This window comes from Acanthochromis polyacanthus, chromosome 5 (genome assembly GCF_021347895.1).
Source record: "Acanthochromis polyacanthus isolate Apoly-LR-REF ecotype Palm Island chromosome 5, KAUST_Apoly_ChrSc, whole genome shotgun sequence".
Taxonomy (NCBI): Eukaryota; Metazoa; Chordata; class Actinopteri; family Pomacentridae; genus Acanthochromis; species Acanthochromis polyacanthus.
In genome coordinates this window covers 40,955,981-41,089,215 of record NC_067117.1, presented here as the reverse complement: position 1 = coordinate 41,089,215, position 133,235 = coordinate 40,955,981, and the positions used below count along the sequence as shown (strand labels likewise).

The following is a 133,235-nucleotide window of genomic DNA, read 5'->3' as shown; positions in this document are numbered from 1 at the left end:
TCCAGCTTAGAATTTGTGTCTGGACGTGAGCTGCTTACTCACAAGGCCTGTGTAACTTGACAGAGCTTGAGCAATTTTGCAAACAAGAATGGGGAAAATTCCAGCGTCCAGATGTACGAGGCTGACTGAGACTTATCCACAAGTTCAATGCTGTGTTTGAGATCTTGTAAATTCCTACCTATGAATGCCTATGAAATCACATATTTTACATTTTAGATTTTTCTTTAACATTACTTTGTGGAGCCAAAATTGACTATGACTCAATGTTGAAAATCAGTTAAAGAGAAAAAGCTGTAAAACTTTTATTTTATTTTTTTAAAGTTACTGTATAAACTTTGAAGCTGGCTCAGTTAGCTCATCTAGAACATCACAAGTAAGTGTCTACACAACCTGAAGTCAGTCATAGCAACTTTGAGAACTGTCAAGCTGAAAGTTAAACTGCTAAACATCATGTGGCACATTAGTTCAACAGAGAGAGAAAAAAGTCAGATGGACTAATAAAGACAAACATCAAGTTTAGAAAGGGACACAAAAAAGAGACATAGCTGAAATCTAATCCTGGAATAAAAAACACATCTTCATCCGCCTGTCCGTTCTCACAGAGGGAAGGTGAAAGGGCTGGTTCATGACTCATGTGCCCCGTTAGTCCTGATATCAGCCTGAACAGAAGAAAGTACAGACAACACCAAGACCCCAAACTGGAGAGGACAGAAATATCCCACAGCATGTTGTTCTAATCTTCTTTGGCATCCTGAAACTGCTCCAACCAGAATTCTGCAGTGCACCAAGATGGGATTGTTTGGCATGCTGACACTCCAAAAGGCTTACATGTATTGGAAATGATCTGATTTGAAGAACTTGACAAAAAAGCCACAGAAAATTGAAAGGAAGCAAACTTTCCCACACTGACTCATCAAGAGACTTTGTAGTTGAGTCATGACATACAAGTCTCTTTCTAACTACATTTGATCCAAGCATTGAGTTGAAGTGTTGAAATAATGAGATGGAAATCTCTCCAGAACAAAAGAAGCCATAATGCTGATAACCTTCTCGATCGATAAAACAGCCATTTTAAATCTTTAACATGGCCTAATGCGCACTAATGTCATCTGCAATTGGTAACTTGTGAAGAACTAGACTGTAAGGTTGCAGGTTTTGTTAGAAAATACTAGGTTAAAATCGAGGCTCGATGCTACGATGCTGGAGTTTGGAGCAGGAGTTCTCAAACTTAAGATCTGCAGCTAATTGTAATTCAAGATTGGAAGCTCTGAACATTTAATTACAGCAAAACAAAATTTAATTAACTCACAATTTTTAGGCAAAATCCATACATTTTTAAGACAGTCCAGACTGTGCAAATGCATTTGACTTGCATTAGTGTGAGCCCTGAACTTTCAACTTCATATCTCTTGTTATTGAGCAAGTATGAAGATGAGTCAGTTAGTCTATATTTATTTATGACTTGGAAATATTCTTACATTTACACTAGCTGCAGAAATTGTGTACTGGATAAAATGAGACGTGTTTTTATGTACAAAGTCAGGGCTGATGGTAAATTCTCTGATTATTAGCATCCAGCACTGTTTCTATCAGTTAGCAATACTGTCATGACAATAATGTAAATTATATTGAATTAAGCCAGATTAATACCACATTTATCTAGAAATTGCTGCAAGCATTTAGTTCAGAATTACACATCATGATGTGTTGTATTGAAAATACAAGGTATGCCCTGGGTTTGGATTGATCTGGCCTTGGGACATGCATGTAGGTGGCTTGGTACATGCATGGAATTGAAATTGTGCAGATGGAGTTGCAAATTATTTCTAAATTAATGACAACTGAGAACGAATTCATAGATTCTGTTCATGTCTTTACTGCAGAAATAAACCAGAGAGAATAAACTGCCCAGACTAATAGCTGTGGCAGCTGATGATCAAAAAGCAGAGCACTCAACACACCACCAAATCTGAGCTTCACAAGTCAAAACAAGAGAGAAGCTGTGCTTTATATAACTATCAAGTAAACATTTGGAATGCGGCAACTATAGAAAAAAAATGTAAGTCTAACTTGATTCCATCAACTGATTTGGAACTGGGCTGTGTGTTGGAGGTAGCGGCCACACCATGCATGGCTGCCACCATAATAGTCTGATCGGCAATGGCGCCACCAGGTGGTGGCCTGGGGTGGCCAAGGCCATCCCTACAAATCTGCTGGCCACCCCACTGGCCAGTCACAAATATTGATTGCCAGTTACACGGCGGCAAGGACAAGGCTCAGATGGCGCACACTTAGCCAATCAGAGGCGACAAAGACGGTTCCTTCTCCCTTGATTGGCTCATTGTCTAACAGTGATGTCAATCACTCATCCATTCCATTGGTTCTGAGTAGGTTGCAAACTCTGACAGCTTCGCCATTGATCCGCATCGATCAGCAGTACCGATCTGAACAGAGGACGATGAGTAAGTCATAATTTCATTTCTAATCAGCACTGAGGATCTACAATATGAGATCCCCCAGCTCAAGCACATTCTTGAGAGGAAGTGAACTAGTCGTCAGGAAACACCAAAGAGTTTAATGGAGCTCACTGTCATTCTGCAGCCATATAGGGAAGTATTCCATGAGATGTTTAAACTTGCATTACCTGTGAGCACCGCATCCTGTGAGCGCAGTTTTTCTGTGCTAAAGTTAATCAAAACAACCTTGAGAAGTACCATGACTGATGAGCGTAAGCAATTTGGGGGTGCTCAGTGTGGAATCAAGAAGGGCTAAGGACATAAATCTTGATGAGTTTGTGGATGCATTTGCCAAAAAAACACAGCAACAGGCGAATAAATATTGTTCTGAAGATACAACTGCAGCACTGAGGATCTGCAACTGGAGAGTAAAGTTGTTCTGAAATGTCAGCCTGTTAATGAGAAAGATGATTGGTCCCTGTTGGGAAATTTGTATTGTTACAAATAAAGTTATGACTGTGTCTGAAACATGTCAGAATCAGAATAAAAGGTTTCTTTTTTTTTTTTTTTTTTTTTTTTTTTTTTTTTTCTCTTTTTTGTCTGCATTTATTCTCATTGTTTAACTCCATGAAAGGGGTGTCAACACTTTATGAGATTAATGCATATTTTAGTCTTGCAGCCAAATATCTTATTATTTGGTGCATGCGTGTGACCATCACCAGCCCTCCCTGAAAGCTAAGCTGACACTTTTTATTACATTACCCTGTTTAAGAGCCAGGGAGGGCAGTGCTACACCTCAGTGGTGATGTGAGGGGAAACAAAGGGGTGGACAGGACGAGAGGGGATGGACAGGGACAGGGTCTAGCAAGCAATGCTATTACATCTGAAGAATATCAGGTGTTGTGCTATTCCCAACTAATAATTACCCATCAATAAGACAAAAAAGCAAACACATACACAAGAGAACAGAAAACCAAACAAACAATAAATAAATAAATAAATGAAAGAATAATTAGCCAGACAGTACTAAACACCATAGTTGTGGGTGTCATGTTAGTATAGAGTGGAATAGGCCAGATGATACTAGAGGAAGATACTAGAGAAAAGGAGAGAGGGTTTAGTTTGAGATTAGACTCTGGAGAGAGTCTCAGCACATTCCGGCGGGTCCCATCACTGCTCAACAGCGGAACTCGACAGGAGCTGGTGGGACCTGAGCAAACATGCACATGCAAGTGTGAAAGACCCCGAAGCCCAGAACAGCCATCACAGCAGTGCAGTGCCAAGCCGACAGGGCACCCCCCCACAGGCCGAGGAGCCACGGGGCAGCGCCCCCAGAGAGCAACCGGGGCCACCATGTACCACACGGACCCCGAAGACAAGAGGGCGAAGCTACCAACACCCCCAGCACGCCGGAACCGGCCCAGGCAGCCCGGGGCAAGCGGACCCACCCGCCACCCAAACCCCAACCCCGCCCGCCCCAGCCCCCACCAAACCCCCACACCCCACCACCCCACCCACCCACACCCCACCCACCCCCACCCCCAAGGGGGGCCGACGGCCCCAAGCAGCCGGGAAGCCAGACACAGGGGCAGAGCGCCCCGCCGAAGGGACGGCAACCAGCCCAACACCGGGGCAGGCCGCCACCGGAGGCCGGCCGGAGGGAACCGGAGCCGGGACCCAATGCGAGTCCAGAGGGCAAAAATGGACAGAGCAGTGGGGCCCGGCAACGCCAATGGGGGGGCACCCCGCATACCCACCCGCACCAGCCCCCGGGCGAGCACAGCACACCCAAGGCCCCCACATCCCGCGACACGAACCAACCCCCCCACCAGGATAGAGGCACCACACACAACCAGCCCGCGCCAAAGCCACAGCACCCACCAGGACAGCCAGTCCAGATCCCGCAGCCCAACAAGGGTCACCGCACCAGCCGGGACCAGCAGGACACGCAGGAGAACCCCCACAGGCCCCAGACCCCCGGCCCCGGGGACCCCCAGCCACAGCGACACGGATGATGGTGCACCCCGCCGCCCCATAGCCGTAAAGCCATATGGGGGCCAGATCCCACCAGAGAGGCCATAACGGTGAAACCCACCCGTTATTCTCCTATTAATATGTCTCCCGATCCCTAACGGGAAACATTATCCCAGCACCGTGGTAGTGTAACCCTGGGTGTCATGTGGTGCATTAAAAGTGGGAAGGCTGGGGGGGCGTTAGCCAACCCAGACCTAGCCCCAAGGTGAGTGTGTGTGGTGCATTAAAAAAAAAAGATTGGAGAGCAGGGGAGGCAGGCAAGAGGGTGATGAGGGGGAGACAGGGCCGTATAGCCCTGCCACCCGCCCCACCACAGTGCCCATCGTTCCCACCCCCACCTGCCCTCGGGGCCCTAAATGTTGTGTCCCTATATGTGCCTAAAGGTTGCTATTTACAGTGAGGTGTGAAAAATGTGAGGTGCACAATCAGAGGCATTCTGGTGTGGATCTGGCCCAAGAGGACAAAGCAGTGGGGGAGGCAGGTAGCAAGACCACCGGTACTGACGCAGAGGGCCCCCAGAGCCAAGAGGCAAGGGACCGGGGAGGGCCCACACGAACCAACTGGCCCAGCCGGCACAAGAACCCCCCGGGAGCTGCAGATCAGAGCAGCGCCCCGGCAGGCACCGTAGCCCCAACACAGGTCAGCCACATGCGGCGCCCCACCCCGAAGGGGGGACCGGGCCGCGCCACAAGGAAGCGAGGGCCACAAGCCGCCACACCCACCCAGGAGCCGGCACGACAAGGACGCAGGGCGCCCACCCCGCAGCGCCCCCGAGACCCCACCCACCCCACCACACCCCAGGACAGCACCAGGCCCGGACGGAGGCCCCCAGCCAGCAGAAACTGGACTCCAGTGGGGGCACACAGGCCAGGATGAAGGCCTGTGCCCAGGTGGGCCAGAGCCACCCCCCCAGAGAGAACACCCAGCCCCCGCGCCAGACCACCCGCCCGCAGAGGGCCACCGGCCCCCCACGGGAGAGGGAGAGGGGCGAGGAGGGGCGGGCAGGCAGGAGAGGAGGGAGGAGGAGGGTAGCGGAGCAGGAAGGGACAGGGGAGCAACGGAGGGGCCGACTCACCCGAAGCCCCCCGGACCAGCCAGGCGCCCAGGAGAGATCAGCCGCCGACACCCCAAGGTCCAGGGAGAGCGTGCAGACCCAGCAGACCTAGAGCTCAATGGGGGAGACACCCGAGACATCCAACACCAGGGAGAGGGGCACAAGCCACCCCGACCCCGCAGAGCCAGAGAGCAACCCCGGGAACCCTAGAGGAAGGTCACCACCAGTGCATGCATACGGTCTTGAAGTCCATGGTGCTATCAATCTTTGAGAGTTGTAGTGTTAATAAACTGAAATAAAACAGAGGAAAGTTAGACCATATGCACAGACAGAACAGGTATTACAGATTTTTTTTTTTTTTTTTTTTTTAAATAATGGAGGCAGTGGCATACGCCCACATACAAGCAGGAGCTATAAGTTAATATTTAATGAATTAATAAATGGAGACCATTTTTCTTTAAATGAGTCCAATTGTTTTTCCGGGTAGCAGACATTCTCTCCAGTGAAATGTGTTCTGTGAGGAGGTTTAGCCAATGGATGATGTTGAGGGCTTTCTTATCTTTCCAGTTGACTAAAATAGTTTTTTGGCAATGGCGATAGCTGCAAGTGTGGGTTGGATGTGGATAACCGGTAAGGCTGTTAGCGTTAGGTCACCAATTAGGCAAATGTTCGGGGAATGTGGAATCCCACAGCCCAAAATATCGGAGAGTTTCTGTGTGATTAGTGCCCAGAATTGATAGACAGGTGTACATAGCCAAAGGGCGTGAAAATATGTGTCAGCCATGTTTTGAGTGCATTGAGTACATGTGTCTGAGTTTGAGAAGCCCATTTTATATAATTTATATTGGGTTATATGCGTTCTATGAAGAACCTTAAATTGGATCAGTTGTAAGTTGGTATTTTTTGTCATTTTAAATGTGTTTTCACAGATCTGGGTCCAAAAATCAGAGTCAAAGGATTTGGACAAGTCTTCTTCCCATTTGTGAGTTGGTAGGTGAATAGAATCTGTCTTTGAGAGTAAACTATAAATTTTTGAGAGGTTCTTTTTGTTTCTTGGAGACAGTTTCGCAATATATTTGACAAATTCAGGTGGCTGTAAATCAGTTGGCTGTGGATTAGACTGAAGCGATGGAATTCTACTTGTAAGCGTCTTCTTTACCTGTAGGTAGTGGAGGAAGTTTCCATTTCTTATTTCGAATGTTTGGAATAAGTTTGTATATGTCCTAAATATGTTATCATCAAAAAGGTGGTGGAGGTGGGTGACTCCTCTCTCTGCCCACGTCCTGAAATAAAGAGCTATTTTATTGTTTGCAAAATCAGGGTTGTGCCAGATTGGGGACAGTATGCTGGGTTTTAATTGGGAGCCTGTGACCTCCAATGTTTTCCACCAGGCAGACAAGGTGGAGGCAATCATTGGGTTCTTGAAGCAGGAGTGATGTTTAAGGGCGGAAGTGATAAAGGGCAGGTCAGAGATTTTGATCTGGTTACAATCTAACTGTTCTAGTTCCAGCCAGGAGTTATATTCTACATGTGGATGAATCCATTTGGTGATATACTGAAGTTGGTTGGCTAAGTAATAATACATGAAGTTGGGGGCTCCCAGTCCCCCTTCTGATTTATTCCTCTGGAGGGTGGCCAGACTGATTTTAGCCTTTTTGTTCTTTGAATAGAATTTACCAATGGCAGAGTCTAACGATTGAAACCACTTTGATGTGGGTTTAAACGGAATCATGGAAAAGAGGTAGTTGATTTTAGGTAATATTTTCATTTTAACCGTAGCTAATCGTCCCAAAAGGGAGATGGGGAGGTTATTCCATCGCCTTAGATCATCACAGACTTTATCCAAAAGTGGGGTGTAGTTCAGGTGAACTAGCTCTGAGAGTTTGGAGGAAATATTTATGCCTAGATATCTGATGTTGCCAGTAGGAATAGAATAATTCGAGGTTTGGACTGTGGGATTCCATGAGTTTTCTGTTAAAGGTAATATGATTGATTTTGACCAGTTGATGGAGTAGTCTGAAAGACGTGAGAAGGTTGTAATGAGGTTAAATACTTCCTTCACTGAGGTTTTCGGTTCTTGTAGGTAAAGTAAAATGTCATCTGCGTATAGGTTAATTTTGTGTTCAGTCTCCAGAGCACATATACCTTTGATATCAGTGCTTTGACGTACAGCTGTTGCTAATGGTTCGATAAAGATCGCAAACAATAAAGGAGAGAGTGGGCATCCTTGTCTCGTTCCCCTTTGCAAACTGAAACTTTGTGAAGTGATTCCATTAGTGGTGACTGTAGCCTTGGGTGAGTTGTACAGAGCCGATATCCACTGGATAAAAGACTCTCCGAAGCCAAATTTGCGGAGCACAGCGAAGAGAAAAGACCAATTGACTTTGTCAAAGGCTTTTTCTGCATCCAGTGACATAACGATAGCTTCTTTATTGTGGTGTTGCGTCAGAGAGATTAGATTAAGAAGTCTTCTGATATTGTTGGTGGAGTGTCGGCCATTTATGAAACCAGTTTGATCATAGTGGATCATTGACGGGATAATTTTCTCCAACCTAGAGGCGAGTGCTTTAGAGATAATTTTGATGTCAGTGTTGATTAGTGACAGAGGTCGATAGCTGGAGGGGAGTGTAGGGTCTTTGTCTGGTTTCAATAATAATTTAATTGCAGCTGTATTCATATGTGAACTTATATAACCATTATTTTTAATCTCTGTCACTGTCCTGAAGAACAGGGGTGCTAACATTGACCAGAATTGTTTAAGAAATTCAGCAGGGAAGCCATCAGGACCAGGTGCCTTGCCTGCTGGCATACTGTCTAATGCACACTGTAACTCTTTGATAGATAATGGAGCATCTAGTGTGTCTCTATAATCTGATGTTAATTCGGGCAAGTTTAGATTGTCAAGAAAGTTATGAATATCTTCTTCGTTTGGGTTGACTGTAGATGAGTATAAACTCCGGTAATAGTTATAGAAAGTCTGATTAATTTCCTGGGGTGACTGAGTGTATTTTCCTGAGGGATCCTGAATTGCTGTTATGAAGGATTTTTCTTTATTGCGCTGGAGTTGGTTTGCAAGAAATTTTCCTGTTTTATTGTTGTGTTCAAAATTATTATATCTCAGCTGTTGTAATAGGAACTCTGTTTTCTTTGATAAGATATTATCGAGTTTTAGTTTAACATTTTGTAGTTCAGACCATAATTGATCACTTGGATTTATTGCATAGTTCTCCGTAAGTTCTTTAATTTTTTCCTCAATTTCTTCCTGTAGTTGTTGATCCTTTTTTTCTTGTACGAGGAGTACGATATTATTTTGCCTCTGATTACGGCTTTTCCAGTTTCCCAAAGTAAAGATGGAGATACATCGTTGGAATCATTGTTTTTAAGAAAGTCTGCCCACTCACTTCTTATTATTCGATCAAATTCATGGTCTTCGAGTAGAGAGATGTTTAGGCGCCAAGTCAGAGGAGGTTTAGGGATGGAATCTGTCTGCAGGCTGAGAGATATTGGTGCGTGGTCGCTGATAATGATTGGGTGAATTTTAGTAGTAGCTTTGTGTGCGATAGAGTTATTTGAGAGGAAAAAGTCAATTCTTGAAAATGTTTGGTGCACCTGAGAGAAAAAGGTATAGTCCCTCTTTGTTGGGTTTTTGAGTCTCCAGACATCTTCTAGTCCAAAATCTTTCATATAATCCTGCATGACTTTTGCTGATTGTGGTTGTTTTGCATGTATTGGACTATGAGATCGATCTAGTGACGGGTTTAATACTATGTTGAAGTCGCCACCGATAATGGTTGTTGAGTTAGCGGATAGGTCTGCTAAGTGGGAGAAAACCACATGAAAGAAGGCTGGGTCATCATTATTTGGGGCGTACAGATTAACAATTGAATATAATTTATTAAAGATTGTTGCCTGGATAATAATATATCTGCCCTCTGAGTCTGTTATTGTGCTATTTAAAGTGAATGGTACTCTCTTATGGATTAGAATGGAGACCCCTCTTTGTCTGCTGTTATAACAAGATGAAAAGATGGTATTATAATTACAATCTAATAGAGATTTTTCTTCTGATTCTACTAAATGCGTTTCTTGGAGGAGCAAAATATCTGCTTTTAATTTGGAGACATAGTCCATAATTTTAACTCTTTTTGTTTGTGAGCGTATGCCATGAACATTCCAGGCTACAATATTTAACTTGAACATAAAGAGAGATGTTCAGTCATTGAATAAATCGCAACATAGAGTATCGTCTGTGTGTGTCCCTGTGAGCTGTTTGTTGCTGTCTGTGAGCTGTGGGCGTTGGAGAACGATGCACATAGCAACTCAGGATCTATATATACATTATATAATAGCACGATATTGCCTGAAACATTATCAACAAACACATTATCAAACATAGAAGCACAATAAACATGGGGGGTACATAGGGTGTAAGTGAAAATGAGGGGGGTGAGTGTGTGAGAGGGGGAGAGGGGTAAAGGGAAACATATAGAGATGGAGAGACAGAAAAGGAGGAGGAGGAGGGGGTTCTCCAGTGGGGAGTGTAGATAGGGAGGGTGACACATTTACATTCATGCGATTTTGATTTTTTTTTTTTTTTTTTTTAATTACGTTTTCTAAACTAAATTAATAGGTGGTATACTAAGTGTTTAAGTCTATATTATCATTCTTATTATTATTATTAGAAGAGCCAGGGTGTAATAGAAGTTTCCCGAAATAACTGCCCATCTATGTATAGTTTGTCCACAACTAGTGCGGTCCGTTTACCTTTCTGCCTGTGTTCTTTCATGATGGGGTATAAAACTTTGCGCCTCTCGTTTATTTCTCTGGGAAACTGGTCATTCATTCCGTAAGACGTACCTTTCAGCTCCCGTCCTTTGCTCCTTACAAGCACTTTCTGTTGGAAGTGCTCGAACTTTGCGACGATAGGACGGGGGCGGTTTCCAACTCGGGGTCCAATCCGGTGGATGCGGTGGAAAGTGATGTTTTTAACCGTGTCCGCAGGGATTTTAAGCGCTGACACCATGAAGTTTTTAACCAAAGACTCTGGATTATCCGGTGTGGATTCAGCGATGCCAGAGAAGATCAAATTTTCCCGCATACTCCTCGACTGAATGTCCAGGACGGTCTCCTTCAGGGTTTTGTTTTCTTTTTTAAGTGTACTCACCTCTGAAGTGACGGCTGTCAGCGTGGACCGGAGTTCTGAGTTGTCTCTCTGCAGGTCATCTATCTGCTGGTGAGTGAACTCCAGGGTTGTCTTCAGGTCCTTAATCTCCTGGTGAAGCAGACCAAGGATATCGAGTTTTTTATTAATAGATTCAAGAACACTTACCTGGATATCCGTGGTCAACAGGTCTTGTGTGTCAGTCGCAGAGTCGGCCTTCTTCCTCTTGTTTGGGTTTGGGGTCGGGGTCTGGGTGACTGATTCCTCCATCGTGCACCGGATGAAGCAGTCGTCGATAAATCTCTCGAGGTCCTCCACCTTTAGCACTACTTCTACGATCTTGAGCAGGCTACTTAGGTTGTTTTTTTTAAATATAAATTAGTCGAGAAAACGGCGATTTGTTTAGTTCTAATCTAGCAGCTGGGGGCCGCCATGTTGAATTTTCGTCACTCTCGCAGAATCTCGCGATCTCACAGCATCTCGTCCTCCCCACATGAGCCTCGTCCTCCCCACAATAAACCAGAGAGAATAAACTGCCCAGACTAATAGCTGTGGCAGCTGATGATCAAAAAGCAGAGCACTCAACACACCACCAAATCTGAGCTTCACAAGTCAAAACAAGAGAGAAGCTGTGCTTTATATAACTATCAAGTAAACATTTGGAATGCGGCAACTATAGAAAAAAAATGTAAGTCTAACTTGATTCCATCAACTGATTTGGAACTGGGCTGTGTGTTGGAGGTAGCGGCCACACCATGCATGGCTGCCACCATAATAGTCTGATCGGCAATGGCGCCACCAGGTGGTGGCCTGGGGTGGCCAAGGCCATCCCTACAAATCTGCTGGCCACCCCACTGGCCAGTCACAAATATTGATTGCCAGTTACACGGCGGCAAGGACAAGGCTCAGATGGCGCACACTTAGCCAATCAGAGGCGACAAAGACGGTTCCTTCTCCCTTGATTGGCTCATTGTCTAACAGTGATGTCAATCACTCATCCATTCCATTGGTTCTGAGTAGGTTGCAAACTCTGACAGCTTCGCCATTGATCCGCATCGATCAGCAGTACCGATCTGAACAGAGGACGATGAGTAAGTCATAATTTCATTTCTAATCAGCACTGAGGATCTACAATATGAGATCCCCCAGCTCAAGCACATTCTTGAGAGGAAGTGAACTAGTCGTCAGGAAACACCAAAGAGTTTAATGGAGCTCACTGTCATTCTGCAGCCATATAGGGAAGTATTCCATGAGATGTTTAAACTTGCATTACCTGTGAGCACCGCATCCTGTGAGCGCAGTTTTTCTGTGCTAAAGTTAATCAAAACAACCTTGAGAAGTACCATGACTGATGAGCGTAAGCAATTTGGGGGTGCTCAGTGTGGAATCAAGAAGGGCTAAGGACATAAATCTTGATGAGTTTGTGGATGCATTTGCCAAAAAAACACAGCAACAGGCGAATAAATATTGTTCTGAAGATACAACTGCAGCACTGAGGATCTGCAACTGGAGAGTAAAGTTGTTCTGAAATGTCAGCCTGTTAATGAGAAAGATGATTGGTCCCTGTTGGGAAATTTGTATTGTTACAAATAAAGTTATGACTGTGTCTGAAACATGTCAGAATCAGAATAAAAGGTTTCTGTTTGTATCTGGAAGTACCTGCTTTTTCTGTTTTGATTGCAATAATGTGTACCGTAAACGAATAATGATAACATGATAACTAGCCAATTCAAAAAATAAAATCACCTAACACATATACATAGCAAAATAAAAAAGGATTGTTCTGAGACTCAAAATGTTAACTGTACCGTTGCTAGTCTATGCGCATTAGATCATTAGTAAAATTAAATATAACATAATAAAGACAACAAGTTTATCAATAGGCACTTCCTCATGTCTTTCTGATAGTTTTCTGCTCGCCTACATACTACAGTATAATAAAAAGATATTAATAATAGTACTAGTAAAATAAAATTCCTGAAATTATGACTTTTTAGTTTTGGTCTGCCACACCAAGATTTTAAGTGGCCCCACCTGGCCACCCCTATGAAAAATTTCTGCAGGCGCCACTGCTGATCAGCCCGCTGCCAAAAATAACTGGTTAGTCCTGGAAAGGTGTTGGTGTAGAGCTTTTCTCCTCATGAAAGTAACACTGATGATTGTTCAACCATTGATAATTTGGTTGGCTGAGAGCCAATCGATCTGGACACTACAACTCTAGTACCATCAGCATTTTATATGCCACTGTCTGAGCCATCAGTAAAATACAAACAAAAATCTCAATAAATGAGGACATAATCAAAACCTGCTGCGCATATAAAAACAGATAAATAAATTTAAAAGAAACAAATTAAGATTCACGATGGAGAAATGAGTATCAGGTGTCATGGTCCCTCCCTCTCCTGTTCGGCGCTCAGCCTGATTACCAGCGGCTGTGCTGGCGCACAGCTGGCGCAAATCACTAATCAGCCATCAGCGGCGTATAAAGCCTGGCTCTCTCCTCTGCTCCGATGCTGGGACATTACATGCTGTTCTCCGTCATGTGCACACCACTTCCTGGACTCTCTGGACTACTTCGCCTGCTCTGCACCCCTGCTCCGCTCTGCACCCCTCCTCCGTCGGGTCCTGGTCCGTCTGCTCCTCAGTCTTCGTCACATCTCCGCTACCAGCTCCCTCAGCTCTTCCCCCCACCTCGTCTCCCGAACCTCAGGACACTGTTGTGAGTCACCCCTCCTCTGTTTAGTTTAGCTAATCTCCACCACGGCCGACTGGTCCATCGCTTTTAGTTTAGTTTTTATCCCCATTCTGTTTGTTCCCTGTGCCTCCTCAAATGGAGTGTTTATGTTGAGTTTTTATAATTAAACCCCTTTTTGTAATTCAACCGTCTGTCTGTTTGCCTGCTGCATGGGTTCTAAACGCCCAGGTTGTGACAATCAGGTGTCACAGAGATCTGTAAACAATGACTTTTTGCTTCACGTAATGATGACTTTTTAATGCAGCTTTTACTCTGTAAACCATTTCTGTGTAGCTTTGGCTGGGTCTACTTGGCTTTGGATCAATATCTTTCTGGAAAATAAACCTTCTTTTAAGTTGCTGTTCTCTTGAAAGCCATGTTGGGTAGCCCTCCAGAATTTTCCTAGACTTTCTTGCATTCATTTTACCCTCTACAAGCCTTCCAGGGTCTGCTGTCGAGAAATACCCCCACATCATGATGCTGTCACTCTGCTTCACTATCGAGATGATGTTTGTGGTGATGTCCTGGTTTGGTGTCCATCAATCACAATGCCAGTCTGATGGACAAATATCTCCGTTTGATTCTGTCAACACAAAAAAACTTTGTCCAGTTGACCTCAGAGTCTCACACATGCTCCCTGCTGAGCTTCAGTGGAAATTTAATATGTCGCTTTCTCTTTGATAGTCTCCCATAAAAATTTGACTGGTTGAAGAACAGGCAACAGAAGTTGTTTGAACAGTCTCTCTCATCTCAGCTGCTGAAGCTTGTAACTCCTTTAGAGGAGTCATAGATGTCTTAGTGCCCTATTGAACTAATGAACACCATGTCAAAGACACTGTAGGTGTGACTGCATTGTGTTAAAAAAACTCACTGTGAGATTATAGGAGAACAAATGAAATTTAAGAAGAAATAAGCCCATAACAAAAAAAAGGTAAACCAAAGGCATAAAGAGCAAGAATACACATGAACAGTTTTTATAAACTAAATGCACAAACCCAAAGTTGATGAGGAAACACAGAAAATGAGGCCGTTAACGGGTAAGTGGAAACCAATGCAGCCTCAAGACAGCACAAGCCAAGTCCATAAAAAACAGCAGGTTCTGTCAGGAAGGGCATCCAAAATGAAACCTATGCCACATCAAATATGCAAATCAATCCTATGATCTCCAATCTGGATCAGTCGATGCCGAGGTTAAGAACTGTACTGTACTGTTGGCCCACAGGGTGCCAGTGGAAACTGGACTACTGGTAGTCGAAGATGGAGAAGAGGAAGGCCTGTTTGTAGGCAAAGAGATAAGGGGAAAGTGAGGAGTCTAGGACTGAGAGTAGGGGCTTTGAATGCTGGGACTATAACATGAAAGTCTAGAGCAGGGGTCAGCAACCCGCAGCTCTGGAGCCGCATGCGGCTCTTTCAGCCCTCTGTTGTGGCTCCCTGTAACTTTGGAAAATAAATTGTTCTGCCTTTCAGGCGCGTTTCAATGCATTTTAATATAAAGAGTTTTATTGTGAAATTACCGCTCTTATTTTGACATGTCACTTCACCGGATGTACTGCGGTTTTCCCCTGGGACATGAGAGCGCAAAGTTGATGCAGAGAAGATGGAGAAGCAACACCTGTATATTAAAGCTCCACTCCAAGAAAGACACGTCTTGTCTTTGAGTCAAAAGTACTCATGAATACTAAGGTAAACTACGGATAACTGTCTTGCTCAGTATTTACTCTTTGATAGGGTAATACAGGATACTCGCAAGAACACGTCCAGCATCCAGGCAGCAGGTCAGAGTGTCAGAGCAGTGTCGTCTTGGAAAATAGGGCAGTGACTTACCGGAGAAAAGTTATTAGCTTAAGAAAAATAGATAAATAGATTTTACAAGTTAAATAGACATTCTCAAATTATTGATTTCCAGCTAACATTATGTAACATATAAGGTCCAGGAGCAAAAATGACATTAACCAAGTAAGATAAATATTACTGGTAGGACACGATTAAAAAAATGAATCTATCTAATTAGAGGCTTTGTAATTAATTAATCACGACTGATTAACAAGGGCATAGAGTGAAAAAAGTGATATATGCAGTGTTGTCTTCATTTTAAATGCCAAAAGGATTTTGCGGCTCCCGGTGTTTTCTGTGGGAAACGGGTCGAAATGGCTCTTTGACTGCTAAAGGTTGCCGACCCCTGATCTAGAGAGTTGGTTAACATGATGCAGAGGAGAAAGGTGGATATTCTGTGTGTTCAGGAGACCAGGTGGAAAGGTAGCAAGACTAAATGTTCAGGAGCCAGGTTCAAGCTGTTTTATCGTGGCATGGATAGGAAGAGGAATGGAGCAGGAGTTACCTTGAAGGAGGAGTTTGTTAGGAATGTTAGGCAAGAAGAGTGTCAGATTGGAGTGACGAGTCTGAAACTAGACATTGGAGGTGTGATGTTCAATGTTGTTAGTGGTTATGTCTCACAGGTAGGATGTGAGCTGGAAGAAAAGGAGACATTCTGGAGGGAGTTTGATGAAGTGATGCAGAGAATTCACAAAAGAGAGAGAGTGATGATTGGGGCAGAGTACAGTGGACATGTTGGTGATGAGGAAGTGATGGGCAGGTTGGGTGTTCAGGAACTACAGAGGAATAAAGTTGACGAGACATACAATGAAGAGAGGAACTGTAGTATGAACTAGAACTGTGAGACCAGAGATGTGGTCTGGTTTAAAGACAGTGTCCCTGAGGAAAAGACAGGAGGCAAAGCTGGAGGGAGCAGAGACTAGAATGCTGAGGTTCTCTTTGGGAGTGACCAGGATGGATAGGATCAGGAATGAGGACATCAGAGGAACTGCACATGTTAGATGTTTCGGAGATGAAACCAGAGAGGACAGACTGATATGGTTAGGACAGAGGAGGGATAGTGAATTATAGTGGTAGAAGGATGCTGAGTTTTGAACTGCCAGGCAGGAGGCCTAGAGGAAAACCAAAGAGGAGGTTTATGGATACAGAGAAAGAGGACATGAAGTTGTTGGTGTGAGAGAAGAAGATGCAGAGGATAAGGTTAGATGGAAGCAGATGATTTTCTGTGATGACCCCGGTAGGGAAAAGCCTGAAGAAGAAGAAGAAGAAGAAGAAGAAGAAGGTGGAAACAAGTAAAGCAGATAAGATGGACTGACTGATGACATGGGATGATACAGGAGAGCTGACTGGGCCCCAAGATCCATGTACAACCACGAGAGGAATCAAAAGAGGAGAGAAAACAGACAAAATTATGAAGTAAAACAGCTGGAGACATGCAAGAACATGCTTCTTTTCACAATATAACATTAAAAAATCAACAAATCACAGATCATGACAACTACAGCCTGTAGCATCTCAAGCTAAATAGCACATTAAGTAGCAGCTACAGATCACCATGATTTCAAAATGTTTGTAGTGCCAGTAAAGACATCAGTATTGCGTGAACATTTTAACTAAATGCAAATTAAATCCAACTCCAGGATCTAACTGGCACTGGGGACGTAGTTTCTACTCCGTTGAAATTCAGCAGCACCAACTGGCATGACACAACTGGATGTAGTGAAGCCAAAGTGTCAGAGTTGCACAAAACAGTCGGTCCAGACGGCTTTGGTCGTTAGGGGAATTCACAAACATGGCACACGGTGTAAAGGCATCCCTGCCATAGACTGTCTGCTGTTCCAGACAACCTGGACCAAAAATAACCTGCAACAAGGCAGTTTGACCACATTCAGCATTCACTGTGCTAAATGCTAGCAAGCATCAAGAGACCACACTGAGTGAATAAAACAAACTCTTTCATCACACACAACAAAAGCTTCAACAACCATTTTAATGACAAAACAAGCTCTATATCTCACTGTGTATTTGAACCATTGTTGCGATGCAAGATTTAAATGTATGCAGGCGACTTGTCTATACCTGCTGTATGTGTAAATATTCTGTTGGTTCAGCATTTAAAACAGGAAGTTTAAAATTCTATTTTCAGTGTTAACCTTTACTGATCTTGTCTTTTGAGTCTATTAAAAGGTCAGATATGAGGCTATCAGAATGGCATAGTGTGTTTTTTTCAGTAACACTTCAGCAGGGACGCCACTGCAGTCTGTTCAATGCTGAAAATGCTGCATGTAAACACCATCACTGAGACACACTCCACATCCAGGACGTGAACCTGATGATGCTGTAAAGGATGAGGCCATGAGCCTCCTCACACTCTGCAACAACATATGATGGAATGTAACCTGACAAGTTTTAGGTTTACAAGCTGAGTGGATGGATGGAGGGATAACAGGATGAATAGATAATCTGCTTGAGATATTTAACTTCTCTATGGACACGTCATCTTTCATTTTGTATCGTTTTGCCTCCTACAACCACATATTTGCATACTGTCTGTTTGTTCTGTGTCATGAACAAATATATGCAGCACTTTTACTGGGATTGGATAATATAATTTTGTGTTATTGTCATGGCCCCTTCCTCCTCTGTGCTGCGCTCCTGGCCAGCTGTCAGCTTCAGCTGATTGGGAGCGGCTGCTCCTAATCTGCAATCAGCGGCTGATAAAACCTGGCTCACCCGATCACTCAGCCTGGGCCATTACCTGACGTTCATCTGTCTGGGTTGCTGCTGTCACGGGTGCTTCTGCTTCTGCTTCTGCTTCTGCTTCTGCTTCTGCTTCTGCTTCTGCCTCTGTCTCGGCAACTGCTGACGCTCCACCAGCCACTCTGCTCCGGTCTTCACCCCTGCTCTAGATTTCCCCATCTGCTCCGGTCTTCCCCCCGCTCTGGATTTCCCCTGTCTGCTCCGTCCCATCCGACCCCACTCTGGAACTCTGTCCCCGCCTCGGGTCCCGATCCCTGGACTTTTATGTTGTGACTCATTCTGTTTTTGTTTAGTTCTAGCCCTGGTCGTGGCCTGTTTCTGTTTATTGCTCTTGTTGGGTTCGGAGCCCTGTGCTGTTTTATTTTGAGTACCTCCTGTACAGAGTTTTTGGTTAGCTTTGAGTTGTTGTTTATTAAATCTTGTTCTAGTATCCGCCTGCCTCCGAGTGCCTGCTTTTGGGTTCACAAAACCCCGCATTCTAACAGTTATCTAATCATGAAAGAATTTTTGCCAAACTGTGCATAAATATAATTTTCTGTCAGTAATTTAGAGGCTGACAAGTTTAAAAGTATCAGATGGGCTTGAGAGGATGTAACTCATTTTTATCAATCAAGAGGAGCTCCAGTGTTTGTGTGTGTTTACCTGAAGGATTGATTTATGGTCATTTAATCATATTTGTTGAACTTTGATAGCAAGATTTTAAAAAGATTAAAGACATGATTTATCATTTTATTTGAAGCATCTCAAAGATGAACTGGGGTGCTTTAGCCCTCATGTTGTCCTCAGATCAAAAACGACCCAGCCTTTATGTTTAATAGCATAGAAACCCCCTAAATGACCTTTTCTCAACTTGACATTCGATGACTTTTCCTAAAGTGACCCCAACATTACAAAAAGTGAAACATTGTCTCTATCATTGTATTATTTTATTTAATTCTAATTATTGTCATCAGTTATGCGCCTTATGGGTGGGGGCAACGATTCAATAGATGTGAGAAGACTGGAAATGAAAAAATACATTTAAGGATACTTTCTGCACGTTTCTGGTACTTTCTTAGGATATACAAGTACTATCTCTTGCTAAAAATAGTGTTTACACTTATATAGTACCTTTAGCAGCAAAAATAGAGATTATAAACCTCTACTTTAGCAAAGAAAACAGTTACAATACGTGAAATTAAAAATGAATTGTGTCCACTGATTAAATGCAATGTTTCTGCCTTCTGAAGATGCAACCAAGACATTCACAAAGTGTGTGATGCATGTCAGGTTGTTTCTTTGTGTAAAATAGATTTTGGGTTAAAAACTCATTTAAACTGCTTTAGGGACTTTGAATGTTGGAACTATGACAGGAAAAGGTAGAGAGCTGGTTGACATGATGCAGAGGAGGAAGGTGGACATACTGTGTGTCCAGGAGACCAGGTGGAAAGGTAGTAAAGCTAGAAGTACCTGGCATAATGCATCTCTCCTTTCGGGGTTAATGTTTAGTTGTGCAATGTCCCATGGATCAAATAAATAAAAAGAAAGAAGTTTAGGAGCAGGGTTCAAGTTGTTCTATCATGGTGTAGATAGGAAGAGAAATGGAGTAGGAGTTATCTTGAAGGAGGAGTTTGTTACGAACGTCCTGGAGGTAAAAAGCGTGTCAGATCAAGTGATGAGCCTGAAGCCAGAAATCGAAGGTGTGATGTTCACTGTTGTTAGTGGGTATGCTCCACAGATAGGATGTGAGCTGGAGAAGGAGAAATTCTGGTTGGACCTTGATGAAGTGATGCAGAGCATTCCTAGAAGTGACAGAGTTGTCATTGGTGCAGACTTCAATGGACATGTTGGTGCAGGAAACAGAGATGATGAGGAGGTCATGGGCAGGTTTGGTATCCAGGAGAGGAACGCAGAAGGACAGATGGTGGTTGACTTTGCAAAAAGGATGGAAATGGCTGTAGTGAATACTTTCTTCCAGAAGAGGCAGGAACATAGGGTGACCTATAAGAGTGGAGATAGGAGCACACAGGGAGACTACATCTTGTGTAGACGGTGTAATCTGAAGGAGATCAGTGACTGCAAAGTAGTGGTAGGTGAGAGTGTAGCCAGACAGCATGGGATGGTGGTGTGTAGGATGACCCTGGTGGTGAAGAAGATGAAGCGGGCAAAGGCAGAGCAGAGGACCAAATGGTGGAAGCTGAAAAAGGAAGAGTGTTGTTTGACTTTCAGGAAAGAGTTGAGACAGGCTTTGGATGGTCAGGAGGTGCTTCCAGATGACTGGACAACTACAGCAAATGTGATCAGGGAGACAGGTCGGAGAGTACTTGGTGTGTCATCTGGTAGGAAAGGAGATAAGGAGCATTGGTGATGGAATGAGGAGGTGCAGGAGTGGATCCAGAGAAAGAGGTTAGCTAAGAAGAAGTGGGACACTGAGAGGACTGAAGAGAGTAGACAGGAGTACAGGGAGATGCAGTGTAAGGTGAAAGTAGAGGTGGCAAAGGCCAAACAAGGGGCTTACGATGACTTGTATGCAAGGTTGGACAGTAAGGAGGGAGAGACTGATCTGTACAGGTTGGCAAGGCAGAGAGACAGAGATGGGAAGGACGTGCAGCAGGTTAGGATGATAAAGGATAAGGATGGAAGTGTGTTGACAGGTGCAAATAGTGTGATGGGAAGATGGAAAGAGTACTTTGAAGAGTTGATGAATGAGGAAAATGAGAGAGAACAAAGAGTAGAAGAGGTGACTGTTGTGGACCAGGACGTAGCAAAGATTAGTAAGGATGAAGTGAGGAGGGCATTGAAGAGGATGAAGAGTGGAAAGGCACTTGGTCCTGATGATATACCTGTGGAGGTATGGAAGTGTCTCGGAGAGGTAGCAGGAGAGTTTCTGACTGGGTTGTTTAACAGGATCTTAAATAGTGAGAAGATGCCCGAGGAATGGAGGAGAAGTGTGCTGGTGCCCATCTTTAAGAACAAGGGAGATGTGCAGAGTTGTGGCAACTACAGAGGAATAAAACTGATGAGTCACACGATGAAGCTATGGGAAAGAGTAGTTAAAGCTAGACTAAGGGCAGAGGTGAACATCTGTGAGCAGCAGTATGGTTTCATGCCAAGAAAGAGTACAACAGATGCAATATTTGCTTTGAGGATGTTGATAGAGAAGTACAGAGAAGGTCAGAAGGAGCTGCATTGTGTCTTTGTAGATCTGGAGAAAGCTTCTGACAGGGTGCCCAGAGAGGAACTGTGGTTTTGTATGAGGAAGTCTGGAGTGGCAGAGAAGTATGTTAGAGTGGTGCAGGACATGTATGAGGACTGTAAGACAGTGGTGAGGTGTGCTGTAGGAGTGACAGAGGAGTTCAAGGTGGAGGTGGGACTACATCAGGGATCAGCTCTGAGCCCCTTCTTGTTTACTATGGTGATGGACAGGATGACAGACGAGGTTAGACAGGAGTCTCCATGGACTATGATGTTTGCAGATGACATTGTGATCTGTAGTGAGAGCAGGGAACAGGTGGAGGAGAAGCTCGAGGCGTGGAGGTTTGCCCTGGAAAGGAGAGGAATGAAGGTTAGCCGCAGCAAGACGGAGTATCTGTGTGTGAATGAGAGGGACCCAAGTGGAAGAGTGAGGTTACAGGGAGAAGAGATCAAGAAGGTGGAGGATTTTAAGTACTTAGGGTCAACAGTCCAGAGCAATGGAGAGTGTGGAAAAGAGGTGAAGAAGCGTGTACAGGCAGGCTGAACGGCTGGAGAAAAGTGTCAGGTGTGATGTATGATAGAAGAGTTTCAGGTAAAATGAAAGGAAAGGTTTACAAAACTGTGGTGAGACCAGCCATGTTGTTTGGTCTGGAGACAGTGTCCCTGAGGAAAAGACAGGAGGCAGAGCTGGAGGTAGCAGAACTGAAGATGCTGAGGTTCTCTTTGGGAGTGACCAGGATGGATAGGATCAGGAATGAGTACATCAGAGGGACAGCACATGTTAGAGGCTTTGGAGATAAAGTCAGAGAGGCCAGACTGAGATGGTTCAGACATGTCCAGAGGAGAGAGTGAATATATTGGTAGAAGGATGCAGAGTTTCCCACTGCCAGGCAGGAGGCCTAGAGGAAGACCAAAGAGGAGGTTTATGGATGTGGTTAAAGAGGACATGAAGGTAGTTGGTGTGAGAGAAGAGGATGCAGCAGACAGGGTTAGATGGAGGTAATTGATTCGCTGTGGTGACCCCTGAAGGAAAAAGCCGAAAGGAAAAGAAGAAGAAGAAGAAGCAGCAAGTGAATGCATCTCCCTGTCAAGTGACTCTGTCTGAGGGAAGTAAAAGGAGCGAGGAATGCTTTCAGGGAGGGAGTAAAAGAATCTCAATACATTAAAACAGGAATTTACTGCAGTCGCATCTTCAGAAAGGCTTAAGCTTTTCAGAGATTTCAAAAGCAGAGCGTAAATAAAGGAGGATTTCCCACCATTAGTGATGATCATGTTTATACCGTATTATCTACTTCGTTCTAACTCTATCATCTAAGTTATTCAAAGTCTGATAGCAGCAGCTATGAAATTTAATGAGGTCACTCATTGATTTAACTACACAGAAACGTGATTGAAAGGAAGCTCATAAAGCACGTTCATCTGCCTCCTTTAGCAGCATGTCAGAAAAGAAACATATTTTTAATGAGGGTGAAGTTGTAGGATAATGCAGTTTTCAGTTTCAGAGCATCTGGCCTCGTTACCAGCCAATCAGTGACTGGGTTTAGAGCTGTAGGCGAAGTGAACGTGTGTTTGACAGCTACAGAGGGGAATTTGCCGGAGTTCAACCTGCAGCCTGTGGTTTCTGACAGGCTTTTAAATCCCGGAGTAAACACACTACAGCTCCTTTACCCCACGGAAACATTAACCCTCATCAATCACACCTCACTACACACTGTACAGTAGTGTAAACCTGTCACAGATCCTGATGAAACATAACACAAATACCTCTCTCATTATAAAATCATCTTTGTGTTCCTTTGCTCTATCCATCACAATTAATGCTGGGAAAAATAATTAAACACATTTTTTATGTACTGTGGACTGCCTTCAGGAAATAGTCAGAGCCTTTCACGCGACACGTAGAACTTGCTAAGCTTCTCCCGCTCTCTCTGCTTTTATATATTCAGTCTGATAACCTTATTGCTAGTTATCAAAATGGAATAATTAAAATGTTACCTGTGCTTCACGTTTTTCCAAAAGCAAAAGACACTTCAGATTAAAATTAGTTAATTGTATTTACTGCATTTTTATATAATGTTTAATGATAATAAAAGTTTTCATAGTATATTTTCTTCTCACTTTTAGTGCATGAAACCTTTGCACATGGACCTTATGTCCCTAAAGGACTTTGAGAAAATCATCACTGTCCATTATAAACAGTGCTGTCTCCAAAATGAATGATTTCAAATGTTTCATAAAACCTGATGGTTTAAGTGTTCCTTAATAGGTTCAGAAAATGTTCCTACCTCTTTAGCCAATAAAACTATTTAGAAGTCATTATTTATATACTGAGTGTCACAGGGCTGTTTTTCTTTGCTCACAAAGCTGGAGGGAACTGCTTTTCACAGGAAAAATAGGCTGGTGTGATTGAGACTCAGTATATCTGGATTTACACTCAGTATATTTAAGGATACGCTGTGTAAGAACACATCTACAGGTGCTTCAGTCTTTGATGCTTCTTGATATATTTACATTTGGACTTACTTTTTAACCACAACTGGCAAGGACATGCTGCTGCCAAATGAATATAGGAAAAAAGTTCAAAATTCATGAAAAAAGTCTAAGAAATCAACAAAATGAAGTACAAACAGACAAAATAAATCCACTCAAACAAAGAGCTGGTTGTTCCTTTACAGTCCGTAAGGAGACCTCAGCGTTTACTCCATCAGCCTTGTTCTTCTCACCAGCAGGTTGTAAATGACCAATAAATCACAGCCAGTCTTTCTAAACACCAATAGGCCCAGCATGTGTGTGTGTTTGATTTGGTCTAAAGACCCCAAGTCATATAAAATCTCTATCTTATCTGTGTTTTCTTTCCAGATGAGCTGGCAGTCCCACCAGATACACTCACAAACCATAAACATACACTCAGCCATTGTTCCATGTTTCACTTGGAGCAGATGATGTACGTTATCGGCTCCCAACCCACAGCATCGGCCAAAATCCATTAGTGCTGTGCGAAATAAGGAGGTGTTCCTCCCAGTCCACACAGCCAAGATACCCAGAGAGCATTGTCAGGAAAAACGATCTGTGTTATTAGTTGTGAAAGATGGCTTTAAATTGTGGGTTTCAACACAATCAGAGTGATCTGATGGTGTATTTGGAGGTCAGTGTGAGGACTTTCTGGTGCTCAGATACTACAGGATGCTCCTTCAGTCACTTAGCCCTGCTAGCATGCTTTTCTTATTTTCACACTATAGTAATTATTTATTATAGTAATTATTTAATTGCTTTATTATTGTAGTATTATTAGTAATATACCTGAATTACCATATTATTGTAGTATTGTTATTATATTATTTAATTACTGTAGTTATATAGTTAATTACTGCTTTAATTTTTTATAACACACACATCAGAGGGCCGCAGCTCATTTGCATAAATTAGACTCAACTTCTACTTTATGCAAATTCGATGCAGCATGCAGAGGTCTGATAGCCCAGCCGCGCTAGACAACCCACGGCAGCGAATTTAATTCACTGCCAGGGTGGGTCTAGTTACCCTCGGTAAGCCTCGAGGTTGGATGCTCCTAAAACTGGCCGACGAATCACCATGAAGTGTAGAGTCAGAAGGCAGGCGTAACTAAGTGACGACAGAGGCGGGTCGATTCTGACAGAAACAACCGGAAACAACCACAGAAACAAGGATAGACAAGAAGATTAGCCTAGCCGCACTAGACAACCCACGGCAACGAATTTAATTCTCTGCCAGGGTCGTCTGGCAGACATTAACATGTCTGTAATATACTTGAGCTTCACCCATTGACTGTATAAATAAGGCTTCACCGAACTCCCGCATCCTCGGATTTCCGGTGCTCTAGGAACTACGTCAGTCCATTCGTTGTGCTGATTGGTTGTATACCTACCCAGTTGCTGCAGAATGATTTGAAAGACAACCTTTTAGCCCGCCTCCCTCCCTGTCGAGAGTTCCTAGACCCTTGCGTCTTCAGACCTGGGTCTAGCGCGGCTAGGCTAGAGGTCTGACGCATCGCAAAACTTTTGTCAGCCATCTAGACTAGCCGTCGCTGAACTAAACAAGGACAGATTCAGCTACTGCACAGATTACTTCATGCCTCAAATGCTTTCAGAACTACTGAACCGTTTTCAAAATAAAAGAGAACGTTTCCAACTGAGCCGCCATGCTGGTCTTGCTTGACATAAAGGAGCAGACAGCACCCGAGTCGATGCGTTTGTCCAGTCAGGAGCAGGATAGCTGGAGAAGAAGGTCGGCAGCTACTGGCCTCAAGTACACGCTCTCCAAGGGGGCAGTTTTCAGAATCAGCGCATTTACATGTGGGAAAAACATATCTACTCAACACGTGGCATTCTATTTCATGCAAATTTGATGCAAATTTGGCGTGCGGAGGTCTGACGCATCGCGAAACTTTGGTCAAACGTCTAAACTAGCTGTTGGTGAACTCCAACCAGGACAGATTCAGCTGCTGCACAGCTTATTGCACAGCTTATTTCTTGTCTCAGATGCTTTCAGAAATACTTTTAACTGACCTTTTTTCAAAATAAAAGAGAAAGTTTGCGGTGTCATGTGACCACCTAGTGGCCCACTAGTGACCTCCCACCAAGCAGGCGATTTTCAGAAACGGTGCGTTTACATGCAGGAAAAACGCATTTAGCACGGCTTTAACTGCTTTTGGTTCAAAATAAACAACAGTCACTGCTTCTAAAGCTGCGTAAATCTCAGTTTTAATCCTATTTGAGAAACAGATTTAGAAGAAGACGCTGTGATTCTTCTCGATCTGGTTGATGGCTTTATATTATATTATTGTTATATTATGCTGAAACTTGCCATCAGGTTTAAAAAACATGTCTTCTTTTTAATGAAATGCCAAAATTATGTCTCCTCTAAGAACCAGAAACTGTCAAAACGGAAGGAATTGTTTGATTTTTAATGTGTCATGTATGACATACAGTTAAAAGGAACTAAAAATGAGTTAAAACTGTGGTATTTTATCAAAATCACTTTAAGCACCATGTCTCACTCAAAAATTCAAAGGAAAGCATTTTCCTGTAGAAAGCCAACAAGCCTGCCTTCCTCAGTGCAATGAGGAACTGCGACCAACAGAATGTGACGAACATCTAGGGATGATTGGGCTGTCCCTACACTGAGCAGAGATTAGAGACAAATCAGAGAGAAAATAAAATGCACATAAAGAAAAAAATAGCATGATTCATAAATAGTACAGAGTGAAGTAAGGTGATTGGAGACACATGCAGCATGCTGAAATTCTCCATATTGTGTCAGAGAGTTCCTATTATTCAAACTGTTTTTCCCCTTCAATCACACGCAACTTATTTCCTCTTTTCTGCCATGAACATAACCAAGGTATAGTGAGGAAGGAGTTATGTTCAAGAGAAAGAAGGTGAAGGAAGGGTGAACAGAAGAGGGTGGAATCTGTTTTGCTGATATTCAAAAATTAAGGAAACGAATTCTGGAGACAAACAGACTGGAAAGACGATCCAACAGGAGGAAACCAGTGAGACTAAACCAGCATCCAAACCAACAACATGAAGAGCTGTCTGCTTCTCATCTTCTCAGTGATGACAGGTAAACACATCACTAACATTTTATTCCTCATATTACAAACTATATAAAAAGTGGCTTTTGCTTTTACGTCATTGTGCAATGTCACGCCCCGCTTGTGCCAACGAGCCGGCTCATCAGCGCAATTACGAGCGGCTGTGCTGAGTTTAGTTCTACCTTCTGCTTTTCCCCACCTGCTTCATTTATTAAGAGTTTTCTGCTGTCTCCTTGGTTAATTCAGTTAAATCTTTATTAATTCACCCTCCCATCTGTGCCTGCTGCTTGGGTTCTACTCTGTTGCGTGACATGCAATGCTTTATATTTATTTGTATCATTTTCTACATGATAGATTGATACTGAAGATTGATACTTTTTTATTCTGTTATTCTATTATTTTTATTTTGTATTCTTTTGTTGTCAGTATTGATCTACAATGTAGAAACTTACTACATGTGTATACATATATATATATAGAGAGAGAGACACGTATACACACACACACACATATATATATATATATATATATATATATATATATATATATATATATATATATATATACATATACATATGTTGGTTGTTATGTAACTCCCCTAAAAATATTTCTCTTCCATCTACAGGTATTAAAGCCTCAGCTGAGGAGAAAGTATGTGCACAAGGATGGATTCAATTCACCTGCAAATATCCTCAAGAAAATAAAAATGATCAGAGGGTCAAAACATCAATTCAAACAAAAAGACAAACCTGTAAAACCGATGCATGGTTAAATATCGACAGATTTTCACACTGCCTTGACCGTCTAAATAAAGGCCTGAGGGTGGCCGTCAAACTTATTAAACGTTCTGACGATGGGGACTACAGCTGTACGTTTCTCTTACCATCCAACGGTAAACATAGAAAGGAAATAGAGATTGATGATGGTAAGAAATCTTTTCTCAGAATTATCATCACTATTATTGTTAATATTATAGTTGTTTTTAGTGGAGGAACGCAGCAGAATTCTGTGACAATCGGCGTATGTTTGTACTTCTGCAAATCTGTCTGTTTATCTGTCCGTCCGTCCGTCCGTCTGTCTGTCTTTCCGTTAACATTACTCAAAAACAGATTGACCGATTTGGATGAAGTTTCTAGGGAAGGTCAGAAATGACACAAGGACCACCTCATTAGATTTTGTCAGTGATGCAGCTTATAGTCTGGATCCACAGATTTGTTAAAGATTTCTGTATCATTGCCAGATAGCGGCATGGCATCACTGTAACCACACAATTTGGCATCCTTACATAACGTACATATGCAAAACACATGTCTGTGCTCAGTGCAAAGTCATTATTTATTTATTTTGTTGGTGAGTAGATCTACATTAAATGGCCAGATTCTATCTTGCCATGATTTCTGAATCTTGTTGTTTTTGTGGTTATTGTTATTACTGGTACTGTTGTTTTTATTGTTGTTATGATTGTTATTGTCACTGTTATTGCTGGTATCATTGTGGCTATTGCTGTTTTAGCTGTTGTTGTTACTGTTGTTGGTTTTGTTCATCCACATGTCAGACATCCAAAGACATTTCTGCTAGAGTCCCAGGTTTCCTTAAATCCCAGAGTTTATACTGACTTTCCCTATCCAAAAGACAAATAGACACTGGTTTGTGGTGAAGGACACAATGCACATATTAATACAATGTAAAGCACTCAAACTGTTAATTTTTTGGTTTTCTTTACAGATATAGAGAAATACCCAGGACTGGTTATTTACACTGTGCCCAAAGCAGCTAAAATCACCATCACATGTGACTCTGAAAGACAGAAGCCCAAAGACATCAGCTGTATCTCTGAGGATAGTCTATCAAGCGAATCTTCTGAAAACCCAAATGGGAGATTCACCCTCACACCCACGGCTGGTGGCTTCAACGTGTCCATCAGGAATGTGTACTTACAGGATGCTGGTTCCTACTGGGGTGGAATTGAGTCAGCTGACAGAACTTGCAGAGTTTCACTCACAAAAGTACAGCTGGACGTTAAAAGTGAGTAGTTCACATCCGTCGTTAAGGCATGACTAAAAATAAGATCTGAAGATCCGCAGATCTGAAGCATCCAGCTCTGGGACCAGGGACACTCGGAGAAATAGCACAGGGGGAAACAGAGTGAATGTACTGCAATAACGGTATACATATTAAATGTAAAGGTAGATAGAGAAGGGCTCAGTGCGTCAAGAAAAGTCCCCCAGCAGCCTATAGGCCTATATCAGCATGACTAGGGGCAGAACGAAGGGACGTCCAAGAGGGAGTCAGCTGTGCAAATGAAGACACAAGCCGAACCCCTGTGGGTCACCCAGTCAGCCTTAACTATAAGATTTGTCAAAAAGGAACGTTTTATGCCTGGTCTTAAAAATAGAGAGGGTATCTGCCTCCCGAACCCAAACTGGGAGCAGGTTCCACAGGAGAGGAGCTGATAACTGAAGGCTCTGCCTTCCATTCTACTTTTAGAAATTCTAGGAACAACAAGTAAGCCTGCAGCTTGAGAGCGAAGAGTTCTACTAGGATAATAAGGTACTATCAGATCTTTAAGATATGATAGAGATTGGTTATTAAGAGCTTTATATGTCAGAAGAAGGATTTTAAATTCTATTCTGGATTTAACAGGAAGCCAGTGAAGAGAAGCAAGTATAGGGGAAATATGATCTCTTTTGCTAACTCCTGTCAGTACTCTCGCAGCAGTGTTTTGGATCAACTGTAGATGTTTAAGAGCTATTTGGACAACCCGATAATAAGGAATTGCAATAGTCAAGCCTGGAAGTAACAAAAGCATGAACAAATTTTTCTGCAGCACTCTGAGACAGAATGTTCCTGATTTTTACAATATTACGCAGGTGAAAAAAGGAAGTCCTACAGACTTGCTTTATGTGTGAGTTAAAGGACATGTCCTGGTCAAAAATAACTCCAAGATTCCTCACAGTAGTACTGGAGGCCAACGTGATGCCATCCAGAGTAACTATTTGCTTTGAAAGTGAGTTTCTAATGACTTCAGTTTTGTCTGAATTTAGCAGTAGGAAGTTAAAAGTCATCCAGGTTTTAATGTCCTTAAGACAACCTTGCATTCTAGCTAACTGATCAGTTTCATCTGGCTTCATAGATAAATACAATTGTGTGTCATCTACATAACAATGGAAGTTAATACAGTGCTTCCTAATAATATTGCCTAAAGGAAGCATGTATAATGTGAAAAGTATCGGTCCTAAGACAGAACCCTGAGGAACTCCATGATTAACTTTAGTATGCTCAGAAGAGTTATTGTTGACATGCACAAACTGGAACCTATCTGATAAGTAGGATTTAAACCAGTCCAGTGCTGTCCCTTTAATGCCAATTGAATGTTCTAGACGCTGTAATAAAATTTTGTGGTCGATTGTGTCAAACGCTGCACTAAGATCTAACAAAACAAGTATAGAGACTAGTCCATTATCTGATGCTATGAGAAGGTCATTAGTAACTTTCACCAGAGCTGTTTCTGTGCTATGATGCACTCTGAAGCCTGACTGAAACACTTCAAACAAATTATTCCTTTGTAAGTGTTCTCATAATTGATTTGCAACTGTTCTTTCCAGAATTTTAGAGAGAAATGGTAGGTTGGATATTGGTCTATAGTTAGCTAACACATCTGGATCTAAAGTGGGCTTTTTAAGCAAAGGTTTGATGACAGCAACCTTAAAAGCCTGTGGTACATAGCCTGTTACTTAGCGACTGTCTCGCTAAATCTAGCGACTTCCAAAGCATCCTAGCGACTTTTTTTGTCAAAAGCGACTGGCGACTAATCTAGCGACTTTTTCTGCCGTTTTGGAGACTCTGACAGGAAAACTCGGATCATTGTGCAGTTACTGTCCTCAACGAGCAGCAGGTGCAGCTGTGAGCTCCTCCCTGTCCCAAAGCACAGGCTGTCAGTCCAGTAACCCCGAAGCAGTCCCAGTGTCTGATCACTCCGTGGCGCGGATGCGCAAAGTCACTACAGATCCCATCCAGCCTTACGGAGCGGGATATAAATGAAAATGTTTCTTCACTGTCATACGAAAATAAACCACAGCATTTAGCCTCGAGTTCAAAAATATATTTTGAGTGTTTTATACTCACTTTATGGTCTCTTCCACAACCTTATTCCTCTCTCCTACAACATTGATTACAATTACATGCAAACTGGATCATGTCCTGAAACGGGTGGTGTGAACCCATGCAGCAGGCGACAGACAGGCAGGATGAATAAATAAAGATTTATTAAACAAAATATTAAGCAAGGAAGCACTCCATAAGGGAGGCACAGGGGAATTAACAGGAAGGGAAAAACGAAACTAAACTAAACCAAGGGCGATGGTACAGGACCGTGATGGAGGGATAACTAAACTAAAAATGGGGAGAGGAACTCACGAATGTCCAGGGGGGTCAGGAGACTGGGCGAAGGCAGAGCAGATGATCTAGAGGCGAGGATGTGGTGCGGATGACGGGGCAGACTGACTGGGAACTGATGCCGGAGGTTTCTGAGCAGAGGTGGGGGGACGATCAGACGAAGAATCCATAAATCCAGTGAGCGGGGCGCTCACGGCAGAGAGCAGTGTGTAGCGTGCAGGGTGTGGAGTGTACGAGGGATTCCGGGGTGAAGAGTGAGGACGGAGCCGAGGAGGTAACTCACAGTGAACAGAGTCCAGATGACGGCGTGCATGTGACGGGGTGCAGCATGTAGAGAGGTGGCAGTCGAGGTGATCCAATAATCCAGAGAGCTGTGTGCTCACGGCGGGGTACGGCGTGTAACAGGCATGAACAGGATACAGGAGTTATGTGGCAATGACGCAGCAGGGAAATGAGGCAAGCGCCAGGCTTTATACTGAGCTGATTGTTCTGATTGTTCATCGTGCTCAGCTGTACTTCTCCCCAGCTTGCTCCTAATTAGCTGAGTCAGCGCACTGGCACAGGAGGGGTGTGACAGTTCAATAATAGAGACAGTTCTGGACGGAGTTTGTATTTTTAACCACGCCTGATGAACGTCAGCGGGGTTATTACATTCGGTGCGGTATCTGGCTGGGTAAGTATGTATGTATGTATGTATGTATGTATGTATGTAAGTATGTATGTATGTATGTGACTATGTCCGGTCCGATATCTCTGCAACCGCTGAAGTCAGGATAATCAAACTTGGCACTGAAGATCAGTCTAAGGTCCCCTGCTCAGTTGTGGAGTTACAGGTCAGCAGATCAAGTAGGGAGGGAGATACGTACATGATCCAAATTGATACATATTGCATCAGTTGTATAGGGAGGACAGGGTTTTCGCCAGCAGAGGGCGTGGTTCTGCCCTGTACTGAGGGCTCATCTAGTTAAACAAGTGGTGGGATGTGACTTTAAAAAAAATCATCTAATTACTCAGGGGCTTTTCAATTAATTTATTGCAATTCATCGCATTTTTGTGAAATAGCATATTTGACACAAGCAAAGTTTTTCAATTCAAATAACTGTTGGTTGAGGACTGAATGGATGAATAGACATATATTAACTTAAACAAAAATGTTTATTTCTACTTATCTGCATTTTTCCTCTGTCTGCTACATTCACAGATTACTGCAAACTCAAAATGTAATTACAGCGATTATATTCAATATTTTACAACTTTTTGTAAACTCAAGGACTTTCAGTGTCTTCTAAAGTGGTCTATTATGGGATAGCTACTCCGTTAGCCGGTACCAGGACTGCTGTAGCTAATGTTAGCTCTGGTGCTAACAGCAACATGTTTTGCATTGAGGTGATCAGAAAACTCTTTGTTGCACAATTTACAAACAACCACGCTTTTATCCAAGCTGACATCGGGAACATTTTTAAAGAAAATTTTCCTCCCAACAAGCTCAATGCGTCTCGTCTTCCAGCACTGTTCACCAAACTTTCTTGTGCGCTGATTCACTCAGTGCCTCTTGTGCTTCTTCTTCATGGCTGGAAAACAGACTTTGTTCCTTAGCGCCACCTACTGGGCTAGAGTGTTCATCGGTGTTACCGGTGTGCCAGAAATTAGGGAATTGAGTAAGGTGTGAGTAAATACATAGTTTTTTTTAACACGTTATTTTTTCTGTAATTAATTGAAATGAACGTTAAAGTCCCAGCCCTAGTTTAAACACACACAGCTGGCTGTTATTCATTCTTATCTTTGTGACTTTGTCTTACAGGTGGCTCTTGGTTAACTGCAGTCACAGCTGCGACCGTTTGTGTAGCTGTGCTCGTTCTGGTGGTTATTTTGATTTTTGTCTACAAGCGTAAGTGAAACTTTTACCGAATACTCAAATACACACTTTCTTTTTGGAGGCCAGCACACAGTAATGACATAAATGAATTGTTGCTGAATAAATATCAAGTCTCATACACTCAGATATCTAAATGTGTGGAAATGTGTTTAGTTTTTAGTGTGGGGACACAAATGTCACGTCATAAAACAATAATTACTGAAGGCAAGCAGCTGTAACTGTGTCAGATGTAGTTGTGAATGGTTGAAATTTCTACAATTGCTTTACTTTTCTGTCAGTTTCTTCACTCTCTTCACCTTGCTCTATATATTTTTATTCTTCTGTGACAGGATTTGAGTGTTCAAATAACAGCACAGATGGAGAAGCACCAAACAAAGAGGTGAATGTAGCATCCATGCTTCCAGATGTATTCAAATACAGTTTAGTCATACCTGCATGATGCCACAGGCCTCAGTGTGACAGTATTAGCTGCACATTAATGCTAATATTAAATAAATGCTTTTCATTGATCTATAATGTGTTGCACAATGACAGAGGAGCAAAAAGACAGGCTGATATTTTGTCTTTCTGTTTGTTTAGAGTAATATAAGTAAGCTGGCCTGCCACAGTTTATCAGTTCATACATGACGTCTAACTGTCTTTAAGATCCTCCCGATTGGATCATATAAACACGATTGTTTGTGTGCTTTCATTCTGGAAGGCTGTCTATGAGGAGATACAAGAATCCTCCCTGAAGTCAGGTCCAGGAACTTCACTGAAAACGGTTTACATCACTGCCACCTTTCCCACAAACCCCGCTGCCTTCATGGATTACTCCACAGTCAACTTTCAGAATCGGCCTGGTGAAGTTACTGGTGAAGTATATTCTACAGTGATGGACAGCAGCCAGCATCCCTCCTACTCCACAGTTAACCACCCATCCACAGTTTCCAAGGACTGTTTCCACTCTACAGTCAAAGAGCAGTGAAGGAAGCCAGTCCATTCATTTTTACTGTACAGTCTTATTGCTTTTTTTGCTAATTCTAAACCACCGCAAATATAGAACTTAAACAGATTTGCTGATTGTTCATAATCAAGTAAACCAGTAGCTGATATTTAAAACAAATGTACATTTGCAGAAAAAAATAAAACTAGGGATATCTAGTTCCTGATGAGGGCTGATCACAGAAATGATTAACTAAGAGGTATTGGCATAAACTCACCCACTTCACTGTCCTGAAGTTAGCGAGCCTCAAGTCTCTGTCACAGTGGTCCTGAACTCGCCAGACTCCCACAATGCTCTCTGCTTGTAAACACCTCCTCTGGTCAGTACAGTAATAAACTAGAAAAGCACTGAGAGAGCAAAGAACTCCACCAAGGCTGATCATTCCTCCATATGGCATTGTCAGAAATGCAGCATTTGTTTATTAGTTGTTGATGATCAGAAATGACGACAGCATAGAATGTGTCCATTGAATATAGATGTATCTACAAACAAAATGACCTTGTACTGAGCACAGGCGTTTGTTCTGCATGTGTACGTTATGTACTTATACCGAATCACGTGGCCTAAATATGTAGCAGGTGGCAGGAACTGATGGGACTCAGAAACACCCCCACAATTTAATCAGTTGTTCCTTGGATCATTTCTGATGGATAAGTCCTGATAAGTCCTCAGTGGTGGATTTGTAGTAGGATCACAATCAGTTGATGTAGTGTTCACTTGTTGTCATGGTTACAGTGATGCCATGCCGCTATCTGGCAATGATACAGAAATCTTTAACAAATCCATCTATCCAGACTATAAGCTGCATCACTGAGAACTTTAATGTTCATCTGCTGCTAGCTGTGATATGGAACCAGTCAGATGGTGCTGAGGGCAGGACGTTGTTTAAGACCACAGACAGAGAGACAGCTACATCAGAACCAAAGCCATTTTACATTTATTTATTTTTATCAGCACTCATTTAGAACATTTCAAGGATGATGATCCCTCAGGGTGTCCAAAACAAGGCTGAAGCTCAGAGGGGATCGAACAATTTCTGTTGCAGCTCAAAAACTTTGGAATGAGCTGCTGCTGCTCATCAGACAGGTCCCTTCACTGTCTAATTTTTAAACCTTTCTTAAAACCCACCTCTTTGGCTTTTCACGTCATGTGGCTTTGTGCATGTATATTATATCTGGGATGGACAGTCCGGTCTGTTTAGTCTATTTATTGTTTATGTTTTATTGTGTATTTTTGCTTTCAGTTCTAATATTTTTTCTCGTTCTATTGTTTCTATCTCAGTTGTATTATTATTATCTTTTGATCATGTTTTTGCTCTTCTGTACAGCACCTTGTTCATCTCTGGTTCTTTAAAAGTGCTTTATAAATTGATTTGATTTGATTTGATCCCAGACATGCTGAATATTTAATCCAACAATCCGTTGGGGCAACAATCACTTCACCTCCACTTGATACTGTCAAAGAAATTCACTAGAAAAGCACTCGGAGAGTGCAGACCAATTGAGAGATGGCCTCAATTGTACAGAGTCCTTCAAAAAAATCCTGGATCCAGACGGTTATCCGGATCACCTCCAAAATCTAATCGATTGTTACTTTTGCTCTTCTGGACATTCTGTAAAAATTTGGTGAAAATCGGTCCATGACTTTTTGAGTTATGCTGTTAACAGACAGACAGACAAACAAACTCTGATTATTACATAACCTCCTGGCGGAGGTAATTATTTCAACCAGTAATTTCTTTCAGCAAATTTGGTGCTTTTGGTTGACTTTTGCCTTTGCTGCCTCTGTACCATTGTGATAAGGGGCTCAGGGGGCCGAGGAGATCTCAGAGAAGTGTAAGATATGGCATGAATACTCTGAATGAATAGGTTGGATGACTTATTGATCTGAATTAATGCATCATGAATTATTCTGTGAGCAGAAATACATTTTATCTGCAGAAATAATAAACCTACCAATTCCTCTGCAGTCCTTTAATGCTGTTGAATGCTACAGATGTATTTATCTCTGCTAAAGGGACAACCACATTCATTACCTCATGGAGCTGTACTGTTCATTTTGCATTAGTGTCTTTTCAGCTTAGATGTCATGATATTAGAATTCATTGAGAGGCAGTATTTGACTGCAGTAGCTGAATGAGATGGAAGTAATTTCACCTAAATGTAATCTAAAAGTGTATTACAATTTATGAGTTCATCATTTCTTTGGTATGTAAAATCTTCACTTTTCCACAAAGCTGTAAATAAAGTTGACAAACTGTTCATTTTATTTTTAAATTGCTTTGAAACAGAACCATAAAGTTCAAATTAGGAATATTAAATTGCAGCATAAGATACCACTACGACATTGAGTGCCACTGTAAGAAAGACAGAAGGGAGAAGGAAGGAAGGCGGGGGATTTGTAGGTGATCGAAAATATCACCTCAGGAAACACATTTGTGTGCAGACTGGAGCTTAGCCATACAGTGAAAGGAGGAACTGACTTTACCCACTGAAGAAAACTCTCCTCATAGATTTCAAATTCCAGCATCCAAGACCAAGAAAATGAAGAGATTTGTCCTTCTCATCCTCTCACTGATGACAGGTAAAATACAATTACTGTGTGACTGCTGCAGTTAGACTCTGACAGATACTACTACAGCCTGCTTTAGGGAATTCACTTGTTTCAGTACATCCTGTGGTGTAGTTTCAGCTGCTGCTATTTTAACAACATTTTGCTTGAACAGATGAGTCAATCGCAGGCTTCCTGCAGCACGAGTTCACCAACTAAAAACCAAAATAGGTTTTAAAAAGTAAACAAATGCATATACACTATGATTCACAAGTTTGGGGTCACTTACAAATATCCTCATTTTTGAAGGAAAAGCATTTTTTTTCATTGACGATACCATTAAATGAATGATAAATCCAGTGTAGACATAGTTAATGTGGTAAATGACTATTCTAGCTGGAAACGGCTGATTTTTAATGGAATATCTCCATAGGGGTACAGAGGAACATTTCCAGCAACCATCACTCCTGTGTTCTAATGCTACATTGTGTTAGCTAATGCTGTTGAAAGGCTCATTGATGATTAGAAAACCCTTGTTCAGTTATGTTAGCACATGGATAAAAGTGGGAGTTTTAATGGAAAACATGAAATGATCTGGGTGACCCCAAACCTTTGAACAGTGGTGTATTTTCTGCATCTAATTCCCTCAAAAATGTTGTGTTACACAGGTAGTTTTTCCAGTATTAAGTGAATATGCATGGATGAAAGCTGATGGTCTGAATCGAATACAGCCTACATTTCTTTGCACGCAGGTCATGGTTTTTTTTAACTATAAAATTGCCCGTCTGTTGTTATATTACAGCATCAATGGCCAAAGAGACATTTTTAAGTACAGTAGCAGCAATATTTTTTGTATAAATATTACAGCAGAAGTATGAGCGATAATGCAGTTAATGCAAGTAAAAAAAGCACAATGCTTTCATATTTTATTAGAGCTGCTTTATTCTTGAAATATATTTGTTCATTAGAATCATAAAGACCCCACATGGACTGCTAGAGATAGGGACAGCTGTGAAAATAACAATACAACAAGAATTATTTTAGTGTTGTGGAGGAACTGATTGTTTCCCGACTGATTGCACAGTTAGAAAATTATTACAATCATGTTAAATAATATTGTGATTTTTCCTGATTTTTCATTGCCTTAAGGAGCAAAATAGTTTTTATTATATTTTGATATTTAAATAAACTGAGTGCTGCTTTAACTCTTATTCTGTGCAACATTCCCATTAATGTACACATCTGCGTCCATCCTACTTTAAAATTCTCCTTCACCTCAGTTCAGTGCATCTACAGCAGGCCAGATGTTATGAAAATTGCATTTCACTCGCTGAACATGTGTTTGCTGACAACAGTTTCCTGATGCTGACTCCAAACAGGCTGTAACAGACACTAGAGGTCAGCTTCTAGTCTCCATCACTTCCTGCAGCGCTGCAGCTCTGACAGCTGTTGGAAGAAAATATACTTTAAAAAGAGTGAAATGAGGCATTCTACTGTCAGATTTACACAAGCTGAAACCAAATGACTTAATCTACATGAACTGTTTTCTACAGGCAGAGCATTTTAAATGGTGATATTGGAGCTGATCATGTATATTTAATTATCCATCCATCAATTGTCTATACACCACTTAATGCTCATTGGGGTCATGGGGGGTGGAGTCTATCCCAGCTTACTTAGAGTGAAAGGACAGGTAAGAGTCTATCACAGGACTACACATAGAGACAAACACTCACATTCGCACCTACAGACAATTTAGAATCACCAATTAACCTCAGCATGTTTCTGGACTGTGGGAGGAAGCTGGAGAACCTGGAGAAAACCCACACATGTACAGGAGAGCATGGAGACTCCATGCAGGAAGATCCAGGAAGGCCGGGATCTTCAATGTAAGGCGACGGTGCTATCGACCAAGCCTCTGTGCAGTCCCATTCTTAATTATGAGAGATTCATCTTGGCAACATGCAGACACAGACAGAGCAGTTTTGTTCATAACAAGTTGTCTGAGACGACTGACACGATGTGAATATTTGTCTTTGTCCTGTGTACAGGTTGGGAGGTCAGGTCAAAGGAATGCAATGAGGGATCGTTTAAATTCACATGCGCATATCCTAAAACCAGCGGAAAATATCAGATGACCCCAGCCGTTCATCACCGTGACAAACAGCCAAAGACAACTCTTACGGTGATCATCAAGCAACATGCAGACTTATGGAAACACCAATGTAACCTGCAGTCTAATTCATTGTCTGAAACAGTGGAGCTGAAATTTAAAGTTGGTAAGAGGCGCTTACTTTCTGTTAATTTCATTTATAATTATAGCAAAATGAGCAATGCAGCAAAGACAAAATAAATTAACTTAAATTTAAAGAAAAAAATAACTTTATTCATTTTGTGTGGTTCCATTTTTCCAAATAGTTTTTAGTAATCATTTTGACATTTCTTCTTCACTGAGTAGAGCTGCAATGATGAATCAACTGACTGCCAGCTGTTCAACAAGTCAGCAAATGTTTTGGATAACTTCCTACATGTAAATCCTTTCTGGGTTTCTTTCCTCCTTTGTCAAAATAACTAAACATCTTTAGGTTGTGGACAAAACAAGACATTTGAAAATGTCAACTTGTCCTTTAGTAAATACCAATTGATATTTGAACCATTTTCTGATATTTTATAAATCAAATAATTAACCCAAAAACAGATTTATTAACAGTGAAATAGTGGAGTAGGGATTAGCACTGCCGCCTTGGAGCAAGAAGATCCCCGGTTCAAATCCCGGCCTGGGATCTTTCTGCATGGAGTTTGCATGTTCTCCCTGTGCATGTGTGGGTTTTCTCCGGGTACTCTGGCTTCCTCCCACAGTCCAAAAACATGCTGAGGTTAATTGGTTACTCTAAATTGTCCGTAGGTGTGAATGTGAGTGTGATTGTGTGTCTGTATATGTAGCCCTGTGACAGACTGGTGACCTGTCCAGGGTGTCCCCTGCCTTCACCTGAGTCACCTGGGATAGACTCCAGCACCCCCCATGACCCTAGTGAGGATAAAGCGGTGTATAGAGGATGGATGGATGGATGGAGTATTTGTTTTGTTTTTAACTGATTCCCAGTGAAGTTATTTATTTAAAAATGCACTAATTGACTGTGATTCTCGCCTGCAGAACAATCTGACTGGTTGAACAGAGTAAAAACTTATCAACACCAGTGGATATTCACTGAAAAATTCTCTTTTGATTAAACATATGCAAAGAAAGGCCTTTCAGCACAGTGATGGGTTATTCTGTATTTTGACACTGAGACTTTAATTTTCACTATTAGTGTACGTATATCAGCTCTAACATCACTTATCCACCCACTTGTGTGATGATATGCATTTCAGCCATGTGTTAGTACAGTTTTACGTTGCTTAATTAGCATGTTTTGTTTGTCTGTTTTATTTACAGATCATAAATGTCCAAAACGCATAAAGTACAATGTGTACAGTGGAGCTAAAACCACCATCACATGTGATCACTCAGGAAATAAAAACAAGTCAAAGTTTTTCTGCAAAGACATCAATTCCACCTGTGAAGATATTTTATCCGGAAACTCTTCTCTGACGTCAGGCGGAAGATTCACAATCTCAGAGACAGCTCATGGCCTCAATGTGTCCATCAGGAATGTGTCCTCACAGGATGGAGGTTTCTACTGGTGTGGAGTGAATTCAAGTCACAACGAGAAAGTACAGAAAGTGTCACTCACAAAAATAGAAGTGAAGATTAAAAGTAAGTAGTTCACATCCTCAACCTCTGAAGTTTTATCATTTATAAATTATTTGTTATATATCTATACCTATATCTATATGTATGTGTGTGTATATATGTATATATATATATGTTTCCTACAGATATTACATTCTTCTGTGTGTGTGTGTGTGTGTGTATATATATATATATATATATATATATATATATGTATATATGTATATATGTGTGTATATATATATATATATATATATATATATATATATATACACACACATATATATATATGTATATATATATATATATATATATATATATATATATATGTATATCTTGTTTCCTACAGCTCTTACATTCTTCACACGACACCCAAGTACAGGAGAGAACTTCACGTACTGGTGTAGCTACAAGGACATTGGTTTTGATGTGTTCTATGCAAAATTCATCTGTAAGGGAGAAGATCCATCTGAGTGTAAGGTTGTAGCAACAACCAAAGAGCCTCATCTGAACCCAAGGTTTTCCATGTTCGATGACAAAGCAGAGAACAATATCACCATAAACATAACAGAAGTAACAACAAATGACACTGGGACTTACTGGTGTGGAGTACAAAAATTTGACCCAGAAGACAAAGTGCAGTTCGTCCAGAAATTCTTCATGAACGGTGAGTCATGGCATTTTACTGTGTGGATGTTATTGGACCCTGATACATGTTGTGCAGAGGCAATTATCAGGTGGCAACCATGCAAGAAAAACTGATGAATATTTGTTTTATTTTTGCTTTGAACCTCTGAACCCCAAAACCTGCTGAGAGGTTTGAAAGGCATGGTGTGTTTTTTGTTTTTAATTACACTGTTTATCAGAATGAGGAACTATAAGAACTGAGAGAATCACTGGATTTTGAACTAGTGTTAAATACTTTTCTGTGATGGCCCATTCAGCCAGGAAACATCACCAAATCTAAGGTTCAATAATATTTCATCAACGTGATTTTGGTCGACTTATTTCACAATTTCTCAGAAGTAAACCATTTGTACTAGATTCTGTAAAAAACAACAACAACAACAACAGCTATACACACATTTTATCTTGACTTTGTTCTTCTGAAAGGCATGTTGTCCTTCAAAAAAACCTCACTAAAATTACACCATTTATCAGAGCCAGAAACTGTACAAACATCTCAGAAAGAAGCATCAGATTTTTAGCTTTTTGCCAGTTGAATTATTCATCTCTGATGTGACGTATACACACGTGGACAAAATTGTTGGTACCCCTCAGTTAAAGAAGGAAAAACCCACAATTCTCACTGAAATCACTTGAAACTCACAAAAGTAACAATAAATAAAAATTTATTGAAAATTAAATAATCAAAATCAGCCATCACTTTTGAATTGTTGATTAACATAATTATTTCAAAAAACAAACTAATGAAATAGGGCTGGACAAAAATGATGGTACCCATAACTTAATATTTTGTTGCACAACCTTTTGAGGCAATCACTGCAATTAAACGATTTCTGTATTTGTCAATGAGCGTTCTGCAGCTGTCAACAGGTATTTTGGCCCACTCCTCATGAGCAAACAGCTCCAGTTGTCTCAGGTTTGATGGGTGTCTTCTCCAAATGGCATGTTTCAGCTCCTTCCACATATGTTCAATGGGATTCAGATCTGGGCTCATAGAAGGCCACTTTAGAATAGTCCAACGCTTTTCTCTCAGCCATTCTTGGGTGTTTTTGGCTGTGTGTTTTGGATCGTTGTCCTGTTGGAAGACCCATGACCTGCGACTGAGACCAAGCTTTCTGACACTAGGCAGCACATTTCTCTCCAGAATGCCTTGATAGTCTTCAGATTTCATCGTACCTTGCACACTTTCAAGACACCCTGTGCCAGATGCAGCAAAGCAGCCCCAAAACATTACTGAGCCTCCTCCATGTTTCACCGTAGGGACAGTGTTCTTTTCTTCGTATGCTTGGTTTTTGAGTCTGTGAACATAGAGTTGATGTGCCTTACCAAAAAGCTCCAGTTTGGTCTCATCTGTCCAAAGGACATTCTCCCAGAAGCTTTGTGGCTTGTCAACATGCATTTTTGCAAATTCCAGTCTGGCTTTTTTATGAGTTTTTTTCAGCAGTGGTGTCCTCCTTGGTCGTCTCCCATGAAGTCCACTTTGGCTCAAACAACGACGAATGGTGCGATCTGACACTGATGTACCTTGGCCTTGGAGTTCACCTTTAATTTCTTTGGAGGTTGCTCTGGGCTCTTTGGATACAATTCCAACGATCTGTCTCTTCAATTTGTCATCAATTTTCCTCTTGCGGCCACGTCCAGGGAGGTTGGCTACTGTCCCGTGGGTCTTGAACTTCTGAATAATATGAGCCACTGTTGTCACAGGAACTTCAAGCTGTTTAGAGATGGTCTTATAGCCTTTACCTTTAAGATGTTTGTCTATCATTTTTTTTCGGATGTCCTGGGACAATTCTCTCCTTCGCTTTCTGTTGTCCATGTTCAGTGTGGTACACACCTTTTCACCAAACAGCAGGGTGACTACTTGTCTCCCTTTAAATAGGCAGACTGACTGATTATGAGTTTGGAAACACCTGTGATGTCAATTAAATGACACACCTGAGTTAATCATGTCACTCTGGTCAAATAGTTTTCAATCTTTTATAGAGGTACCATCATTTTTGTCCAGGCCTGTTTCATTAGTTTGTTTTTCTAAATAATTATGTTAATCAACAATTCAAAAGTAATGGCTGTTTTTGATTATTTAATTTTCAATAAATTTTTATTTATTGTTACTTTTGTGAGTTTCAAGTGATTTCAGTGAGAATTGTGGGTTTTTCCTTCTTTAACTGAGGGGTACCAACAATTTTGTCCACGTGTGTAGTTGGAACGCCTCAAAGTCAACTCTACATGTATCATTTAATCCTTTGAGGCACAACATGGGTCAAAAGTGACACATATCCAATGGAAAATGTGTATCTAAAGGCCCACACTGCGCATCAAAGGCTTAACAATGTGCCATTAATTAACTCTTTCCACCAGATTCTGCAAAAACTAAAAACTGTGTTCAACTTTGTGCACTTGTGAAGCCATTAGTGATTCAGCTGCAACCAGCAGTGAAGTGACAAAGATTCAGAGACTTTTTGACCGAACTCCAGCCTGTATTTACAGTTCTCACTACTTCCGGCCACAGTTCTGTTGTTTCCACAGAGGTGCAGCACTTCATACTGTGCTGAATAATGAGCCCACAGTGACTAAAAATATGAAACAGGAGCAGAAAACACCCATAAACTGCCTGGGATTCAGAGGGTTAAATAAATAGTAGCTTCTGTTGTGCAACAGAAAGCAATGAACTTCTGGAAACTGCTGTTGAAGATGCAAATCGGTTTAACCTGAAACGAGGATGTGGTTGCTTGAAACTCAATGTGTGGTAAGACAGGAAGTTGTTACACAAAAACAAGTAAACTTTTCATACCTGATATCTATGAAGAACTACCATGTCAAAAACAGATTTTAACTTTAAATATTTAAACTACTTTTACCTTCACCAAAGACTGTCATCTTGAAATTACTAAATATTTCCATAACGTGCTTAATCACACAACACTGAAGCTTCATTTTAGAACAATTTTTCTAACTCCACGTGAATCATTCAGTGTTTTCTCACTACAAGCATACAGCATTTACCGCCTAGGAGACAGGGGCGGGCCAAATTATTGCAAAAATGTTTCATTTTAGCCGATATTGATGATTACTGACCATTTTTAATTAACACTTTTTAATAAAGACAAGAAGAAAAGGATTTATTTTAAATTTAATCACTCTACTTTGAATGTATTTATATTATTTATCAAGGCACATAGGCCATCATTTCAAACAAAACAGTGAATTACGAACATGTGACACTGAACCAGCAAGAACAATATCAGCCTTCTGCAACAAAAACGTCTGGAAAGAATTTACTCCAATTCAGTTTTATGTGTAGGACTGATCTGTATTTTTCTATACTTATATTGTGTTTATATTAAACGTGTGCTTTAGTCTGTGCAAGGCAGAGTTAATGCAAGCAGAAGCATAGTTTTTTTAATTAACAGGCATGTCAGAGGGACAAAGGGAGAACTAAGAAAAAGAGTAGTTTTTAAAAAAAATGTTTTAAACATTGCACTTTTTGGTTCATGAGTTTATTAGTAGATTTTAAACAATTTCTTATCAAACTTGAATATAAATTTGTTTGCTTTCAGTGTCATCAGGAGCGTCCACATCTCCTGTCCCTGCAACTGTATCTCCTCAGAATCTTGGTAAGAGTAGATTTAGGATTGGAAAACTGGTATTGTATGTATTACATTCATTTTCTATAGATTGTTCTTAAACTTGTCAGCGCAGACTGGTGTGGATGATAATGCCGTGTTGACTGTGATGGATCATTTGTTTGGTTTATCTTGCAGATGGATTTCAGTTCATCTGTGCTGTGATCTCCTTTGTAGCTGTGCTGCTGCTGATGCTGCTGCTGTTTGTAGCACTTCTGATCTTTATCTACAAGCGTAAGAACATTTATTATTTACGTATTTGTATAGCACGCACACATACAGACATGCTCCAGTTACACACAAAACCACGCTCACGCACTTCCCTGTCTTGTACAGGTTATGTGGAAAATAAGCCGTTGCAGACTGTGTTATGACATTAGCAGTGTCTAGACAGGACTTTTTTCAAGTCTGAAGGTTGATCATCATTGATCATTTATGGGGTATTTGAAGGTTATAGATTTTTTTTTAAATCAGACTGGATAATGATCTGTAGGCTTTGGTTGTTGGTAAATGAAGTAGGCAAAGAGGTAACGGCTGCTCAGTTTGATGAAAAAGGGCGAAATGAGTCAACTTGGTGGCCTTCAGATTGTTAATTCATTTTTTACTTTCTTTTCTTTGCTTTTGCTTTTGTCAGGATCATCAGTTCCAAAACACAACACAAATGCAGCAGCAGAGAGGCATCCCAAAGAGGTTAGTGTGTAAAATGTATTGTGGCTAGCAGCGTGGAAGAATGACGCTTGAGAAAGAGCATTGACTTTTACAAACACTTCCCCCAGCAGGTGCTTCAACATTTTATATTTATCATAGGTTTTAGAATGCCCCACTTTTTCCACTTTTTTTTACTGAAATTTAAGTAGTTCAAGTCCAGTGAAGAGCCTGAAATGGTTCAAAGATAAGCGGTGAACTGCCAGAGGTTAAAAAGAAAAGGTAAAGTTACCCAAAACTGAAAAATAATGTACATCTCAGAATTATTCACAAAAAGGCCTTTTTCAGCGAACCAGAAATAGATGAACAACTTAAAGCTGTTCTGCAGCAATGGAGGTTGATCACACCTTGAAAGTTGGTGCTACCAAATCCTACAGGAGTCCCAACTCTTCTAGATTCCTTCTAATCCCCTCTGTCTGCATAAAGTGGAACCCTCCAGAACATTATTAGAACAAGACTGTACTGCAGAAAGTAGTGTGTTGTTATAAAAATAGAGAGGAAAAGACAATTAACAATAGAAGAGAGACAGACCATCAGAACATTTAAAAATGCAGGTCTTTCCTACAGACAAACTGTAAAGAAAGTCCAGGTGTCAGTGAGTCCAGGTTTCTTCACCATCAAAAAGCTCAGAAACTGGAGGAAACTCTGACAGGAAGAGATCTGGAAGACCCAAAACCACTACAGAACCAGAAGACAAGTTTGTGAGAGTCTACAGCTTGGAGATAGGAGCTCACAGGACAACAGCTTCAATCAGCTTCATAGTGGTCGTAGTAAGAAGTCTCAGTTTAACTGTGGAGAGAAGACTTGGAGCTGCAGGTTTGACAGGTGGAGCTGCAGCAAGAAGGTCGTTGCTTAGATGTCAGAATAAGAAAAAGAGGCTTGCCTGGACCATGAAACATCACCAGTGGACTACTGAAGACTGGAAGAAGGTATTATGGACTGATGGATCAAAATTTGAAATCTTTGGTTCATTAGCAGAATGTTTGTAATCGTCACATAGGAGAATGGATGATTCCTCAGTGTGGAATATCAACTGTCAAACATGGAGTGCCATGCAGTACCCTCTGGTACATTTCTAATTGTCAGGGGTTCATCCTACAGCAAGATAATGACCCAAAACACAAGTCCAAGGTATCCCAGAACTACCTTGGGGAAAAATGAACAAGACAGTGAGCTTGAAAACAGGGAGTGTCAGCACAGTCTCCAGACTTATACCCCATGGAGCTGGTTTGGAATTAACTGGACAGAAGAGTGAAACCAAAGCAACTTACGAGTACCACACATTTGTGGGAACTTCTGCTACAGAGTAGGATGAACTTTCTGAAGAATGCTTGATTGCCATTGTGGAAAGAATGAGTGTGTTCAGCTGCTAAATGTGCCAAAAGTAGTACTTTGATGAGTCAAAGGTTTAGAACACATTAGGGTTCATAAATTGATTTTTTCCCCCCTGTCGAATTGACACCTTACTGGAGTGGAGGGGTTTGAGTGTCTCTGTGATCCTGGGAGTTATGTTGTCCGGGGCATTAGCCCCTGGTAGGGTCTCCCAAGGCAAATTCTTCCTGGGGGAGAGGCCAGACTAAGAGCAAGTCAGAAGACCCCTATGAAAGCACAGCAAGGTGAAGCTGCTACCTCACCTGGGTTAGGGACACGGGGCCTTTCCCTGGAGCCAGGCCTAGGGGGGGAGCTTGACAGAGCATGTCTGGCGACCAAGCCTTGGAGTCCCATGGGGCTCGGTCAGCCAGCCACCTGTAGAGCAGGAAATCGGGGTCGGGTGCTATACCCACCAGGAAGTAGGAAGGAGCATCAAGGCTCCCTGGTGGCGTAGACTAGACTGGGGACGTGGAACGTCACCTCACTGGCGTGGAAGGAACCTGAGCTGGTGCGGGAGATGGAGTGATACCAGCTAGATATAGTTGGGCTCACCTCCACGCACAGCAAGGTTCTGGAACCAAAATCCTGGAGATGGTTTGGACTTCAACGCTCACATGGGCATGACGGAGAAAGTTGAAGGGGGGTGATTGGATCTCTGTGCTAGTCATAAATTGGCCATAACTCAACTCAACTCAACTTTATTTATAAAGCGCTTTTAAAACAGCAGCCGCTGAAACAAAGTGCTGTACAATAAGCAATAAATTATAAATTAAAACATTAGAAAACAATAAATAAAACATACACATATTAAAACAGCAGCACAATAAAACAAGAGCAGAGTCTCAAGCTGTGTTAAAAGCCAGTGAATAAAAATAGGTCTTTAGTTTTAAAAACCAAAAGTGAGGGAGCCTCTCTGATGTGCAAAGGGAGATTATTCCATAATCTGGGAGCACCAACAGAGAAGGCTCTGTCTCCTCTGAGCTTCTGCCTAGACCTTGGAGCCTCCAGAAGCAGCTGATCAGCTGATCTGAGGGTTCGTGAGGGGGCATGAGGATGGAGCAGCTCAGAGAGGTGGGGAGGGGCCAGACCATTTAAAACTTTAAAAACAAATAAAAGAACCAATCAACCCTAAAATGCACAGGGAGCCAATGGAGGGTGGCTAAAACGGGTGTAATGTGCTCATATTTTCGAGTGCTGGTTAAAAGACGGGCAGCAGCATTTTGAGCCAACTGGAGACATGCTCGGGCAGACTGGCTGGCTCCAAGGTACAATGAATTGCAATAATCCAGTCTGGTAGTAATAAAAGCATGGATGACCATCTCAAAGTGCTCTTGTGTTAAAAAGGGTTTCACCTTGGCTAATCGACACAGGTGAAGGAAACTAGCCTTCACCGTGGCACTGATTTGATGGTCAAGTTTAAAATCAGAGTCCATTTTAAAACCCAGATTGGAAACCACCGGCTTAACATAGTGAGCCAGGGGGCCCAAGTCAACAAGGGGAGACTCACAAGGGCCACTGGTACCGAACACCATTACCTCAGTTTTTTTTCATTAAAACATAGAAAATTTAAGGCCATCCAGGCTTTAATGTCGTCGAGACAGGACAGAAGCGGTGTGACCGATTGACAGTCTTTCTTTTTCAATGGCACATAAATTTGTGTGTCATCTGTATAAAAATGGAAGGCAATGCCGTGCTTCCTGAGGATGGATCCCATAGGAAGTAGGTATAAGGGAAAAAGGAGAGGCCCTAAAATTGAACCCTGCAGGACCCCACAAGACAATGGAGCAGGGGGGGATTCAAAGATATCGAGGCTCACACTCATAGTTCTGCCAGACAAATAGGTCCTATACCACTGTAGTGCACTACCACTAATGCCCACCGAGTGCTACAAGCGAGATATTAAAATGTTGTGTTCCACTGTGTCAAATGCAGAAGTTAAATCCAGAAGAACAAGAACCACATAATCCCTACTAGAGTCATTTACCAGGAGAATATCATTAAAAACCTGTAGCAGTGCTGACTCTGTGCTATGCAGAGTCTTAAAACCGGACTGAAAAACCTCCAATACATTGTGCTCATCTAAAAAGGACTTCAGCTGGGTATTAACAACTTTCTTTAAAATTTTGGAAAGAAAGGGCAGCTTGGAGATTGGTCTGAAGTTAGATAAAACTGTGGTGTCAAGCCAAGGTTTCTTAAGCAGTGGTTGGACTACAGCGTGTTTAAAACTAGTGGGGACCACGCCAGTGGACAGACAGCTGTTAATGATGGTTAAAACTGACTGCCCAATACATGGAAAAACCTCTTTCAAAAAACGAGGTGGGATGGAGTCATTCAATTCAATTCAATTCAATTCAATTTTATTTATATAGCGTCAATTACAGTCAACTCGTCTCAAGACGCTTTACAGAACCCAAATGCCTGACCCCCAGAGCAAGCCCAAAGGCGACAGTGGCAAGGAAAAACACCCTTTTAACAGGGAAGAAACCTCGAGCAGAACCCGGCTGAGGGGACCCTGATGTCTTTATGTGGCCGACAATGTCTACAGAGTAACAGACTCAAATTTATCGAGCACAGCCGGGCAACAGACAGAGTCAGAGGGGTCGATGGTGGGAGCTGAGATCAGAGCCCTTGTGCTAACAACTTTATCAATAAAAAAGTCCTGAAATTTGATGCACAGTTCCATGGATGCTTCCTGGCGAACAGGCTTGGAAACATTTAAAACAGAGTCAATGGTATTAAATAAAACTTGAGGGTTGCAGTGGTTTGACTCAGTGACTCCAGCTAAGTGAGTCCTTTTGGCTTTAATCAAAATTAAAAATGACACTTGCAGCTTGTCCTTCTTCCACCTGCACTCGGCTCTACGACACTCCTTCCTGGCTGCTCTAGTTGCATCATTGAACCAGGACTCCAATTTTGCTCTACGATGTGCAGTATTTAAAGTAGCCGCGGAGTTCAAAATACTCTGACATGTAGAATGAAACCATGAGCTGAGTTCTTCTCCATAGAGGATAGACTAGAGGGGACGCACGGCTGATTAAAAGCAGCAGAGAACTGGCCGGCAGAGAGGGAGTTAAAGACCAGACAGTGCCGAGCTACATTTAAGTACAGCACATGAAAAGCCGACATTAAAAATCACAGGCGTATGATCAGAGATTAAGTTATCATGGATGTCAGTATTAGACACAGACAATCCATGCGATAGAACCAGGTCTAAGGTGTGTCCATGTTCATGTGTGGGATCCGACACACACTGAACCACATTGAAAGAGTCAATAAGACTTAAAAAGTCCTTCACCAGCAGCTTATCAGGACAGCACACATGGATAATAAAATCACCAACAATTAGGACACGATCATAGTTGGGGATGATTCCAGCTAGAAAGTCAGAGAAGTCCTTCAAAAAGTCCTTATTGTACTTGGGACGCCGACAGATGACAGCATGTTCAAGCATTACGTTGCTCATAAACAATGTCACTTGTGGGGACCCAAATGAGGTCCCCACAAGTTTAAACAATGTTTTCTTGGCCATGTTGTTGTTACTGAAAAAAGTAAAAGTGCAAAAACGTTTCTTTTGGGTTAGGCATTGTTTCGGTCTAGGTTAAGGTTGGGGTTAGGGTTAGGGTTAGGGTTAGGGTTAGGGTTAGGGGTTAGATATGAATGGGAGTCAATGGTATGTCCCCACAATGATAGAAAAACATAGTGTGTGTGTGTGTGTGTGTGTGTGTGTGTGTGTGTGTGTGTGTGTGTGTGTGTGGCCGTATTATGGTGTATTGATCAACACTGTAATCGGTAAAAACCTGGAATTCAAGTTATCAGCTATTAAACAGTTTGTCATTTAATTGTATCTACAATGTACAATGACTAGTTTTTCATAGACACTGCTCATACTGTATTTTTCACTCTTCTCTGAAAGAATAATATCTATGAGGAGATTCAGGAGCGGGTCCAGATTCCAGACTCAGAAAATGCATTGAATACAATTTACGTCACTGCCAACCTTCCTGCAGACCCGACCCCCTCACTGCACTACTCCACCATCCACTTTCAAAGCAGCCCTGACAGAGCTGGAAGAGAGGTGCTGATCCCCAAACCGAGCTCATCTGCCTGCCAATACTCCACTGTTAAGTACAGCCGAAGTTCAACCGACTCGGCTGTGAGTCAACCATCAGGACCTACAGGGGAACCGCTGTACTCAACTGTCAACAAACTGAGGAAACAGTGAGCATAGACCAGCTCTGTAAGGCATTTACAACATTTACAAAATGTATGGTGAGAAATTCAGGTGGGGAAAAAATTTACATACAAAAATGTATGTATGTATATATATATATATATATATATATATTAGGGGTGAAATAAAAAATGACGAAATAAAATTCAAAGAGGCATGAAATAAAAACACAAAATAAAAACGCGAAGGAGCGCCATGCACCACTGAGACTGATGATTTTTGACCCTCCTCGCCTACCGTAGCAAAACACTCGCTTCAAAACGGAGGAAGACGAGGTTGAGGAATTAGCTGATGCTCCTGGAGTACTAGTTCACAGTTCAGACATTTATAGGTCTAGACTGCAGCTCCTAGGACTGCTACTTGTTTTCCTTTTAATTCAAGAATGTAGTTATCCTGATTGTTACAACAACAAAGCACTTTTTATTGAGATTTTATGTTTGTATTTGCACTATAGTCTAAATAAGGGGGAAAAAATGCAATTTAGTTTTTTTTCAAAGAGCATTTATTTTGTACTGATGCATTATTTTTTGTATGTCTGCATAAAGAAGAAAATAAAGAAAAAGAGATTTTTGCATAGCATCCTACTGTTGGGGATTTTCTTTAATCTTTATTTCATATCGTGAGTATTTCGTATCGTGAGCCCTGTTTTGTATTTCGTATCGTTTCACGAGTTGACCATTTCGTTACACCCCTAATATATATATATATATACATATATACATACATATATATATATATATATATATACAAAGGAGTCTAATTTTAGCAGCTGGGGAAAAGAGTTGTAAAATCAAAAGCAAAAATTGTGCGAAGTGACAGATTTTTTTATGTGTATAGGAATCATTAATAACAGACTTTGTGATGGGACTTTGACCTGTACTGACTTGATGAATCTGTAAACTTTATTTGCAATTAAAGTTCAGTATTAAAGCCTCGATGATGCTTCAGTATCACCAGTTTTAGTGACAACTTCAGAAAGAACTAAAGGTTTAAAAGTGTAGTTGCTGTCATTTGCTTTCGACTATCTCTGTCTGAAATATTCCTTTGTCAAATATAAACGTGTCTGTCATCACTCTCTCTTGAATGTACAGTTGTTTTCTGCTGCTGTCTTCCTACTGATGGAACAGCTTACATGTACTTCCTGTGCAAACCACAGCTTTTTCTGAACATTAAATAGACTCAGCCACACATACAAAACCATCTGTTTTTCTATGCCAGCTCTTTGTTGTTTGCACTCACACCCACACCTGCAAGTTTCCCCACATTTAGGTTATTTCCTCTATTAGAGTTACGATCTCATCTACTCTCACATTGAACTTTCAGTGGCTGTGTCTTTAAAGGTTGCATAAGGTGATATTTGATGCTGCATTTCATTTCTATTAAAGGAAAAGTCTGTGATATTCCAGTAAACATAGCTGTCTATTCTCTGTGTGCACTAGGGCAATATTCAAGCAAAGAAATTGTACATATTCTTCAACCAATCGATCGGTCGCAGGGTGGAAAAAAATGCACATTATCTTGAGATAAACTAAATAGGCCACAGTACACTTAGTGTTCTCTATCTGCTTGGCCTATTGGCCCAAATAGATTATACATCAACGTAAAAAGTGAATATTTTCAGTATATTAAATCAGCCTGACCTTTGGATAAGGGTGCATGTTAACTATCTGAATGTGCTAACAAGCTAAATATTTACACTCTTCAGAAAAGGGTTGGAAGCTACAAATGATACCCTGTCCAAACCCACACAGGTTTGGCTTAGATTAGGCTGTTAAGAGATTCAGTATACCACTCCTAGTAAATTGTCCTGATTATCCAAAAGTAAATGCCATAAAACTGGTGCTCTCTCAAGAGATCTGCAATTTCTATTCAAATCATGCTTCTTCCATTCTACAGTTACATCATTCAAAAGGTGCCTTTTCATTTCTCTCATACAGATTTTTTTTTCAGTTGTTCAGGCCATCCATAGCCACTACAGTTGAATTTAGTTCACTATGTAATATTTGCTCAAAACAAAAATATAGCTGTAATCAAAGTGAAGAATGCAGCATCTGTAAATCCAAACCCTGGGATGGTTCCTCGTCTGCTCCAGGTGTAGCAACAGTCCTTTTGTCTTCTTACCCACGAAAGCTTCTCTCATCTTCTCAAAAAATCTGCATATTGTGAGGTATAACTCATCATTATGTAGTTATCAACTGGTTTCACACAACACTGGCAGTGAGACTTAAAAGGGGATCTATGTTAAAGTAATAAGCTGCAGATAGAAGTCTATTAGTTAAATCATCAACTATTTCATAATTGATAAAGTCAGTTTCTTTTTAAAATGGCATTATCAATTATAACATCATACAACTGTATTATAGACCACTGGTAGGGCAAAATAAAACATCTAATCATGTCACCTTGGTCTTCTGGACATTTTATTATATTTTCTGGCATTCTGTAATCTAAATAATCATTAGCTCTAGCCCTGGTACTACAAGTGTCTCCAGCAGCCAGCATAGCTTCTGTTGTCATGACAACCACCACTGTTTCACTGCAAATGGAGTCCATCCCAGCTGACTGAGGGTGAAGGCAGGGGACACCCTGGACAGGTCACCAGTAAAACACAGGGATACACATAGAGACAGACAGTCACACTCACATTCACACCTACAGACAGTTTAGAATCACCAGTTAACCTCAGCATGTCTGCATAGCTGGAGGACCAGGACAGATCCCACACAGGGAGAACATGTAGACTCCATGCTGTAGGATCCCAGCCTGGAATGCAAACTCAGCCTAACACCGCACTGCCCAGGGTTTTTCATATACTGATAAAATAGTATACATCCCAAAACACGAAATGTCGTCCTCTGCTATCAGTATCAAGTTTGGCATTATTTTAGCTCATACGTGTTCAACCAAGACTGTCACCTTCTTTTTATTCTTATTTCAAAGGTTAAACCAGCGACCAACTTTACCATGAATGTGGCTGAAAAATTACTCAGTAAATAAAATGTGTTGACAAAGAGGTGGCATTTGTTATTTGTATTGGTTCTGAGATGTTGTATTATTATTTCCATAATGACAACAAAGCTAGCTTAATACTGTTAGTATTGTGGGGAAAAATCCCACAAACGTCTTAATAAAAATGTAAAAACAATGTTTTCCTCAACTTTTTTATGAGTTACAATGTCCCAAAACACAGCTTATGTAGTCCTCTGCTGTTTAACATCAAGCAATATCAACTTTTACTTTCAATTTCTTTTGCTAACTTGCGTTCATGCTTTGACAGTTCAAATGTCGTTATCAACATTAAAGTAATGCTGTCATCCAACATGGCAGCAACTACAGAATTTAGACAAGAAAATGTCAACATCTGGAGAAAAAACATCTGTAGATCAGCAAATAGATACTTGTAATCTGGTATTTTAATAACATCTTTGCTGTTCTTTGCTCAGGTGTTTAGATGTCAACCACATCCTTATTCACTGTCACCTGCATTTAATGCCAAAAAAGAAATATTCACAGATATAGTTCATTGCTGATTATGTCCCTCTTGTTACATTAAAATGTAGGTCTGAGTAGAAGCCTTAGTTGCGTCTATTTCCAGGCTGTGTATCTGAACTCAATTTCCCTTTAAAATTACTCTTTCCTCATTGTTTTTTGCCTTCATGAATCTCTTTTTGTTTTGTATTTTTCTGCAAAACTGTATTAGATTTGATGAAGAATAATAATGTTGCTTATTGCAATTTATTGATGCAGATAGTATATCGTAGATTTATATCTACAGTTATTTACTATTTATTTTATTTACATATGTTTGAAATTTGCTGTAGAAGTCATTTGTAAATGCTGCACTGTTCCTTGTGCAACTGTTCATATAAAACACATACTGATAAGAAATAAAACATTTTTTCAACAAGATTTTGCAGGGAAATTTTAATAGAAATGTGCTAACTTCAGCATATAACTTACGACCTTTTCATAAACCTTTTAAAAATACTTTGTGCTTATCTTATCACAGATCAGTGTGTCACATGGTGTTTGTGCCATCGTATGGTGCAAGTCAATGACCGCATTTCCTTGTTGAGTGAAACAGAGATGTCTGTGGTTAAGTCATAATCATGGTGTTAACAGATGGAAAGCTCAACTGTTTGAATCATTTAAACTCCAGTAGCACCAAATTTCTGTTGCTTGCTTGCTACAACAAATCCATCAGAAAATCTTGAACTGACTTGAATTACACCCAGTTTATACTGGGAAGAAAAAAAATCCTTTTGAGCAAGTTAAAATCAAGTCTATCATAAAAGATGTATTTCATAGAATAAAGCTGTCATTGTATAACAAACCTTAACTGCATGGTGCTTTTCCTCTTCTTTTTTTTTTTTTTTTTTTAACTGTAACTAAACAGCCACAAATCTACAAAAACAACACATTAAAACATCTCCTCTGTCAGCCAGAGTCTAGTTCATGTCCATGCTCTCTGTGGCTCCTCCACCCTCTCCTCCCTGGACACTCTGGTAGATGGACGCCATGTCAGCGTTGGATCTAATCTGGTTAGCGAAGTCGGCCATGCTGGGACTCCTCTCCACTTCAGGGACGGCCAGCAGGGCGGCGACGGCACGCATGGCTGATCGCCGCAGCTCCTCCTGCTTCTCGAACTCCTGCTTCACAGAGCCAGCCTTCACCTGCAAGTGATCAGAGGAGACAGAGACTTTAGCGCAATTTAATCATAGCCTCATTCACACCGAACCCACAAACACAGAATGTGACAGAAATTTTACAAGAAGAATAAACAGGTTTGGTCATTTTCTTCTGGTAACACTTTGCTTTCCATGCAGGAGGCTCACAGTTCTATGATCTCTCTCTGTAGTTGAAAGCCTCACACCTTTATGGAAAGACGCAGTTATGTTATAAATCCCAAAGCAAAAAAGTAAAGTTGAATATCTTTGATTATTTATTTTATTTTTCTAAATACAAGGCAAAGTCATTCAAGTACTTTCACAAAGTTGAAAATCCAAATATTTCTCCTGTTTTTACAGTTCCTGGCTCTATTAAATTCTATTACTTGTTGCAATTTTAACCCTTACAAGGCCATGTTATTTTATACAGCCATGGCCATAAGTTTGGACACAAGTACCATGACGCTTGTGAATCTTAGAAAATACAGTACACAACTCCTGAGAACTATATTAAGTTTCATATTTAAAAAAAACATCAAAAGAGTTTGGTGTCATTTTGTTATTCTTACCAAATTCGGTTGTGAAAGTACTGCATTTTTTTGTTATTTTCTTCTAATATTATGTTTTGGGAACAAAGTTGTTCCAATTGTTGGAATTTATTGATAATATTATATCCCTTGTTGATTTGTTGACTAATTAAACTGGTGCTGTCAAAAAATATTAGTTATGTTCTGTAATAGACATCAAAACAGACATAGGAAGTCATGCTGTGTCCAAACTTATGGCCATGGCTGTATATATTTGCATGTACAGCTGTGTTTCTGGGGAAGTACATATACTAAAACATATACTAAAAACCACCTAATCCATAAAAATATTGATCAAGTCTTGCGAGGTCGCATTGTCTTAGACATTCGCCACATTGAATTTCGGCTGTGTTATTACAGTACACGGCCCCGATAAGAGCTTCGTAATTCGTTATAATGGCTCATAGGGCTTTATCGTTTGAAATAAGCAAATTTGGGGCCAATGTTTATATTTTACCATTGGTCGACTTAAACATATGGGTGTGTGCATATTTTATGTTAATTAGCAGTCATGAACAAGTCACACGTGTTGAGCCGAGAATGTTCGGTTTTGGCTGTGTGTACGAGTAAGCGGGGACGAGTATACTCGGTCCCGGCTTTTTAAGGGTTAAGCTGAGGTATATTTAAATTTTCTGCCAGAAACGAGTCTTCATAGTCACAGATTCTGTCCTGTAAATCATGTGATTTTAACTACTGCTTTACCATTTTAAACATGGGACAGGTTTTGGGGTTCAGATGATTAAACTAATCTTTTGTCTAATCTTGACAACGATGCCAAAAACTGTGGATTCTTGATTTCATGCAGAAGCAGACAAAGCGAGTGAGTCCAGTTCTGAACAGAGTGTAGTTTTTGCTGTTTGACATGTTAAGTATCAGCATTCAAATAATCCGGTTTTGAAAATGAATAACTGACTTCTCAGACTGTGTTTTCGTACTTTTGTAGTGCACGTAGCTTTAAGTGGCTCCACCAGTCTGTCCAGTCTTTGGAGAACAGCAGCAGGACACAGAGAGACGAGTCTGGCCAGCATCAGGAAGGTCAACATCTACAAAAAACATGAGAGTGAGACCAGAGGGAAAATGATACGAGACACTTGAAGGCTGTAGGTGTTGCTACATATTCAGTGTGGTTTCTGTGGTCACTAGATTATTGACAGCTTTCCTTCATTCAGACATCAACACTACAGCTACAGCCAACCAAAGAAAATCATGGTCAACTGGAATATTATCTACTCTTCAATCAATTCGTCACAGAGAAAAGCAACCTGAACATCTCTAGATCAACCTCTGGATGACTTGGTTGCTGAGCTGTGAATAGCAAACTGCTGTTTGCAAAGTTTAAACTTGATATTTGGCCATCTGTTTAAACAAAATGTCAGTTACTTTGAAGCCAATAAACATTTAAATAAACATCCAGTAAACCTTAAATAAGTCAGACCTAGCAGTCTCCATCAGGTTGTAAAACGTAAGAGTGCTCAGAAGTAGTGTGCTCCAGCCACATCCAGAAATAATGGACTAGTCTTTGAGGATTTGGTCAACCAACCAATCGATGTAGAAACTTCTCAACTCATCTCAGACTTCATTGGATAAACGAGTCACTCAATGGATTTGATTTTGATCTTTCTTCTGATTTTCAAAATGTCAAAATCCCTGCCAAAATCTGTGTCTAAATAAACAATTTAAGATAATAAAAACTATACAATGCAGCAGTTACTACAAGCTTTACATGGTCATCATAGAAGCTAAATGAAGGTTTCAGTGTTCTGGGTCAGTTGTGGATTTGACCAAGCAGTAGATCTAATCCCAACGTAAATCTGAAGAAAAAGTATTCTTTATGTGTTTTGTACTCACTCTGATATCATAGTGGTCTTTGAGTCCTTCCTCGACATGATCCAGGAACTGCAGGACGTCCAGTCCCTCCAGGCAGCTGTCCAGCAGAGTGTACATGCACTCAAATGCTGCTTTACGCACATCCAAACCGTCATCCACGGTGTGTTTGAATGGACCCATCTCCACCTGTAGTGCACATACAGTCATACATCTGCACAGAGCACAAACATAAACACCTGCAGCTTCTCAACCAGCCAACCCACTTCTCTGATGAGGTCCTTCCTGATCTGGGTCTCCTTGTAGAGGTGAGGCAGCACTGCTCCCAGGAGGCCACGAATCAGAGATGGTTTGTTATGAGCCGCTGAGTTAAACATCACCAAAGCAACACGGCGCACATTGATGTCCTCATCCTGCAGGGTCTTCAGGAAGTCGCCTGATGGAGAAGAGACGCAAGGTATTTGTGTACTAGCTTTTAAAGAGCAGAACAGGTCATTAGCTACGTGCCTTATATGCGCTTCACCTGAACTGTAGGATGCTTTTTTAATCAGTTTTACCACTACAGAGTCTGGAGTTCTCTCAGACTGGTGAAGAAGCAGTCTGGTGAGATGGAACCTCCTTGTTGATGAGATGTCAGACTGGTTGGAGCTGACACAGAGGCAGTAACTCAGACAACCACTCTTTACAACTGTGCTGAGCAGAAAAGCAGCTCAGACTCAAGGTGGATGGGCTCAGCAGCAGAAGACCATGTTGGGTTTCACAACCTCACCAACACCGGTCAGCTGAAGATGGAAAAACAGAGCCTGCTTGAATGATTCTCAATTTCTGTCCAGAGTAGAGATGGTAGGTCAAAGTCCACAGCACAAATCCAGCCAATGTGTCTTCTATCAACAGTACAGGCTGGTGTAACAGGGTGGGGGAGGTTTTCTTGGACACCTTTGGCAACTGAATACCAACAATCATGGGATGTGTTCAGATTTCTATACTATGATACTATACAGTATGCCAGAAAATGATTTAATATGTACCAAAAGCAAATATGTCAAATGTAACATGCCAAAAATACCTGGATGTCCTACAACATCCTGTTGGATGATATGAAAAAGCAGCATGTTCCAGTCGCATGTAAACTGCATGATGCAGTGCAGCTGTAGGACGCACTTTAAAGCTCGTGTCCGGAGTTTGAATCGCAGCGTCTCCCAAAACACTGTTGGTCCCTCCCTCTGATTTCGCCCCTTTATTTGTGCACGCGCGCAGTACATGAGAGAAGTGCCCGGAGTGCTGCAGTATCTTGCCTGTTTTCCACTCTTCTACATTTAGTACATTTAGTAAATAATAAAGGAATTACGTTAGAATGCTGTATTGAGCCTAACTTGTCCTAATACCAAAATAACATGAATCTGCTAGGACGAACGAGTAAAGTTTCAATATGTGATTACACTCGTGTATCCCTCTCGATGACGTTGTTTATCAAACTTAGTGCATTTACGCGTGTATATGTGCTACATTGTTTATTTATTTCTATCTAGAGTTCAGAATTGCATGACTCCTCTGACAAAGAGTATGTCCCAGACGCCCCAACATCTTCCTCCAGAGGTCGGGCATCTAAACGAAGCCGTCAGGCGGGCTATGGAGGCCGTGGTCGGGGAGCGACGCGAGCACCCCGAGCCAAAAAACGCCCTGCAGTCTCTTGGCCTGACAAGCCGTGGGATTGGTAACTTTTCTGGAAGTTGCTGATCCCTGATGCTCTCTCAGCTCCTCCACAAGCAAAACAAATGTGCGCGCGGTTGCGTAGTGCGTAGCTCGCCCACCTCTGCATGGGCTTGCTTGCTGTGCGCGTAACCGTTGATTGACAGCATGACAAAGCTGAAGCTCGAACTTGATTGGTCGGCAGCAACCGGCGCTTTTTAGAATAACATGGGGGTCTATGAGAGGAAGGCGGAGCTCAGGAATAAATTTTCATATCACGTCATACTAACATTATATTATAGTATCGAACAAGACTAACACATTTAAGCTTTGTTAAACAATGATACATAAATTGAAAACAAACAGAAACTCCGGACACGAACTTTGAGCAAAATAATAAGTCATATCATCTGGAAAGCAGTCATGGTTGGAATGCTACAGCCTGTGCAAATATTGCTGCTAACCCTTTATGACCACAGTTTACCGTCCTGTAACGGCTGACCCCAGCAGAATAACGCACCATGGAACAGTAAGTCAACAGATGTCCAGACAACTTGGTCATGTGATGAAGCAGCACATTTTCAGCATGGATGTGCTGCTGACAAATCATCAGAAACAATGTGATGAATCAGGACAACACGGAACAGAATCTCAGAGGAACGTTTCCAACATCTCATCAACAACTCAGGCAAAGGGAGGACGTTGCTTCTAATGAAGTGCATTCAGAGATTAGAGGTTGTGGTCAGACAGAATCCATCCATCCTCTATACACCGCTTTATCCTCACTCGGGTCATGGGGGGTGCTGGAGTCTATCCCAGCTGACTCGGGTGAAGGCAGGGGACACCCTGGACAGGTCACCAGTCTGTCACAGGGCTACATATACAGACACACAATCACACTCACATTCACACCTACGGGCAATTTAGAGTAACCAATTAACCTCAGCATATTTTTGGACTGTGGGAGGAAGCCGGAGTACCCGGAGAAAACCCACACATGCACAGGGAGAACATGCAAACTCCATGCAGAAAGATCCCAGGCCGGGATTTGAACCAGAGATCTTCTTGCTGCAAGGCGACAGTGCTAACCAGTACCCCACTGTGCAGCCCCAGACAGAATCCTCAAGTACTAAAAACTAATCCAACATGGAAGGGTCTAAAACTGCAGTTCCTGAAATGTCCACTTGAGGCTGCACCTAAAAGTGAGTCACACCCCAAAGATCTCCATGTTCAAATGTCCAAAACAATGCACAAAATAAACATGTTTACAGCTTATTACAAAAACACTTGGGGTCTCTATAGCTAATTCACCCATTAATGTATAGAGGATGATTTCTATTTAACTCTCCTGTTGAAATTCTATTAAAGCTTCAAGTGATGCATAATTAAGGATCTTTTTGAGTCACAGGTGGGTACCATCATAGGACTGTCCATGGCCCACTTCAACTCCACCTCTTTGCTAATTTTTGAATTATCAGGAGTCAGGCACAGCAGCATAGCAACAGCCAGAGCACCACACTCAGACTCAAAACCGATCTTCTTTCTGTGTTTATACAGCCAGCAGCTTAGATGATCTGAGTTATGTGTCACTGGGACTTGAAGGCACACTGAGGAAAACGTGGATTCTCCTTTTTTTGAAATTAGGTTCATGTTTGTCCTCAACTCAAACTGAAGTGTGCTGTCGCTGTGTGTGTTACCTATGCAGTCTTTCAGCAGTGAGTCAATGGGAGCAGGATGGTCAACGATAGTAAACTTGATTGCTGTCACCACCGTGCTGCGAGCCAGAGGAGAACCTGTACAGGGACAAGTACAGTGTTAGAAGAAGTGTTTCCAGGTACAAAAAACATCCACTTATCACAGTTTTGTTTATCCAGAATGATCACAATGCAAGTAATGTTTTCAGAGTTTAACGTTGCATGTCTTTCCTTTTTAATCATCATCTGACAACATCCTCTGAATGTTAGAACATGAAGACTTATTTAACTTTGAACTGCACAAGAACATGAGTGGAAATAACATTTTAAAAATACCTTAAAGCTTTTTTCTTAACAATTAGAGGGAAATGTTTTATTACATGATACAGTATTTTAAGTGGACAGGAATGTCAGTGTAGCAGGAACATCCCCTGCTAGCTGGCTCAGGCTTAGCTGTTGGTGGGATCCACATCTTAAGAATATTGTATTTTGTTTGAAAAGAATGCCACTTTCCTGAAACCATTCACAAACCACCCATTAACATACCCCTTTATTCCCTCCCTTCCTTTAGATGTTTTTGGCTTAAGATCATCCATATGTGGTTCACCAATGTTTGTTGAGTGAAGTGACTTGATTAATATTACATATTATTAATCTGTCTAAATCTGGACAATTCCAACCACCTTTAATGTGATTAAAGAAAAAAACAAAAGCCAGACCAACCCTCTGAACTCTATAAAAACACAACCACCACCAGACCAAGCCACTGGTGATACCACGACTGAAGCAGATGTTGTACTGTTGTTGTTCACTTTGAATTTAATTTGGTAGTGTTGAGAGTTCTTGGAACAAGATGAATAGAATCTGTGTTTACTGACCCACTGGTATGACCCTCAAGCGACCAAGCTATTTTAGCGACTAAAATGACCGACTGGCGTCATTTATGACTCCACCATATTTTACACAGGAATATGTCTACTTTAGTGCCTCTTTTTGTGCTTTCTTACCTGTTCCACTCCACTGCATTTTAAGATGGATATTCTAAAGTAACCTTCTGTAATTATTCATGGATTTTAATCATTTTTGACTCAGAGCTAAAGTAAAACCATATGAACAATATGATGCATTGTAAGAACGCAATAACATTTATTTAGACATGTCTGTCTGCCACTTCTTTTAAAACTTTATTCCTTTTGTTTCCTCAATAGTTAATCAAAAGCACATAAAAACAAAATCTACACAAACATCTTGTCTGTATGTGTGCGATGTAACATGCAGAGAAGTATTTAGATTAGGGGCGGCTGTGGCTCAGGGGGCAGAGCCGTTCGTCCAATGCAAGACACTTTACCCACCTTACCTCCAGTGCTGCCACTTACACTGGTGTATGAATGTGTATGCTGTGTAATGTTGGTGGTGGTCAGAGGGTTTGTAGGAGTGGATTGGCAGCCAGTCAGTCTGCCCCAGGGCAGCTGTGGCTAAAAATGTAGGTCTGCCAGCTATAGTGCAAAACACTGAAATATAGCGATTAGAGGTAGAAATAAATAAATAAAACTAAGGCCTACAATAGTGAAAAACCTATACATCTTTCTGGGTCATAAGTGACTCCAGACAAGTTTCCATTATCCTTGTCACACCAGTTGGCCGATCTCTACAAAAAACTATGAGCAGCTGTAGGACAAGTAGATTGACAAATTCATGGTAGGAAACATTTTTCAGATAAAAGATATAAAAACGGCAAATATAATTATATGGCTGGGGTCATAAATGAACCCACTCGGTCGTTGAGGGATAAAGTCTGTTGCTTACAATCTAAATTACAGTTCTGCTGTTGAACACAGTCTGGTGCAAACTTTATTTTTGGTGCATTTTTAAATAAGACATGCAGAATGAAGTGATTTTAGCTTAGATTTCTGACCTAATGGTGCAACACGGATGAGTAGTTCAAGGACCATCACAGCTGAAAATCCTTTGACATTTTCACTTTTTTGCTGATACATTCTGTAACTTGGGCAGTCTTTCTACAGGAGGTTCTTGGTTTATGACTTGCGTTGCTTTGCCGTTACATCAGAAACGATTACAGGCTGGTCCTCGGTTTAACGTTCGGCATTTCGTTGTTACGTTGGGACTGGTTCAGTGGAACTCTTTGGCGAGCAGAGCGGATGAATACTGCATGTACAGCAGTAAGTATAAGACGGCTTTGCTTACATTTGCCACTATATTGGATTATGCTACATTCACTAACTTCATTATGGCTCCCAGGCGTAAGTCAGACTTACAGTTTACATTTTTGCCGGTATTTTCCTACCGAGTTGTGTTTCAGTGTGAACTAATAACTGTTTGTTGTTACTGTAGTTGTACAAATATGTAAACTGATAGATATTGTGATGCATGTAATAGCTTTGTTTACATTTCACTCGAGTTACGACTTATGCTGAAAATCGACTTACGTCACATCGTAGGAACAGAACTCGTACGCAAGTCCCCCTGTATGTATGACATGCCTTTAGACCAACCAGGAGGTTTTGGGGTTCAGAGGGTTAGAACTGTACAGCACTCTATGACCCATCCTACCAGCTTTGAGTTGTTGTTTAAGTCGAGGAAGAAGTTGTGCAGGGTTGACTAAGGTCAGTTTTCCCAAACATTCAGCCACCAGGTTCCTGGTCCCTTCTTCCTGACACTCGCAGTTCTGAAACAGCAAGGCCCAGATAGACTCCACATGTGGAGAGAGACTAGAGGCTGGACAGGCGCTGAGCAGAGAGGGAGAAGATATTCAGTAAGAAGAAAGTAAACTCTAAGGAAATTTGTTAAAGCTTCAGTTGGTAAGAGTTTTATGAGCCTAATATTAAAGCGGGACTGCAGCAGACAAGAATCACATATCTGCTAACATGATGCAGTGGATTCACTAACTTACTTGTCTCACTTCCACTTTTGCTGCACAAGAATAAAAAGAAATTTGGGTGGCAACAAGTTTAATGGCTCTTTCAGAGCTTATGACGCTACAGGGAAAAGAGCTGGTGTAACTGAAACATCTTCAGTCTAGCTGTTTCTCTGGTAGCAGCGGTGTGACCAGCTTTCTGATCAGGTCACCTCCCACCTCGTCACATTCAAAACACATCACTATCTGAACATCTGCTTATCGACAGACGCCACATTTACCGATGTTTCCCCACAGCGCAGGACGATCATCACAGAACTCCACCGCGTTCCTTGGTGGAGCAGTAAGAGGAGATTACATTCATTGCTACACAGTCCAGTGAACACTCACCTGATGACTTCTTTGAGGGAGTGTAGCAGCAGGTACTGTCTCCGTGGCTGGGCTGAGATCTCCTTCAGCAGGAAGGGCAGGTAGTCTTTGAGGCTGCCGACTGCCATGCTGCCTAAAGCGCAGGAGGCTGCCGTCTTCACCTTAAACCACAAACACAATAATCCAACAATCGTCAGACACGTGAAGTCATTTACTGACCTCCATGAATACAGAAAAAGGTGCAACTGACCGGTACCTCCCGACAGATCATACAATCCTCAGACGTTTTGCTGATTTTTTTTTTTTTTTTTCTTTCTTTCTGGGATTGTTGGACTGTTGGTCTTTAATCCTTTTATTTATTCATGTCTCTCTACCATGTCCAAAACAACTATTAATGGTCAATAAAGGCAAAAATCAAAGGAAAAAGCAGGCTGAACTTGGTATTTTTTGGTTATTGTGGCTCTCGGTGTCATGCTAACATTGCACTCTTCCCCTCCACTGTAAAGCTTAGGAGAAACGGGTTTAACGAGCCTGAGCTCCCTGCAGCTTCCCAAAGAAAGCTAGTTCATACATGAGTCACTTTAAATGTTTATTTTCGAGTCTAATTGAAAGCAAACAGAAATTAGATTCCTGGACCAGACTTTTTGCTGACAGCATTAGTGTTTAGTGGCTGTACAGAGAGCTGGTCCAGCTGCTGGGATTTTCTTCCAGTTAACTTTGAGGTGAAACATCTCCTCAATTCTTCACCAGTACGCTTTGATGGTTTTGCGGAAACTGATGAGTGTTCTTGTTTGTCAGACAATTATTGGCAGCTGATCAACTTCTATATTTGTCACTGCTGCAGTTTGAACTGATAAATTAACCGATTAATCATGAAAATGACGAACATCAGCTGAAGATGAAAGTAATGTTCACTTTTTAGTCTTGGACCTCTGTACAGCACAGTTTACCTCCTCACTGGGGGATGTAAAAGCATCCAAGATAACTCCCTGAACCTCCTTACTCCCTCCCAGGCTGCCACTCCTTCCAACCTCCCCAAGACACAACAGAGCGAGGACACGAGCCGACTCTGGAGAGCTGGGACTCTTTACCTGAGGAGAGGAGAGGAGAGGAGAGGAGAGGAGAAAGAGGAGAGGAGAGGAGAGGAGAGGAGAGGAGAGGAGAGGAGAGGAGAGGAGAGGAGAGGAGAGGAGAGAGGAGAGGAGAGGAGAGGAGAGGAGAGGAGAGGAGAGGAGAGGAGAGAAAGAGGAGAGGAGAGAGGAGAGGAGAGGAGAGGAGAGGAGAGGAGAGGAGAGGAGAGGAGAGGAGAGGAGAGGAGAGGAGAGGAGAGGAGAGGAGAGGAGAGAAAAGAGGAGAGGAGAGGAGAGGAGAGGAGAGGAGAGGAGAGGAGAGGAGAGGAGAGGAGAGGAGAGAAAAGAGGAGAGAAAAGAGAAGAGCTTTAAAATGTAGTTTAGTACAGGACAATAACTGAACTGCATCCAAAATGTAGTGAAAGAAAAATAGAATTTAGCATAACATGGAAATACAAAAGCAAAAGTGCATGAAATTGAACCTAAATTTATAGTAAATGCAATGAGCTTTTACCCACCATTGGTTTTAACAAGGACAGAAGTTACAGCCACATTGTCATCCATCTTGTCACTTATCACAGCCACAGCTCCGATTTAAAGTTAGTTTGGTTTAAAAAGTACCTCATGTATGTGTATCACTACTACACGCCTGGGATGGCTTTCCACATAGAGTAGAACTACCGCCTCACGTGTCTGTGCCTTCACCTGAAGACCACTGACTATAAATGAGGTGTTTCAGGCACATCAGCAGCAGTGTTTCTTGGCACAAATAAAAAAAGGTTTGGACTTTGGACTTGTTTACATTCATTAAAAGCTTTCACACACTTAAGGAAATGGAAAATGGCTCCTTTACTCTCTACATTGATGATGCTGGCATGACTCTGACTTGTTAAAAATGATTTTTTTAAAAATTCTAATTTGTACTTCTTTGGCACACATTCAGTTATGAAAAATAAAGCAGTGGATTTGCAAAGATGCAACAAAAGCAGGGAACATGAAGGTTTTCACACACCTCCTGGATGAGGCCGGCCACGGTGCCGGGAGTCTCTTTGGGGGAAGCAGAGGACAGAGCAGCCACACAGCGAGCGACAGAGTGGTACGACTGTCTGTGGATAATGCTGCCATCTGCAGACGACTGAGGGCTGTGGAACGGCTCCGTGAGAGACTTCAGCAGCTGACTGGAGAGGAGAGCAGAGCAGCCATACTTAACAAAATAACACACAGCATTACACAGAGATGGTGGTTATCAGAGGCTGTGGGAGGTAGGAGAGAGGCTAGTTGAGTTTAAAGAATTTATATTAACTTTTTTATTCATAGAGGCAGAAAAAAGTGTCAATCAGAAGAAATCTGTCACAAAGACAGCTCACACAGTGTTTTAAACTGTATATTTCATTGTTCATCCTGTGCAGATTTAATAAGTCTAAATGGTGGTTTTTGATCTACATCTAGTTTGACGTCATTTAAATGGACAAAAAGCACTAAAATCACCCTGACATTGTATGCAAAACTGCTGCTGAAGTCTCTTTGTTAATCAGGTCCAGGTTCGATAGATTTTGTCTCTTGTGGTCTAGCGAAAAAAATGGTGAACATTTATTCTCCCCCTGCGTGACTTGATTGGTTTAGCTGGGGAATTTAAAACACCGATTGTTGAACGTTAAACATTAGTTTGTGTAAACAGGAAAATTTAACCAAAGTATGAAAACTCCCATTGTGCAGACAAACGTCTCCTCTCAGTGTCACTTTGATAAATGAAGGTTTTAAAATCACTGCAGCATTAATGTGTATGTTGCTTTTCATTGCTGTAGATGTTTAATGGTAAGCTCAGTGTAAATACTGTGTAAACCTTCGTATAGTTCAAGCACAGGGTTAGAGTTAGGTCATGCTGAACCTATAAAGTAGGAGAATTTTCTCACTCCTTACAGGAGCATTCAGTCCTTTAGTTTATCACAAACATGAAGAATTTGGAGATTCATAAGATCAAGAACCTCAAATTTGTACTCAAGTATGGTATTTTATTAATTCTATTAACTTGTGTTGTTTTACCCCATCCAAACCAAAATCCATACCAATGAAATCAGTGTTCAACCTGGCCAAAACTTAAAATTTAAACCAATCAGGTCACAGTGGAAAGGACTGTACGTTCAACTCTGAACCCCACCCAGTTCTGGAGGCTGCAGCCAAAAGTCCTGAAGGTTTAATAGACTGGATGGTGGATCAGCATCCTGTCACCACCACAGGTCACCAATGATGATTAGTTAAAGGTATGGTTGTGCCATAAAGCTGGTTCGCTTTAAAAACAAGGCTTGTTCAGACTTTACAGAGATCCTTCTCGGCCACAGAAGACATTGTAACAGTTGAACTCCACTAAGTCTTACTCCCTGTTACTAGTGAACTGATGTTGACCTATAAAACTTGTGGAGATCCCCTTGAAGACTGCAACCACTTCAATATTAATTTCTTAAAAAGAACAAAGACTCAGAGTAATGTCCACACCCTGAAAACGTGACTTTGATCAGCTTTCCTTTTGCTGTTTTACATTCTGGACTATCCTCTTACATAATATAATGGCTTCTAATCACCCACAGAAATTGCAGCTTTGTGGGTTTTGGAAGGTTTTCATGTCACTTGATGAGATAATAACTGTTTACAAGCTGGAGGGAAACAGATGTTTTAGCATTATTACTTATTTAAAAAATTTTGGCATAAAATAATTGCCACTGAAATCGATCTGAATCAAGTCAGCAATTAAAAAGCTTTGTGGGTCAACAAAAACAATAGAAACCATTAGCAATTATCTTTGACCCTTAGCAGCTTTCCCACCAGAAACCTGTCGACCTGAGTGAACACTCTTCCTGTTCTTTCCATTGTAGGGAAGACATTTGAGAGACTCCCCATCACACACCATCTTACCTGTAACCCAGGTTACTGGTTTTGGACAGCACCAGTGCCTGTAGGAAGTCCACTATGGCAACCAAAGCGCCGCCCTGCAGCAGTGGAGAATGTACAAGTCTGAAGACTCCTGGCAGCACAGAGGAGCTGATCTTAGCCAGAGAGGAGGGGCAGGCTTTGGCCATGCAGGTCAGCAGGCTGATGGATACCTAAACAGAGACATACCACAACATATAACAACATCTACATACATGGTGCAATCAAATAGTTCAGATAAATATACACAGACAGAACATGCCACTATCACACGGCTGCAACATGTGCAGCATCAGAACCTGTGTTTCACGCATTTCTGTGATCACTGGTAGGTTCACATCTGAGATTTCTCAGTGGAGCTAAGACTGGAGCAGAGCACAAATCACAATCTGTGACAGTCAGGATGAGATGGACTTCATGTGAAGGATCATCACTAGAGGGTCTGCAGGTACCCTGAGAGAAGAAACTGTAGTCTGCACAGAGGAAGAGTCTCCAAGACTGAAGAATTTGTGTGAGGTCAGAAGCACCAGGATCATGCTGATTGTGTTCTTTAACATTTACAGAGTTGGGCATCAGGAAGTGAGCTGAACTGTGGTGCAGCAGCATGTAGCTGGAACAATGTGCTGTGCAGGCAGTCACAGCATGGAGATTGCACACAGGATATTTTACTATAACACAACCGTTACTCCACACCCGCCCTATTCCACTCAGATTTGTTTCCCTGAAATCTTCTTCTTTCCCAAAATGACATTCAACTTTTCACTGTTTTGACACAGTTTAGGAGATTCAGTGCTCATCCCAGATGGTGTTTGTTTACACACAGGACCAGAGAGCATCACAAGGGATGAGGAAGCAGTCAAAGTGCTGCACAGGAGAACTATTTCAACAGGCGTCCAAATTTAAATCAGGTATTGCTGTGTTTAAAGTCACAAATGTTTTGTTTTTTACATTCAGTACTGACTACAGCCGTCCCACAAAGTACATACTGTTTCATGCAGTATGTATAAAACTGTGAGATATTACCTTGTCATAATTTTGCGCCCTGAACTTTGACTGTCCCAGTCTGTCGTTGGGCTCTTGGCAGCTAAAACTCGATTATTCTTGTACAAGATATCGCGATGTATGTAATGAAACTGTGCAGAGGATTGTGCGTCAGAATGGCCAGAAAAGCTACTGGCTTGAAAACTGCAAAATCTGACTGGGTGCAGTAGAACATCTGGGTACATCTGGTGTGCTGCATAGTATGGTAATATAGATAATCACACAGACAAAGGCAGAGTCTGGTAACTTTTTGATTACACCTTGGACAGCATTTTGTGTCATGGAAAGGTGATTCAGCTATATTTAACTTAGCAGGATGTTTCTCCACCATCCATCCATCACTGCATTCATGTCAACAATGCACTGCAAAGAAAGGTCCATTGCTCTTGGTGTGACCTGTATGTATTTCATCCACTCACACTTTCTAAATGACTTCCGTTACCAAAATAAAAAGCTTAAAAGATTCCAAATGTCTGAATCTGTTTTCTAGTTTGTAGGCGACACATTTTGAGCATATCTATGTCTATTGAGGAACTTGAGACAAATTAAGAAACATTTTGTCATCACTGATGTGAACACAGTGGAGGGAGTGTACTTAAAGTGTGTCTGTGTTGAGTTCAGAGGAGCACCTGTGATACATGCATGTCAGTTTCATCCACCAGAGCAGGTAGTTCACTTAACACGGGCTCCAGGGCTGCAGGTTTGATGCTGGCAGCATGATGGGTGACCAGCGCAGTCAGACATGCCAGTGTACCAAGCTTCAGAGCCCGCTGGTTCTTCCGCAAAAAAGATCCCAACACAGACAAGGCTTCTGGCAGGATGGATGACAGGTCAGTCTGGACAGGGAACACAGTTAATGTCATTTTAAAAATAAAAGGGAAATAAAAAGGCATCATTAAAAAAGGGACATACTGAACCTTTAACGGAGAGGCAGATATGAGAGTGATGGTCCGAACTGCTGTAAGTCTTGTGATCTCATTCTTTAATCTCTCCAGAAAGATTGCCAGAACACCCTGCAGCTCCGCCCCCAGGTGGTCACCAAGGTGACACACCATGTGCCCCATACAGGAAATAGCCCTCTCCTTCACCTCCTGGTCGATGTCCGTGGCTTTGAGCCTTTTCATTGTTACTGAAAACACCTTGGGGAAATGGAATACGATGAAAATGTGACAATAAGAAACAACAAAACACAAAACAAATCAATAAAACAAGAGAATATTACAAAAAAGGGGAAGGATAAATTAAATATAAACTGTAGTGCTGTTACATTATGCAAGAAAATGAGTTTTTATTTCTCAGTTATTAATTTAAATCCTTATTCTGCATTTGAGAGCAATCCATGAAAAGGTCTGAGAGGGCAAGTTCACTTTTCTGTTTACAAAATCACACGAGGACAAAATGTTGGTATCCTTTGGTTAAAGAAAGAAAAACACACAATGGTCACTGAAATAAGTGACAAAAGTAATAATAAATAAAAATGTACTGAAAATTAACTAATGAAAATCAGATATTTCTTTTGAATTCTGGTTCAATAGAATCGTTTTGCAGGGAGGATTGTGGCAGCAGGTTTATACAACTGCTGTCCAATATGTTTACTCCTCATCCATACCAGCCACGCCACTAAAACCACCTATCTATTACTGGGTAGGCCTTTCTTATGCCACCAAAATATTTGTGACCCATCAATCTTAGTTATCCTCAAACACTCCTGAACATTGTTCACAGTGTGGCAGAGAGAGGAAGCACTGTCCTGCTGAGTCCACTAGGGAGTATCGCTGCCATGAACAGGTGGAGATGCTTGTAGGAGAAACTTCGGGTTCAGTGTCTTGCCCCACTTTGACCTCTGGAGGGGCAGGTGACTGGACCATTCTACCAACTGACCCATTTAGTGGGTCTGCAGCAATGTTTAGGAGGGTCCAGGATTCAAGATTTCCCAGCAGAACATTTCCCAGAGCATCACATTGTCTCTGGTGCCTAAAGATCAGAGGAACAGCGCTGAGTTATCGTACCTCCCTGACGAATGGTTTGGGGTCGAACCCTCCACCAGTGGTGGCTTGTCCCTGCGGCCTCATCACTCTGACCAGCTGCTGGGTGACCAGCAGAGCCTCTGAGGTGATCTTATAGAAAGTGTCTTCAACACACGCCACCACCGGAGGCAGCAGCACCTGCAGAGAGCACCACAAAGGTGACCAAAAGATGTCTTTACACGGATACTAAAAGCTGCTTTTGTCAGCTATTTGGTCAAAAGGACTAAAAGGCCTTTTTGAGTCAAGTGGGAACACCTGCAGATGACCTGATGACAAACAGTGTGAAGAATAAAACCACAGAAAAAAAGAAATGAAACATGCACGTTAGCATCCCAACACAAAAATCCAAAAGCATGAAAATAAGGTTGAAGAACCTGCATGTGAGTCTGAAAGGCTTGAGGAGGGTGGGAGAGCAGCAGGACGTGGAAGAAGGTGAGAGCATCGATCCTCATTGTGGAGGAGGTGGACTTGTCTGTCAGGGAGAAGACAATTCCTGGAGAGGGGAAGGAAGAAGAAACAGAAAGAAAGATGAAAGAGAAGAGAGAGCAGGGAAGACAAGATGAAGCAGCTTCAGCAAAAGATAAATAGATGTTTGGAAGTGATAGCAAGTCTTGTTTTTGCCTTTCAGCTTTATTCACAGGATAGTAGAGAGACAAAGACAGGAAAGTGGGGAGAAGAATGGGGGAATGACCTGCAGTAAAGGGCCATGGGTGGGATGTGAACCCATGGCCGCTGTGTGGGGGACTATAGCCTCTGTTTATGGGTGGCCCGCTCAACCTGCTGATCTACTAGGACGCCAGATAGCAAGTCTGATACCAAAGGTACCACATTCTGACACAACTTTAAAGTTCTGTGTGAGGGTTAAAACTTAGTTTAATGTTTGTTAGTGTGCGTCTGTTTGCGCACCAGGTACTAGTCTGTTTGCGTACCAGGTACTAGTCTGTTTGCGTACCAGGTACTAGTCTGTTTGCGCACCAGGTACTAGTCTGTTTGCGCACCAGGTACTAGTCTGGTTGCGCACCAGGTACTAGTCTGTTTGCGTACCAGGTACTAGTCTGTTTGCGCACCAGGTACTAGTCTGTTTGCGTACCAGGTACTAGTCTGTTTGCGTACCAGGTACTAGTCTGTTTGCGTACCAGGTACTAGTCTGTTTGCGCACCAGGTACTAGTCTGTTTGCGTACCAGGTACTAGTCTGTTTGCGCACCAGGTACTAGTCTGTTTGCGCACCAGGTACTAGTCTGTTTGCGCACCAGGTACTAGTCTGTTTGCGCACCAGGTACTAGTCTGTTTGCGCACCAGGTACTAGTCTGTTTGCGCACCAGGTACTAGTCTGTTTGCGCACCAGGTACTAGTCTGTTTGCGTACCAGGTACTAGTCTGTTTGCGCACCAGGTACTAGTCTGTTTGCGCACCAGGTACTAGTCTGGTTGCGCACCAGGTACTAGTCTGTTTGCGTACCAGGTACTAGTCTGTTTGCGCACCAGGTACTAGTCTGTTTGCGTACCAGGTACTCGTCTGTTTGCGTACCAGGTACTAGTCTGTTTGCGTACCAGGTACTCGTCTGTTTGCGTACCAGGTACTAGTCTGTTTGCGCACCAGGTACTAGTCTGTTTGCGTACCAGGTACTAGTCTGTTTGCGTACCAGGTACTAGTCTGTTTGCGTACCAGGTACTAGTCTGGTTGTGTACCAGGTACTAGTCTGGTTGTGTACCAAGTAGTAGTCTGTTTTTGTACCAGGTAGTCTGTTTTTGTACCAGGTAGTCTGTTTGTGTACCAGGTATTAGGGCAGGGATGTGCTCTTCCAGGGCTCCAGGTACGGTGTGTGCCAGCTCAGTGAGGAGACAGAAGCAGCCTTGTCGAGATTTAATGCTCTTCTCCTTCAGCTGCCTGTGGATCGCCTTCACGATCGCTGGCACCTGCACACATACAAACGTTTACACAATTTATCCCTGCAATACAGATTTCCCAGCAGCTTGTAGACCTACACTGGAAGCCATGTTGTAGAATTTACATTTGGTTTTCTGACTAGAGGTGTGAGGGTGTTGGATACTGGTAAATTCTGCAAAAAGGAGGGTGCCCCAATCCATTGGCAACCGATTATCAATGGTCCGTATTCATTTAAAGAGTTTGAGCTGAAGTCTCTTTAAAGGCTGATCAGATGATGGTAATTTTGGGGGACTTCTCCATGGGCAGCTAAATTTAATAAATTTGTAATTTTCAAGGAAAGAAAGATAAAAAGCAAAGAAAAACATTTCAGCACCACAAAACTCATCTCACATTCAAAATCTTAGCTAGCAGCAGGAATGAGTGGAGGGTTTGACTGGTCAACGGTGCATTTCTAATTATTGAGGACAACTGGCCATCCTCTCCCAAATGGAATGATCGACTGACCTCTCCCCACACCAAAAAGTGATACAGACATGATACTGGCATCAACAGCTGGTATATCAAATAGGAAGGTACATTACTGTGTGACAGCTGGAAACAGACAGAGCACCGTAAGTTAGCAAATAATACACACGCTACCAGAATGTAAAAACACCAAAAAAGTCCCAAAATAAGGCATCAAACTGCAATGTCTCAAGCTTACAGGCCCACACACAAACAACAGAAACACCTGTGAGTTTCAAAGTTCAGGGGCACAGTTCGGTTCTGTCTGAGAGTGGAAGATGCTGAACATGTTGCCTGTCAGTAAAGAAGAAACTGTCATTTAATGATACTCTCTCATGTTTTAATGTCGATACCTCATGTTCAATGTTGTTAGGACTAGATAAATTGATAAAAAGGGCTACATGACAAACAAAAGGTTTCAAACAGACCTTGTGAATGGTAATAGGCCAATGCTGCCTCCAGGCATCGATAATCATCCTCAAAACAACTGATCAGAGCACTCTTCCAAAACACCTGACAACATTTATCCACATCGTTTACAACCACCACAATGACCCAAAGGAGTGACCTGGCAACGCAACGCTCTGTTTAAAGTTTACTCTTTTTTCTGTCTGAAGTTGAAAAACAAGATGAAAGGCAACATTATTCATTTATGTTTAGAATCATCAGTCATTCTATCATATTTCCAATAGTATACAACAGTGAATCCTAACGATATAATGAGCTGGACCCGGACAAACAACAGAAAATGGATGAATGGATTATCCAGTTAAAATCAATTCATTTTTTCAGAGCAGCAACAATTAGTGTGTTAACTTTCCATGGAGAAAATTAATCAGCAGCAATTTGTATGAATAAATTTAACAGTTGCAGTACTTTAGTCATATATATACCAAACATCTGATGATTTTATCTCAGAAAAAATAAGGTAAAAAATGTTACTTACAACAGTACAGATATGTCTGTAAATGATAGTTAAGACTTTCTGAAATGTAATTTAAAATGCTTCTACTCCTTCTCAGGCTTCTTTGTAATGAAAGCCAACTTTAGTGCTTTTTAAGAGGCTTTGGACCTGCTGATGCCTCCAGTCGGTACCTGTTTCTTCAGTAAGGTGACGGCCGGCTCCTCCTCCCTGCACGCCCCGGTGTCTGCACCGGCCAGAATGAGGCCATGGTGACTCGATCCCACGCGAGTTTGTCTCAGCAGCGTTGAAAAGGCTGCAAAGACGTCAGCCCTCACGTTCTCCTCGCGCTCCTTGAAGCGGGTCAGCAGTGTGGGGCAGATGGAGGAGTAGAACGACAGAAGAAGGTCTCGGCGAGTACTTATCAACGCCTCCAGACACTTGATGGAGGAGCGACGCACCTTCCAGCTCATATCGTCATCGTCACTGTACTCGTCGTCTGATTCTGGGTGAAGTCAATAAATAAGACGAGACAGCAGTTACTTCACAAAATAAGTGCAACAAACACCTCTCAAAATGCTTCTTTCAAAGTACTTACAACAATCTTTTTGTGTTTATAACAGTTTTTAACAGCTTTAAAGAACAGCTTGCAGATTGAAATGATCATTTGAAAAGTTGAAACGCCGTTTTATCAGACAAATACAAAAATTATGATGAAAAAGTGACATTTTGTGCAGCACTCTTAAAAGCATTTTTCCATTCACGTCACATTAGTAAGGGAGTCATCTATGCCTGGAGGAACTAACTCAGAAAATATTCACTTTTAAGACACTGGAATCAGAAAATTTGACATTTCTTTTTTATCCATCCATCCATCCTCTATACACCGCTTTATCCTCACTAGGGTCATGGGGGGTGCTGGAGTCTATCCCAGCTGACTCGGGTGAAGGCAGGGGACACCCTGGACAGGTCACCAGTCTGTCACAGGGCTACATATACAGACACACAATCACACTCACATTCACACCTACGGACAATTTAGAGTAACCAATTAACCATTTCTTTTTTATCAATATTGATATAAATGATGATTAATTTAATGGCTGACAACTAACAAATTGTAGCAGCTTGACTTATCTTGTATAAACATATATGTCAGTCAAAAGTAACAACAAAGGGCAGTGGGTTTGGATTTGTGTCTTCTGGGGAAGGTGAGTTTTACCATCATATCCTCTCCAGTAATATTTACAGACTTTTTTCCCATCAGGAGCCTTGTCTGTGTGTTGTAAATGTTTTGTCTGTTCTGTACAACATGTGATGGAAACATCTGAACACCAACATACTGTTAAGGAATAATGTGGAACGAATTCAACGACGGACAGAAACTGAAGCTGTTTGGAGCTACTGTAGAAGATCATTTGTTCTGCTGAGCGATTGCTACAGATCGAGCTAGCGGACGGACAGATGTCACAAACCTTCATCGAGTCCGTCCTCTATGTCCATGCTGTCTTCCTCTTCCTCAGTGTCATCGTAGTTATAGTTAGGGTCAAAGGTCATGAACTTGAGACAGAGCTGGGTCACTGTGGCAACGTGGGGTGACATCTCCTTTGGACACCTGACAATCACATGGACGTAACACGAGTCACAGAGCAAGGACAGGAACAATGCAAGGACTGAATCTCTTTCAACCATCACATTATGGGCACCAAATGTTCCCATAATGTAAATTACAATTTTAAATTAAAAAAACTAGCTTAAAGTTGAGGAAAGGGTGATTAGGGTTAGAGAAGTTGGGCTTATGGCTACGGTAAGTGCACATCTGCAGGAAATAAATGAAGGTCAATGTAATGTCCTCTGAAGCATGACTGTTTGTGTGTACCTGCGTATGAAGGCTTCAAAGGCCTGGAAACAATACTCTCTGAGTTCATCGTCCTCCACACCAGTGAACTTCACCACCATGGGGATCAGCTTCTCTAAATGCTCACCTTCAGACCAGAAGAAAAACATCTGCAGTTCAGCTGCACTAAATCCCACAAAGACACGTGAAGCAAGACATGCTAACTGCTCTGCTAGTGTGATCTACTGTGGTTAGAAATAAACACAAGTTCACTTGGTTTCATCTTGGGCAAATCTGATATTAACATAGCTGACTTCACTCTTTTTAAAGTAATTTGTGATCACACACCTGTCTAATTTACTGAGTGGAAACTAGAGGCTTCTCTGTGCTCAACAACATGGTTGCATGTAATCCATTTCGGGATTATCAGTAAATAAGCAGAAGTGTTAACGTCAACTTATGTGTTAACAAGCTCAACGCTAACATCCTGAAGGAAACAGGTATAATGTTTACCTCCTTAGTGCTGTAGGTAACCATGCTGATATATGTAAATTACCACTGAAGACAAAGTACAACTGAGGCTAGTTTTTTAAGTACATAAGTACTTAACACGAAAAGGATCAGTTATTGTGTCATCACCGTATCAGAAGGTCAAAAAAGTCACTTCAGAGCATGGTAATAAACCTTAACACTGAATTTAACTAACTGCAGCATAAATGTGATGACAGATCTCACCAACTCTGTGGCCGCCCTGTCGGCTAACGGTCGCCAGACACTGGATGTACGTCCTGGTGTTTGAAGTGGGCGGGCCCTTAGAGAGCTCCGTCACCAGGTGTTCAGTCAGCTGAGAGAAGAGGGCGGGGCTACAGCAGGGCACCAGGTGACCGAGAGCCAAGATGGAGCGCTTCCTGACTGCCATTCTGGGGCTGGTTAGCTAACGGAAGGTGAAAAAGAAAAGATTAGATAAATATATAACGTGCAGCGGGTGAATGAATGGACAGCTGACAAGATAGGTGAGGCATGACAAAATAAAATCCAGTGAAATGAAATGTAGCTGCAAGTGACAATGCTGTAACAGTATTCTTACAAACAAAAAGTAGAAAACTTGTACTTTGCAGTCGTTATGACATGCATTTTACTTAAAATAGATTTCAGGTATCATTACAAATTTGATAATATAAACATATACTTCTTAGGATTGCACAATGAATAGAATATTATTTGTGATCATGATTTTAGATTCACACATTTAAATGAACATGATCGACTGCGATATTGACAAAAAAAGGAAGCAGCCCATGTAGATAAAATCACCTGGTTTCTGCGTAGATAAATCTGACGTCTGAACACCTTATTTTACTCTTTTCAAAGTCATTTAATATACACGCCTCTCTGAAATGCTGTGCTGCAGTAACTCTTTGGAAACTAGAGGCTTCTTGTTGCACAGCAGCATGACTGGTATCAGTGCATGTGAGGCATTTAGGGAACATCAGGAAATTGTTGGGTCTCTCAATAAAAAAATGAAATTGACAGCAGTGCTCAGTTTATTTTAATTCAAAAGTGCAATAAAAATATTTTGTCCCTAAAGTTAATTAATAATCATAACAAATGATTTCAATCTCAATGCTGATCATAATTTATCGTTTTGGCCATAAGCTTGCAATCCAAATATTTCTTAAACAGAACAAACTATATTTTGCTTTTAACTGAATAAAATGATAAATATTATATAGCAAGACATTCACCATGACATGTTATCTGATACTTAATTTGTATTAACACTGAGAAGAACTTTACTACTACTGTTACTTTTATGACTACTCTGTTTCTAACTGCTGCTGTAATGAACATTATGACATTTCTCATCTGTACGAGATATAAGCACAACTGTATCCGAAACTAACATGATTGCAAAAACTAGGTTTTAAAAAGAGTTTACATCAATTAAGGTATCTTTTATTATCCTCATAAATTTGCATTAGACTCCATAAGCAGGGATGGGATCAGCAAGTTCTGATATTAGCGGAAGGTTGTTGACGGGGCGGCAGCGGCGGCGGCGCAGCGACTTCAAATCTCTGGGCCGTTTACAATCGTCGTTAACAAGCTATCGTTAACGTCGTTACCATCGCGCGGGAGTATCAGGGACAATAAAGTGTTCAAACTTGTGAAATCGGCGTTCAAACAAATGAAATCGGCGGAAATCCGCGGTAAATTCCCATCCCTGAAAAAAAAGCGGAATTCCGCGAATTCGCGGAAAAATCACATCCCTGCATAAGGATCACATCAACAAACAAAACCAAGTACAAATTATTGTAAAATGAGGGAAAGGTCAAAAATACCTTGTGGCAACATTGTAATGCAGATTTTTACATATAAAGAGAAAAGTTTTTTGCAAAAACAGAATAAATTGGTGTCTCATAATACTGAAAATTTTCTCATATTATGCAGGGTTCCTCAGCACAAACTGGGACAACTGAAAGAAAAAAGCCAGAAACTGCATTTCAGTGTCAGCTGAGGCTTGTCTGGCTGAGTGTTTCTTACCTGAGGCAGCAGGCTGGAGAGCAGAGAGCCATGAAAACTGACTAGTGCACCGCTCAGTCTGCAGAGAAAGCAAAGGCACAACAATCAGTGAAAACACCATTATCAAGTGTTTTTGTTTGGATTCTGGTTTTATTGAAAGAACTGCTTTAAGTACAGTTAAATGAACCGTGCATGTTGGTATTTTCAGATGGTGGACACATAAAGGCTCAACACCACACCTGTGTGAATCAGGACAGACATGTTATTACCTTCCCAACATGTCCGACAGGATGTCCAAGGCCTCCAGCTGAACTGACACATCATCTTGTTTCCCCATCGCTCCAATCAGCTGGGAGGTAATCTTCTTACACACACTGGCAGTCAGAGTCAAACCTGTCAACCCACAGAAACACATGGAAGGAAATACAAGTCGCAGTAAAGCACATGCTCTGTTATTCTCAGCCGCCAGATTCTGATTGTAGCAGACTTTAAAGAGTGTATTAATCATCCTAACTTCGTACTGTTGAGAAAGGGTATTCAAGGTCATGCCTAGAGTTTTGCTGCACACTTTGACAATACACTGCAATCTGTCTCAATTTTCAGAGTAAGGGATCTGTACCAGCTGACAAAATCTAATGTAATTCAGTAAAACTTAAAACAAAAATCACTTCAACATCAATGTCGAACCAATTTTTATTTTTAATGTTTATTTGACAGGGACGATGAATACAACATTGCCACAAAAAAAGGAAAATGTGATGCACATAAGACGTTTAGCTTCGGCTAATTTGCAGTCCTTGTCCCTGGTCAGGTGCTTAAAATACAATGAAATATACTAATACAATTAAAAAATGCAATGCCACAAATACTACAGTGAATAATACAATAAATAAATAAAAACAGTTGCAGCTGTCAATCACTGATAAAAGAAAACTGGGTTGGGTTTAACATTGAACATTAGTAATAAGCTGTTATGTTGACAGTTTATGTTCATACTTCTGCTGTTGCTTGAGCCAAAACTTAACTTTCACACTAAACCTCTTCAGTTCTGTTTGGGATTTAATTTCTGATGGTAAGGAATTCCATAGGTGTGTACTTTGCACTGACAGAGATGATTGGCCAAAGGTTGTTGGATTTATTCCAGCTAAACCCACATCTGGATCTGTTCATAAGCTTTGTAAGGAAATCCCAGATGAGGAGAAGAAAATGAACCGATAGATGGATACCTGTCTTGACCTCCTCTGCTCTGATCAGCTGCTCCTCCTCCAGCCTGACTTCCTAGATTGGCCAGCCTCAACTCACACCCACTTGCTGGCCTCAGTGTTTCACCACCTGCCCAGTAGTTGGTCATCTACTCTGAGCTAGTCCTGAGAGTTTGTATTTAGCCTTCCTTGTTAGGGCCCGAGCGCTGGCAGTAAGTAGGACCCTACAGGAAGGCAAGGAATTATTTTTTGCCCAAAACAATCACATTTTGAGGGCCGAAACATGTTCAAAGATGAGATATATAATCCCTCCAGCGAGTTCTGGGTCTACCTGGAGACTCCTCCCAGGCATTCAGAAAACCTCCAAAGGAAGCCTCCCTGGAGGATCTGAATCAGATGTCCAAACCACCTCAACTGGTTCCTGTAGAGGTGAAGGATCAGTGGCTCTACTCTGAGCTCCATCCGGATGTCTGAGCTATTTTCAGACATCCAGAGCTCATGACCATAGGAGAGGGTTGGAACGTAGATGGATGGTAAACTGACGGCTTCGTCTTGTGACGACGTTTCAGTACAACGCCCGCATTACTGCTGATGCCATACCAAGACGCCTGTCCATCTCTCGCTCCATTTTCCCATCACTCATGAACAAGATCCAGAGATTACTTGAACTCCTTCGCTTGAGGAAACAACTCCCTAACAAGTTTCAGGGAAATCCCTCAAAAACACACAACTTGGCTAGTGAGTCAGTGACAGTGAAACCTGAGTGAATGTCTAACGAACATTTTTGCTTTCCTGTTACCAACAATCACAGGAACCATTTAAGGCCACAGTTTCCTGCTAACCATTTGGCTTCAATGTGAGATCAAAAGCTGCCATTAGAAGCTGATCATCACCAGCTCTGAGACAGCAGTCAACCCTCACCTGATGAAGACAGTGGCAGCTCAGCAATAACAGTCTTCAGTCCCATGCTGGAAATGTCTCTCAGCTGCTCCTTGTCCGACGTCATGTTTGAACACAGCAAGTCCACCATCGTCTCCACCTGAGGCTCCTTCACTTTACTCACCAGAGGGGCCAGACTGAAAATCAAACCCACCTATGTCATACTTCAGCCTATACATGTAACTATTTGTCATTTTCTTATTATTCAACATGGTTTACAAAGCTCAAAGTGACAGCTTTAATCTGCTGGTTTGACCAACCACCAGTCCACAACCCAAGGCTATTTCATTTACTCTAATGTAAGGTGGAAGAGCTGACCTTTATTCTGTAGTTGTTGCTGTATTGTGTTTTTGTCTGAAAGTTTTTTTTCCTGATGAAGCTCTGAGAACTGACACGTCACATCAATACATACGGTTCAATTAATGACTGTGCAGGCTTTAATAACACTCTTATGTTGTGAGTCTTTCATGATCTTTTGGCAAATTAAGTAAGTCATATTTTGTCATCAAGCAATCAAGTGATTTATTTTTCAGGACTACTTAGGGTAATTAAATACGTGCTCTGCTGTGCTGCCAAGAATTGGAACTGAATTTGAACTGATCACATTCAAACCGTTAAAAAAAGCTGTGTAGATGTCTTTGAATTCTTCAAACTTTCAAGACCGAGGCCTCAAGAAAAGTCAGTTCAGTGATCGTGCAGTTGTTCATAACTGGAGAAAACCCCCAGATGATTCATTCTTTATCAGAACAGTAATTAATCCATTGATTCATCTTTGCAGCACTACTTCAGTCATTTTATTTTCAGTGTTCACACAAAGTAACTGAAGCCCATTTATTGTGCAATTTAAATTTTCCTCTTCAAAAGCCGGTTTTATAGAGAAAGAATTTTTAAAAATACCTGTTTAAGAACAGACAAAGGGACCAGAATAATTGTAGATGTTAAAATATCATTAGACTTAACATCAGTTTCCTGTGCAGCTCCAGACTACAGCGCCACCTTGAAGACAGCGAAGCTGAGAAATGTGCAGAAGTAAGTGATTTCCCTGGTGATTCACAGAATTTGTGTTTTAAAAAAAGGGAACGAAGCACAGCAGAATAGTTTGAATGCATAGTAAGTTTTACCATTTCACAGCCAGGTTTTGCACCTCTCCGTTCTTGTCCTCCAGCAGTTTGAGCAACATGGTCACCACTTTCCTCTCACTGTCCTCGTCCAGTTTAATGCTGTCCTTCTGCAGCTCCAGCATCAGGTCATTGGTGGCCATGAACCTGCACATGCAACATGAAGAAAATAGCACACCTTTAGCTACAGATACCTTCCAGTGTCACTCCTTCATTCCATTTCCCATGGTTATCCACACTTCTTTCATGTTTTATTTGTTACTGTCAGACCTCCTCTTACCTTTTGTTGTCGTACCTTTGCTATTTGCACCTGATTCAACCACATTTTGTTCTTTGTTGTCTTACCCTCTGTTACTGATTAGCAACCAAATTAATCACTATTCACTGTTGTATTTACATAGGGCCCCCTCCCTACTCTCTAACCATCCCTATAAAATGTATAGAAATGTCCTGTGTGGGCTCAGACTCATGCTCTGTGTTGGTCAGTCCACCGTATGCGGGCGTACCAGTAAACACCCCACTACAGCAAACCTCCAAGGACTAAGAATGAAATGTCTTCAACAAACATGAAGTTGGAGATTATTTGTAGAGAAAAGCTCCTGTCGCCTCCAATGTGTCCAAAACCGGCTTCAACTGACCACCTCACATCACACCTATCCTGGCTTTCTTCCACCAGCTCCCTGTTCGTTTCAGAATTGATTTTAAGATTTTACTGATCACTTTTAAAGCTTGCCAGGTTCTTGCCCCAAGCTACATTTGTGATCTGTTGACCCCGTATGATCCTGCTCACAACCTCAGGTGGATCTATTCTGGTCATTCCAAAGTCGAGGCTTAAATCTAAAGGAGACCAAGCGTTCTCCATCAGGACCTCCACTTTGGAACAACCTGCCTGAGGAGATAAAGCCTGCAGAGTCAATGAGTTCTTTTAAATCTCTTCTTAAAATCCACTTTTACAGACTTCCTTTCATGTGAGGTTTGCTTTAAGCTTCATGTAGTTTTAGTGTTTTGTTCTGTCCTGTTTATTTTAGATGTTCTCTGGTTTTATTTGATGTTCAGCTACCTGGTTGTTTGGTGTGATGTCATCTCTCTCTTTTTTAAAAAAATTCTCGACTTTTTTTACTTTTAATTTTAGCGCTTTATCTTGTTCTTTAATTTTCAAACTTCCTAGTTCCTTGGTTTGAGTTGTGTGCTAATCTAGCAAATTATTCATTTAATTTATTGTCATTTTCACTATTTATTTGTAAGTGATTGCTCTGATTTGTCTCCTATAGCTTGTTTGATTGTGTTGCATGTTTTAACTCTCAAAGCACTTTGTGAACACTGTTCTTAAGGCTGCTATATAAATAAAGTTATTATTATTACTTGCATTAGTCCTTTTAAAGTGAATAAAAAAGGGTCAGATTCGCTGCTTCCTGCTTCTCAAAATGGAGGATCTGATGTTTGTTTTTATTAGCTAAACAGTAAACCAAATATATTTGTGTTTTATACTGTTTTCTGAAAGTCTGTTAATAAAACATTAAAATTCTAAATTCAGTTGGTTAAAAGCAGACCTCCAGTGGGTTTATAAATCAAATAAAGTTTATAAAGAAGACAGAAAAGCCTCCCTGGGTAGTAAAATGTCACACATGACATGAGTCAGGACTCAAAAGTGTCATCTCACTGTCAGAGCTGCTGCTTACCTGAAGTCTTTGTCAGTAGATGTCATTTTCTCCAGCAGGTTGGAGATGTGGTAGGACACACTCGACATGTCGCTGCTTTGACAGGTGTCACCGGCGACAGCAAACTTATTGTTCGATAAAGTCAGGAAACTTTGACAGCAGGTTTAAGCCGACAACATGGCGAGGCTGCCGGGGCAGAGAGGAGGGCCAGAGCCGCCGGTGGAACCCGACACCCGGTGGGTTCCGATAAAAATAGACGTGGAGAGGAAAGAGTTCCAGGTTTATGGCGCCGCTGTGTGGACAGTTTCACAATAACAGCTGAAATCTGTAATGAAGCATTTAAGTAGTTAATTAGCATAAAATGTCGGCTCAAAAAAATAAATATTAACATTGGTTTGTGAATTATAAAATTTACATTAGAATTACATTAGAATCAAATCATTTAAAAGACACTGAATAATTAAAAAAAATTAAAATAAAATATTTAAATGCGAAACAGTCTTAAAATAAATTATTGTGATTCATGCTTTTGCGTTGATTAAACCTTTTAAATCTTTTTTTGTTTAAAATAAAAGTCAATGTTGTGGCTTTAGATTCAAAACTTAAATCTAAATTATGTTTATTAAGTTGGGAATGGCATCTAAAATAATCCAGAATCTAAAATAACCCAGAATCTGCCAAGGAATATACTTTTTTTTTTCATTGGCCTTCGGGAAAGGCGGAACCGTTTCTGCGCTTGTGCCGTTTCCGCCGGTTGCAAGTTTGGTGGGACTCAGTGGGAAGCTGTTGCCACGTCGGAGTAGTTTGCGGGGTACCGGATTAATTCAATTTAAGAAAGCATAAGTAACACATTTCTGGAGTGTTCCCCTTTATCTGCAGTCATGGTGAGTCTGTTAACTGTTAATTTACTCTGTGAGTGAAGTTGCTAACTGTTATTTGCGGTTTTTAATGTTTAGCTGCTGACGTGAACAAGCTGCTAGCTTGTTAGCACAGCAGCTAACAGCAGGAGGCTAATCTACAGCTCACCTTTATTTATTTAAGCGTCATTTTTATGCTGATTCGTTTCTTTGTGAATTTCAGGTTTCCGTTATTAACACGGTGGACACCTCCCACGAGGACATGATCGTAAGTGTCGTCTTTTCATTCAACCCGAACTGGTAGATTTTCGAAGCTAATGTTAGCATTCAGTTTAAATGAGTGTAGTTTTTGTTCCTAATCAGCACAAACTCATATGTCAGCACAATGTGGCATTAATGTAGGTTCCACTGGCATGTTTGTAGCGTCATGTTTCATGTCTGTGTGTTAAAATTACTTTCGCTGACGGTTGACACCGTGGCAGCTCAATAACATCATGTCAGAGTGGATTAACAGAAAATAAACTCCAGTTAATTTATAATCAGTCGTGTAGTATTCTGTGGTCCTTGGTCTCTTCAGTTAGAGGGTTTGCTACCGTCACTGTTTTCTGTAATTGTAAACCAGTCAGTTCAAACGGGGTATTTTTACTTGGAACTTGTGATACACATATAGTCCTCTATGGCAAAATACACAACCAGAATAACAGATACTTTTTTTCAAAATCTGCATTATAATAACATATTTTGTGTTGTCACTCCTGTTTGTGGTAAAAGTCGTCACAAACATTTCTGCTGTGACATCTGATTCTTCCTGTAAAACTGAGTGCAATAGTTTGTGCAAACTTCTGCAGTTGGTTTATTTTAAAGTGAAAATAGATAAATACGCTAAGATGAACCTAACCAAACCTTAACAAATGTTAAAAATGTTTAAAATTAAACATAGATGTGACAGGTGCATAGTCTGGTGCAGTCTTCTCCCTATAAGATCTTATTAAATTGTTAGACATTAATTACCCATTAGGACGTGTAATTCAGGTGAAGAGTCGTCAGTTCATGAACTGATGCAGTCAGGTCCATGAGAATTGCTGCCAGTGACACAATTTCTTCATTCTACCTCCATAATCAAGCACAGTAGATTTTTTAAAATTTTATTTAACCTTTATTTAACCAGGAGAGACCAGCTGAGATTAAGAACCTCGTTTTCAACGGAGTCCAGGCCAAGATAGGCAATAGCAACTACAAAGTACAGTTATAAAACTGCACAGTTAAAACATAATTAAAATATGAACAAAAAAACCCAAACAAAATACATTTCCAAGGAAGTTCTAAAATACAAGTGCATGTTGTGGAAAGGGCCTCAAGATCTCTCAGTTTTGATTTAAAGGCACTCAATGAGATTAACTCTGTTAAAGGTTTGAAATGAAGCAAGCGAGAAGCGACTGGAGTGCAGATGTTCAGCGTTGTTACATGATGGTCAAAGATTTAAGACTCACACATCTGCATTTCAACACAACACATCAGAGAACCATTTGATTTGGAGTGTAATTGTACCTAAAATCATTAATCTGCAGCTCAGTGATCAGCAACAGAGAAGACTATCAGCTGAACTTCTTCATGTGTTGTGATTTGTTTAACCAACAATCCAAAACTTTCAAATAGTCGTTTTTAATGTTATGTAAGACCAACAATTAACAGTTAATACATTCTTGAAATGATTGATAACTGCTTTTCTTTGAGTTGAACGATTGTTCTAGCGGTAATAGGACCTATTCAACAGCTGATTGTGTTTTTTGTAGGCTGGTGTTTCTACTTTGACAATGCCACCAGCTCTCCTCACTGTGTTCCAGCATTAAATGTGTCTGTTAATGTTACTTTTGTTTGGTGTTTTTTTTAGCTGAAATAAGAAAATGTACGTAGAAAGACGGTAGGAGAGATCATCCTCATACTGTGGGTCTTGATGTTTTCTTGTTCTGTTTCAGCACGATGCCCAGATGGACTACTACGGCACTCGTCTGGCCACCTGTTCCTCCGACCGAACTGTCAAGATCTTTGATGTTCGGAATGGAGGACAGATCCTGGTCGCAGACCTTAGAGGGTAAGAAACCAAACCAGCAGGCTAAAGCTAATAAGGGCCCCGATCCCACTGAAAATGAGTGAAAATGCATTAAATAACATTTTACAACAGACTTTTCCTCTCCTTTCTGGTTTGTGTTGGGACAGTGGTGGTTTAGGTTTATAAATGACATCAGACACATGAGACAACACAACTGTAACCATTAGTGGTGGTTGGTTAGGATTCGAGGGTGAAAGTCTGTCTCCTGTAACTACTGTTTTTAGTTTTGGTAAAAATATTGAATCATACTTTGGTCCTGTTTTTTGTGCCGGTGTTGTGCAGCCATGAGGGCCCCGTGTGGCAGGTCGCCTGGGCTCACCCAATGTTCGGCAACATCTTGGCTTCTTGCTCCTACGATCGCAAAGTCATCATCTGGAAGGAGGAGAACGGAGCCTGGGACAAGATGTACGAGTACACCGGACACGAGTCTTCAGGTCGGTAGCTCAGCTTTATCAGTGTGAGGTTCAGAATCCTGTTTGTCCTGCCTGACGGTGTGGAGGAAACGTCTGGGTGCTGGGACGTACTCCGTTTATGTTGATCTGTGTTGGTCATTTGCATAGCATACATTTTAGAGATTTGATGCTCGATCATTTTATTTTTAGACAACCTGTTAGAAATGTCAGCATCAGAGCTCCTTTAGGTTTGTGAAAGCATCCATAAAATCAGAACTTTTATGTTTATCTCATCGTGTCCTTTGTGGTAACGGTTAAAAAGGTAAACATGATCAGCTGTGACTAACTGAAAACAAGAGGCTTGTTTGTGAGCTCAGGTTCTTTGTAGTAGCGGTCTGAGGAACCGCAGACGTCCTTAGCGTCTCAGTCACCTACAGGATTTGTTTCTCCGCTGGTTATCCAGCTTTAGAAGTCCAGACCGTTTCCAAATCAGACATTTAGTCACACCATTATTTCCTTGTTTTGAGGTGTTTGACTCCTCATTGTTGTTCACTTTCATGCCACCAGTGTTTTTCTTTCCCCTTGGTTGGGCCCTGGAGGTGTCGGCTACGTAGCCCTGCTGCTACAGCAGCTCTCTCTGTTGTAAATCACTCCCCAGATTATCACTGCTGTGGGAATTTTTTCACAATAAAGCGTTGTTAAATCACTTGGCCTTAGGTTCTGGATTCTCCTTGGTTTCCGTTCAGTTCTATTGGTTTCTTTCTTGTTGTTTTTTCCTTTTCATTGCTTACAAGTGGTCTACTGGAGATTTGATGTAACCTTGTGGTTTTCTGATGGTTTTAATTTCGTCAAAACAAACTTCCTTTTCTTTGTGTGGTCTATGCCTCTGGGATAGCCTATCTGAAGACCTGAAGGCAGCAGAGACCCCCACCTTTTTAGTCTGTTTATCACATGATTATTATTTATTTAATTAGCCTGTTTCTACATTTCTTTCTTTGAACACTTCACTGTTTTATTGTTGTCTTATTTTGCAATTCTAAATATTTGATTTATCCAACCTCTGATGTTTTCTCATTGCATTTGTTTGTGGTGGCATTTCATGAAGTCCTTCATTAGGACTTCTTGTCTTTTGGGAATTTAAATTTAGGGTTGAGGGGTGTCATTTGCATTCTTTGTTTTTATTGTGTAAAGCACTTTGTGTTATATTTGAATAAAATGTGCTCTACACTTGTTTCAACCCATTTCTTTGACTGTCTCTGGAGAAGTCGGTCTTGTTTTAATTGTTTCTGTGTCTACAGTGAACTCGGTCTGCTGGGGTCCCTATGACTTTGGTCTGATCTTGGCCTGTGGCAGCTCAGATGGAGCGATTTCCCTCCTCACCTTCACTGGAGACCAGCAGTGGGACATCAAGAAGATCAGTAACGCGCACACTGTGAGTCTGATGCAGTGCTCAGCGACACACAGATCAAATACCGCGCTGGATGTTGAGAATGTCTGCTTCACTCAGTCGTGTGTTTGCTGTGATGTTGCTGCAGATTGGCTGTAACGCAGTGAGTTGGGCTCCTGCTGTAGTTCCAGGCAGTCTGATCGATCAGCCGTCAGGACAGAAACCAAACTACGTCAAACGCTTCGTGTCCGGAGGCTGCGACAACCTGGTCAAACTGTGGAAGTGAGTTAACAGGGAGAGACTTTCTGCTGCACTGGGTGTCTCTTCTAAGTAAAGTCAATATTAACCTTAATGCATTTATGTGCATCTTCTCAGAGAGGAGGACGGTCAGTGGAAGGAGGATCAGAAGCTCGAGGCTCACAGTGATTGGGTGAGAGACGTCGGTTGGGCTCCTTCTATTGGTCTTCCCACCAGCACCATTGCCAGCTGCTCTCAGGTGAGATTTCATGGACTTAGAGGAATCATATGTTTGGTTTTACTCTAAGATTTGATCTGTCTGCCCCTCAGCAGCATCCAGAATGTGTTGACTCATTTCTTCTCCTTATTAACAAAAAAAAAATCAACCTGGATCAGAAGTTTTTTTTACTCGGTGTGAAATTACTCGCATGTACCACTGGGTGGAGCCAAAGAAAACCTCTACTTCATTTCTTGAAATTGCTTTAAAAAGTCTAATTTACAAACCTAATGATGTGTGTTGTCCTATCCAGGCTGCATTTGAATTCTTAAAGACTCAGAGGCTTTGTGTGCAGCTTCCTGAAAACTCATCAACAGAGTACAGTGAGAAGCATTTTTTTCACCTTCTTCTTCCAGGACGGTCGTGTTTTTATCTGGACCTGTGATGACCCTGCAGGCAACACCTGGACGGCTAAACTCCTCCACAAGTTCAACGATGTGGTGTGGCATGTCAGCTGGTCCATCACTGGGAATATCCTGGCTGTTTCTGGAGGAGACAACAAGGTACCATGTGCAGATTTACACACGGTTATGTCATGATTATTATTTTGTAATAATAACAGAAAATAATCATTTTGTTAAAAGGTATTTTGCCAAAGAATTATCAGTGAATTCAGAAGCTTTATTTGTGTTGTTTTGGTCTCTGTGTAGTCTTCTAAGTCTGACATGCTGTAGTTTTCATGAATTATTGGACTGATATGAATGAAGGTTTAACTGTAGAAATGTAACTGGTGACCTTGATGTGAGGCGACGATACAGAGAAGATGTTTCACCTACTTTGTTTTCTGTATGTGCAACTTGTTTCTGTGTTTTGTTCTAATCTAGTCTCTCAAAAGGATAAATGTTTTTGTTTGTTTTATTTTTCATTTGTATTCAGTTTTGTGGTTCAGGTGAGAATCAGATGTAGGTCAGGTTTTGGTAAACTCTAATATGTCATCATTTTAAAACACACGACTTACTTTTAACTAGTCATCTGTTAACTGATGTTAGAAATGTTCTACCATCTCTCCATCCTGATCTGACTGCAGCAGCTGTGATCTGTTTTAGCTGTGATGCTTTTAAACCTCCATGCTGGTTTGGGGTTCTAGTTTGTGAGAATCTGCAGCTCTAGACCTGTCCATGTTGTTCTCTGGTCTTCTGAGGAGCATTTACCCTCCTGATGACCAGCTTCATGGTGCTGACTGGTTGTTGAAGCTGTGGTCGAGGAGAAGCCGGATCATGAAAAGGTCCTCTGGTTGTGTTGAGCTGTCGTCGTCATGCCGGCCTCTGATGTCTGACTGCTGTTTTCTGGACCGTCTGTAGGTGACGCTGTGGAAGGAGTCGATGGACGGTCAGTGGGCGTGCATCAGTGATGTCAGCAAAGGCCAGGGCGCCGTGTCCACCATCACAGACACACAGCAGAACGAGCAGTGACACACACATGAACACACATTACAGCGACCCCTGACCCCGAGACGTCGACCCCCGGTGTTGAGATGAATTCATCAACATGCTGGACGTCTGGACTGACAAGACGTCCACAGTGACTGAGCTCAGTCTGTCTGTCTTAAAATGTACCAGAATAAATCTTTCTAAATGTCCTCCTTGGCTGTTCAACGATGGAGTCTCTACTTTGTTCTGATGATGTTTAGAAATACTTTTTAATCCGACACACTCCACTGTTTCTGTTCAAGATTCTTCAGGTCATAGTTTCCACATGTTCATGAACGCTGGTAAGCATAAAATGTAAAACAAGACATCTCTCTGTATGCCCATCCTCCGCTCCCATGATGCTTTGCTCCTGATACATTCCACCTCCACCAGCGGAGAAACCAAGCATCTCCCGGATCATCCAGCATCCTCAGTCTGTCTCGTTAACTCTTTATTTACAGAAGCAGCTTCACGTTTCAGGATGTCAACATAAAGAGAGTGGCTTAATGGTTTCAGATTAATAAGACAATGACTGACTTATTTAGTGAACTAAATTCAGAACCTGCCTTAACTAATTATCTGCCGTTGCTATGGCAACCAGAAGTGACTGCTTGTTGACTCACGTGAATGGAGCAAGGCAGTTTGGGATTTTTTCTGTTCAGGTTGTGACATCAGACACGTGGATGTGTTTTTCATATGTGATGTAATTAAATAATTGTTAATGTTAAAACGTTGTCTGAGTCTTATTTGCTTCTACAGTCATTACGTTGTGGAACATGTGGATAAAGAATAAATGCATGATTTAGATTTTTTCTTTTTACTTCACAGCTCTGCCTGGTTAACTCAGCTTACACTTTTTCTCTCATCGCTTCTCGTTTATAATTAGTCAAAATGTTGACTTTTATTTTACATAACTTTGTGCCATTTAGATTTTTTCGTTTTGTTTCCCTGTTATTTTTTTTGCTCCTATTCTTTTACATTTTGTAGCTCTGAGCCAAGAAGTCATGTTGACTTTTTAAATGTTAGTTAGATTTTCTTCTACACCATTTTGATTATCTTCACATAGTTTTGACTTTTTATATCATTTTTAACATTTTGTGTCTGATTTTTTGCATTTTAATATTTTGCTTTTAATTACACACATTTTTAAATTCGTAATTTAGTTTTTTTTCTCTGATAATGTTGATCCATTAATTGAAAAGGACAACTTTTTTTTTTCCAGAATTTTGACTTTTCCGTGTTATTGTTTGGATTTTATTTATCACACTATTTTGTAATTGTGCCTTTTTGACATGATTGGGACTTTTAATCTTGCAAATTTTCTAAAATTTTATCTGTGTGACTTTGGATAAATTAGTTTTGTTTTTTAAATCAGGACCAAACTTTCTCCTCTACCTTCTCTGTTACTGGCAGAAATGAGCTTCCATCGCTCACCTTTTGTTCATAGATCTGTCTCATACAGTAGTAGCATTTTGTTTTGGTAAATTTCATCGTTTAGACAGAAAACAGTTTCAAACCAAAACAGCAGTCCTGGTGGTGTTTGGCTGATGAAGAGGTGAGGAAAGAATGAATCAGACGCTTTCTGTCTGAATACGCTTTCATCACTCCAGTAATCAGTAAGTTCAAACTGGGAGTCACATTACCCAGCAGTCATCTGTCTGTGGTCTCGTGTTTTCAGTCAATGGCAGGTAAAGACATGAACACTGGGCTTCTATTGGACAGCTCATCCAACTTTTTTGGCAGCATGTGTAATAAAACTGAGTTTTTTTTAAACAAAGAATTGAAGATATCAAAAAACATGTACCATAATAGAATTAACTGGTAACTTCTCCTGAGTCTTATTTTTGGCTAAACAACCTGCATGTACGTTAAAAGTGCATCATTTTTGATAGTATGGAATAAGATTACTGTCAAAAGTATTCATCCACGATTCTAACCATTCGTATTCGTAATGTTAAACATTTGTATGTTAATAAAAAATGTGTACACAAAATTCTGCTCTCATATGCATGAGTTTGATAAATTAAGGGTTAGGATTGTTTTTACGAGTATGAACCTAAAAGTTGTGAGTGCAACTCTAATTTCTACGACTACGAAGTCTTCCCTGTGAGGACGAATTCAAGTTTATGGGTACGAGTAGAAAAATACTGGAATGACGTCACATAGGTCACAGGGGAAGGTAATCGAACACAGACTGCTCCAAACGCGCATGCGCCATTTATAAAGAGTAGACGCCGGGTGGACCCGGTGGACCTACCGGGGCAGGTGACGCCTCACAGGTCAAGTACATAACACATCCAACTTCTTGTAATTTATTTATTTCATGAAACTGTACTGTTTTAATTGATATACAGTTTATGGACGAAAGACGGTACTGCTTAGCTTGCACGCTAACGAGCCGGGCCGGTGACACATTAGCCTTCTAATGCAAGGAGGCTAATGAGGAGGCTAAGGAGGCTTAATAACAAAACAAACATAATTTGAGATTATGAATCGTGGCAATTGGCGTATGAATCAGCCCATTGTACAGCATAAATTGCTGTAAATTAAGTCCAGTTTTAGTTCTTTGCAAACTCAGACACGTGCATTAGTTTAGTTTACAATGAATCTGGCGGAGTTCGGTAAAGTTGGAAAGATATTCACAGATTCGGACTTCCGGCATCAATAACTCATGAGATATATGTTGTCAAAACATGAACGATGCCTCTTTCAAATCGTTGTAAGGTAGACAATGTGCTACAAGGCCAATTTTATCAAAAGTCGCTGTCTTTCAAGCTACAGAAATAACATTGGCGTCTATGAGCAGCCAGCGGTGCAACGAGTGAACAGGGACCGTCTGCAAATAGCAAAACCGCTGCAACAGCGAAAAGAGACATTGCACATTTATTCAATAACTTTACTCTTGTACCCTGTAGAGCCACTAAAATCACTGGAGCCATGAATCGGCTGCGGCTGGTCATACTACAACTCTTTGTTTGGTGCTAAATGAAAAATTGAATTTTAAGGATTTTTTATGATTATTTTATGAGTATTAAAATTCAGTAACTTCACTTATACACTGTACAGTCACCAAAATCACTGGAGCCATCAATTGTCTCCTGCTGGTCATACTACAATTCTTGCTTTGGCGCTAAATGAAAAATCTGAATTTTAAGGAATTTGTATTTTTATAATTATCATTTTATGAGTATTAAAATTCAATAACTTTACTCTTACACACTGTACAATCACCAAAATCACTGGAGCCATCAATTGTCTCCTGCTGGTCATACTACAACTCTTTGTTTGGTGCTAAATTAAAAATCTGAATTTTAAGGAATTTTTATGTTTTGTATGATTATTTTATGAGTATTAAAATGGCACTTTTCTTCATGTATGTGGTATATTTTATATAACACACTGGAAAAATGGCATAAGGGCATAATGTACTTGTTTGTCCAAACACATAATTCTGTATAGTAATGGAATTTACAATCCTTACCAAAGAGAGTATCAGATAACACCAATATACCAAACAAACTGTTTAGACTGTCACCTCAAGTACTGATGATTGAGAAGAAAGACGATAAGACACTTTATTGCAAAGTTTCAGTGTCAATTGATTCATTTATACCATAATGTTAAATTGAGAGTAATATTTTTCTAGTTAAGGACTGTACAGACAATACTTGGAGGTAATAAACCTGACGGTCTGACCAGCACAGGTCACAACAAGTACACTATGCCCTTATGCCATTTTTCCTGTGTGTTATATAAAATATATCACATACATGAAGAAAAGTGCCATTTTAATACTCATAAAATAATCATACAAAACATAAAAATTCCTTAAAATTCAGATTTTTAATTTAGCGCCAAAGCAAGAGTTGTAGTTTGACCAGCAAGAGCCCATTCATGGCTCCAGTGATTTTGGTGGCTCTACAGTGAAGTTATTGAATATATGTGTAGTGTCTCTTTTCGCTGTTGCAGCGGTTTTGCTATTTGCAGACGGTCCCTGTTCACTCGTTGCACCGCCGGCTGCTCATAGACGCCAATGTTATTTCTGTAGCTTGAAATACAGCGACTTTTGATAAAATTGGCCTTGTAGCACATTGTCTACCTTACAACGATTTGAAAGAGGCATCGTTCATGTTTTGACAACATATATCTCATGAGTTATTGATGCCGGAAGTCCGAATCTGTGAATATCTTTCCAACTTTACCGAACTCCGCCAGATTCATTGTAAACTAAACTAATGCACGTGTCTGAGTTTGCAAAGAACTAAAACTGGACTTAATTTACAGCAATTTATGCTGTGCAATGGGCTGATTCATACGCCAATTGCCACGATTCATAATCTCAAATTATGTTTGTTTTGTTATTAAGCCTCCTTAGCCTCCTCATTAGCCTCCTTGCATTAGAAGGCTAATGTGTCACCGGCCCGGCTCGTTAGCGTGCAAGCTAAGCAGTACCGTCTTTCGTCCATAAACTGTATATCAATTAAAACAGTACAGTTTCATGAAATAAATAAATTACAAGAAGTTGGATGTGTTATGTACTTGACCTGTGAGGCGTCACCTGCCCCGGTAGGTCCACCGGGTCCACCCGGCGTCTACTCTTTATAAATGGCGCATGCGCGTTTGGAGCAGTCTGTGTTCGATTACCTTCCCCTGTGACCTATGTGACGTCATTCCAGTATTTTTCTACTCGTACCCATAAACTTGAATTCGTCCTCACAGGGAAGACTTCGTAGTCGTAGAAATTAGAGTTGCACTCACAACTTTTAGGTTCATACTCGTAAAAACAATCCTAACCCTTAATTTATCAAACTCATGCATATGAGAGCAGAATTTTATGTACAAGTTTTTATTAACATACAAATGTTTAACATTACGAATACGAATGGTTAGAATTGTGGATGAATACTTTTGACAGTAATCTTACTCCATATGAAAGTATGTTTCACTCCCGTCCACAGGTTTGGGTCCGTGGAGTCTGTCCTTCTCTGTGAAGTATGAAGCCGTGGTTTGAATAAAACGAATGCATTTCCTCCAGACTTTCCACCTGTTACTAAACCATATGAAACTAATTCCAGTAATAGAAAGAGTCATTTCACCCTGTTAAGTATTTTACAGTGTCTCCTGTCTCAGCAATAGAGAGCTCAGGCCAGCATTGCTGTCAAGCCAAAATCACATGTACATTTATACTATCATTCATAGGTTGGAGTCACTCAGAAATGTCCTCATTATTGAAAGAAAAACTATTTTTTTCAATGAAGATAACATTAAATAAATGATAAATCCAGTGTAGACATTGTTAATGTGGTAAATGACTATTGTAGCTGTAAACAGCTGATTTTTAATGGAATATCTCCATAGGGGTACAGAGGAACATTTCCAGCAACCATCACTCCTGTGTTCTAATGCTACATTGTGTTAGCTAATGCTGTTGAAAGGCTCATTGATGGTTAGAAAACCCTTGTGCAGTTATGTTAGCACATGGATAAAAGTGATAAGTTCTTGACTGAAATCTGACGTTGTGGAACCAGGTATTAAAATGAACAAGAAATTGAAGAAAACAAAGGTGGTCTAATCATTTTCTCTATGACTATATATTCAAAGTTTACCATAAAATAGTGAAAATAACTTAAGAACAGTTTCAAGACAACCAATGGTGTAGCTATTAAAAGTCAGGATTTATTGTGGGTTGTGGATGGAGGAGCTGTAAAGCGCCGGGACGAGGCTCCTGAGTGTGAGAAACTCTGAATGAATCTGTCAACATAAGTTTCACAGAAGTCTGCAGAATAACAGACAATTTACAGAAAATAAAACACAAAATACGAAATGTGTAGTTATAGATGATTTTAAAATTATTCTAACAGTTTTTAAATGTATTAATGGTCTTGGGCCTTCATACTTGTCTGATCTTCTTTTACCTTATGAACCCTCACGGACCCTCAGGTCCTCTGGCTCTGGCCTTTTAACAGTTCCCAAGGTGAATACAGTGACACATGGCGAGGCAGCTTTTCAACATTACGGCCCTCGCCTGTGGAACAGCCTGCCAGAGGACCTGAGGGCTGTAGAGAACGTAGAGACTTTTAAACGCAGGCTCAAGACTCACCTTTTTAAACTGGCTTTTACATAATGCTTTTATTTTATCTTAATGCCTTGATTTATACTGTTTATTCCCTGGTTTTGCTTTTATTTATACATTTATTTTATTATTTTGTATACTATATTATTATTTCACTATTTTAGTATTTACTTTACTATCTATTTTACCATTTATTTTACTATTTATTTACTATTTTACTATTCTTTATCTTTTAGTAGCTATTTTATTCTTCAATTTTTAGTTTTACATGTTATTTTTAACACATCTATTTTCGATTCCAGTGTTTCCTCGGTGGGGAGCCGTCTGCATCTGGGGCTTTGGCAGGGCCTGGGCCTAATGGCCCTGGAGCTAGCTGGCCTGTTGGGACTGACAGGGCCTGCTGCTGCCCCAGGTGCGGGCGGCTCTCATTGATGGTGTTTCCTCTTTCAGGTGCTTCTGCTCTCAGCCAACAGACATTATTATTTCTGTTATAAAAGTTTGTGTGTGCGTGTGCGTGTGCGTGTGCGTGTGCGTGTGCGTGTGTGTGTGTGTGTGTGCGCGTGCGCGGCTGTGTGACTGTCTGTGTGTGTATGTCTGTGTGTTCTTAGGAAGTATGTTGTGGGGCAGGGTTTGGGAGGGATGTGGGCCATTGTTAGAAAATAGAAGCAGAATGTTTCGGGCCCACAGTGGTGCTAATAAATAAATGGATCTTAAAATAAAAAATAAAAATAGAAATCTGTGTGTTTGTAGAGACACTTCCTGTAGCTTTGTTCATAGATGATCCAGTTCACTTATAGAACGCTACAGTCAGCCTCCTGCTCATGCTGCTGAAATACTGCATCTTTATCAGTCAGTTTGCACTCTGTGTGTGTGTGTGTGTGTGTGTGTGTGTGTGTGTGTGTGTGTGTGTGTGTGTGTGTGTGTGTGTGTGTGTGAGAGTGAGTGTGTGTGTGTGTGTGTGTGAGTGAGTGTGTGTGTGTGTGTGTGTGTGAGAGAGAGAGAGAGAGAGAGAGAGAGAGAGAGAGAGAGAGAGAGAGAGAGAGAGAGAGAGAGAGAGAGAGAGAGAGAGAGAGAGAGAGAGAGTTTTGCGGCTATCAGACACTTTGCAGAGACACTTCCTGCATCCAGCAGCTTTGTAGCTTTGTTCTGTTTTCTGCAGTCCAACGTCTGCCGGTAGCAGCTGTTTCAGTTTTTTGTTTTGCTCATCGGAGCCACACAGGTGAGTTTTTGTTCTATTTGCATTCATTTACTGCTTTTTGCTCGACTCTTTCCGGAGAACAAAGCTGTGAACTTCAGTTTCTTTTAATGACTTCAAAATGAAACCAAACCTGCTGCTGTTGTGTTGTTACAGATTCAGGATGAAGATCCATTTTTATAACATAATGCTGCTTTAGAAACTTGGAGACTGCTTTTGCTGCTTACAGCTTGCTCACAGTCCAAAAACACACTGAGGTTAACTGGTAACTCTAAACTGTCCTTAGGTGTGAATGTGAGTGTGATTGTAAGTAAAATGTGTTTTTATCGCATCTTTCACAGATATAAAATCACAAGGTGCTTTACAACAATAATAAATCAAGGATAAAAACAAAAACAGTAATGATAATGGTTAAAAAAAACTGTTAAAAACAGGGGAGCAGCAGCTAAAATAAAGTACAGCAAAACAATAAAATAAAATAAAATAGAGCAGCTACAGGTCAACATCCCACAGGCTGGAACGCTCAGTCACCATTGGCTTTATAGTTGTCCTGACCTGAGAGCTCTATTTGGGGCGTCAGGGTGAAGGAGGGATTGGTCACCTAAAGTCTTAAAAGTTAACACCAGTATTTTAAAATGAGAATTGATGAGGAGCCAGTGAAGAGAGGACAGGACTGGAGTGATGTTCAATCAGTTCAAAGATCAGCAGCTGCATGTTGGACTGTTTGAGGGCCATTTACAGAAGACTGATTTAAACAGGTATAAAGGACATCACAATAATCTTAATGGGATGAACTAAAATGTAAATCATCTCCAGTTCCACAATGGATACCATGGAACTGAATTTGACTGTGTTGCACAGTTGGTAAAAACAGGAGCATGTTAGCTGGCTGTCATAGCTGTCTATGGACAGAGACTGGTCTCCAGGTGTCTCTCTGTGATAGACTGTTACCTGTCCAGGTGTCTCCCTGTGATAGACTGTTACCTGTCCAGGTGTCTCCTGCCTTCACCCAGCTCCCCTGATGAGGATTAAGCGGTGTATAGATGATGGATGGATGTCATCATCCTATAAAGCATAGAATATTTTTGTTGCATATTTCTTGCAGTTAGCTGCAACAATTTGAATGCATCAATAATAAATAATCCTATGATATAATATGTGTAAATACAAACCTCTGCATTAAGCACATTGAGTTGCTGATAATTAAAACGCACAACATTCTGAATTTAGTAATTTGGTGTTTTAATTGTTACTTTTAATTTAAAAAATCTAAGGATTTGTTTCACCACAGCTAAAGTGGAACATGTAAAAGTCCTTTTCCCAAATATAAAATGTCAGCAGCCTTTTGGACCATCATCTGCCTGGTCTCAGACTCACTTTATGAAACAATGATTGATGGCTCAAACTGAAGAAATGCACCCTTACATGTGTGATTTGACCAACTGAGGTTCCAGGTTTTTGTTATTTTGACCACATGATGATGTGGACTCATTCTTAGGACCACTAAGATCTGCGATGGGTCCATACTGTAGGTAGATTTTCATTTGTTGCCAGTTTTTGTGGTCCATAATCCCCATTTTTTCATTTCAAAATAGGCACAAATCAAATTCTACTGATGCTTGAGCTGTCATAAGTAGGAGAACTATCATCCAAGGACAAAATAGAAATATTGGTTATGTCCACTTACGCTTATGAAAACTTTCTGGGGCTCCTTGTTTGAAAATGTTGCACTTTCTTCTATTTTCAAGGGCTGATAATTAAAAATCTGTCCTTTTCTGGAGCAATTCAATCAACTGGATTTATTGACAACTGTTTTTCCTTTGTTCTATGTTCTGCATTTGTGGAGACACTAAGTCCTTAAAATGCTTCCCAGGTATTTAAGGGGTGAAAATAAAATTCTGAAAATTCAGTCAAAATATTTTAATGAACTTAGTTTGGCTTCCAGATAACAAATAAGTAAACCCTGAACAAAACGTGGAGCCGTGGAGCAACAGCACAACCAGAAATGATCGATTTTATATGAGGAGTTCTGAATGAGCTCAACATAAGTAAACTGTGTCTAAAAGAAGTGCAGTCAGGTCTTTCACTGTCTAGAAAAGTTAAAGATGTACACATCTGACCACACTGTGAAACTGCAAGAAAATGTGTTTGCTTTCACACATTACAGTTTCATCACTCTTTGTCTACCGCAGCTTCTTTTTCTGTTCTCCATTTTCTTCTTCTTTCTGTTTGGTTTTACCAGCAGTATGAACAGTCTGTCCCATGCATTCATCCTCCAAACCCTTCTGAGTTATCTTTCTGTCCCAAATGAAGGCAAAATGAAGGTAGCAGCCTTTAATGCTAAGAACCTCGGACAGAAAAAAGTCACAGACAAGACGGTCGTCCACTACCTCACCAAGGTAAGTATGGTTTCATCTGTACAGCACTGTTGGGCACATGGAAGACAGAGAAACGTGCAGGGAAAAGATAAAGGACACGGCATGTGTTTCCTCCAGATCATGTCTCGGTACAGCGTGGTGGTGATACTGGAGGTGATGGATAAGAGCGGTGAAGCCATGGAGAAGTTACTGCAAGAACTCAACAGCGCTGGGTGAGTTCACAGCACTGCTAAATGTACAGTGGTGAGAGTCCACAGAGAGCATTATAGTCTTTGGTTTCCCATAACTCCTGTAACTCAGAATTTTCTAGAATGGAATCTTTGAAACATGTCATGGCCACCCGATATAACCAATCCAGTTGTATAAAAATAACAGCTTATTAGATGATTGCAAAGAGATCATTTCTTCATTTTACATATAAAGACATCCAGAAATCCTGGTACTTACAGTCAGACACCACAGATGACTCTTCCAAAGAACTTATAGTACGGTCTATCACACATCTTAAATGCAATGTGGAAAAGTTCCCCAAATAATACACTTTTTGACCACAGAAGTATAATTATGTGTATTTGAACATTTTGACTGCTTGATTTGGATAAAAGCAGCTATATTTTTTGCATAAAACTGCACAAAACAACTTTAACATGAAGCACAATCAGTTTTTATCAGACGATCACCGGTTTCAGCCTTCACCAGCTGTGACTCATCCTGTCCCAGATTCTCCGTCCTGCCTCCCCTTTACTTTAAATCTCTCTGTTTTGAGCATCTCCATTTTGTTTGCTCAGCTTAGTTAATTCATCTTTAGTTTCCTATCTTAGTTTAGAGGGTTTTTTGGTTTGTTTTTACCAATTTATTGTAGCTTCGACCTTTTCTGAATGAAGTTTGGTTTGTCTATCCTCTCCCCCAATAATCCCCACTTTATTATGTTCTGCTCTTTAGTTAAGTGACATTTTCTATTCGTTATTCCAGAATTTGAATTTGTTAGGTTGACAGATTTACTAGGTCTTTTGGATATATAATGAAATCAGCGATACTCATACAGCCCATTTTTATTCCAATGTCTCCTTATTGTGCATCTTGAAGCAGCATTCTGTGCACTATTCTGTACAGAAGTCTGTATGTCGGCTCAAGTCATTTCTGAGTTCTTCTTCCAGTGAAACAGTTTTCCTGGCAGTTGTGACTGAAGTTTTTGTTGGTCTACCTGACTGCACCTTGGTATCAACAGAACCCCTAATTTTCCACTTTTTTATCTGAAGTGGAACACAACTGATTGGCATTCTCAAATGTTTGGATATCTTTTTAATGTTTTTCTTGTTTTAGAAAGTTCAGCTTCAAAGTCAGTGCAGCACTAGAGGGAATGTGCAGGCGTGGACAGTTAGCCTTACTAGCATTTGAACCGGTTTGTGTCAACTTGTGTGCATATTATCAGGCCAAACCTCAAGAATATGTCTGCTTTTGATCAGGGCTGCTGGGTGATTCAACCTGTCATTATGATTTAAAAAGAGCAAATACAACTGTGTGATAATAAATAACTTTGTCTGACCGCTAAAAATAAATAGAAGCAAGGTTTTCCACGATCAAACATATTTTCTGACAATATTTCACACATTTTGTCAGGGTGTGTGAACTTATGAGCACAGCTCATTTTGACCCAGCACATTTTGACATTTTTCTAGATAACAAATAACCCAAGAAAGAACCACATGCCTGTTTGTTTTTGATGCAAAGATGCATGTTTCAGCTATTCATTCAGGAAATTAAGAATTACAGGACTCATTGGGAACTTGAGACTCCCATGATACATACATGGTCTTTACAAGTGCATGAAAACTTTAGTTCACAACTGTATGTATCAAAAACAGCTAAGAATCAATTCTGGACTCATTTTGAAAAATGCTGCTTGTGTCAGGGTTCTATTTTGCCATTAGTTGCTGTTAAAATGGGCTCTGAGTCATTTTGATAGAGGAAAGGTTTCTGAGGATAGAACTCTATCAAGCTGGGAGCTTCAAATTCTGCAACTTGTTCCAGAATACAAACTTTCAGAAAGTGTCTCCTTTTTCCAGTCCTCACTGCTCTCAAAGTGAGAGAACATCGTCTTGATTAGAGACAGGAAGTCATTCCAAAAACAATGGGCACATGGAGAATCTTAGAGCTTCAATAAAAACTACCTGGATGTCTCCTTTAGGCTTTTCTAGAACTGAAGAAGCCCTTTGAATAACCGGTGAAACATCTGTGTGCTGTAATCTTGGTCTTCATGTGATGTAACAGTGTTGTCCTCTCATGTTGGTGTTTCCTTCAGCAATAACAGACAGCATCCCTACTCCATGATCGCCAGCCGCCAGCTGGGACGGGACACATACAAGGAGCAGTTTGTTTGTTTCTACAGGTGAAAGCAGCTTCACCTTCTACATCACATGAAGAAGCACCTCAAACTGACAGTGTAGTGGAGTGTTTTTTGGGTGCGATATGCTAAAGAAAAAGATGACACACACACTCACACACACACACACACAACTGGTAGATCACAGAGTACAGCATGTATTTTTAGGGTGAAAGTTTACACAAAGGTTTTGACTCATGTAGCAAACACAAACACACCAGTGTGTCCTGATGTGTGTGTCTCAGGGAGGAAGATCTGAAGTTGAAGGCCTGCCACCAGTATGAAGACAACCAAGCTGGAGACGAAGACGCCTTCGCTAGAGAGCCCTTCATCCTGCACTTCAGCTGCCCCACTGCAGGTCAGTAACACGTCACAGCTGATCCACATGTACAGCTTCTGTTCTACACGTTATAACATAACAGTTTGGATCAATCTTTCTGAGTCATGTCATGAAATTATGTTCAGCAGTGAGATGTAGGAATGAGCTTTTTCTCTCAAACCGGAAATATTTTTAATTACTTGATGATTGGTAGAATAAACAAAGTCTGAGTTGATTATCCATAGAAATTATTTTGTTCTATTATTTCTAAATAATTAAAAGGAAATTTCATATGTTAATTATTGTGTTAATTACTGTAATTCTGAACACTCATATCAGAAAAACTAACTGGTCCGGTGTTTAGTAGGTACACACGTGGACAAAACTGTTGGTACCCCTCAGTTAAAGAAGGAAAACCCACAATTCTCAATGAAATCACTTGAAACTCACAAAAGTAACAATAAATAAAAATTAATTGAAAATTAAATAATCAAAAACAGCCATTACTTTTGAATTGTTGATTAACATAATTATTTAAAAAAACAAACTAATGAAACAGGCCTGGACAAAAATGATGGTACCTCTATAAAAGATTGAAAACTATTTGACCAGAGTGACATGATTAACTCAGGTGTGTCATTTAATTGACATCACAGGTGTTTCCAAACTCATAATCAGTCAGTCTGCCTATTTAAAGGGAGACAAGTTGTCACCCTGCTGTTTGGCGAAAAGGTGTGTACCACACTGAACATGGACAACAGAAAGCGAAGGAGAGAATTGTCCCAGGACATCCGAAAAAAACGATAGACAAACATCTTAAAGGTAAAGGCTATACGACCATCTCTAAACAGCTTGAAGTTCCTGTGACAACAGTGGCTCATATTATTCAGAAGTTCAAGACCCACGGGACAGTAGCCAACCTCCCTGGACGTGGCCGCAAGAGGAAAATTGATGACAAATTGAAGAGACGGATCGTTGGAATTGTATCCAAAGAGCCCAGAGCAACCTCCAAAGAAATTAAAGGTGAACTCCAAGGGCTAGGTACATCAGTGTCAGATCGCACCATTCGTCGTTGTTTGAGCCAAAGTGGACTTCATGGGAGACGACCGAGGAGGACACCACTGCTGAAAAAAACTCATAAAAAAGCCAGACTGGAATTTGCAAAAATGCATGTTGACAAGCCACAAAGCTTCTGGGAGAATGTCCTTTGGACAGATGAGACCAAACTGGAGCTTTTTGGTAAGGCACATCAACTCTATGTTCATAGACTCAAAAACCAAGCATACGAAGAAAAGAACACTGTCCCTACGGTGAAACATGGAGGAGGCTCAGTAATGTTTTGGGGCTGCTTTGCTGCATCTGGCACAGGGTGTCTTGAAAGTGTGCAAGGTACGATGAAATCTGAAGACTATCAAGGCATTCTGGAGAGAAATGTGCTGCCCAGTGTCAGAAAGCTTGGTCTCAGTCGCAGGTCATGGGTCTTCCAACAGGACAACGATCCAAAACACACAGCCAAAAACACCCAAGAATGGCTGAGAGAAAAGCGTTGGACTATTCTAAAGTGGCCTTCTATGAGCCCAGATCTGAATCCCATTGAACATATGTGGAAGGAGCTGAAACATGCCATTTGGAGAAGACACCCATCAAACCTGAGACAACTGGAGCTGTTTGCTCATGAGGAGTGGGCCAAAATACCTGTTGACAGCTGCAGAACGCTCATTGACAAATACAGAAATCGTTTAATTGCAGTGATTGCCTCAAAAGGTTGTGCAACAAAATATTAAGTTATGGGTACCATCATTTTTGTCCAGCCCTATTTCATTAGTTTGTTTTTTTAAATAATTATGTTAATCAACAATTCAAAAGTGATGGCTGTTTTTGATTATTTAATTTTCAATAAATTTTTATTTATTGTTACTTTTGTGAGTTTCAAGTGATTTCAGTGAGAATTGTGGGTTTTTCCTTCTTTAACTGAGGGGTACCAACAATTTTGTCCACGTGTGTAGGTGAGAGGACCTGATCACCTGAACACAAGTTTAAGAAAAATGAATCTATTCAGTCAATTTTATGAATTTACCTCAACTTCAGTTGAGAAATTTGAATTTAAATTACACATGTTAAGTTGATGATTCATAATTATGACAACCCTAACTGACTGAGGTAATGTTTGCAAACAAAGGTTTATCTAGGTCAGTAAATTAGATTGTAGCTGTGCACTTAATCTAGCAGTGGGTAGATCTCTTGCATTACTTTTTAGAGTGTATAAGAAAGCAAAAAGTCAAACAATCACCATTAAAGTGCAGCCTGTACTTACTGTATTTATCCCTAATAAAATGCTACACAGGTGATTGTGCCATCTTTTATGTAACTTCCAGCCTGCAGAGGGAACTTGTTCACGCTGACATAGATTGTTTAGAACGTTCCCCCCTCATTCCCTCAAACTTTGTTCCCTTCTGCCTACTGGTATGTTATAGTACATTCTGTCTATAAACTTACACTGAGGATTTGTATTAATACCACTGTGCTTTAATATCTTCACATATGTTTAGTTTTGTCTGTTCTGCACCTTCCAGCTGTGAAGAACCTGGTCCTGATCCCAGTTCACACCAAACCAGACGACTCTGAGAAGGAGCTGGACGAGCTGCACGATGTGGTCAAAGCCGTCAGGAGGAAATGGAAAACTGATGTAAGTCTGATACTTTTAGAAAAAAGTGCTCTAAGTCAAATATATGAGGGGGATTTCATCTGGATTTGTAGCCAATTTTTAAATGAAATTCGCAGCAGATTTAGAAATAATTAGCGTTAAAATCATATAACAGGAACAAGGACTGTCTTCTGACTCAGTTGTATGCAGTGATGGATGCATTTACTGAAGTACTGCACATGAGTATATTTTTAAGATAATACAAAATATTGTACTTTTTGCTCCTCTACATTTATCTGAAAGCTTTTTTAAGATGGAAATTTTACCCAACGGATAGAAAACAAACCTTTGTCAACAGCACAGTTAACCAGAACAGCTCAGACTCAGAGACAGCAGTCCTGCTCCAAGGCTGCTCAGTCGGTGTAGGATTTCTGATGGATAAGTCCTGATAAATCCTCAGTGGTGGATTTGCAGTAGGATCACAATCATGTGATCATCAGCAGGCAGCTGACATAGTGTTCACTTGTTGTCGTGGTTACAGTGATGATTTCTAAAGGTTTCTTCTTGCGGTGACCATACCATGTCCGGGAAGCATGATGATTTTAGTTCTTTTATTTTATTCTGCTGTTCTTCTTTAGTTCAGATGAGCAGTGAAGGTGACATAACACTTAACATGTTCTTACAGAAATGGATCCAAGATTTTTTTTTCTTTGGATTTCTAATTTGGCACTGTAGATTGAAACACAATATCTTAACCATTTTAAAGCATACGGCTTCAGCATTTAGGGTCTAGACTTTTAGACTGAACGTCTGAAAGTCTGTCCTAAATCAATACTTGCAAGTAGCACTTAGTATGTTCAGATTTATTGCTGGTATGATCTTTCTGGTATGTCTGTCTGTACTGGCTGTGAAGTGATGCTTTGGAGGCAGTGTTGGGGAAAAAAATCTGCAATCTTTCAGTGATACAGAAGTCTTTAACAAATGTCTATGAAATGTTTGCTGCTCCACCTACCACAGATTATTCCCTCTAACTTCTTCATTTCACCAAATGTTGAAATGGTCCAATATCAGCAAAGGTTAAAGATTATAGAAAAACTGAAAACAAATGCAGCCTCAAGGGGACATAAGCCAGTGTCCGGTGTGTGCAGATCCCAAGTCTGGGTAGATGTTGATAAGTGAGTTGTGTCAGGAAGGGTAAAACCTGTGCCAAAACAAATATGCAAATTAATCCTACCACTTCCATATCAGATGGGTCAAGACCCGGGTTAACAACCGCCGCTGGTGCTGTTGACCCACAGACCGGTGGAAATGGAACTACTGCTGGTCAAAGAAGGAGAGGAGGCATGTTCATAGGAAAGAGGACCTGAAGTTAGTTGGTGTGAGGATGCAGAAGATGGAAGTAAATGATTAGCTGTGGCACCCTAAAAGAAGTAAAAGAAGAAGAAAAACTGAAAGCACATTTTTTGGATGAGAACCTCAGATTTATCTGCTGTCCCTGTACATCTAAAAAAAACTGGATATAAAGTAGCTCAAACCTGCAGCAGCTCCAACAGTAACAAGCTGCTGACTCACTGATGCTTCCCTGTTAATAATATATTAGTCAGAGAAATCAAACCGGGACTTCTATTTTAACACTTTAACGACATTTTGCTGCAAATATTTTTCGATAGCCCTTTAAGGCCTATCATTGTGCCAGTCCACCAGGACATATTCTTACATTTTTACATACTGTAGTGCAGTTTTTTGTATTTATTTTATTTACTTTACATCAATATAAGCCTTAAATCAAGTTTCAATTAGATGGATTGACTTATGCCTGAACTATTACAATGAACTGCTTAAAAATGCAATAAATCTAAAAACGCGAAATTAAATTTTGTTTTATTCACATATATTTCAAAATACAGGAAATGCATAGCTGTTTCCCTCAGATTTGTAAAGTTACACAACATCCTGTGGTCTTATTTATAAAGATTTTGTTATGTGAGCTTTGTGTATTGTTACAAACCCACCAGTGCAAGGAAAAGTGCCCTGGTGAATGTGTAAAATGTTAGTGGAACTCCCCAGATTTTATATGAAAAAGGAATGATCGATCTGTCTTTTTTGGTTTTAAATCTACTACCAATCAAAAATCAATATGCAATCGTAGCGCTGGCGCTCTACAGGGCTAAGCAGGATTTCTCATGCAGGAATTTTACGTCGTTATTTTAGTAAAGGATCTGAAAACTTCTTCCATCTCTGGTTTTATGCGATGCACCTTAGTTTGGCCAGAATTTGAAATGTTTCACTTAAACCTGAGTTGTGTATCCTGACTGCTGACAGTTCAACACTCTGTACTTGGACACTTCATCCTTTTGTCAGTTTATGACTCTTTTATATTTGAGTTACTGCACATGATGCAAATGCTGCAGTGAGTGTGATATAAAGTCAAACACCGAGGCCTTTGTTGGATATTCTGTCCTTTATCTAACGTGTCTTTACAGCTCAATGGGCCTAATCATGTACTGAAAAAGTGACAGAGATGACTGAGTGGTTGAGCAAAAGACTGGGTTCAAACAAGAACCAAACATAAAGTCATCAGACTATGAGTGTTTCTGTGTCTTTTAAAGGGACTTTTAACAGTGAAGTGATGCACTATGCATCACTGACACCAATTTTCACTTGATGACTGTTGAAGACACAGATGTGGTTATTCCTGCAGAACATCATGATTTTGGGGGACTTCAATGCAGATGGGCGATATCTGTCCAAGAAGAAGAAGAGAGATATCCGCATTAACTCTGCTCCCTACCACTGGCTGATAGAAGACGAGGTGGACACCACGAGTAGCAACCTGAATGACAACACCTACGACAGGTGATACACCGCTGTCTGAGTTTTCTCTTCACATCTTTCTGCAGCAGCAAGTTCACATACAGGAGTGGAAAAAGTTTTCTGTGTGTACACGTCTTTTACGGAAAAGCTCGACCTTCATTAATGGATCAGTTTTACCAAAAAGATCCAATACTAATATCTTATGTGTTGTTTTAGGATTTGTTTAGTGTATTACTGGACTAAAAGAAATTGCACTTAAAGACCTAAGAGTGATTCTTCATGCAATATTTCACAAATGCATGGGGTGTCCAAAATTTTTTTCCACCACTGTAGATCTATATAAAGTTTAATAGCTTCTCATGTGCACATCACAGGACCATAGCTGATGACTTACACGACAGGAGACACTTAAAAAATAAATGTATTAACATAAATGAATGAATGCACAAAAACACAGGGTGTGAATTCCACTAAAACAAAATGAAATCTTTGTTTATTTTACAGTGAACCAGTGAGCTGTGCAGCATCAGTAATCTAAGCATATTAAAAGACATCCACTTTGATGAGTTTAAAATCTTTATCTTTAGCTGACCTCACTAACCCGTTAACCTGGCGTCATAGTTCAGCCTTCAGGAAGTGTTTTAAAGACTGTGCTGGATGTTCTGCCTCCAGGATCGTGGTGTACGGACAGACCATGCTGGACACCATCGTCCCCGGCTCAGCCAAATCTTTCAACTTCCAGACAGAGTTCAAGCTGAGCGATGAGGAGGTAAGACTGACACAATCTGATTGTCTGCAGCGTTTAAAGGACACAAGCAGAACTGAACATGTGACTTCCTTTATTCTCCAAGACTCTCAGCATCAGCGACCACTATCCTGTGGAGGTGGAGCTGAAGAGCAGGCAGAGGGATGAAGCACCGAGGAAGAGGAGGATGGCAGTTCCTAGAGCAACAAACAGGACATCCATCAAAGGACAAACTCAGAAGAAAGGTGTCTTTTTTATTTGCTCAGTGTATTTGTAGTTTGGAGTGTCACTGCTGGATTACACTGATTTCAGTACGATTTCTATAAAAGATGAAATGCATCAGTCTGATCACAGTTCAGTAACATCCAGTTTGATCCTCTGCTCTTTATTTATTTACATCAAAGTCATGTGTCAGTTTCTTATGGAAGAGAGAGACCAGCACCAACAGTTGGTACTAAATATGTGTCTTTTATTCTGTGCTTCTGCTAATGTAAATATACAGCACCACAGAAGAAGAAGAAGGCCAAGCTGGCAGGACCACAGAAGAAGGAGAACGCAGCAGCAAAAAGGAAGCGTGGACGGCCGTTAGCTACGTCCAATACATCAACAAAGAGAAGACGTCAGGACAAACGTTAAACAACCTGAACCACCCAATGTAAAAGCCCATATTATGTTTATATTCAATATGAAATAATAAACTTATCATTAATTCTTTGTGATTTGTCTGGTTTGTTGATCAGGTGACTACACTTCCAGTGGATTGTTTATTTGACTTAAAATTAAGGTATAAGGTTAAAATTTCCCAGAGAAACAAAATGGAGCATCTCTCTCTGTTGAAATGTGAGATCAGTTGTTCCAGTATCTCCAGCCTGAACCAGTGAGGTCACTGGGATGGTTTTCAAATGCAAAGCAAGATTAAATACAGGAACACAAACACCAGCTTAGGCTCAGGTTGTGGAGGCAGATCTGAATGAACAGTACAGTGAAAACATGAAGAAAACCAAACATAAGGAGCTTTTTGTATCCAACATGTTACATCTGGGGCTGCACAGTGACATAGTGGTTAGCACTTTCGCCTTGCAGCAAGAAGACCCCGGTTCGAATCCGGGGGTGGGCCTGGGATCTTTCTGCATGGAGTTTGCATGTTCTCCCTGTGCATGCGTGGGTTTTCTCCGGGTACTCCGGCTTCCTCCCACAGTCCAAAAATATGCTGAGGTTAATTGGTTACTCTAAATTGTCCGTAGGTGTGATTGTGTGTCTGTATATGTAGCCCTGTGACAGACTGGTGACCTGTCCAGGGTGTCCCCTGACTTCACCCGAGTCAGCTGGGATAGACTCCAGCACCCCCCATGACCCTAGTGAGGATAAAGCGGTGTATAGAGAATGGATGGATGTTACATCTGCTCCAGGCAGATTTCACTTTGTTTGTTGCTCCCGTCTCTTCAGGTTGTGATGTTTCAGTTCAGGTAAATGATGAAACTAAGTCCAGAATCACCTGCATCTGTTCATGAAAACTTAAAAAACAGGATGTTGACTATAGAAAAGTCTGAAAAACTAGATATGTGACACCACAGCTCTGCAGCTTCTCCCCTCCTCTGCAATCTGACTCCACCCTGAGGAGGTTTAAAAGGTCAGAGACACCTGAGACGCCTCACTGCCGTCAGACTACCTGCTTCACATCTCTGTCCTGCTCTGCCTTTGGTTTTCTGGTTTTCATTCACATCTTCTTCATCATCTCTGCTTCTTCTTTGTGGTTTGTCTCTTTTCCAATCATCCATCTTTCTGTCTAGCCCTCCATCTGTCTCCACCATGAGTCTGAGTCGGACCAAGCGAATCAGCTCCAGTAACTCTGTCCGGAGCAGCAGCTCAAGGAGGCTGAGTGGTTTTGGTCCGGGTCAGGGCGGTTTCAGCGGCGTGTCCCTGAGCAGCAGCTCTCTGTATGCGGGCACCAACGGCCACCACCACGGCCTGGGGGCCTCGCTGACCTCCCTGTCGGTCAACAAGAGCCTCCTGGCCCCCCTAAACCTGGAGATCGACCCCAGCCTGTCCATGAGCCGAGCCCACGAGAAGGAGCAGATCAAGAGCCTCAACAACCGCTTTGCAAGCTTCATAGATAAGGTAAAGGGAGTGCAACTGATCATTTAAGAATGGTTCCAGTCATACTTTCTTAATGTTTAATTAAATGATCAGGAAAACTAATTTGTCCATTCAAATTAACACCTAAACTTTGTTTTCTGTCAGGACTGCACTCTGAGCATTTGATGAGTAACATAGCCATGTAGATGGTGGATCCTAAATGAATCTGAAATTCAGTTCATCTCAAACTCTTCAGACAGTTTTTTAAGAATATTTACATCATGATTTAAGCAGAAATGCCAAAAAATATTCAAATTCTAGCTGTTATAAAAGGATAACTTGCTGCTGATCATTTCTCAGTGTTATCGTGTTGTATTGACAGAAGAAGTTAGTAAAACCTGTCACATTAAGCAGTTAGCACATTCCTCACATTTCTACACCAAACTTGAACACTGATCTGTTTCTGATTCAGAGTTTCATTTTCCGTTGTTAATTTACTTAATCTGTAGTATTTGTTTTTCTTCCTTGATAAATACCACACAGAATTAATTCTATGTAAAAATTAATGGTTATTTTTATCTTTTTTGGATACTAAACCGTTTGACCAACTATGACTTTAACTTCAAATCATATGAAAATATGACTTTATTTGTTCAAATTATTATACGAAGTTTATTTAGTCTCTGCCTAGGTATGTCAGGACTGCATCATAAGGACCTGATAAGTAACGCTGTCATCCTGTAAGTAGCTGGTCTATCTAAAGTTATTTTTAAATTCACTTAATCTACATTTATTAAACTCATAGAAAACCTCAAATTACACTGATACTAAATGGTTTCAGCATCTGCAGTTGTAACTTTATGTTAAATAAAGAAAGGACAGTATAAACTGACAAAATGTTATGGAAAAACAAGTATTTCTGAAGTGTATTTACTCATTGTTGAGGGATCTAAGGACCGCATTGTAAGTAAGTGATAAGTGACACTGTCCTCATAAGGTGAGCTCAAATTAATCCAAGCTGAGGGAGTTTCAGGGTAGTAGGGGATAAAATTAAAATGATTTACATGGTTTAAAAAATTAATCAGGCATTGGGAATGTTTGGTATCTTTTTCCACACCATCAACATTTTGTTTACACTGTTTGATCATAACTTTCTCACTGTTCTTCTCTGACAAAATGAACAACTACTAACAATGTTGTTTACTGCAAATACTAACCAAGTTGATCAAAGCTTACTACATCTTGGCAGCTTTAGTAACTTTACAAATTAAGCTTTTCTGTGCACAAAATATACGAAAAATTCACAAAATAATGTTTTGTTAATAATTTAACTACCCAACAGTTTATTAAAGAACAGCTGAAAAAGTTTTAATTTAGAGCACTTGTGATAGCATTTCTCACTATTTTCAGATTTTCTGTGAACCAGTTAGTTGATTTATGGATGGACTGAGGATTAAGGTCTAACTTTTCATCTTTAAAGCGTTGAACAGGCATTTTATAAGCTTTTAAACCAAACAAAGGTCTAATCAGAAGAAGTGACAGAGCAGGAATTGAAGTGATTTCGAAACCTCCATTTCTGAACAACAGGCACATCATCCTGACACTGTGCAGTTAGTACACAGCCCAATAAAAAACAAAGTAGAAACAGCATTTTTAACATATAGTCAATGTTCTATTTTTAAGACCTGTTCTAGACACTCAATATCAAACAACAGGAAAAATGTGCCACTCAAAGGGCTAAAGCACTGATGCTAATCTGGCTAAAGTAAACAATATTGACAGATTGCTACATTTATTAACACGCTAAGCTTATAAATAAGAGCCCATGCTTCCTCTGAAGGTGTTAGGAAACAGTAAATAGGGAAGTAGATGTGAGAAGTGGCCTTGCTGAGGTTTCTGAGGAACACAGGCTGCACGTAATTCCCACAGAAGGCCTGCTCTGTGAATTGATACTCTACTTAGGGAACATCTCTGCTTTCTCACGGAGTGACTAACACTCCCACAATAGAGGCTTTGTTAGCTTCTCACATCAGCGAAGATACACTTCAGGTATACGGAGACAGAGCCGTGCTGGATGGAGGCCCATTGGTCTAAATGGATTCTGGTTTAAAGCAAATGCACCACAAATACATCAGTCACCTTTACACATACAAATGATGAATCTGGAAGGTTGTTTAAAGGCGTAGATATGTCTTGTGATTATTGCATTCATGCATGGAGGAGAGTTTCAAGTAGCTACAGATAAACTTTACTGATGCCAAAATAACAACTGATGGAAATAAATGAAAGAACTGAAATTGCCTACAGAATTTAAAAGAACAGTGCAAATATGTTTGTAAAAGAACAGCATGAGCAGCAGTATGTAGGAAACACAAGTGCAGAACATCCATCCATCCATCCATTCTCTATACACCGCTTTATCCTCACTAGGGTCATGGGGGGTGCTGGAGTCTATCCCAGCTGACTCGGTGAAGGCAGGGGACACCCTGGACAGGTCACCAGTCTGTCACAGGGCTACATATACAGACACACAATCACACTCACATTCACACCTACGGACAATTTAGAGTAACCAATAAACCTCAGCATATTTTTGGACTGTGGGAGGAAGCCGGAGTACCCGGAGAAAACCCATGTATGCACAGGGAGAACATGCAAACTCCATGCAGAAAGATCCCAGGCCCGCCCCGGGATTTGAACCAGGGATCTTCTTGCTGCAAGGCAACAGTGCTAACAACTATTCCACTATGCAGCAGTGCAGAACATGTGCATAGTAATATCTCAAAATATGTAGTTTTATCTAATATTTGTGCACTATAAGTAATAATACTGAAGTTTAACACATATGTGATACAAACAGAGGTTATTAGCATGATCTGAAAACACAGTGACACTCAGAGGTGTACATTTCAGAAGAGATGCAATGTGAGATTGTTGTGCTTTTTTTTTTTTTTTTTTACAGAAAGAGATATTTCCACCATAAATTGAAGCAATAAAGGCCCAAATTGTTGCAATAAAAACTGACCAAAATGCAGGATAATAAATGTTTGATGCTCAGGATTTCCTGTGTAATGTGTTCTTCCGAATGTTCAGACTAAATCCAGACCTATGAAAACAATATAATGATATTACATAATGCTATAACTGATATAATGTAATGTAAAGTCAACTAAACAACATAATTTCATTACCTTTCATCTTTACTATACGTAGTTGTTTAATTTTAAAGCAGCTGGAAACCCATAGATTTTAGTCAAAGTGCAAGAAATGAGTTGATGTCTTAGTTAAGCTGCAGCAAAAGGAAAATAAAAAAAAAAATCTGCGATTCCAGCTTCTTCAAACTTAATATTTTCTGGTTTCTTTCCTCCTCTGTGACAGTAAACAAGCTGTCTTTGGGTTATGGACTAAATTCAAAACAGGACATTTGAATGTGTATCCTGGGTCTTTGGGAAACAAAAGTTTAACATTTTTCACCATTTTCTGACATTAGTACATGATAGTACCAACAACTAATTGATTAATCTGGAAAATTTTCAACCGGTTTGTCCACAACAGAAATAATCAGTAGCTGCAGCCCTGAAGTGTGCACAAAAGGAATTTAACTTGAAAAGCTCGGAATAGCTATTTAAAGAGTGAGAGAAAACAAAAAATGCATCTGCAAAGTCAGCTTGTGTGTCACCAGACAAAATATTGTGAAAGCTTGTAGAAAACATTTGAAAGTTTGTCCATCCGTCCTGTAAATGAGACGCAGCGGAACCAAAGAGTCTTTGTCCTGAAACTTCTGCCTGGGCTTTGAAAAAGCTGCCTTGGCCAGTTTTTTGCTCTTTGTTCATTGTTGCAGGACATTATTTCTAATATAGCTACTGAGCGCCATGCATGAAGTCAACTGACCTGATGGATAAACTGACCTGCAATGAAATCCCACCTGGACTCAGTTTACTCATGAAACATTAAAGAGCTGCTTCCCTCATGCAGAGAGTTAATTAGTCCAGTGCAAAAGACGAGGTTTTACTTGATTCAGGTTGACGACCCAGTTTGAACCTGAAGGACATTCAAGATGAAGTGTGACACCATTTATTCAGACTGGTTCCTGAAGAAAAGATCTAAACATTTATTTACAACCTAGAAATCTGCTGAATGCATCTGGGATTTAAACTGCCCTCTACTCCCTGAAACGCTCTTACTAGACTGCTAGATATTTAAGCTATCTGTCCCATTTCCGTCCCATTGAGTTGGGCTGTAACCTGATAAATCAGGTCGGACATGGTGTGGTTGTGTCCCAGAGGGAGATTATTCTGCTTCGAACAGAACGCTGGCTTTGTGTTGGAGGTATAATAGACGATGGATATACCCGGCTGCAGGCAGGAAACACGAGCCGGCAGGCCTGGAGAACTGTCAGGTGTTGACACTGAGCTCAAGCTGCTTATCTGCCATTTCTTCGACTTCTGTTTATCAAAGCAGGACCTTATTCTATAGCTGCAGGTGCTAATTATTTTCGTCACTGGCTAATGTGTTGGCAATTGTCTTAATTAACCAATTAGTTGTTTGTCTTAAACCCAAAGATGTTCAATGTACTATCAAAGACAGCTAAAAGAAAATCAGCAAATACTAAATTTTCATACTTTCAAAACATTTCCTGATCTCATCTTTTCTAATCATTTCAGCTCTACATTGATCTTTAAAAAAAGACCAAAATTACAGTTTTGTTGCACGTTAAAACAGCACAAAGTCTCTTGTGCAGTCATTTATACTATTCAGTCTGAAATGTCTCAGCAGAATCCATTAGAAAACTGCGTTTAAGAAGTTTTGTAGGTTGTTTACAGACTAAATAATACAAGATCATAACATGACATGAGGAATGGGAGCTCAGTTTTAAAGTTAGACCAAGGACCTGGCAGAAGAACACTGATGTCTGAGATCATGTAAAGATGCATCAGAGTTACAGTAGGTCACATACTGTTGATGGAGTGTAGTTTATTTTGTGTCTTTTTTTGTCTCTAAAGCAAAATACTACACTAACTACTTAACAATGAATGAAAATACTATTGAAATTGCTATATCCTGCTGAAACCCAGCCCATTCATTTATGTCCTCTGTACTGGACATTTGTTTTTGAGCTATATATTTTGAGTCATTTGAGCTACTCTACTAAATCCTAACATGGTGAACAGAGGACACCCTGGCCTTTCCAATGATATCTCGGATGATTGGGTGGGATGAGGGTAACTTTGTTTTCATTCTGAGACAAAATGGAGAGGACAGCAAAATGTGCCTGCCAAGAAAAGAGCTAGTCAAAGATTGATAAGATATTGTTTTACTGACGGTAATCAGTTTCTTGTTTATGAACACGTCTGGAATTATAAATTGGGATCAGAGTTCAGTTCAGCTTTTTGTCAGGAAAAAAAATAGCCTCTTTATGAATGTCAGCTGTTATGGACATGAGAACGATTAAATGAGTTTAGCTAATAGCTAACTAGCTAGCTAGTCATTTGTTTACATTCAAATTTCTGCCCAAAAACACATTTCTTTGTGGGGAAATAAACACGTCGAATGTAAAGTAATTAATGTACTAAATAAATAATTGTTTATTAGAATGTTTTCATCCAAATTTACACTATTGGTATTTAATTTAGTTTCTTAAAGTTTCAGCAGAAAATTGATTAATATTCTTGTTTTCTTGTCAGCCTATTTCAATTTTGAAGTGTTTCTGTTTGCTTTTTATGGTAAAATTGTTCTGTTCTCTCTAAAGTAAAACATTTTTATAAAATTTAAATTGTGAGTTGTTGGCAGGAAATCACGACAAAGTTAGATTGAAAAACACTTTTTTCCCTTGGTTCTCTGGAGGATATGGCCAGGTGTAATGTCCATATTGCAGAAGCTACAAGTTTTGGATAAACCTGAATTACAAATGAAGCACTGAGGTGCTGCACAGATGCCTCAGCTGATAAACCATAGTCTGACGTCCAAGGGGAACATGCTGGTTTAGTGCAGAGTGTAGCAAAGATCATATCAACAAATTAATATTCTAAAATCGTGACTCATCGATCCATCATCTAAACACCACTTTATCCTCACTAGGGTCATGGGGGGTCCTGGAGTCTATCCCAGCTGACTTGGGTGAAGGCAGGGGACACCCTGGACAGGTCACCAGTCTGTCACAGGGCTACATATACAGACAAACAATCACACTCACATTCACACCTACGGGCAATTTAGAGTAACCAATTAACCTCAGCATATTTTTGGACTGTGGGAGGAAGCCGGAGTACCCAGAGAAAACCCACGCATGCACAGGGAGAACATGCAAACTCCATGCAGAAAGATCCCAGGCCCACCCCAGGATTTAATAAACAGGGGACCTTCTTGCTGCAAGGTGACAGTGCTAACCACTAGATCGCTGTGCAGCCCATCATGAGTCATATCACAGCAAAATTTGTCAAAATCTTATTTTTTTTTTCAAAAGAAAAATAATTTGTCATTAGCTCATATTTGTTTGAAAGTTTAGTTAAAAGTTTTGTCTCAAAGTGATGCTGGGTCTGAAGTGCACGGGTATGTTTATTTCTCAGATACATCAGCTTCACAAGAAATCAATATAAGGGTTATGGAATCAGGTACCCATAATGCAGCCCTGAGATCCCTCCCCAGACAGATCTGCCACTATTAACCCCTTAAGTAATGTGAGTCCTAGCAGGCCATGAGCTGTGGGATTTGGGAGAGTAAAGATGTGGGTCTCCCATCATTCAAGGTAGAACTGAGGAAGCCTTGTGGATGAGAAGTGAAATATCTACAAAAACCACTTTCTACTGAAGCTCTTGGGATTACCGTGATCCAGATGGCTGAAAACAGACCTGTTCGATCTTGTTTGTTTTAGTATTTGGTTTATTTTGTTTTACCAATGATTCATACTTTTCTTCCTGTTAGCTTGATTTTGGTTGCATGTCTTATAACATGTACAGTGCTTTGATCAATTCAGGTAGATTTAATAAGTGATAAATGAATAAATAATTTTGATTCTATTTGATATACATTTCAGAATCTGGTGCTTAACCATGGAGTATTAATAGTTATTTGATCAAAAAATCAAAAACCAATCATGTCAAAACTTTCCTTACTGTCTCCAGAGGGTTTGTTCCTGTGCTTAAAACCTCTAAATGTACCGCTGACTTCCTTCATCCAGGTACGTTACCTGGAGCAGCAGAATAAGATGCTTGACACAAAGCTGGAGCTGCTGAAGGGTCAGGGCATGGGCCGGTCCAACGTGGAGCCCCTGTTCGAGGCCTTCATGGCAGGTCTAAGGCGCCAGATGGACCTGGTCAACAACGACAAGATCAAACTGGACGGGGAGCTGAGGAACATGCAGGGCCTGGTGGAGGACTACAAACACAAGTACATGATGACACAAGTTCTGAATGCTTTTAGTGTCACTGAGCACACCACCCTTCACTCTGTCCTGTTTCTGACACAGATATGAGGAGGAGATTAACAAGAGAAACAACCTGGAGAATGATTTTGTCATCCTAAAGAAGGTCAGCACACACCGTTCATTTATTCATACATTACAGGTGTGGCAGGTAAGACGAACCCCTTCTATTCTTCTATGCTATTGTCCGTGTTGTCTCTCCTGCAGCATTCCCACATGCATCAAAATCCATAGACATTTTTGGCAACTTTACTGGTCACTATCACATCTGATAGGATGTCCCTTTGGTGATTTACCCAAGCTGGTAGGATTTCCAGTAATCCAGAAATCTGGCTTCATTTCTGTTTTACAGAAGTTTCCAACCTTATTTAGTACCAATATAGAATAGAATAGAATAGAATAGAATAGAATAGAATAGAATAGAATAGAATAGAATAGAAAGCCTTCAATGTCACTGTATTGTGAAAATACAACAAGCTCTACTGCTGATTGTTGCATTACCAATCAGAACCTCCTGCACCTCCATGAAAACAGCACAACCAGTGTTCAGAGACCTGGTGTTTACTGAAAAAAGTCTCTGCACCTCATATCTCCTCCTGAAAAGAATACTGACAAAGGTGGTGCCATGTGCAGATTTTATCATAGTGTTTGTTTTTGTACGAGTTGAAGAGCAATCATTGACTTGAAGAGCACACAGTAATAATGGACTCAGCACACGGCCTTGAGGAGAGCTGATGCTGAGGGTGAGAGTATTTGCTGGAAAACAATTGCTTTAATATGTCAAATGTCTTTGCTATTAAAAACCTGTAGCTATAAAAAGACAACAGCTAAATTCCTTTATGGTGGAGAAGAAGCAAAAAAACTGGAGAAAAACTCCCAAAGGTAGATGCTGTTTTCTTGTAATTTGTCACGTGTCAAAATGATTTGAAACCACACAATGATAATGTGCCGTATTTATGAGCTAATCATGGGTTTTTAATCTGAAATAGAAGGTGTTCATGTTAACATCTTGATCTAAAAAGTGGCGCACAGCTACAAGAATAAGATAGATGTAGTGGCTTAAATAAACACAATGCTGTTAAAGAACAAATTATCATATATGGTTCGTTAGTTCCTTTTTGGCAGGGTAGTGTCTTTATAGTTGTAATATGTGCCTAACTTTAAGTCTTCTTAATCATTTTGGATGGTTTTAACTTGTGTCTCTGTGTGTTTTCAGGATGTGGACTCAGCCTACCTGGTCAAGGCTGATCTGGAGGACAAGGTCGGAGCTCTGACTGATGAAATCAGCTTCCTGCGCAACGTCTATGAGGAGGTTCAGAAATATTTTAATGCTTTAAAACACTCCCTGCAGTTCTGTATTTGTATTTCCAGTCATTTCCCTGTTAGAGCTGCCCTTTCCGCTGGTTGATTGTTCTGTTTTTGTGCCGTGACTCATCAGTGCCGACTTCAAACATTCAATGCGTCTTGAAGGTTATTTTTATATCAACCAACCCTTTGTTCTTATTGTTGTTGCTGTCTTGGAAACCTGTTCATAAAAACATACTTTAAATAGTAAAAAAAAAGTTCTTGAACACAGGAAAGGTTTTCACAGCGCTGCAGCTCCACTCAAACATGCCTGGACATGCAGCTTGGTGCTGATGATTTGTTAACAATGCTCACTTTAATATATTATTCATACATAATATTCCTCCATTTTGAAGCATGTAGATGACATTAAATAATCGATTTGTTGTTCATTTATGTCCACAATCAAAATTTTGCAATTTTTCACTCATGTCAGGGAACTGAAAGTGTTTTACACATTTATATAGATTACCATTCAAAAGTTTGAAATGGGAATGTCCTTATTTTTGAAAGAAAAGCAGTTTTTTCGATGAAGATACCATTAAATGAATGATAAATCCAGTGTAGACATAGTTAATGTACTAAATGACTGTTCTAGCTGTAAACAGCTGGTTTATAATGGAATATCTCCATAGGGGTACAGAGGAACATTTCCAGCAACCATCACTCCTGTGTTCTAATGCTACATTGTGTTAGCTAATGCTGTTGAAAGGCTCATTGATGGTTAGAAAACCCTTGTTCAGTTATGTAAAGTTATGTTTCATGGAAAACATGAAATTGCCTGGGTGAAACCAAAATTTTGACTGCTCGTGCATATTTTTTTTACATTTTTGAGGATTCATGAACCACATTTCTAAAAAACATAATTCATATTTATCTCATCTCTTGTGGATGGATTGTTTTCACCTATCTCTTCTGTTTTACTTCATGCTCCCTGCAGGAGCTGCGTGAGCTGCAGGCCAGCATTAAAGACACCTCAGTGGTGGTGCAGATGGACAACAGTCGTAGCCTGAACATGGAGCAGATCGTGGCTGAGGTCAAAGCCCAGTATGAGGACATCGCAGCCCGCAGCCGGGAGGAGGCTGAGGCCTGGTACAAGAGTAAGGTAAGGACGAGGAAACACGACGTGGATCATGTGACTGGTTACAGGTGCTTCAGAAGAGACCATCTGAAGAGACATTTCATGAAGTAGATGGGTCAGAAATAGAAAAAAGTCGATGATTTCCTAGATCTTGGAGGCTACACGAACACAGCGCATGATTCAGAAACAAAAATTGGTAAAGCTTGGTTAGCATTGCACTCTGTCAAACATATGAGTGTATCCAATCAAAACGGCACCAAAATAAAAGCATTCAAGGCATCAGTGGAATCCATCTTGCTCTAATGATCCGACTCCTGGTCACTAATGAAGTCACTCTCAAAAAGAATTCATGTCACTTATACCAGAATGCTACAGATGGAACAAAACATCTCCTGGAAATCACACCTCGCCAACAAGTCGCTATATGGCTCACATCCACGCTGGTCATCCATCATTAGGCAACGTAGACCAGCCCTGGACAGACATGTGGTGAGACACACCGAAGCAGCTAGTCATTGTTATGGAAACCTGATACTGTCAGAAGGGCTGGCAGGCCGAGCACAACATTAAGGGAGGTGCTCGAAGAAGACACTGCTCTGGAAGGCAAAGAACTTTGACTATAATGCTGGACAGAGGGAGCTGGAAGAACTTCATTCATGTCACCAATTCTGTCAGATGCAACTGCTTGACTGCCAGGGAAGAACTCCCGAATCTGTACTTCTCAGATGAAACCAAAAGTGTTTGAAAGTTATCATCAGAATCAGAATCTACTTTATTGGCCAAATATGTGTACACATGCAAGGGATTGCTGTCATTCTCACAAAAAAATGACAAAATGCTTTTGAACAAAGGCATCAGGTTAGAGTATTGTTTGGCCGGCACCCCGGTAGCTCAACAGACTGAGCAGGCGACCCATCAGCAGGGGATATAGTCCCTGATGCAGTGGTCCTGACTTCAAATCCTGCGCGTGGCCTTCTACTGCAGCTCTTTTCCCCACATTTCCTGTCTCTCTCTCCACTATTCTATTCAATTCAATTTTATTTATATAGCGTCAATTACAGTCAAATTGTCTCAAGACGCTTTACGGAACCCATATGCCTGACCCCCAGAGCAAGCCCAAAGGCGACAATGGCAAGGAAAACACCCTTTTAATAGGGAAGAAACCTCGAGCAGAACCCGGCTCTATATAGGGGGGACCCATCTGCCTGCTGGCCGGGCGGGTTGAGAAGGACAGAGGAGGGCAAGGGGGAGGGATGGGAGAAGAGGGAGGGGTGGGAAAGCACGGAAAACACAACACACATTTGGATACATGTATGACAGGATATGTGACACAGACAAAGTATAAGCTAACATTGAAAACTGACTCATAGTTTACTCTGATGATGTACGGCTCTGACATTAAACATACTCCATATATAGCTAGCAGTAAAATTCAAACAGTATGTAAGTTAGCATAACAAGTATAGTGAAGGCGATGCAGAGTTGACTGGTGGAAAAAGGGGAGTTGGAAGCGGAGGGCTGGAGGAAGGTCAGCAGCAGCATCCCACAGTATTCTATATAATAAAGGCCAAAAAAAGTAGTGTTTGACTACTATTTGCTGCTATAGATGTTTGTAAAAGTATGTTTAAAGTTAACTAAAATGAATTTTGTGAGCCGCATGTTACTTATAAAGACAAGCGGTGTTTGTGCAGATAACAATTCACTCCCCTGCTTGCAGTTCGACCAAATGTCGGTTCAGGCCAGCCAGTTTGGAGACGAGCTCCGCATCGTGAAGGGAGAGGTGGCCGAGGTGAACCGACTGATCAGCAGACTGCAGAGTGAGATAGAGGCCGTCAAAGCACAGGTACACCGGGAGCCAAATTACTTCAGCTTAGACGTAGACATTCCCTTCCTGTCTTAAAAATGTGATGTTAAGCATTGTTTGATTAGTTTCTTATTAGTTGTGAAGTGCAGAACTCACGGCAATATTTCAATTTCATGTGCAGTATTTCATTATCCCATGTAGTATTATTTTACTACTTCAGTATCATTGCACGTTTTACGTTTCTATTCTGGTCTGATTTTGGGTCACTTGTTTCATTTTCAGCATCATTTTGTATGCTCCTGGTTCAGTGAGATCAATTATAAGCCTAGAGGTACAAGGACTACATCTGATACTCACCTTTGTCATGGTTAGAACTGTTTTGCATATTATAAGAAGAAATAAGCTCAGCTTAAACTAAAAAAAAGATGTCATGAGAGGTTTTAACTTTATATTTATTTGGTTTAGTCCAAATGTAATTTAATGAATTTAGTGAGCTCAGTTGATCATTCATTCAATCATTTTAAGTCAAAGTGGCTCCATTTGGAGAAACTTTTTAAGGTCTGAAGTGTCTGAAAAAAAAAAACATTCTAAGTCCAGTTTATTAGAAATTTGCAGAATCCATACATTTATATAAGGGTCATTCCAGAATTTTGAAAAATGAACCTTCTCTTTTACAGTTTTCTGCTAGATATTAAACATTAATAGGTTTTAAACTATCTTGATCTCAGCTTACACATCAATGGTACCATTTTTATTCCATGTTTTATGTGTTGTTGCTAACCCTACTCTAATCACAGTAACAGGGTAGATATTTAGCTAGCTGTTACTGCTGACCAAGAGGACAAACTGACTGATGGAAAACAGTCCAAAGAATGAGTCTGATCCTGATAATATGGGGTAGAGTGAGACTTTCAATCAAGACTGAAGTGTTATGAAAATCTGAAAAATAGAAGAGAGGACATAGCTTTGCTCTAACCCTTCTTTAGGAGAACTGTTTGATGATGTACCGGTAAATGGCAAAAACAAGACAGAAAATGACAGAAATGAGACACAAAACAACAAAAACAAGACAGAAAATGACAAAAACAACACATAAATTGACAAAAAAGGAGACATAAAATGACAAAAATGAGAAAAAATGACAGACACGAGACAGAAATGACAAAAGCAAGACACAAAACGGCAAAAAAGACACAAAACAAAAAGAAACGAAACACAAAAAAACAAAAAGGAGACACAAAACAACAAAAACATCAGCAGGTTATGGTAATATGCTGTGGGACACACGCTACATGTATAATAATAATTTATATTTAAAATATTATGTTGATTAAAGGGCTGCACAGTGAAATAGTGGTTAGCACTTTCACCTTGCAGCAAGAAGATACCGGTTCAAATCCCGGGGTGGGCCTGGGATCTTTCTGCATGGAGTTTGCATGTTCTCCCTGTGCATGCATGGGTTTTCTCCAGGTTCTCCAGCTTCCTCCCACAGTCCAAAAATATGCTGAGGTTAATTGGTTACTCTAAATTGTCCGTAGGTGTGAATGTGAGTGTGATTGTGTGTCTGTACACACGTGGACAAAATTGTTGGTACCCCTCAGTTAAAGAAGGAAAAACCCACAATTCTCACTGAAATCACTTGAAACTCACAAAAGTAACAATAAATAAAAATTTATTGAAAATTAAATAATCAAAAACAGCCATTACTTTTGAATTGTTGATTAACATAATTATTTAAAAAAACAAACTAATGAAACAGGCATGGACAAAAATGATGGTACCTCTATAAAAGATTGAAAACTATTTGACCAGAGTGACATGATTAACTCAGGTGTGTCATTTAATTGACATCACAGGTGTTTCCAAACTCATAATCAGTCAGTCTGCCTATTTAAAGGGAGACAAGTAGTCACCCTGCTGTTTGGTGAAAAGGTGTGTACCACACTGAACATGGACAACAGAAAGCGAAGGAGAGAATTGTCCCAGGACATCCGAAAAAAAATGATAGACAAACATCTTAAAGGTAAAGGCTATAAGACCATCTCTAAACAGCTTGAAGTTCCTGTGACAACAGTGGCTCATATTATTCAGAAGTTCAAGACCCACGGGACAGTAGCCAACCTCCCTGGACGTGGCCGCAAGAGGAAAATTGATGACAAATTGAAGAGACGGATCGTTGGAATTGTATCCAAAGAGCCCAGAGCAACCTCCAAAGAAATTAAAGGTGAACTCCAAGGCCAAGGTACATCAGTGTCAGATCGCACCATTCGTCGTTGTTTGAGCCAAAGTGGACTTCATGGGAGACGACCAAGGAGGACACCACTGCTGAAAAAAACTCATAAAAAAGCCAGACTGGAATTTGCAAAAATGCATGTTGACAAGCCACAAAGCTTCTGGGAGAATGTCCTTTGGACAGATGAGACCAAACTGGAGCTTTTTGGTAAGGCACATCAACTCTATGTTCATAGACTCAAAAACCAAGCATACGAAGAAAAGAACACTGTCCCTACGGTCAAACATGGAGGAGGCTCAGTAATGTTTTGGGGCTGCTTTGCTGCATCTGGCACAGGGTGTCTTGAAAGTGTGCAAGGTACGATGAAATCTGAAGACTATCAAGGCATTCTGGAGAGAAATGTGCTGCCTAGTGTCAGAAAGCTTGGTCTCAGTCGCAGGTCATGGGTCTTCCAACAGGACAACGATCCAAAACACACAGCCAAAAACACCCAAGAATGGCTGAGAGAAAAGCGTTGGACTATTCTAAAGCGGCCTTCTATGAGCCCAGATCTGAATCCCATTGAACATATGTGGAAGGAGCTGAGACATGCCATTTGGAGAAGACACCCATCAAACCTGAGACAACTGGAGCTGTTTGCTCATGAGGAGTGGGCCAAAATACCTGTTGACAGCTGCAGAACGCTCATTGACAAATACAGAAATCGTTTAATTGCAGTGATTGCCTCAAAAGGTTGTGCAACAAAATATTAAGTTATGGGTACCATCATTTTTGTCCAGCCCTATTTCATTAGTTTGTTTTTTAAAATAATTATGTTAATCAACAATTCAAAAGTGATGGCTGATTTTGATTATTTAATTTTCAATAAATTTTTATTTATTGTTACTTTTGTGAGTTTCAAGTGATTTCAGTGAGAATTGTGGGTTTTTCCTTCTTTAACTGAGGGGTACCAACAATTTTGTCCACGTGTGTTTATGTAGCCCTGTGACAGACTGGTGACCTGTCCAGGGTGTCAGCTGGAATAGATTCCAGCACCCCCCATGACCCTAGTGAGGATAAAGCAGTGTATAGAGAATAGATGGATGGATGGATGTTGATTAAAAAAATGTTCCCACAATTACAAAAGACATCAATGAAAAAATAATACCAAAAAAAGGAGATATAAATTTGATTTTAACTGTTTTATTTGAGATTCAGTTTGGTCATCAGTGGGTGGGACATGAGAAAACATCATTTTAGGGAGAACTCTAGACTTATTTGGTCTTTTAAAAATATTTTCAAATACTCTTTTCTCCGAGTTTTTTTCAATTTGGTTTGAGAACAAGTACATTTACACAACTACTGCATGTTTTAATATTTTGCACATGGATTATTTGAAATTTGATGGGTGGGATGTAAAATGTCATCCAATTTTGGAATGACCCACATGGTAAGCTAGAAAAATGAGTTAATGGTGTTTAACAGCATACAGCTACAGGTGACCGCTGAGCTCTCCTGATACTTGAGCAGCATCAAGGACGGTTTGTTGTCCCTGTCTCTGCTCAGCGTGGCAGTCTGGAGAACCAGCTGGCTGAGGCTGAGGAGCGTGGAGAGCTGGCTGTGAAAGAAGCAAAGGCCCGAACCAGAGACCTGGAGGATGCTCTGCAGAGAGCCAAGCAGGACATGGCCAGACAGCTGCGGGAGTACCAGGTGAGCTCACACAGTCATGGCTGGACCAAAGACAGGACAGAGTGGATAGGAAAATGTAGAATCAGAGATAAAAATTCTGCTTTCAACCTGAAGGACCTGATGAACCTAAAACTGGCTCTGGACATTGAGATCGCCACCTACAGGAAGCTGCTGGAGGGAGAGGAGGACAGGTGAGTGTGGACTTAGGGTTAGCCTCAATAGGCCGTGCTTAAAACCACCTAGCTATAGGTAGGAGAGGTTTGTAAAAACTTGATTTTTACATGAATAATTTAAACGTCTGAAAGCAAACAGTAATCAGATGGACATTTCTACTGACTCTATCCAGGATTTACATCCAAAGCTACTTGTTGTCTGACCTAATCCCCCTCCATGTTAATCACCAGTTTGTCTACATGTATGACCTTCTGGACACTCAGCTACTAAATGTATTACTGAATCACCCTGTGGATCAAATATGAGGACAGTCGACTCTATTTTTGGGAGTGGAAGCAGAGACTCTGAGGATGGAAGCAGAACTCAGTGTTCTGCTAACAGTTGAGTAGGGAAACTGCTGCTGCAGAGAGGGAGATACTTAGAAAATCTCCAGCCATGGAGGTACAACAATGGTTCTGCAGCTCTGATAAACATCCTGGAGATGAGGTTTCACCAATGACAGTCAACTGCAAGAAAAGACTGAAATAGGCCAGGCTGAACATTCAGCTTCCAATACAATGAAAGCTGCTACACATCCATCTCAAATCATTCAGGGCCTTCTGTTCAAAACCGCTGGAAAACTGAGGCTATGTCTGAATGACAGCATTAAAGGGACTATTAAAGATAACTAGAATAAATAATGACTGATTATGAGTTTAAATAAATGATAATAAATAAAAACTTGAAGCCTTTATGGAAAGTCCCATCTTTGAGCTCATATGACCAGAATAATGATAATGCAAAAGTTAACTCGTTATTCGTCACAATATTACAAAGTGAAACAAATACAATGTTTGTATTATAAAGTACCTACTCACAAAAAATGAAATAATGTGATATTCATTGAACTTTCAGAACTGATTGAGAAGGTATGGCATGCTGAACCACAAAAATCCAAAATATCGCTGGATAATCAGAGTTCCGGAGTTTCACAATGACTGCAAATATTACTAGAAAAACATTTTTTAATATGAGCATTTTCACTAGAAATTGATGCAGAGAAAACAGAAACTGGTGCACTAAAGTTCACTGGACTGCAGAGAATTCTCCTTTCCTGTGTTTATTCCACCAAAACGCACCAGCTAAGGTTTATTTCTTCCTCTGCAGACTTGGACAGCAGTCCATCCTCAACATCCAGGCCGTCTCCAGCTACAGTAAGTAACAAAGCAGAGGGCATTACTGTACGTAACATAGACACTGGAAACGTCTCCCCACGACCGAGACCTCCACACCCTGACCTCAAGGGCTACATCTGGAGAAATAAATACATTCAAATAAAAAACGGATCTCATTTTTTTGTCTTCCATGCAGCATCATCTTGGTGTCTTTCTCTGTGTGTTCCTCTCCAGGTGCTAAAAGTTCTAACGGCTACCACAGTGGCAGCAGCTCTCCTGCTCCAAAGCTGCTGATAAAGACCACTGAGATGAGAGACAACAGCAGATACAGCACTCACTGAGAGCACGACACACAGCTTAAATGTGTCAGGGTGCACATTCTACTACTAACTTTAACTTGTAATGAAAAATTAAACCATCGAAACTCTGGAATTAAAGTGGAAATAGCAGCGGGCACTATTGTTTCTAATATGAGCAAAGTTCACTGTAGTCTGTGAAGGAAAATCTGATTTTAGACACATGGGGCCTTGAACAGGCGCTGTGGTAGGCTGCTGTGCTGTTTTCTACGTAATCTATAGGATTATAAGAATACTGTAGACTTGAAAATCATTTTAGAGATCCTGTTAGTTTTAGAGTCACGGGGTTTGAGTTGTCACTTTTCTGCTTTCGCAAATAAAGTGAACAAAAAGGCTCTGGAGTGTTTCTTTACTCCTTTTCTTGAGGTTTAAAAGGCTGTGGACAAATCAGATAATATTGATGATTTAATATACTTGGGCATACTATGAGTTTAAGGAACCAAAGAATACCAAACAATCACACTATTCCTGTTTTTATGTACATCTTCTGCATCTTATTATGAAAGACGGCTCTGCAACATGATATACGAGTCTGAATTTATCAAATGAACCCCAAATATAACCTGTATGTAGATGTTATTGTATGGATTGAATCCTGTAATCAGAACAAGTAAAATTTTGATTTGTGTGATAATACAGCTTGTATTTAAAATGAGTGAATGAATAAACTGAATTAGTAAGAAAAACTAATAATTATTTCCACTGAAATTAATAGTTTCTGTCAAGCATCTGATCTGTTTTTTATTCCACCTAAGTAGTACACATTATGGTAGATAGATAGATAGATAGATAGATAGATAGATAGATAGATAGATAGATAGATAGAGTACAGAAAGTATTCAGACCCCTTGAAATTTTTCACTCTGTGTCATTGCATTCATTTGCCAAAATCAAAAAAGTTCATTTTATTTCTCATTAATGTACACTCAGCACCCCATCTTGACAGAAAAAAAAGAAATGTAGAAATTTTTGCAAATGTATTAAAAAAGAAAAAGTGAAATATCACATGGTCAGAAGTATTCAGACCCTGTGCTCAGTATTGAGTAGAAGCACCCTTTTCAGCTAGTACAGCCATGAGTCTTCTTGGTAATGACACAACACGTTTTTCACACCTGGATGTGGGGATCCTCTGCCATTCTTCCTTGCAGATCCTCTCCAGTTCTGTCAGGTTGGATGGTGAACGTTGGTGGACAGACATTTTGAGGTCTCTCCAGAGATGCTCAATTGGGTTTAGGTCAGGGCTCTGGCTGGGCCAGTCAAGAACGGTCACAGAGTTGTTCTGAGCCACTCCTTTGTCATTTTAGCTGTGTGCTTAGGGTCATTGTCCTGTTGAAAGGTGAGCCTTCAGCCCAGTCTGAGGTCCTGAGCACTCTGGAAGAGGTTTTCCACCAGGATATCTCTGTACTTGGCCACATTCATCCTTCCTTCAATTGCAACCAGTTGTCCTGTCCCTGCAGCTGAAGAACACCCCCACAACATGATGCTCCCACCACCATGTTTCACTGTAGGGATTGTATTGGGCAGGTGATGAGCAGTGCCTGCTTTTCTCCACACATACCACTTAGAATTAACACCAGAAAGTTCAATCTTGGTCTCATCAGACCAGAGAATCTTATTTCTCATAGTCTGGGAGTCCTTCATGTGTTTTTTTTTTTTTTTTCGACTATAATCGTTTTCATTTGACATCATACACAACAATATTTTCTATAGAACAGCATATCTTTGCTTGAGTTTTTATATGGCATCTATTTTGGAACAGTATTTTTATTAAGGTTTTTTTATCTTAAAAAAAACAAACAAAACAAAACAAAACAAAACTAGACAAAGACTAACAAAAACAAAAACAGAACTGGGCGTACAGAAGGCTGTAAAATGCAATGTTGCATCACTAAAGCATCACAGACCAACAGGTTTTCAAGTTCGAGGTGAGTGGGACACTGGGGGTATGTTGGAATGCCCACCAGGCCGGACAAGACGATCCAAGAATGGTTGCCATATGGTGTAAAATCTATTAAGATTGTCCATGACACTGTATCTGATTTTCTCCATGTGTAGTAAGCTAGTTAGTTCCATCAGCCATGCCTTGAACTGAGGCACAGTGTTCGATTTCCAGAGTCTTAAAATCAGTCTCTTAGCAATTACCATTCCATACATGATAGTGCTCTGCACTGAGAGGCTGTGATTTTGTAGGGACAGAGAATATCCAAATAATGCTACCTGTGGGTCAGGGTTAAACACACAGTCATAGATTTCAGAAAACCACTTGAATATTTCACACCAAAAGTTATGCAGTTTTGGGCAGGTCCAAAAAAGGTGGGTTAGAGAACCATCAGCAGATCTGCACCGGTCACACAGAGAGGAGATCGTAGGATAAATTTTATTTAATTTAACTTTTGAGTAATGTAATCTATGCATCACCTTAAATTGAATTAACTGATGCCTAGCATTAATGGAACAGGAGCGTATTCTGCTGAGGCTCTCCTCCCAGACATCCTTATCATCAATCTGCAACCCCAACTCTTTCTCCCAGGCCGACCTCAAAAATTGTGTACTAAAGTTAACGTGTTCATGAAATATTTTGACAAAGTTTGAGACCAAACCTTTTGGAGTCAGGCGGTCCCAGTAAGAGTGAGTAAACCCTTTTTTCCTCAGGGAGGTTTTCAAAATTAGGCAAACATTGGCGGGCATAGTTTCTGATTTGTAAATATCTAAAAAAGTGTGTTGATGGAAGAGAGAACTTGTCTTTTAGCTGGACAAAGGAGGCAAATTTTTTATTAACGTACAGGTCTTTTAAAGTGACTATGCCTTTTAACCTCCAGCTGTCAAAAGCTGCATCTGAAAGTGATGGAGAGAATGCATGATTATGGTGAATCGGAGCGTAGAGGGAAGTGTCTGACAACTTACAGTACTTCTTAATTTGTGACCAATTCTGAGACAGTTGGAAATTATCTGGTTGTTCACCTTTGTGCCTGTGGGTAGGCTGGATGTTGAGAAAAGGAGTGCGCGCAGTGAACTATTAATAATGCATTTCTTTTCAATTACAACCCAAGCTGGAATATCTGCTGAAACTTCCAGATTATAATCTTCCTGCCAGTAAACAAGAGCCCTAAGATTTGCAGCCCAGTAATAATGTTGGAAACAAGGTAGCCCTAATCCTCCCATCTCTTTAGGTTTGTATAAGTGAGTTTTTGATATTCTATGGGCTTTAAAGCCCCAGATGAAAGGCATGACCACTGATTCGATTGATTTAAAAAATGATTTTGTTAAAAAAATGGGGAGATTTTGAAATAGGTAGAGAAATCTCAGCAGCGATATCATTTTAATAGCATTTATTCGACCCACCATAGAGAGAGGGAGGGTGCGCCACTTATCAATGTCCCCTTTCAGCTTATCCAATTTATCAAGAAAATTAAATTTAAAGATTAACCTAGGATCTTTTGGTAAAACTACCCCCAGATACTTCAGTTTTTCTGTGATTTTAAAAGGAAGACTACTCAAAAACTCAGCTTCGAGGTTGGCACCAAGAGACATAAATTCACTTTTTTGCCAATTGATTGTATATCCAGAAATATCACCAAATGATTTTATAAGGTCCAGCAGAGTGGGGACAGACTGTTCAGGTTGTGAAAAAAGGACCATGACGTCGTCTGCGTACAGGGAAATATGGTGGTCCATATCGCCGAGCCGTATAGGTGTAAGAGAAGGATGTTGTCTAATACTGATAGCAAGTGGTTCAATAGCAATTGCAAAGAGTAGAGGGCTGAGGGGAGAGCCCTGACGGGTTCCCCGGTGTAGAAAGAATGGAGCTGAGTTCTCTTGATTTGTCAGAATGGTAGAGGAAGGGTGGGCGTATACTATCTTAATCCATGAAGCGAATCGGGAGCCAAATCCAAATTCCTCTAACACCTTCCACATATATGGCCATTCCAACTGATCGAATGCCTTCTCTGCCTTCATGTGTTTTTTCAAACTCTATGTGGGCTTTCAAGTGTCTTGCACTGAGGAGAGGCTTCCGTTGGGCCACTCTGCCATAAAGCCCCGACTGGTGGAGGGCTGCAGTGATAGTTGACTTTGTGGAACTTTCTCCTATCTCCCGACTGCATCTCTGGAGCTCAGCCACAGTGATCTTTGGGTTCTTCTTTACCTCTCTCACCAAGGCTCTTCTCCCACCATTGCTCAGTTTGGCTGGACGGCCAGGTCTAGGAAGAGTTGTGGTCGTCCCAAACTTCTTCCATTTGAGGATTATGGAGGTCACTGTGCTCTTAGGAACCTTGAGTGCTGCAGAAATTCTTTTGTAACCTTGTCCAGATCTGTGCCTTGCCACAATTCTGTCTCTGAGCTCCTTGGGCAGTTCCCTCCACCTCATGATTCTCATTTGCTCTGACATGCACTGTGAGCTGTAAGGTCTTATATAGACAGGTGTGTGCCTTTCCTAAT

General features: G+C 40.8%; 5 protein-coding genes across 5 annotated transcripts; 4 read left to right on the top strand and 1 right to left on the bottom strand.

Annotated features, from left to right (window-relative positions):
• Positions 1–26,691: 26,691 nt before the first annotated feature.
• LOC110964983 (polymeric immunoglobulin receptor-like) lies at positions 26,692–52,348 on the top strand. The gene is made up of 12 exons (XM_051948070.1): positions 26,692–26,807; positions 27,404–27,703; positions 28,504–33,061; positions 33,379–33,428; positions 33,750–36,617; positions 38,636–38,863; positions 40,021–40,341; positions 40,667–40,984; positions 44,562–44,618; positions 44,766–44,861; positions 45,262–45,317; positions 50,617–52,348. Exons 5-12 carry the CDS (start codon positions 36,578–36,580, stop codon positions 50,923–50,925), a joined length of 1,425 nt encoding a protein of 474 aa, XP_051804030.1. The 5' UTR covers positions 26,692–26,807; positions 27,404–27,703; positions 28,504–33,061; positions 33,379–33,428; positions 33,750–36,577; the 3' UTR covers positions 50,926–52,348.
• Positions 52,349–54,843: 2,495 nt separating this feature from the next.
• Positions 54,844–84,461, bottom strand: cand2 (cullin-associated and neddylation-dissociated 2 (putative)). The gene is made up of 24 exons (XM_051948108.1): positions 84,290–84,461; positions 82,614–82,757; positions 81,475–81,629; positions 79,621–79,744; positions 79,373–79,430; positions 77,567–77,765; positions 76,874–76,979; positions 76,470–76,609; positions 75,189–75,499; positions 73,477–73,618; positions 72,077–72,195; positions 71,685–71,840; positions 70,593–70,814; positions 70,305–70,511; positions 68,620–68,807; positions 66,722–66,887; positions 65,590–65,730; positions 64,661–64,800; positions 63,967–64,142; positions 61,399–61,494; positions 58,279–58,448; positions 58,037–58,201; positions 57,124–57,231; positions 54,844–55,607 (listed from the first exon to the last, which is right to left on the bottom strand). Exons 1-24 carry the CDS (start codon positions 84,355–84,357, stop codon positions 55,383–55,385), a joined length of 3,726 nt encoding a protein of 1,241 aa, XP_051804068.1. The 5' UTR covers positions 84,358–84,461; the 3' UTR covers positions 54,844–55,382.
• Positions 84,462–85,016: 555 nt separating this feature from the next.
• sec13 (SEC13 homolog, nuclear pore and COPII coat complex component) lies at positions 85,017–91,667 on the top strand. The gene is made up of 9 exons (XM_022213867.2): positions 85,017–85,152; positions 85,349–85,393; positions 87,102–87,217; positions 87,518–87,669; positions 88,926–89,059; positions 89,163–89,296; positions 89,390–89,510; positions 89,885–90,031; positions 90,830–91,667. Exons 1-9 carry the CDS (start codon positions 85,150–85,152, stop codon positions 90,938–90,940), a joined length of 963 nt encoding a protein of 320 aa, XP_022069559.1. The 5' UTR covers positions 85,017–85,149; the 3' UTR covers positions 90,941–91,667.
• A 6,372-nt stretch (positions 91,668–98,039) lies between these two features.
• LOC110964992 (deoxyribonuclease-1-like) lies at positions 98,040–110,202 on the top strand. The gene is made up of 10 exons (XM_022213874.2): positions 98,040–98,229; positions 100,519–100,604; positions 100,701–100,795; positions 102,886–102,972; positions 103,212–103,324; positions 105,859–105,971; positions 108,631–108,785; positions 109,416–109,512; positions 109,595–109,733; positions 109,991–110,202. The coding sequence occupies exons 2-10, from the start codon at positions 100,524–100,526 to the stop codon at positions 110,122–110,124; spliced, it is 1,014 nt and encodes a 337-aa protein (XP_022069566.2). The 5' UTR covers positions 98,040–98,229; positions 100,519–100,523; the 3' UTR covers positions 110,125–110,202.
• Positions 110,203–111,157: 955 nt separating this feature from the next.
• si:dkey-222f2.1 (keratin, type II cytoskeletal 8) lies at positions 111,158–129,134 on the top strand. Its single transcript, XM_022213873.2, has 10 exons — positions 111,158–111,606; positions 118,742–118,950; positions 119,030–119,090; positions 120,201–120,296; positions 121,269–121,433; positions 123,127–123,252; positions 126,992–127,135; positions 127,229–127,305; positions 128,435–128,481; positions 128,677–129,134. Exons 1-10 carry the CDS (start codon positions 111,298–111,300, stop codon positions 128,781–128,783), a joined length of 1,341 nt encoding a protein of 446 aa, XP_022069565.2. The 5' UTR covers positions 111,158–111,297; the 3' UTR covers positions 128,784–129,134.
• Positions 129,135–133,235: the final 4,101 nt, after the last annotated feature.

Coding starts and splice junctions, on each gene's coding strand:
- LOC110964992 (XM_022213874.2), top strand. CDS start 100,524: ATGAAGGTAGCAGCCTTTAATGCTAAGAACCTCGGACAGAAAAAAGTC. Junction 102,973..103,211: donor CAGTTTGTTTGTTTCTACAG/GTGAAAGCAGCT, acceptor TGTGTGTCTCAG/GGAGGAAGATCTGAAGTTGA. Junction 105,972..108,630: donor GGAGGAAATGGAAAACTGAT/GTAAGTCTGATA, acceptor TTATTCCTGCAG/AACATCATGATTTTGGGGGA.
- cand2 (XM_051948108.1), bottom strand. CDS start 84,357: ATGTCGAGTGTGTCCTACCACATCTCCAACCTGCTGGAGAAAATGACA. Junction 82,758..84,289: donor TCTACTGACAAAGACTTCAG/GTAAGCAGCAGC, acceptor TTGCATGTGCAG/GTTCATGGCCACCAATGACC. Junction 58,202..58,278: donor GGAAGGACCTCATCAGAGAA/GTGGGTTGGCTG, acceptor TGTGCACTACAG/GTGGAGATGGGTCCATTCAA.
- LOC110964983 (XM_051948070.1), top strand. CDS start 36,578: ATGAAGAGATTTGTCCTTCTCATCCTCTCACTGATGACAG. Junction 38,864..40,020: donor GGAGCTGAAATTTAAAGTTG/GTAAGAGGCGCT, acceptor TTTTATTTACAG/ATCATAAATGTCCAAAACGC. Junction 44,619..44,765: donor TGTATCTCCTCAGAATCTTG/GTAAGAGTAGAT, acceptor TTTATCTTGCAG/ATGGATTTCAGTTCATCTGT.
- sec13 (XM_022213867.2), top strand. Junction 87,218..87,517: donor CTGGTCGCAGACCTTAGAGG/GTAAGAAACCAA, acceptor GGTGTTGTGCAG/CCATGAGGGCCCCGTGTGGC. Junction 90,032..90,829: donor TTTCTGGAGGAGACAACAAG/GTACCATGTGCA, acceptor GACCGTCTGTAG/GTGACGCTGTGGAAGGAGTC.
- si:dkey-222f2.1 (XM_022213873.2), top strand. CDS start 111,298: ATGAGTCTGAGTCGGACCAAGCGAATCAGCTCCAGTAACTCTGTCCGG. Junction 118,951..119,029: donor GTGGAGGACTACAAACACAA/GTACATGATGAC, acceptor TTTCTGACACAG/ATATGAGGAGGAGATTAACA. Junction 128,482..128,676: donor CCAGGCCGTCTCCAGCTACA/GTAAGTAACAAA, acceptor GTTCCTCTCCAG/GTGCTAAAAGTTCTAACGGC.